The sequence below is a fragment of the Euprymna scolopes genome, chromosome 9 (assembly GCF_053919585.1).
Source record: "Euprymna scolopes isolate OS-2025 chromosome 9, ASM5391958v1, whole genome shotgun sequence".
Taxonomy (NCBI): domain Eukaryota; kingdom Metazoa; phylum Mollusca; class Cephalopoda; order Sepiida; family Sepiolidae; genus Euprymna; species Euprymna scolopes.
In genome coordinates, this window is record NC_136490.1 from 150,095,108 (window position 1) to 150,210,017 (window position 114,910).

Consider the following 114,910-nt stretch of genomic DNA (forward strand, 5'->3'; position numbering starts at 1 on the left):
ATTAAATCAATGCCTCTACAATGGAACTCTTACCTCTGACATGATCAAATCTCATTTTAAAATTTTTTTCAAAAATCAAGATCTTAAACGCAAATACAACTTAAGATAAAATAACATACAAATGTACTTCGCTGTGTGTCTATTTAAACAGCTGGAACATTCTGGATTATTTTAAAATTTTTATTAGCAAGAAATGTCATTTGTGAATGTTCTGAAATGACACCAACTGACCTCCTTCACAAGGAAAAAGCACCAACATTGCTACAAGGATGGTGCAAGAAGAGTAATGTTGTCCAAAAACCACCACACATTGTGTCCAGTTTCACTTGCAAAAGAAACCAAGACAAAGAATAGAAAATAACTTCAACTTGGGTTTTGCATTCATTTTGCATTCATTTACATAATATGCATCCGTGCTATGTTACAGTGGCTTGCAATGGTTAAAGCTAATATGTGCTGAGGAATCTGCAGCAAACAGACCTTGATGAGCTGCCTTTACTTGTAATGTGAATTCACTTGAAGCTGACTCAACCGATCCCAGGTGAATGTCGTCATAAGTACAAGTATTCTTTCTGAATATTTATCAGCAATCGTGAAACATTTTTTCTTTGACACATTAACGCCCATTTTTTTTTTCTTTCTTTAGATAATTTGTATGGTACTTATGTTTATTTTTTTGCTTCAAAATATTACATGAAATTGTTATGAAATGAATTCTACCTATAATCTAATATACGCAGATATTTAGTATTGATTAAAAATATTTCTGAAAAAAACAAAAACAAAAAAACTAACTGTGCAGTCAATATTAAACATTTTATGTATGCTCCTTAAAAAAGGATATGGGCATTAATGGGTTAAAAGAAAATTTGATGAAAACTTATAACTTATTAATGTTTCTCCTGCAAATGAATAAAAAAAAAAAAAGGGGCAGACATGAACCCGTACTGCGAAGTGGGGAAAAAAGCCTGACGTCTTTGCTGTTATGACCACCACCAAACCGGAAGTGACGTAGGTTTAAATTAAGGCTAGACAATCAAAAAGTACCCTGTATATCAAATTTCGAGTCTGTAGACTTAAAATTGACAGTTATTGCGTAGGGAAATGTACACAGACACGTTCACTTTTTATAGATATAATAAAGTAAAAAAAATATGTATACATAAATATATATGGAAACAATTTTGTGTTTACTGTAAACTTTTTATGCAAGTATAAATCATGTAGAATATCTGCATGAATATAATTACACGTAATAGTTAAGTCTAGATGATCATCCCATAAGAAAACCGAAAACACTTATAGGGAATTAAAATGTTTAAAAGAATATGCAAATTAGCTAGATCTTTCCCTAGTGAATGCAATATATAAGGAAATTGTATTTTCTTTTTAAATAAATAGAAAAGCGTGTTTTTTAATATGAATATCAATACACAAAAGAAAAACAAATTTATAGGAGTATATATAGATTATTCGATAAGTATATACATCAATTGGGGTGTAGGAAAAGTGAGAACTCATACCATGGTATTTCGAAGCCTAATGCTTCTCATCAGGAGAGGAGAGGAGATACTAGGTAACATAAGAGGAATGTGATGTCTAGCGATAGTTAAATTAGGAGTGAAATAAAATATTGAGGCTGTTTGGAAGACCTACACGCATATATGTACATACATATATATATATATATATATATATATACACACACACACATATGTGTGCCAGCAGCATTCACTTTGTATAAGTTGAACTGGCTTCCTCCATCGGAAGTTTCATGGCAATATCAAATTCACAAGTCACATATGACATCTTTGTTCCGTGATGGGTGCAGTTTATCTATATTTTCTGTAATCTTTTTTTTTTTTTTTTTTTTTTTTTAAGTCGAATTCTAAATAAGAACCAAAAGATTTTCTCATTTCTCACACGATAAAATTATTTTTATAATATCTCTACTATTATATAAAAGGAAGTTTGTGTGTGTGTAAGTTCATTCCCTATGGACTCGTAAACGGCTAGGTCAGTTTTTCCTTTTTTGAAATTTCGCACAAATGTACAGTGTTTTAGGTTTTGTATGTTTGTATGAGAATGTCATTGATAAGTATCAAGAATTGAAAAATCAAACAAAATAAGGAACAGGCAATTTTGACTAAAATTAACACCTTATACAACTTACCATTATCATACAAGCAGAAAGGCCTGACATATAAATCAACACTAGCCTCTTTGATATGACAGAGGGTGTGTGTGAATTGAACACAATTTAATTTGACTTTTGCTTTTTAAACTTAAATTGAAGCCATTATCACCACACAAGTAGAAAAGGTCCAGCATATAAAATCAATAGTAGGTCCTTTAATATGACAAGTGTGCGTTTAAAATAAATGTTTTTTATTTAGAGCACAATATAACCATTGTTATATAGTCAGGTGGAAGATATAAAACGTGTCATGTTGTATGTGAATATATTCCATAACAACGTACACGTTTAATAGTTGGGTTTTATATTTTATCTGTATATTCATGTACGTGTAAATGCGTGTATGCGTATATGTTGTATTATTTAGTTGATTGTCTAGTGTGTATATTTTAACATTTCTGCAATAGTTCTAACAGGAAACGATTGACATGGACATATCGAAACAGTTGTAGACAAGTTCTTATTTCAACACATACCGGAATTATTTATGAACATTTATTCTCACGATCTGGCCGGCATTTTCAGAGATTACATGTTCTTTGCATCTTGACTGTTCGAAGTGACGCCACTTCCCATGTCATCTGTTCTCTCTGATGCCCAGCTAACGACTCCTAGAATCTCCCCAAATCTACATTACGTTTCTTTACGTCACCTCATTACGTGTCTCAGAACAACACAATCTAGTTTACATCTATTTTCACATTCCTTTTGCAATATTATTATATATCAATCAATTTTTTCCCCAATTTAATTGTTTATTTTTCTAATTATAATAATTGATCCAGTGACCCCGCAGTCGCTCAAATCAACTAGTAATAATAATAATGTTAATAATGTTTTGACCCTTGGCCTTGCTTGCCACAGTTAACAGATACTTTTCTGTCTCTGTCTATCCTTGTGGCCATGTCACTAGTAAGGGTGCTGGAGGTAAACGTTTCGTCTGGGCTGACGTTATCCGCCCGATAGTCAGGGACCCGAACCTTGGATTAACCAGTAAGGAGGCTGTCCTATCAGCAGGTGCAAAGTACCGGGGCTGCTGTATTGCCATTTGGTGAATGGATTCTGGACCATGCAGTAGTCTCTGGTGGGACCTCTCGGTGCCATATTAGTTGGGTAATTGTTATGGCTTTACTTTTTTATGTGCTACAAAAAAAAAAAAAATTCCTGTCTTTTTCTCCCTTACTTTCCCTCTCTGTACTGCTCTAACCAAGTATGCCGACCTGTTCCACAAATCCCAAAACCTCAACATGAAACATCTCCAGAAAAAAAACTCTAATAAACTTAGAACCCCATCTTCCAACGTAGACCCCTACTACCATGTGTCCTTCTCCAACATCAGGGGTCTACGTCCCAACCTTCCAGAGGTTGAAACCCAATCACAGGAGACAAAACCGCACATATTCTTTCTAAGCGAAACTGGAATAGGGCCAACCACTTCTCTAGATGAGTTCATAATTAACGGATACTCTAATTTAACCTCTAAATCTGACACCCAAGATCGCCATGAGCATGGAATATGTGCCTACATTAAAGATGGCTTCCCATGTGGCAGGGATATCTCTAGAGAAGATCCTAATTTACCTTATATGTGCTTTCGGGTTGCACTTGCTTACACCACTGCATTTATATTTGCCCTCTATCGGGCCCCACAACAGCGGAGTTACTATCTTTAAGAGCATATCTGAGAAAATAGACCACATTTTGTCTGCACATCCCTCGGCTAACATCCACATCTGTGGTGACTTCAACGTCCATAACGTGGAGTGGCTGACCCACTCAAATAAGACAGATGATGAGGGGAGGTTCTGTCATGATTTTGCCATTGCTTATGACCTCACTCAGATTGTTCGCGAGCCCACCCGTGTGCCCGATACTACAGGTCAATATGCAAGCCTCATAGACCTTTTTCTCTCAACTTCCCCTGAGCTATGTTCATATTCCGTTCTTTCTCCTCTAGGATCCTCTGACTACTCCGTCGTATCAGTTAAGATAAAAATGAAATGTAATAAGTCTCCAGACGTACCCCTCCACCATACTGTATACCGATATTCCATGGCTGACTGGGATAGCTTCCGTACATTTATATCTGATCTACCTCTGCATTCCATGTTTAAAAAGGATGTGTCCTCTATAGTAACAGACCTGACCGAATGGTTAATTGTAGGCATAGACCGATTCATACCATCTAAAATATTCCAACAAAAACCCAATAGCCAGCCATGGTTCTCCCCAGAATATGCTGATGCCATCGCGCACAGAAATCACTTTTTTCCATAGCTACCAACGTAATAGATGTACTGAGACTAAAGCTGCTTTCAGGATTGCCAGCAACCACTGTAAAAGAGTAATAAAAAATGCAAGAGAGCTATATGTCCAGTCTGTTAAATCCAAAGTAGCTGATCAGTGGCTTGGTTCCCACCAATTTTGGCAAATAACAAATAGGATCCTGAACAGAAGTGTGTGTTCTATCCCAACCATTATCAATGGACCTGAGGTCATCTCGTCAGCTTCAGACAAGGCCAAACTATTTGCAAAGAACTTTGCAGCTAATTCTACCCTATGCGACAAAGACCATCAACTCCCCATATTTCCTCCTATAACACAGAACACGCTAGGTAACAAAGATATCTGTGCATGAGGTCGCCAAGCTAATCAAGAACCTTGATTCCAGTAAAACAACTGACCCTGACGGCATCCCAATTATAGTGCTAAAAAAGCTTCAACCAGAACTTGCTCCCATACTTACGAAACTGTTTAAGCGTTGCTTTAAGGAGAAGTGTTTTCCAACACCCTGGAAAACCTCATCAGTATGCCCTGTATTTAAGAACTCAGGTGATAAGTCATCTCCCTCTCAGTACAGACCAATAAGTCTCGTGTGTGTTATGAGTAAGTTGCTGGAATCCATACTAAATAGAGAAATAGTCAACCACCTCACCAGGAATAACCTTAGTGACACGTAATATGATTTCAGTTCTGCAAAATCTACCGCAGATGTGCTAACAGTTATATTTCATAGGATTAGTGAATCTCTTGACAAAGGCTTCCTTTCTAGGGCAATTGCTCTTGACATATCAAAGGCCTTCGACAAGGTATGGCATAAAGGTCTACTTCACAAGATTTCCAGCTACGGTATAACTGGAAATGTTCTCTCTATCATTAAATCATTTCTCTCTGATAGGCTCATAAGAGTAGTGGTTGATGGACAAAAATCAGAGGTCTGCAGTATTAATGCTGGCGTCCCTCAAGGGTCCATCCTGGCCCCAACTCTCTTCCTGATCTACATCAATGATCTCCCAAAACACATACTTAAATCATTCGTTGACATCTATGCTGATGACACGACCATCTACGGCAACACATCAAAGGCTGTAAATGACAAAGTTCTCTCTGATCTCGAGCGCGTGGTTCAGTGGGGGAGACATAGCTGGTTACCTTTAATGCATCTAAAACCAAACTGCTATCTTTACATCATCAACGCTCTGATCCCCGTCTGGCATCATTTGAAATGGATGGCTCTCGTCTAGGAGAAGCCCCATGTTTTGACAAGCTTCTGGGCTTGACCTTCACTCCTGATCTGAAATGGAACACGTACATCAAGTCTGTTGCTAAGGTCGCTGGAAAGATGGTGGGATCCTTCTACCGCTCCAGAAGATATCTCCTACTGATGCAATTCTCTATCTATATAAAAGCCAAGTATGTCCAAGGATGGAATACTGCTGCCATATCTGGGCAAGGAGCTGCTAAAATAGCCTATCCTGCCTTGACAGAGTACAAAATAGACTTTGTGGCTTAGTGGAGGATGCCCTTTTCTCTTCCCTGCAACCTCTCTCCCACAGAAGAGATGTTGCGAGCCTATCTTTGTTTTATCGTTATTTCCATGGCAGGTGCTTGTCTGAACTCTTATCTCTGGTCCCCCCTCGCCTATCTTTTACGAAAAACACCCGTCTAGTTGACTCCACTGTCAAAAACTTTCCCCACTCTTTATCTATGCCTAAATCAAAACGTAGATTCCATGAACAAAGCTTCTTTCTTAGAACTGCACACCTGTAGAACTCTGTTCCGTCTGCCTGCTTCCCACCTGAATACAACCTGGATGTCTTCAAGTCCAATGTAAACAAATTCCTGATGAACCGCCCCCTTAAGTAGACACTTTATTAAATCTCCACACTAACGTACTGTACTTACAATAACCCTTATCCCTGAGTGGCTTCCAGGCCTTGATAAGTGGTGACCACTTTGTAAAAAAAAAAACTATACTATGATCACAGCCTTTCACCCCAATTTTCAAAAATGTACAGCATACATTTTTCCTATAAGCCCTATTCTGTTTTTTTTTTTTTGTTTTTTTTTTCCATTAGTTTAATCTCCTAGATTTCTACCTCACTGGCTAACGAAAAGGTTAAGCTCTATTCACACAAAAAAAAGTACCTCCCCCCCTTTTTTCTTTCAGTCAATTAACTGACTCTCCTAATTTTATTCAGACCGGAATCTCCTCTGATCTCATGACATATCTCATTTTTAATACTATTCTTACGCCTCACCAGGGTAAGAAAAATCTATTTCTGAAAAAAAAATTCCATCTTAGTCATTTAATCAACTGGTCTTATGACATTTCCTTGGTATAGGTTACTCCTCCTACAACCGAAGGCACCCTGATCTATTCGTGCCATTATCCATGAAGACCTCTTTTGCCTGTCCACGTCGACAATATCTCGTCAACTAAATTACTTTTTCTTCCCTTGGGTGTTAATATTTTTAGCCTTACGTGCTTTCTTAATGTGTATATATTTTTTTTATCTATTTAATTCCCTAATCTTTACTTACTTAGCTATTACGTATTGGTGATATGTTTTACTTTCACATCTACTTATCATGAGTGATTCGTAACAATGGCCATATCTGTCATTACCTCTTCTGCCCTTTATGCCATGTCAGGGGGCATTTCATTTGCTCCCTGACGCTGGACAGAAATATCTTCTGTTCTGCTATATTGGAAAAACTTTTTTCCAGGTTGGTAACCGCGGCTGCCTTTAAGCTTAGCGGAAAATATCGAATTTCCACACATGAAGTACTCCAATTTTTCTCCATCTTGACTCTACTCGAAATCAACGGAAATCCTAATTAAAAAAAATCAAAAAAAAGAAAAAAAATCGAATCACTCCACGATAACAGTAAATAACCATCTACGTAAATTTATTTTGTCTACCCCTTTAAATTTCTAAATATACTAGCTGACCATTTGTTAAAAAAAAAATATTCAACCTTATCTACTGTTCTTTCTTTTCTGATGTAATCTCTGAAACACATGTAACATGTAGAAAATACATAAGACAACAAATTATACAATATATAATACAATACAAAATCATCAATACACATTTTTCTATCCTAACATTCAACACTAATCTCTAAGTAAATTACATAAAACGATCTTTGCCCAGTTCTTTAAAATAAGAATTGTCTAATTAATGCCATTTAAAACTGGAAAAAACAATGTTCACAATTTTCAGAAACTGCCCATTGCTTCTGACCCAAAAAAAGCAATTTCTTCTTTTTTTTTTTTTTTATACAACATACAGTTCAAACGAGCGATGGCCACTTCTTTTATAAACTTTTATGCATCAGATGTAAACACCGTCAACCATGATTGACACAAATCCAAAATAATCCGATGCATTCAACTGTGTGTGTTTTAGTTAACAAGTTCTTTGTCTTTTTCTTTTTCGGCGCATCATTTATTTTAAACATAACGGAATTTTTTTTCTTCTAATTTTTACATTGAGTGATATTTTTCTTCTGTTCATGAGATTTTCTTTTATTTTTAAACATTCTATTTTCTTAAATATTTTCAACATATAAAGTTTTACGTATGTGTGTGTGTGTGCGTATGTATTTTTTGTTTTCTTTCTTCATAAAAGATCATGCGTGTATATGTGTTTTTTTTTGGTGGGTTTTTTTTTCAGACATATTGTGTTTGTATGTGTTTTTATTTATTTATTTATTTTTTTCTTGACACAAAATCTCCATTCCATTTTCAGGACCTGCTCTCCACATTGTATTTTTCTATAACCCAGGTTCGATATCGCATCATCGATGCAAATTGGTCTATGGCCACCAAAAAGGGATATGTTATATGATCAGGTGGGAGATATATATTATAAAACATGTCATGTTGTATATGAATAGATTCCATAACGACGTACATGTTTAATAGTTGGGTTTGATATTTTATCTGTATATTCGTGTATGTGTAAATGCGTGTATGTATATGCGTCGTATAATTTAGTTAATTGTCTATATTTTAACATTTCTGTAACAGGAAATGATTGGCATAGACGTATCAAAACACTTGTAGACAACAGTTCTTTTTTAACAGATGTAAATAACACAACACATACCTGAATTATTTATGAACATTTATTCTTATGGTCTGGTCGGAATTTTCAGAGATTACACCTTTACATCTTGGCTGTTCTTTATATCTTGACTGTCCGAAGTGACGCCCCCCCCCCACATCATCCGGTCTCTCCGATGTCCAGCTAACGACTCCTAGAACCTCCCCAAATCTACATACATCACCTGTTTCTTTACATCACATCATTATATGTCTCAGACCAACCTGATGTAACCCCAACCTAGTTATTTGTTTATGCAAACCCAAAATCATGTTTACATCTATTTTCACATTCCTTTTGCGATATTATATCATTTTTTCCCCAATTTAATTATTTATTCTTGTAATCATAATTAATCCAGCGACTCATCGTCGCTCGAATCAACTAGTAATAATAATAATGTTTTGACCCTTGGCCCTGCTTGCCACAGTTAACAGATCACAGCCAAAAGGGTCATAACATTACACCATGATACTTGATATTTGCATTTTAAACTTTAATTCAAGCCATTAATTTTATAAAAAACTATGTCTCTACAGTGCAATGTAAACTATAACATATTGTGGACTAAGTAACTACGAGGAGGATTGAAAAATGGGTGCTTTTTACCAATTTCAATGGCAATAAAATATAGGAGGGTGAAACATTTGTTAATCCTCATTTATTCCCGGATAACAGCGGGGTCTCCCTGCTAGTTTTATTTAAATAAAAAATTTTTTGTCTCAACTTTTAAAAAAAATTTAATACAATGTGGATTTTGTCTCATTTCAAAATAGAAATCTCATGACTCATCAATTCCTAGGGTCTGATCTCATGTCAACGGCACCAATTATGATGTTGACAGTCACAGTCTTTAATCATTCAAACACTACCGAGTTTGAATATATGGTTAAGTGGCAGTTTTAGTCATTTAGAACTGCTCTAAAGCTTCACCGTTCACTCATTTTTCAACCAAATTTCAAACAATCATTACAGTTTATAGATCACCTTCTCAGCTATCTTGTGAAAAATTTTCAATTTTCATTCAGTAAAATAAAAGTTATGAATTTTCTGGTGTTCAAAATGGTAAAAAAAAAAAAAAGTGGTGAGCGATGCTTTTTATGATTGGTTTCCATAGCAACCACATCACTTCAGCGACTACTGTTGCTACCAATTCACTGCTGTTGCAAGACAAGTAACAAGTGAAATGGAGAATGAAAGCATGAAAGGGAGATAATTGGGGGATTTTATTGAAAGCAGATGAGTGGCATACATTGTTATTACATATGTGTTTATGGGGGCAAAAAAGACAGAAATTAAACAAAGAACAAGTGAATTTATTGGAGGCCTGGAAAAATCATGGATTACAATAGAAAAATGCGAGCATGAAAAGTAAAGGACTAGTTGTTAAAACTGGAAAAGAAAAGGACAAGAAAAAGATATCAATTTATAACTTAAAATTAATTCTTAATGCTGTAATATTTTAAGTTATAAATTGATATCTTTTACTAGAATATCTTGTCCCCTTCCCCCAATTTTAACAACTAGTCCTTTACTTTTCCATGTTTAAGCTTAATCATCTTGCATTTTTCTATTGTAATATATATATATACCGAGCTCTGGTACATGTTACCATTGTAATAACCCTTCACGATCACTACGTCTAATAAAATCCAAAGTTCATTCAACCAAACAACAATTCCAGTCGATCATCTCTTCAGCTAAAATGATCGCTCATCCATGTTGCCTTCACTCTCTAAATGATCACCTGTTCATGTTGCATTGTTGTGCTGCCTCCACTCTCCTAAGGATCGCTTGTCCACATGGTGTTGTTTACTGACCTCTGCTATCAAAATGATCACTGCAATAGAAACTTTGTCAAACGAAAAAGAAAAGTCTGTTTGTTCCAAGATATGTGTATCGTGTAGATAACTAGCGGGACGGGGATTTTGCCCAGTTGTAAAATACGCTTAAATATGATATTTTAATTTGTCCAAATTTTATATATTATTAGCAGTGGTGGGACGATTAATCGGAATCGTTAATCGTAAGAATTGTGTATTTTGGGAGGTATCGGAATCGCATCGTTAAAAAAATACCTTAATTTTCCGATTCCTTCATTACGATCCTTTTAGTCTGATGTTGAAAAAAAGAAAAAAATTTCCTGATATTTCTAACCACAAGAGAGAAACGTAGCATGTTATAAAAAGAAACCAAAGAAATTCATTATTAACAGGGCAATGCTTAGTGCCCCTCCCTTACAAGGTTCATTCATTTAGATCTATTGTAATCAAAACTACAAAAGAGTTAACTTGAAAAGAAGTATGCAGGGCTCTACATTGCAAGTAAAAATTAAAAAAACGCTTATCCTTTTGGCAATTGTTTTTTTTTTACTGACAAATCTTCTAATACTGAATGAAAATGCTTTTTCAACTTATATTTTCTTAAAATAAAACGAGCAAAGTCAAATTATTTAAACAGTAAAAGGTTTAATGGAACAATATACTTTTTTCTTTTTTTTAAAAGAAGGCTTTTGAAAAAAATATCTCTAAAATGAAATTGATCACGTTGTATTATTTCGCAAAGTTTTGACAGTAGTCGGCTTCTTTTAAAGTTTAAAAAAAATCGACCCCATACCTATCTCTTCCAAACCTAAAGTTATTAAATAACCCCTTCGTTAATTTAAGGGTAATTAATTCAATTCAGTCAAGTTTTGTTTTTTTTAATTTCATTGAAATAAAATCCATTATTTTATTTTTTTTTTTTCCCCAGAAAGATAAAACCCTGAATTTGATTATATTAAAAGCAGAATAATATAATCTTTTTTCTAGAATTTTAAATTGGAAATTAAGTGTTTTGCGCATTTTTTTGCCGAACGAAAAAGAAATTAATATGTATATTTTTAAAAGGTTTTGTAATCAATTAATTTTTATGTCTAAATAATATTTACGATTAATTAAATAATTTCATTTTAAAAAGTATTTATAAATAGAATTTTACTTAAGACTTATAGTTTAGCAATATTGAACCGCATCAACCATGTGTGAATTGAACACAGCCAACCAAAAAAAAAAAATTCAAAAGAAAATGCATATTTGCATTTCATTATGTAAACTTTTATACATTGGTTTCAAAAATTAAATTCTATAAGTTTTTTTGGGGTTTGTATTACTATACACAGATTCGAAAAAGTTGTCAAAAAACAAATATATAACAAATAAATGTTATCAAAGGCAAGAGAAGTTACTTTTCTACCAAACTGGATATATTTTTTGTGTTTTTATTTAATGTAACATATTTATTCAGCTCGAAAAACATGCAATGTTTACCGATGTATTGGACAATTCAAAATGGCGGCCGACTCTCTCTTAAACACAGTAAGTTCGGGAAAAGGTGTTAAATAATAAACTAGACAAAATACTATTAAAAAACACCGAATATATGTCAACCTATGTCACGGTAATATATATTGAGCGAATTTCTAACAGTATTTTGTCTAGTTTATTATTTATAATACCTTTTCCCGAACTTACCGTGTTTAAGAGAGTCAGCCGCCATTTTGAATTTTCCAATACATCGGTAAACACTGCATGTTTTTTTGAGCTGAATAAACATGTTAAATTGAATAAAAACACGTGAATTATATCCAGTTTGGTAGAAAAGTAACTTCTCTTGCCTTTGATAACATTAATCTGCTATATATTTGTTTTTTGACAACTTTTTCGAATCTATGTGTACAGTAATACAAACCAGTTTTTTTTTGTTAACTACCGGTTGGTACAATTTACCGCCCCATCCCTTTATATTTTTGTCTTTTTGTCTTTTTTAGCGGATTATTTTCAATTAATTATCCAAATAAGTGACTAGCTTTAAAACAAAATTTAATAGTAAATTATTTGTTTAACGATAAACTGAATTTTCTAATATGGCCCAAAGTCCAAAAAAAGTCTTGCATGGAAACTTTTTGAAGTTGATGAAGATGATGAGTTGAAAGCCATTTGCAAAGTCTGTCAAATTAAAATATCGCGAGGAATAAAACATATCTATCTAACATGACCACAACCAACATGTTAAAACATTTAACTATGAAGCATCCAAATAAATTGGAGGAGCAAAATAAAAAAGAAAAGGAACAAAAAATTACCAACTAGTCACTCAGAGCAGTTTTATTAGTGAGTGTCTTTTTTTTTTCTTTTTTTTTTTTTGCCTACGTCACCATCTAGGTGTCACCAATTTTTTTAACCCTCCTTAACTTCAAAGAGTAAATACAATATATACAACTAAAAAAATAATTTTTAAAAATTCTGATTCTATTCATGAAAAATTCTTTTAACTAGAAATTAAAACTTAGGTAAAGATAGCTGACTGACAGCAACAGGAGCACTAGTTAACTACTGAACCACGTGGAAAGGTGTGGGGGGGAGGAAAAAAAAAAGGAAATTAAATGATAATAAATTATGATAACCGTCTTTGAAAGGCACTAAACTCCTAAAATTTACTTATTTAAAATTTTAGGCGGCACTCCCCGGCGATTTTAAAGCACTCTCTCTCTCTCTCTCTCTCAAAAGATTTAATTTTTAAGTTTGGGAAAGATATTTATTATAACCGAATTCCTGTATGAAGACTGGATCTACTTTATTGGACGTTAATTTGTGAGATAAGTAATTTTTCAATGTTTAATATGTTTTTAAAGTTTCAATTATCAATTAAATTTTTTTAATTGCGTTTATTTTTCAATTTATTTAAAAAAAAACAGGGTTTTAAATGTATTTTTCAAGGTAACAAGCCTCGAAAAAAGTCTAATAAAAAAAATCACTTAATTTTTAATTTCGACAACCCTGAGAATTTAATTATTAAAAAAATATTGAAATGTGACATTTTTTTTATTTAACATTTCTATTAGTTCAATTAATTTTCTTTCAATAATTCATTTCACTCAACAAACTTCACCATTTTTTTTTTTTAATCTTTTTCTGTAATTTTGGTAATTATGTTTGCTCAATTTTATCTAGTATTTCATTTGTTTTTTTATAATGGTATCATTTTTATATGTGTTCCTTTGATATACCCTATTTCAAAATTAGTTTGGCTAAACTTATTCTTCATGTTAGAAACAACGTGTAAAAGCAATGAAAAAGTAAGAAAAATATAATAGGTGTTAGCTACTCCTTGTGAATTATGGCGGTCTGAAGAACTGCCGTCACAAATACAACTATCAATAGCCAAACAAAAAATCGTTTTTGAAATTCCTTTAATTGTAACTTTTCGCTATACCTACCTTTTGGTATAAAACACAAAAACTTTTGATTAATGGTATTTCTCATATATGGTCGTTAACTTTGAAAAGGTTATTTTGTATCTACGGCGCCATGTCACGTGGTATATTGTTTTTTTTTCATTACGCACGTTCATTTATAAATTATTAAATTAAATATTTATCTTTTTTATATTTAATTAGTATATATTTTCTTTCTCTTCCGCTATATTTTTTTTATTTAATTCATTAAATCTGTTAATTATGAGGACCAAAATAATGAATCGTGTGTATTTATTCTCTAATTTTCTTGTTTTTTTTTTCTGTTATATAAATTCTATTTTATTTGTTTTTTCTCTGAAGGATAAATTCTATTTTCTTTGAGTTTTTTTTTCTGTATTCCAATTAAGTAAAATAAATTTTCTCTAAAATAAATTTTGCTAATTTTTCCGTTTAGTTTACTATATAATAATTTTATTTAAACCAAAACACGACAGTGTAGACATAAAATATCTCTTCCAAAGTTAGGGAACTACCGACCATAAGTATAAAACTACCTGGTATATTTCAAAACAATAATTCCCTAGGAATCGTACTTGGTATCGGAATTGTTAATCAATATTTTCCTGGAATCGGAATTGGAATCGTATAAAAATTAGGAATCGTCCCAACACTAATTATTAGAGTCGTGATTTGGGTGCCATCAGCTAGAATTAAAACTGAAAGAAAAACCAACATTCAAACTGTACCAACGTAATACTCATGAACTAAGATGAATGTACAAAAATGTATAACTATTATTTTCCAATTTTAACTAACTAAAAGACCCAGAAAAGAACGGTCCATAAAAAATCCAATCATTTGAGGCGCTTAGCGCTGCTCTGTGACTTAGTTTCAGAAGAAATAGAGTTTGAAAATACAGAGATTGATAGACAGACAGACAGATAGACAAAGTGAGTTTTATAAATTAAATTAATGATTTGAAATAATTTGTACAAATTTTTTTTTCTTTTGTGAACAGAAAAACTATTTGTGTTTCTTTTTTTTTTCCTCTCACTTAACCTGCCGAAGTTTCAGCCAACTTGTTAGGAGTAATTGCTGATATTTTTAACGAGGGAAGTTTTTCTCTCTTTTGCTAATTTTTCCAGCGGATTGACGTTGGAATACTTTGATTTAATTCCCCCTTCCTGTGAATGACAAATAAGGATTTTCTCTTTACATAAGTAGTCGGGTATCTTTTCCTTTTTCAAGAGACTTTTAGTCAGATGTATGGGTCTGGGGCTATTGGCTTTGTTTTTTTAGAAGGGCTGGATATCTGGTCAGTTCCTCACCCAACTGTTGTGCTTCTTGCTCTTTTTTCCTCTTGTTAATAAAATAAAAAAACTCACTCCCTCATGCAGCCCTTTTTATATCAAAGTAGGTTAGGGCTGTAAGACACAACTCCCTTTAATAATTAGGGCTATACTAAGAGCATATTCTTATTTTTACTCTTAAGTATATACCCGACACAGTTAAACGAGAACCACATCACTATCTAAAAACGTAAGATATTAACTGATATATACTCGAGAGTCAAAATAACGAAAAGAATATTTTCTTGTCATAGCCCTATTAATAACCAATCAAAGCTAGCAATGCAATTTTCCCACTAGGAGCAATTTGTCAATGCTAATTACTCATTTCTTGCTTTTAGGTCAAAGTAATCATCTTCAATTCCCATGAGTGAAAATCACATCAGGGTCATCATAGATCCATCTAGTCAATTCAGATAACATTGACAACAATACAATTCTCAATAGACAACTGCCATTCACTTCTGCCCGGGTAGTTAACTGAAGTCAAAACTTGGATTCTAGAACGAAGACGTTTAGTTCTCCAGCCTTAGTTATTTATTGCTCCAATATTGAACTATTAACAGATTGGGTAGAAATGACACAACTTTAAGCTATGAACGCTAAATTTTGCGCACGTGCAAATGTAACAGCATGAGTTATGGCTTTATTCAATTTACTTCCACCAAGGTCAACTGCTTTTTTTTCTTTTTTCCAATTTTGACCCCTTCAGCTTTATGAATGTTAAAAACAAAAACTGAAATTATTCAACAGGCCCAAATCCTCTATATATCAAGTTTCAAGACTGGAAACCAAAACTTCAGGAATTTGGTAGAGATTTCCTCACACGCACAAAGTCACTTTTATATATTTACTAGCTGGACCTGTGTACCAGTGTTATCCATTGGAAAGATGGCACAAAGCCAAAACATTTTATTGATAGAACCCCATCCCATCAAAAACAAAAATTGATTTCATCATAATTAATAATTGGGGTCCCAACTGTTAAAAAATAAATTTTAAAAAGCACACTAATTATCTTAAAATAAATGCACTTCCATCCCCTATAATAGAAAGTAAATAAAAATTGTTTAAAGAAATATTTTAAGCAATTGTGAAATAAAAAGAAATGTTAAAAAGCGTGTTATAAAAAAAATTTGCATATATGCATGACCTTCACCAAATAAAGGAAATTAATGAATAAAGACTGATTAAATTATGCCTTCGTAAACAATCCTGAAACCATAGGTCCTGGTGTTTTTGCATTGAATGAGAAATCCTTATAGATTAAGATAATTTCTTTTTGTTTATCTGAAGTAATTGATAATGACCTGGAATGGAAACTCGCATATCCGGGTTGGTAGATCATGTAAGGAAAAATAAAATATGTACAAAAAAAAAAAAAAAAAAATTGTTAAAAATGCAGTTGATGCAAAGTGTGATGAAAACTGTATAATGACCATAAAAAAATGTGCAAGACCCTATCTATGTAAAAATAGAAAATGTCTGCAAAGAAATATTATAAGCAATCCTAAAACCATTTTTGTTGTCTTACAATGAGGGAGAAATCCTTCTAGACTGAGATTGGTATAGTTTTGTATTTATGAAGTGGTCTCTAAGCTAAAAATTGAAGCCTACCTATTACGAAGAAATGTCGAAAAGCACATTAAGCAATCTGAAAATTATGTCATTCAATGAAGGAAAAAATCCTTTTAGACTGAATTATTTTTGTTTTAATTTAAATAAGTTGTTGAAAAGTTAAGAAACGAAGCTCCGTCAATAAAAATAAATGTTCAAGAATGCATTAATTAGTCCTGGTGTGTTTCAATGAAGGAGAAATCCTTCTAAACAGATTTTATTTTTGTATTGTTTTTATGAAGTTGGACCTCTCTCCTTCATAATACATAGTTTACTGTTACATTTCCATAAACTCTTCTTTTTCTGCTCAGCCCGTTCCTCTCTAGTTGGACATACACACAAACACCTTTACTTTAGATAATAGACTCGCCACAGAATTAGTCAGCATTTTCTTTCCAAATAAATAACACTGAAAAAAAAAAAAAAAAAAAAAACCCGCTTCCCTCTGACGATACTCGGCTCAGTTGACACTCAGATTAAATATTTTAGATATTTTTCTGGGGCAGCGCTAAACAAGAATATACTGACTTTGTTGGTCTTTGTTTTCTAGTTTTTGACTTTTAGTTGAACATACATGCAGGCACATGCTCTTTATATAATAAATTAACTCCTGTCAATAATTACTCATTTTTATTTGATTTTTGAATAAAATAAATTCCAACATCATCGATTTTTTTTTTCTGATGGCTTCAGATTTTGAATATCAGATTTGAAAAAAAAAAAAAAAAAAAAAAAAATGCACTGAATGATATAATCTGAAATAAAGAGGCTGGTATGAAAATAGTCCCAGCAGAATTAAGGTAAACATACCCAGAAACAATGTTTTCTACTTTTAAAAGTAAACATTTTTTTTACAGTGCTCCATCAACATAATTATGTTGAAGGGAAGGAGAATGGGGAGAGTTCTTAGTCCTTTTTTTTAATTTAAGATGACCCCCTCCCCACCATATAGACAAAAAATGGTAACAATGGATCGAAATATTTTGATGATTGAATAAAAATAAAATTATTTTTTTAGGTGGAGAAGAATTCAAGTTAGCTTTATCTTTTGGCGTGCATTTGTGGAATCATGCGATCATATATATTGCACTAAACGGCATGCACACGTATGCCCGGATAGTTAGCGTCCCATGATGAATGATGACACGTGAAGAGGTGAGAGGTGGGGGTGAAATATATAAGATAAAAAGGTTATAAAGAGATGGAGAGGGTGGGAGGAGGACAATCTTCCTTCTTTTTACAACTGTCTTCACTTCACATATTATAAGGAAGAAAACAAAAATAAAATATTGGAAGTAAAAAAGTTTGAAAGAAATCTTCCCATAGACTTTTTTTTATACTGTATTTTCTCTTAAACATACTGAATGATCGAACATTCACATATGTAAAAAAAAAAAAAAAAAAATATATATATATATATACAAAAGTTTCCTTTTTTTTTTTTTTAAAGAATAATCTCCGATCTAAAGAAAAGATAATCCATACAAAAAAAATCTGTAGAAAACGTTGAATCTACAAACACATGCATAGCTATTAGTGTTTATACGCGCAGCCGCGTCATCGATGATCATGTGAGTGGGAGTGCAGTAGGAGTATTGAGGGTGGCTTGTGCAAGAATATTAATTGCAGTAAGATCTGCCTCTGTGAGTTCAGTGCCTCCACTGGAGGTACACTCCACTTCGTACTCCACTTGATTAGGTGCAATGAAAAAGAGTGGAGCCTCAACACTTTGCTCAACACTCTCCGTGGCTCGAGCAGTCTCATTGGGATCTTGTATTTGTTCCTCATCCTGGACCAATTCAGCTGCAACCCACGTTTCCTGGTCTTCTTGGGGAACAGCAGATGAGTCAGAAGTGAACACTGAGTACGTGTTGGAACCAACAGTGATTTTCAATTGTGGACATGGCATGTTCGGTTTCTTTCGCTTGGGGGCAGGCATCACCTGATCTGTATGCTGAGTGGCATGACTTCGTAAATATTCTTTTCGTAGAAACCGGCGGCCACAATGTTGACATTCATAGCGTTTTAAACCCATGTGAGCTTCTATGTGACGTTTGAGACTTCCTACAAAAAATGAAAAAAAAAAATTTAATTCTGAATATAAAAAAGGTGAAAGTCCAACACATGACAGCATGTAAAATAAATTAAATATGATGATGATGATGATGATTATGCAAAGAAAAAGCTCTTAATAACTTTATTTTATACTAGCAGGGTTGTTACTCATTGTTGCCCACAGGGTTGTAGAGTTTAAATTCAAGCTAATTCATTACTTTAGGAGTTTGAGTAAGACAAAATGTCAGGAATTTGTCAAACATTGAGGCTTCAGACTACACAGTCTTGTTTATATACATATATTTTTTGTTCAGTGAATTCTTTAAAAAATAAAAAAAATATAAAATAAAAAGGCTGGTCCATGGAGAGTAAAAAGCGGAAGAGAGGTAACCTCTCAATGAACCAACTTTTTTTAATTTGAAGTTATCAAAAGTGTTTAGTGCTTATCCAGTTTTATCTTAAGATTAAAAACTGTAAAAAGGCAAACAAAATGGGACAAAAATGTTAAGTACTTACATGTTAGGTTTTAAAAAAGACAGTACACCAAAAATTATGTGTATCCATCAAATATTTTCTTTCTTAAACATGAAAACCCACATTAACAACAAAGCGTCTTTCTGCTATTTTCTGCTTACATTAATGTCAATGGCCAAAGGACATAATTCAGTCATCATAATATCAGCTAGACATTATCTGCCAATTAAATTTTATTTTATTTTCTAAAAGTAAAAAATAGTGGATGAATTTTTGTGTATTTTTTTTTTTTTTTTTTACACAACAGCTATGTGCATAATATTTTTGTACAATAATTTTTTAATATTTGGGTGAAACTGGATAAGCACTGAAATTTTTAATTGAAACATTCGTTTTGTATTATCTGCAACAAGAAATTTCAAGAAATGTAAAAATCTGAAATTATTGTTCAAAAAAAAAAAATTTTTTTTAATTGTGGTTTGCTTTTGGAATTAAAATTATTTGAGATACAAGTTCCGTATCCTGCATGAAGATGGCATTATCATCCAAATTCCGGCCAAAGTAGAAAATGCTCAGTCAACATATTAATGTACTTGGTCGAATCAATTCGACCTTGCAAGCAAACTATCGGCCCTGGACCATTGGCACTAATAATGCCCCACACCAAACTAGAACCTCCACTACCTTGAAGTGTTGAAACTGTGCACCTAGGATTAAATTCTTCGTCCTCTCTTCGACAGACATACTGCTTACCATCACTGCCTGCCCTATTGAACTGTCTTTCGTCGCTAAAAATCACTTTCGACTAATATGAAAAGTCTTGATCTTCACTGCATCTGATGAAGTCCAAGTGGCACTTTCTATTATTTATAGAAGTCATTGGCTTGCATCTTGCAACACAGCCTTGCAAATTAAATTCCTCAGAGCTGTTCTTAACTGTAGAAAGAGCACTATTTAACAAGATGTTAGATTTGTGGAGCTGTTTCAAATCTGTTTCTTAGGCTGTGGATCTTGATAGGATTGTCTTCTCTGTAAGAAGTAACTCTAGGATGACCAGATTTAGAAGCATCACGAACACTGTGTTTTGGTTTTCAATGTGCACCTGATTTTCTGATTGAATAAACCAGAAAGATGAAGATAAATGAGTTCCTGACGATCACTAAGAGAAAGTCATTTTAAGCTTATTTATTGCTGCAAAGTTTCTTTTTGCCTTCTCAATTTGAAATTAATCGACATGTACACTAGGATACTTTAATTAAAAGGTAAAATGAACAGGTAAAATTATAGAGGAGTAAAAGGCAAATTAAATGAGGCATAGGTTGTTTAAACATTTAGATTCAATTTAGCTTAAATTTGTGGTTTTTGAAAAATGACAAGTGCAGACTTTCTTTTTGATGCCACTGTTTACACACATACGTCAAAAACAGGCAAAAAAATATAGTATGTTGACTAAGAATGACTGCTTTATGTCAAATTGATGGCTTCATATGGTTCGCTTTTTTCGCCAATATTTTTGAAACTCATCCCCTCTTTTCGATTGCCTAGCCTTCATTTAAACATATGTCACTTCCGGTTTGGCGCAACAACAAAGGCGTCACATTTTCTTTTTCACAGTCTTTTTTCCTCCTTCATGGTACGGGTTCGAGCCTGCCTTTTACCATTTTTTTTTTTTTTTTTTGCTCAACACACCTCCGGGCACCCAGGCTAGTCTATTATATAATGTTTCTATGTCTGGTTAAAACTCAAACACAACAAACAAATACCTGTAAAGTAGGTATTTTTTGATAGGCATTGCCCTGAATGAATACTATATAAAATTTGAAACAATTCATTCTTTGACCATAAGCATCAGGTGGGACCGTTTTCCACACAGATTTTGTATTAACTAAAAAGGAGTAACCCTAATTTTTTTTATTATCAAAGAGTTTATTCCCCTTATGCAGAGTTATTTCTAGAGAAATTGTTTATTTGCACGCATGTGTGTGTTCAGAGAAAGGAATGGATTGAGCATAGAAGAAAGAGAGAAAAGAGACAAAGGTAAAGAGAGAGAAAAAAGTTTTAATAGAAATATTTTACACTTTTGTTCCAGGCAATGCCGAGTAACTCTGCTAGTGAAAAATGTAAATAGGATTATTATTATATTTTTTTTTTTTTTTTAAATATGTAAACAAGATTTTTCTTTAAAAAAAAAAAAAAATAAATAAATAAAAATAAAAAATAAAATAATTAAAAAAGACCAAAATGAGTGGAAGAAATAAATCACTTACGCATTGCAGTAAATACTCGGCTGCATTCTGCACATTTGTAGACTTTAGGAACCGCCGGATGTTTAGACTCCATGTGTGCTTGCAGACGACTTTCAGAAGCAAATGGCCGGTGGCACAAACCACATTTCTGTAGACCATCTTCCGCGCCTTTTTCGTGTGACAAAATATGCGACTGGAGTGATTGTGTTCTTGAGAATCCCTTACCACAAATGCTACATCTGGAAAAAAAAAAAAAAAAAAAAAAAATTATAAAAAGAATAATGAATATAGATTTTATGAAAGAATATCTGATTCACAAGGCAATAGACTCAACAACACTACCGGGATGGCACAAGAAGAGTGGTGATCAACTAAGGATGTGACTCGCAAGATCAAAGTTTATTTGGAAGCTATGACTGTTTCTCACGTTTTTTGGTGAGGAAGCAGTGGACAGATGTGGATGGAATGCTTTTACTTGTGATATGGCAAATTAATTTGAAGCAAACTCGACCCACCCTGATTGGATGCCGTCATAAGTAAATACGTATAAAAGAATACTTATTCACATGCAATATCTTTGCATAAAGTTGATTATGTGTGTAAAGCTTATAGATATTTAAAGCGATTGATATACATAGGTAATGAAACAAGTCGTTTCAGAATTATAAGCTATTGAAACAAATACTCATCAACATTCTTTAATGTAAACATCTAACACATACATGTGCAATGGCGCACAGTTATTTCTTTGGGATAAATAAATACTATCCTTAGGACAGCATCATAGATAAAATAAATCTGGGTCTGGTGTTGCTACATGCACCAACAAATCTTTTTAAAAAATTACACTTAAAAAAACTCTATAAGATCTGAACATCATGATTAGCAGGTGCTCATTGATAGGTGATCTTGTATGAACGTTGGCCCTTCTAATTTGAGGTAATACAAGGGAATACATGCAAAGAAATATGATCAGCACAAATATCCATAGACAAAGAAAAGGAAATTAGTTATGAAGTGTTATTACAAAAGCAAGCTTTACACAAAGAGGTTGTTTTACATATATAGAACATAATCCCATAATTATGTCAGCGATTGTTTAAATACGTTTTTTTTTTTTTTTTCAATTTTCACCCCAAACAAGGCACAGTGCCACTTTGAAGCAGGGGGCTACTATTAGGGACTTAATTAGCGGGGTCATTATGAAGGGAGATGAGTAGAAAGATGTTTGTTAACATTACACTTGAACTTCTGCATATCGTTGCAGTTGGGAAAGCAGAATCCCGGAAGGGAGTTCCAAAGACCCGCAGTTCTGGGGAAGAAACTATTGGAGTAAAAGGCTTTCTTGCACCTAGGGATCTCTACTGTAAAGGAATGAGACTTAGTAGCTTGTCGGGTTTGTCGGGGGTAGTTACGTCGGGAAGGTACAAGTGTTTGCAGTTTGTCAGAGCATTCACCATTAAAGTATTTGTAGAACAGGCAGAGGGATGCAACATCTCGTCGATGGGACAGAGGCTGAAGCCTAGATGACAGTTCAGGACCTATCAGGTTGGCGATTCTCTTTTGAACCCTGTCCAGGAGCGAGAGACAAGCAGCAGATGCACCAGCCCAGATGTGACAACAGTACTCCATACATGGGCGAATGGTTGCCTTATAGAGGTAAAGGATACTGTCAGGCGTAAGTAGTTTTCTAGCACGGTAGAGGGAGCCAACCTTCCTTGCAGCAGCCTTGGCAATGCTCTCAATGTATCTATTCCAGTTCATATTCCCTGTAAACGTTAGGCCGAGGAGTTTAAAAGAAGTACTTTCAGGCAATGTGTTCTTGGCCATTGCTATTGGTGGTAGAGAAGGTTTCTTGTAGTTATTGAAGGAAACAAGCTTAGTCTTAGCAGCATTGAATGTGACCAACCATTTTTGTCCCCATTCCACTACAGATTGGAGGTCATCCTCTAGAGTATCTGCCATTTCCTTGGATATGTGTTCATTTGTTTTCCCCTCATATCTGTTATAGAGAGTGGTGTCATCGGCAAATATACCCATCTCCGAGAATGAATCAAAATGTTTTCACAATTGACCATATTTTATTATATACAGGCTGTCCAAGAAGTCACTCAAGTGTTGAAAATCTTTGTAATTTTACCATTAATGATTCTTTTTTTTTTTCTCTATTTCATATATTTTATAGATAATATTTTGGAAATTAATTATGGATAAGTATAGCATTGAACAACGTAAGCAAGTTGTGAAATTATTTTACCAAAATCAGGGGTCATCGAAAAAAAATCAGCTTGCTGGCCTTCTTCGCCGGCATGTCTTGAAGGCAATCAGCTTTGATCAATGTGAGGAATACCCCTCATATCAGACAATTGGTATTCATTTGGACACTCCCTTTTTGTGAGGGGTTAGTTTTCCCCAACATCGTGGGGGGAAACAAATAAATGAAACGGTGCAAAGCTGAACTGGCCTTCAGCCAACGTTTGTTTCTGCACCTACTAGCAAGCCAACTTTTTGATTGACATCGCTAAATTTGAACATTTTTCACTTCCTATGGCTTCGTAGTATAGCGGTAAAATGTCACGTTTTCTTTCACTTTCTTTTCCTCCTTCGCGTCAAGTGTTTAAGCCTCCCTCCCTACTAACATTTTTTTTCACACCTATCTATATATATATATATATATAAAAACAAAAATGCGTGTGTGTATGTATGTATGTACGTATGTATGTATGTTCGCTTTTTGTATATGTCTGCAAAAGGCTTTTTTTTCAGTGGGTTCTTGAGGCCGTCGCTCATTCTTAAAACTTTTTATATCACGTCTACTTCGGAGCTGGAGTCATTGTTCCGGTCGTGATTGCCGGGAAGGTCCAAAAGCAATCAGCTTTGATCAATGCGGAGTTTCTCCTTATATTAGACAATTGCTAATCAATTTAGACAATCCCCTTTAAATGGGGAGCTGGTCCCCCCTCCATCATCTTGGGGAAGCCAAAACTGCCCCGCATTGAAACAAAGTAAATAAACCCCTAAAAGCTACCCCCGCAGTAAATAAAAAAACTGCCACGTCATCGTAACGCTGATCTCATTAAGCGGCCACCTGTCAATCAAACCTCTTTGACTTGACTCACTTTTTAACCCTTAACTTATCACGCTTATCAATTCCTCTTCCCTCGTGGCCGAGATGGTTAGGTGGCTGGCTTTCTTTCCTTTTCGTTTTCACCTTTGTGTCAAGGCTTTGGAGTTCAATCCTATCTTCCTACTAAAACTTTTTTTTTTCTTTTAACGTTTTTTTTTTTTAACACACACACCTCCAAACACCCGGGCAACTCCGGGTACGTGCTAGTATATATATATATAAAAGCGAAAATGTGTGTTAGTGTGTATGTGCATTTTTTGTGCATGTCCACCAAAGGCTTTTTTTGCTGGGCTTCTTGGTCGGCTCACTCCTTAAAACTTTTTATATGCTGTCTAAATCAATAATATCTACGATTTAAGAACAAGGATTGCGGTTATCTTTAATTTGCCCGACTTTTACGTGCTATTTTCGATCGCCGCGTCTTTATTACGCTTTTCAGTATAAAAAAAGCAAATGATGGGATGGGGGAAACAGAAACTGGCTTGCAGCGCAAAACTAGGTCAAACATCACGCGACTTAACTTTCTCGCACCTGTTAATCTCACTTTATAAATGTTAACTTATGACACTTATCACTTTATAAATGTTAACTTATGACACTTATCACTTTATAAATGTTAACTTATGACACTTATCACTTCCTAGGGTTTTTTCCATTTTCACCTTCGCGTCAAGGCTTCGGGGTTCACGCCTACCTTCCTACTAAAACTTTTTTTTCTTTTTTTTTTACCAAGGTTGTTTTGATCACCCCCCCCTCAACACACACACCTCCAAACACCCAGGCAACGCCAAATAACCCCCACTAGTCTAATATATAAAAGGCAAAAAGGTCATGCGCGTTTCTGTATGTCTGAGTAAGGCTTCTCGACACGGTTATTATTTTGGAGAAGTTTCTTTATACTTCCTAGATTATGATATCTCAGATTCAAAAACGGACGTCAACTCTATCTTTTATTTGATCAAGTTTTAAAAATATCCCTGCTTCCCAGTGCTTGTTTCCCTTTTTCATATAAATGAAGCAAAACTGATCAAAGCAAAAACATCCGCCTGGCCCTCCTAACCGGGACGCCTTGAAGGCAATTAGCTTTAATTAATGTAGAGGAAACCCTTCATATCAGACAATTGCTATTCATTTGGACACTGCCAGAGTTACCCCTTTTTGGGGGGTAGGGGGAGCTGGTTTTTCCCAACATCGCAGGGAAACAAATACAGCAGAAAGTGGAAAGCTTAACTGTTTTCCAACCGTGATTCTTAACTTATTTTTAACCTTCTTTTCCTCCTCGATTGACATCGCTAAATTTGAATGCTTCACATCATGGCGGAACGGTAAACTCTCAGCTTTTCTTTCACTTTCTTTTCCATCTTCACATCACGGGTTTGAGCCGGCCTGTCTACTACCACTTCTCCCCCCCCCCTCCCCAAACACACACCTACAAACACCTGGGCAATGCCGGGTACCCTGCTAGTATTTCATATTCCCAAAAATGTTAACTCAAAAACTATCTGATCAGGCTGAAATTTTAAATGGTGATTATCAAAAAGCATTCAGATCTATATATCTGTTGGAGACGCCCCTCCATGGAATTAATGGACGATCTCATGACGTCTCTTCCGGTATCGAGTACTGGTGCCAAAATGTTGCAAAAATAACACTCAATATGAAAACAATAATACAAATAATAAATAGTCATAAAAAACAAAACAACAAAAAAACGTACAAATAAGGTTTCTCTCCAGTATGTCGTCTCATATGAATTCGAACGTATTTGCGTTCTGTGAATCGTTTGCCACAAACTTCACAACTGAAAGGTTTCACACCTGAATGCGTGCTCATGTGAACTGAGAAAGAAAAAAAAATAAAATCAACATTTTAGCAAGAATTCAGGTGAACAAGTTTTCAATCAACAGAAACATTACATCTTCATTTGTCTCATCATCATATTTGGTTCAACATGGTGGTGTTGACGACCACTGATATTTGCAGAATGTGTCAAAGTTTATTTTTTGTATTATATTTTTTTATACTCGTGAACCTGTGCATGTAACCCTCCTTAGCAGTCGCTAATGTGAGATGACGACATGACCAGAAGTGAAAATCGAGAAGAGCATGGAAACGTTAGTCTGTGCTTGTTGTTGAGTAGGGGACAATGTGGTTATCACTACTTATATATAAAAGTCACTTTTTGTGCATGTGTGCAAGTTCGTTCTCTATGAACTCCAAAATGGCTGGATCAACTTTTTAAAATATTTCAGCCTGGCAGTGTTCTTAGATAGGTTTTGTATTGGAGACATTTTGATAAGTATCGAAAATCGATAGTCAAAAAAATCTGATTAGAAAAAGGAACAGTCTATTTTTACCAAAGTCAACACTCTTATAAAGCCTAACATCACAAGTGCATTTAAGAAGTTTTATCCCACACAAGCAGAAGGGCCCGGAATATAAAAATCAACAGTAAGTTCCTTGATAAAACAGGGACGCGTTTGAAATGGACATTTCTGTTTAGAGCACAACTAAACAATGATACTTGATTTTTGCATTTTAAACATTAAGTCTTATACAAAAATAATTTTATAAAATCAACAATAGATTCTCTACAGAGCAATATATTGTAGACTAAGTCATTGCGCGGGAGACATATGAAGCTTCCTCCTGATGCACAGCAATGGGTCCCCGACTAGACCAGGCAATCAATTCATTTGATTGAAAAATTGTTCATTTCACTGATTTTGATGACATATGGATTGAATGTGTGGAACATTTGTTGATCCGCATTTAATCCTGAGCAAGTATCAAAGAGAGTATGATCAAACAAGAAGTCTACAGTAAGTACCAAGATCTGGATCCATGTCTACAAAGCTTGTATTCTAAACATTCTTCTTTAGGAAAGAGAGTCAGACTCCTTGTTGCACAGTAGGAAGCTGAACATTTTCTACATACGATGCGTTACACATTCAATATTACCAAACTCCAAGCAAAACTGTTCCGGAAGTATCACCATAATAATACCTCCATTACAATAGTTTACCATACTTTCATAGTTATGGCCATATAAATTGTACAAAACATTTAGCTCAAGTGAACCAACTCAAGTAACCTATCTCTGGCCAAGTCATTATTTCCTGTTCTTTCAGGTCCATTTTTATCATTTCCTTCCAGATTTCCCTGTGAACTGAATATGCTGTTTTACATTTAATCCAAGAATTCATTTTTTATTTCAACATTGGAGTTTAGCACATATCTCCCAGATTTAATCTTCCTCTGAAGTCAGAGAACTAAGCCTGTCTTTAAGACTCACTATATAAACACACCATCATATCATTCTCATAATTTCTCTCTCGAGTGTAAAGTCATTCTTGAAATTGAAAAATATCATTCCAAGCAAAAAAGAAAGGCAGCATAAATCCAGTTAGAGGAGCTTTCCTCAAACAAAGAATTAATCCAGTCATGATCATCAGAAACGTAGTGGTTTTCTCATTTTGACACAAGATTCAATAAGATTTAGTCTAAAGTTGTTCTGCTATCCAATTGGTTTGTTCTTCATCACACATGGTTATAAATAAAATCAGTCAAATGTAGGTGATTATACTTTCTTATTATGCAAAAACAATTATTGCAACACTCTCCATGCATTGCAGGTCATCAACTTCCATGATCCAGGTTTCACTTCCATCAATCATCATACTTTGTATACATGTCTGATAGACACGAGGGAGAAAATTAAATTTGTTATTCTGATTTTCAAAAGTGTCAAATAATTTGATTTCACTGTCTGTAAGAAAATCTGCCCATTTAACTGGTAGTGGAACAGTTCCATCCTGAAGAACTTTTGTAGGATGAAAATACTTGACATTGCTTTCATTTGGTACACAATTTAATAAAAGATTTAGGATACTGATAAAGTGATCTTATATCATCTCCCTTTTTTATTACAAAGCGAAAGTGAACACATTACAGAATAAAAAGAATAAATTAAAAAAATAAACAAAAAAAATAAAATATGAAAAAAAAAAAATAAATAAATAAAATAAAAAACCCTACAAATTTGAAGTCAACCAAATAAAAACGTTATACTCACTTTGTAAGGCGACCTGTCCACCAAACATGCTTCCACAAACGTTGCAGGGAATTTGTTTTTTTCTCTTTCCTTGTTTCCCTTTTATTTTCCTTAAACCTTTCGATGTATTCGTTTCATCTAATGAAGAGTTCAAACTGACACATTCTCCTTTGATAATTTCCACTTCTTCCAATTCACCATCTTCCATTTCTTCGTAGCCCCTTTTTATACTTATTGTAGGTGAGAAAACTTCGGTGGGAATAGGAATCTCTGTAGACTCCCCAGCACTTATGGTCTGTCTCCGTTGAATCATAGAAGCCAGCGTGGCAAAATCATCAGGTATATCAATATCATCAACTTCAGACTTGAGATTGTTAACAGCACTCTGCACTTCATCGAGGTTGTTGCCATTAGACACCCTTTTCAGTTGATTGTTCAATCTTTTCGCAGGTAGACGGTGAGGCACACTCCGCACCAGTTTTAAAGGAGTCGAAGAAACACTGTCAGCGTTTGTAGAATTTGAAGAAATACTCTTCGGCGTTACTATTTGCCCCTCTTCCTCGTCAGAATCATCTAAGTCATCGATTGCGTCGCTGTCCTCAGTGTTACAAGCAACCTCACTGTAGGTTTTTACAACCTTGTCTGCTGCATCCACTTCAGAGTTTTCAATACTATCAACAGCTTGACCATCAGTTAAAGCAGCAGCCTCGCTCTCAGATATCACATTGGCTGTGGAGATTTCATTAGAGGTGGAAGTAACAGTGATAGCATCGGATAAACTAGTTAAAACATTAGTAGGATCTGTAGATTCGTCAGTCGCAGTTGTAGTAGTGGAAGCAGTTATAGAAATAGTGGTAGCAATATCTGTGATATCGGCAGTCTCGAGGCAACTAGTAGAAAGAGCCACGTCACCCTCAGTGACAGGAATAGTCACATCACCCTCAGTGGTCACGTGTGTCTCAGTGACTGGAATGGCCACATTACCCTCGATGGCTGGAATAGTCATGTCTGCCTCAGTGACTGGAACAACCACATCACCCTCAATGGTTGGAATGGCCACATGTGTCTCAGTGGCAACAGTAGCCACATCACTCTCAGTAGCTAGAACTGCAATATGTGCTTCAGTTATTGGAATGGCCACATCACCCTCCGTTGTTGGAATGGCCACATCATCCCCAGTGACGGGAATGGTTGCATCACCCTCAGTAGCAGGAACGGCAGCATTAGCCTCGGTAGCGGAAACGGCTGCATCACCTTCAGTAGCAGGAACGGCCACATGTGCCTCAGCTGCTTGAGCAGCTTCCACTAGAGCCACTTCCATAGCATCCTGATTTCCTGGATTGTCGGCTGCTGTTGAGGAATTGTTCTTTTTTTCTGCACTTGGAGTTTTCTCTTTAAGACCAACAGACGTCAATATGTTCTCCGGTTGTCTGTCATTTAAAGGTGTGCTCGTCTCCTGGGTCTGTAAGGATAAAAAGAATAGACAGTTACTAAAATTTTGTTGAATGGATGTAAGTTTGATTATTATGATTACAGGAAAATTATGACAAACACATGCAATAAAACACAGATCCTTTTTAAAAGGTCAACTGCTATAAAAAGCAACGATCATAAAAATCAATTATACATAATGAATGTAAAATAAAAATAAAGTTCTTATTCAGAATTTGACTTAATAAAAAAAAAATACAAATGATGTACTCATGATGAAATGAATATGTCATATTCCAAAAATCATATAAATTGATCAAGTAGTTTTTTTTTTTTTAAAGAATATTTTTGAATATAAACAAAATCTCGGCACGCGAACTGAGTTGTCATCCTTGAATTTTAACACATTCTAAACAGCATGGCAACTCCAGGCTCCATCATCAAAATTTGATTTTCTTATTTAAAAAACAATACTTGATCAATTTGTGATTTTTGGTATACTAGCAGGGCTACCCGGCGTTGCTCGGGACCGTATAAACAATGAAAAAACAAAAGCAGATATTGAACATATGTTTGATTCTTAGGGGAGAGGAATCTTTCATCTCTATGTATTATTTGTTTTATCTACCCTAGGACTGATATTGTTCATGTTTTATCCCTAGCATAGGTAATTTACAGCATGTATATGAAATTGTTTTACCTTAGGGAGAAGAGAACAGGTAATATACAACATAATGTGTCTATATTACATCCCTGGCAACGCCTAGAAACCAGCTAGAACATGTATTTCAGTCAATCTTTATTATATCCTGGGCTATGCCAGGAAACCAGCTAATCTCTTTTTAGTGACTTGACCACCAAAATACCTCCCTAAGTGTGTCCTTTCTTTTGAACTTATTAGATATAGGTATCTAGAAATGTGTGTGAAATTTTGTTGAATGCATTGTTCACTATGATTTTCTTATTGTTCTACACAATATCAACTGTAGCGAAATAACACAGTAAACATAGTGTAGTGTTAGAATAAAGAGCAAAGGAAAAAATTAGAATCATATTTTGTAATTGCAAATCTAAATTTGCTAGCATGTACCAGTATTTGCCAGGTTGTGGAAATTTGGAACTTATAACATATGTAGTGGCCTTTTCCTAGATACCTATTGCTAAAAATTATACTTTCATTTTGTTAGAAAAATCTCTCTTCAGATGCCCTGCATCATTCAAAATAAAAACAAATATTTTTATAATTGTTTCAGTATATTGCTACACAATGTGAAAGTTTTTAACGTTTGTAAAAAAAATCATGAATGTGCTTATATTGCAAAAAAGAAAATATCAGTGCACAGTATTGAAAGTGTTTGAGATTCAAAAGTCTGTAACATTTCTACTAACTTCATAAGATGTCATGTGAGAAACTGAATTGAATATCAAGACATTATCTGAAGCGTTTTTATTTTGGTGTAACATATGTGTTTACAGTGAACCTTAACTTTTAATAAACAGATTGGTATGCAATGACATAGGCTAAGAATCTTTAAAATATATATAAATTGGAAAAATGTGTGAACAAATGAAAAAAAAATGATCCGCTCCACTTGATGACATCAAGCACAGTAATATTTTAGTGAAGAAAATATGAAATTGATGTTCAGTGATTAGTTTGGATGAATGAGAAAATGTAATTGTTTGATGCATAAAAATAACTCAGTTGCTGTATTTGATATTAAGCAGCAAAATATAGTGATTTGAATATTTGGGAAAACATCAAACCAGATTATGTAAAAAGAAAAAAAAAAGATGAAATTAGAAAATATATATTTTATGTTTATGAGTTCTGCCAATCAAAATTTTGTGGCAGAAATTGGGTGATTACCATGCAATTTTATTTTGGTAAAATTCTTAAATTATTAGAATGTTTATTATAATTTCTAATTAGTGACTTGTTATAATCAAAATCCGCCCTAAAGAGTGTCCTTTCTTTTATTAGGTATCAGAGTAGGTATCAAGATTTCTACTTCTATACAAATGTGATATTTCAGATCTGTACATAAAAAATTTGTTGAATATATAGGTTGAGAATTGTTCTGTGTCGCTCTCTCTCACACACACACGCATTCTCACTTTTATAGATATAATAGATAGATTACTCTAGATATATTTCCATATGTCTGAATACCCTATATACAAATTTTCAAATCTGTAGATAAAAAAATTTGTTGAGTATATAGGTTGAAAATTGTTCTCTCTCTCACACACACATTCTCAATTTTAGAGATATAATAGATAGATTATGCTAGATATATTTCCATATGTCTGAATACCCTATATACAAATTTTCTAATCTGTAGATCCAATATTTGTTGAATATATAGGTTGAAAATTGTTCTTACTCTCTCTCTCTCTCTCTCTGGCTACCTCACACACACATTCTAACTTTTATAGATATAATAGATAGATTATGCTAGATATATTTCCATATGTGTGAATACCCTATATACAAATTTTCTAATTTGTAGATAAAAAATTTGTAGAGTGCATAGGTTGAGAATTGTTCTCTCTATCTCTCACACACACACATTCTAACTTTTAATGATATAATAGATTATGCTAGATATATTTCGATATTTCTGAATACCCTATATATAAAAATTTGTTGAATGTATAGGTTGAGAACTGTTCTCTCTCTCTCTCTCTCTCTCGCTCACACACACACACATTCTCACTTTTATAGATATAATAGAAAGATTATCCTAGATATATTTCTATTTGTATGAATACTCTATATACAAATTTTAAAATCTGTAGATAAAGAATTTGTTGAGTATATGGGTTGAGAATTGTTCTCTCTCTCTCTCTCTCTCTCTCTCACACACACACACACATTCTCACTTTTATAGATATAATAGATTATGCTAGATATATTTCCATATGTCTGAATACCCTATATACAAATTTTCAAATCTGTAGATAAAAAATTTGTTGAGTATATAGGTTGAGAATTGTTCTCTCTCTCTCTATCACACACATTCTCACTTTTATAGATATAATAGACAGATTATGCCAGATATATTGAAATATGTCTGAATGCCCAATATACAAATTTTGAAATCTGTAGATAAAAAATTTGTTGTATACATAGGTTGAGAATTGTCCTCTCTCTCACACACACACACATTCTCACTTTTATACATATAATAGATAGATTATGCTAGATATATTTCTATATGTCTGAACACCCTATATACAAATGTTCAAATCTGTGGATAAAAAATTTGTTGAATGTATAGGTTGAGAATTTTTATCTCTCTCTTTTTCTCTCTCTCTCTCTCGCTATCTCACACACACGCATTCTCACTTTTATAGATAAAATAGATAGATTATGCTAGATATATTTCCATATGTCTGAATACCCTATATACAAAGTTTCAAATCTGTAGATAAAAAATTTGTTGAATATATAGGTTTAGAATTGTTCTCTCTCTCTCTCTCACACACACATTCTAACTTTTGTAGTTATAATAGATAGATTATGCTAGATATATTTCCATATGTCTGAATACCCTATATACAAATTTTCTAAACTGTAGGTAAAAAATTTGTTGAGTATGTAGGTTAAGAATTGTTCTCTCTCTCTCTCTCACACACACACACACACACAAGTTCTCACTTTTATAGATATCATAGATAGATTATGCTAGATATATTTCTATATGTCTGCCTACCCTATATACAAATTTCCAAATCTGTGCCCAAAAATGTGTGGAATATATAGGTTGAGAATTGTTCTCTCTCTCTCTCACACATATTCTCACTTTTATAGGTTATATAGGTTGAGAATTTTTTGCTCTTTCCATCACTCACATTCACACTTTTATAGATATAATACATAGATTATGCCAGATATATTTACATATGTCTGAATACCCAATATACACATTTTCAAATCTGTAGATAAAAAATTAGTTGAATATATAGGTTGAGAATTGTTCTCTCTCTCTCTCTTTCTCTCTCTCTCACACACACATTCTCACTTTTATAGATATAATAGATAGATTATGCTAGATATATTTCCATACGTCTGAATACCCTATATCCAAATTTTCTAATATGTAGATAAAAAATTTGTTGAATATATAGGGTGAGAATTTTCCTTCCTCTCTTTCTCTCTCTCTCTTTCTCACACACACACAAGCTGAAAATTGTTCTCTCTCTCTCTCTGACTCTCTCTCTCTCTCTCACACACACACACATGGTCATTTTATAGATATAATAGATAGGTTATGCTAGATATATTTCTATATGTCTGAATACCCTATATACAAATTTTTAAATCTGTAGATAAAAAATTTGTTGAGTATATAGGTTGAGAATTGTTCTTTCTCTCTCTCTCACACACACATTCTCACTTTTATAGATATAATAGATTATGCTAGATATATTTCCAAATGTCTGAATACCCTATATACAAATTATCAAATCTGTAGATACAAAATTTGTTGAGTATATAGGTTGAGAATTGTTCTCTCTCTCTCTCTCTCTCTCACTCACTCACTCACTCACTCACACACACACACACACACACATTCTACCTTTTATAGATATAATAGATTATGCTAGATATATTTCCATATGTCTGAATACCCTGTATACAAATTTTCAGATCTGTACATAAAAATTAGTTGAATATATAGGTTGAGAATTGTTCTCTCTCTCTCTCTTCTCTCTCTCTCTTTCACACACATTCTCACTTTTCTAGATATAATAGATAGATTATGCTAGATATATTTCCATATGTCTGAATACCCTATATACAAATTTTCTAATCGGTAGATAAAAAATTTGTTGAATATATAGGGTGAGAATTGTACTTACTCTCTCTCTCTCTCTCTCTCTCTCTCACGCACACATTCTCACTTTTATGGATATAATAGATAGATTATGCTGGATATATTTCCATATGTCTGAATACCCTATATACAAATGGTCAAATCTGTAGATAACAAATTTATTGAATAGATAGGTTGAGAATTGTTCTCTCTCTCTCTCTCGCAACCTTACACACACAACCACACGCAAACATTCTGACTTTTATAGATATAATAGATCGATTATGCTAGATATATTTCCATATGTCTGAATACCCAATATACAAATTTTCAAATCTGTAGGTAAAAAATTTGTTGAATATATAGGTTGAGAATTGTTCTCTCTCTCTCACACACTCACATTCTCACTTTTATAGATATAATGTATAGATTATGCTAGATATATTTCTATATGTCTGAATACCCTATATACAAAGTTTAAAATCCGTAGATAAAAATACGTTGAGTATATAGGTTGAGAATTGTTCTCTCTCTCTCTTACGCACACACACACACACACACACACATTTTCACTTTTATAGATATAATAGATAGATTATGCTAGATATATTTCCATATGTCTGAATACCCTATATACAAATTTTCAAATCTGTAGATAAAAAATGTATTGAATATATAGGTTGAGAATTGTTGTCTCTCTCTCTCTCTCTCTCTCTCTCTCTCTGGCTACCTCACACACACACACATTTTCACTTTTATAGATATAATAGATAGATTATGCTAGATATATTTCCATATGTCTGAATACCCTATATACAAACTTTCAAATCTGTAGATAAAAAATTTGTTGAGTATATAGGTTGAGAATTGTTCTCTCTCTCTCACACGAAACTGTGCGCTCGGCTTCTTCCCCCCCTTCCCACCCCAAATGCTTGGGAAACTGTGCACTGTTTTTGTTGGTTTTCAAGCTGCCTCTTCCCCCCCCCCACACACACAGTTTAACAGTAGTAGGAGTTCAAGAGAAAGAGGGTGAGAGAGAGAGAAGAGTAAGTTGGTGAGAGAGAGAGAAAAGAGAAAGAGGGTGTTGGTTTTATATTTTTATTATCGTCTAATATTTTGAAAGCTGAATTTCTAATAAAATGTGCATCTATAGGAGATAATGCCTGGGAATGTGTTCCCCCCCCCACAGTTTAACAGTGGTGTGACGTCAAGAGAAAGAGGGTGAGAGAGAGGGAAGAGTAAGTGGGTGAGAGAGAGAAAAAAAAGAAAGACGGTGTTGGTTTTGTGAAAAAAGTTGTTATTTACAATTGTTCGCATTCTTGGCCTTTTGGTCAAGATCAAAGTGTAGTATCTGTTCTTCAGATGCTGCACTTCTATTTCTTGTTCTCTTTCGGTGGAGGAGAAATCCTCCAAGACTGAGACAATTTTTATTTTTGTACCTTTTCTCCACGTTAAAAAACGACCCTGGTGTCTAACTCTGTCCCGTGGGGAGGCATAGTAAATAGGTACAATTGTTCGCCATTAGTGGATGTTGACGTCACGTCACGTGACATGACTAAGCGTTTTTTTTTTTAGTATGAATAACATTTTTTGTTATAATTATAAAGTCTACACTTAATTTTATAGAAAATGATGTATATATAATAGAAAAAAAAAATTACTGGTTTTGTTGGATTCAAGTGGATCCCCCCCCTCCAGTTTAAGAGATAGCAGGTCACGTGGTAATATACAAAATGGCTAGCGTAAATATAAAGATCGGTTTTTTTATCGACGAATATTTTGAAAGCTGAATTTTTTTTTATTCCTGTACATTTTTTCCTGATATTTTTCGTTAAAACTCTTGTATAAATACTATTTTTAACCAGTTAAATACGTTGGAGACATTGTCATGGAGTTTAATAATCTCTAGAACAAAGCAGAAGAGAAATTACAAAAGTATCGGTAAAACAAAGTGTTTGTTTACATTTGTTCGCCATTACTGGATGTTGACGTCACGTCACGTGACATGACTAAGCGTTTTTGGATTATGTAATATTAACATTAAAATGACAGGTTTTTTGGGGGGCCCCCCTAGGAGAGAAATGATCAGTTCACCCCCTTTTAATGGTCCGTTTGGTGTGGAATTTCGATATTTGTCATGCGGGTGATCAAGGTTCAATATGATACATAATTTGTCAACTTTGGTTGTGTCTGTCAAAAGTTTGAGCTGACGTCACGTCACGTGACACGTATTGAATAACGTTAAAATGACAGGTTTTTTGGGGGGCCCCCCTAGGAGAAAAACGATCAGTTGACCCCTTTCTACTGGTCCGTTTGACGTGAAATTTCGATATTTGTCATCCGGGTGATCAAGGTGCAATATGATACCAAATTTGTCAACTCTGGTTCCGTCTTTCAAAAGTTTTAGCGTTACAAACAAACATACATACATACATACATACACACCGATTTTTGCCTTTTATATATATAGATGATATCTTCGTCCTGTGCTTTTACTCCAATAATCCTAGTAGTTGGTCTTGATATAAATATACTCCATGTATATTCTGATTCCAATAAAATCTTTCAACAAAAAGCATCTTGGAAATTTTTGGCATGATAAGAATTAGATTTTGTAGCATGCTGTTGAGCGTGCAAATTTGTCTCGTCAAATTTTGCCAAAAATCGTCCTCCACAAACACGAAAAGAAAATCAACACATGAACTTTCTTCAGTTACAGATTCAGCAATATTCACTGTTCCATCTTCATTGAAGTTCAAATCTATTGTTGGAGGCACAAAGTTTACAGTTCAGTCATCTGGAACATTGTCACCGCCATCTGCTTGAGGGACATGTCCTCTTCCCCTAACAGTTGGTCTAGCTCTGGATCTATCATCATCATCTAAAATCTAGATCAACATCATTTGAACTAGAATAATTATACTGATGAAGAAAATCGGCTTCATCGATGTTTGAATTGACCAAAGATTCCAGTACCTGCTGTGTTGTGAAGTGTGTTGTGACTTACTCTTTTTCCTGTGGAAATGCTTGGTTCATTTGTTGATCTTTTCAGGGTGAATTTTCGCAAAATATCTAATGTAATCAGAAAATCACAGCTTTCTTCAAGAAAAGCAGCATTTGCAATGACTAATCTCTCACCAAATGTGAGATTTTACCATGATTGGCTGCTATTTTTAGTACTTCTACACGTGTTGTGCCTAATACTTAGAATTTGGTTAACTCCGTATATATAGAAATTTGGTAATTCGACCTGGTAGGGTTAAGAGTTAACCATCAAGTATAACAGGATCAGAATTTCAATATTCACGATGCCGAGAAACAAAACATGACCATCTGCTAACGTTGTATTATGTTCATCCCTTTCCCTCTGTTAGAGAAAGTCAACGATTATTCTCAACTTGCATACACACTGGAAAGAACAACAACCATATAAATAGATACATTTATAACTCATTGTATTCTTCGACTAGCCTGCAACACGAAAAATCAATTTTTCTAACAAATAATTTATACAAAAATGTTTCAATCAATTGTATATTTGTACATATGTAAGATTATATTGTGTTCATTAATGTTTTCTTTTTTCAACAAAAACGGTCCTCTTGTTACAATGACCGATTCTACGCATGCATCAGATGACGCCGTGACCTGATTTACTTTAAATAGTTGAAAAACCGAACAAATTTTATGTACGTCGTGTTAGCTCAGTTGGTTAAAGCCTTGGTTCATTATTGAAAAGTTTTGGGTTCGAATCGTGGTGGGGGATGTTTTTTTTTTCGATTTTTTAAATTTAAATATTGAACCAGTGTTATTTAAGCCATTTTTCACGTAACGTTCTTTTTCTGCTTTTTTTTTTTTTTTTTTTTTTTTTACTTTACTTTGCTTATTCTTAGCGACACCCAAAAACACCCGGGTACCCACCGATTTTTTAAATTTTAATATCGAACCAGGCTTATTTAAGCCATTTTTCACGTGTTCGTTTTTCTGTTTTCATCGTTCGTTTGCCTTACGTTAGTTTTTTTGTGTTTTTTTTTTTTTATTGTTTGATTGCCGCGTAGCGGGGAAAACAGAAACTGGCTTCCGCAACTTGACGTTGTCGCACCTGCTAATTTCGGTTTATAAACTTCAACTTAACACACTTATTAATTCATCTGTTCTCGTGGTCGAGATGGTTAGGTCGCAGGGTTTTTTTTTTCCATTTCCTTTCCACCTCCGCGTCAAACATTCGGGGTTCAAACCTACCTTTATACTAAAACTTTTTTTTTTCTTTTACACTTCCAAACAACCGCCAACGTTTTTTTTTTTAACAGGGTTCTTTAATAAGCAAAAATGTGTGTATGTATGTTTGTTTGTTTGTATGTATATGTGTGTTTGTATGTCTCGCAAAAACTTTCGACACGGGTCACGAATTTTCACAAGATTGGTATCAATTTAAAGTTCCAACCTTCGCCCGACAAATATCGAAAGATTGTCCAAAAACATTAATTCCTTTACCCTAAAATCATCAGTTTTGTACAGGGAGGGGTCAGCAAAAACGGTCCTCTCATGACAAGTTCGCTTCTACGCATGCGCAAATGACGTCGGAACATGATTTACTTTAAATATTAAAAAAAAAAACGATCCAATTTTGTCGACGTCGCCTTAGCTCAGTTGCTTAAAGCGCGACCTCATTATCTAAAGGTTTTCGGTTCGAATCGTGGTGTGAGATGTCTTTTTTTTTCTCGATTTTTAAAATTTTAATATTAAAACAGGGTTATTTAAGCCATTTTTCACGTGTTTTTTTTGTTTTTATTTTTTAGATTTTTTTAAGAAGTTTTAACGTTCATTTTTCTGTTTTCTTTTTTGTTTTTTCTTTTTTTGTTTTTCCGATTTTTACATTTAACATCGTTCGTTTGCCTTACGTTAGTTTTTTTGGGTTCTTTTTTGATTTTTTAAAGTTTTAAAATATTTACTACGTTTATTCTTATGTTTTGATTAACACCCTCCACCCCCACCCGAGCACACACACCGAAAAACACCCGGGCAATGCCGGGTACCCCCGCTAGTCTACAATAATATCAAAGAAATATTGCAATATATTCATTTTTAACCAATCCTAGATTTCGATTTCAGTTTTTGGCAAATAAAATGCATTACAACTAAACTTTGAGTTCTCTAACTTCTTTTCTTTTAATGAATACATGGCATTTTTAAGCAATCGCAGCATATTTATGTGCATTTACTGCAGATTATTTGGAAACCATTCATTTCTAAAGATTTTCAGTAGAATATTCAGATTCCTTGCACAAAAATAAACTTACATGGCAAATTTTATTGCTTAGTTTTGTGTTTTAACAAAGATATAGCATTTTTACTGAAAAAGTAGTGCAAAAAATGTGACAAAACGCATATGATCTTAAAGAGGTGAAAATATTCAAATGTGCAAGGCATAAAAATAGTCATAACTTCCTTGATTTTAATTAGATTTAAAAAATGAAATGAAACAACTTAATATGAAGAGAATTTTAAAAAATAATTGGATAAAAATCGTACAAGCAATAATTCAACAATGTTGGTTTTTGCATCAATAAATTGGCCATTTTGATTATTTAATCTATTAAATAAAGTAAAGTTTTAATTTTGTGTGTGTGTGCCGTTTGTCTGGGTGAACTTCAGAAACCAAACAATTACACCAATAGACCATACATCAGATTCAGTATGACTACAATCTTGTACAACAAAAAAATATTGTAATATTTATTCCAATTTAGTGTACAGGTTGTGATGGGGGCTTATTTTTTATATTCTTACTAGTAATTGTTTCAAAAATAACACTGAAAGTAGATTAATCAGCTTTATATTTTGTGTTGTCTATTGTATTGAACCAGTTATAAAATGGGTTGTGAGATTTAGCTGTTTGAACAGGTTTTGATTGCCATACAACAACGTAATGTCAAGTCTATGATCAGAGTCATGTTTACGATAGGCAAGACTTAGAGTTTCTTTGAACCTGCTTGTCATTTATTGTATTTAATGAAGCTTTAGCATCTCTTGAATCAGAGGATTCCTATAAATTAATTTCAGTGATAGTTCTTCAGTAGAAGTTTGTTGTATCCAACATGAAAAAAAGTCAGTAGGATGCATGTCTAGAGATTGAAACTAGTTAGCTTATAGATAATATGGTATTGTATATCGTGCCAGCTCATCTCATTTTTAATGTTTGGCTTTATTGGCCTCATTGGTACATTTGCTGAACAGAGGTTATCCTACAGACAAATCCATTACGCTAATATGATCATGTGGAGAATTTATCATTCTGGGTCAACTCTTGCAGAAGCATAGTGATCTTATATCGCAGGAAGGTTGGCTAGTCAAGGAAAAGTTAAGAGCAAGTAATTAGATAGGACCACACAGAGCAGAATTCTAAGACGCCTAACCTGCAGACCCGTGTGAATTTGCCAGTGACCTTCCATCATATAAAATAAATTTGTCTGACCTCTGAACAAGGCAAAAGTGATGTTAAATGAATTGAAGATCGATATTTTGTATTTCAACGATGAAAATATTCATTAATGGAAAACACCCTACTAAAAGCATTTGTTTTTTTTTCTTTTTTAGAATCTTGACTGATGACGAATATTTTTGGAAATGATAAAAGAAACTTACGTTCAGTTGATTCAAATCCATCTGGAAATACTCTGCAAATTTTGCCAATTTATCTTCTTGAGATTTTGGTGTTTTCTCTTTTTCAGGGAAAACTCGTGCCAAACAGCATTTTTCCAAAAATTCCTTTAAGTCCCTGTTTATACCGACCCAATAATAACTGCCTTGCAGAATTGACTTTGTACGTTCCACTCCACGATGAATACCTACAAGAATTATAAAAAAAAAATACAATAAATTCTTTTTAAATGCATCCACACATTCTCTAGAAGGGGTTTTGTACTTTGGTTTGTCACGCTCCTGTTGGAAATTAAAGCCGATAGATTGAATGGAAAACATATTTCATTTCAGATGCATCCATCATATCTCAAACGGGGTTGGTTCTGTTTGCTGGTTAATTTTTCAATAGTTTGGTCAGTTTGAAATAGCAGTTTCAGATATGTCAATACTTTTAGAAGAGTTTCTGTTGGTTAGTCTGTTGTAAAGTTGAGATAATATTTTCATTGCTAAACGCACAGATTGAATGAACATACGTTCAATGTTTACAAAGTAATCTATCTTATATAACCCCTTATCAATATTAATAAAAGAAATAAATATATATATATATATATATATAAAAAATTACATCTGGAATTCCAATAACTCTTTATAACAAACTAATAAATTAATTCACAAAAAAATGTGTTTGGTTTGTTTATATAGCAAAGATAAAAACAAATTAAAATCTGGAAAGTTTAACATTTTATCCACAAAAAGAAAAAAATGGATATTTTCAGCTTCTGCTAGATGTTATCTCCCTCAAGTTTTGATATTTGACACAAAAAAGTTTTTTTTGTTCCGTAACTAAATATTTAATGAAATAAGAGTAAAAATGAAGAAAACTGGTGAAAAATTGTTTCATAAAAAATTTGAAAAGACATCGAGGATTTATCTACTTTCCTCAACAATAATAATAAGGGGAGATCTTTTTTTTAAGCTACAAACTAAATTTGATTTCCAGTTAACATTAATAGCATTTTGAATGGATATCGGTTCTTTTAACAATTAATGAGATCTTTCATATAATTCTTAACAGTCTCATACTAGAAAAATGTAGTTGATCCAAAAGCAAAAAAAAAAAACAAAGGTGGCATAAATCCAGTCAGAGATGATTTTCCAGGTAAAGAACTAATCTAGTCAGTATCAGCAGAATGGTCGTCTTATGTCAAGACAAAAAGCCATCACTGAAGAATTTAAAGAGACTTAGTAAATTTTATAAAACGATTCTGATATCTGATTGATTTGTTCTTAACACAAATGTAATCGTCCAAAACTTTGTGGACATACCTTCCTAACAATATTGTAATGCTTTTCATAACAATTGATAAATTTTTTCAGCAAACTGAAGTGTTAACAATAAATTTTTTTAAATAAATGATTTGAGAAATTAGTTTAAAAGATTTTGATTTACCTATTTAGATGTAATGTATTTGTATTAAAAACAAATTAATATTTTATAGAAAGTATAAGCATGTTGGCAAACATGACTGTTGCCGACATAAAAAATGTTTAAAGGAAATATAATTGGGAAGTAAGAGCCAGATGAATTATAAACAGATTGGACAGAAAGGGAGATCTTAGCAGTAACTTTGCATATTTATATTTTCTACTTAAGAATTAATGCAAAGATGTCACACATAAGTACATATATCAAAATAAATTGTTTTGGACTAATTTCCCAAGTATATTTAAAATATTTTACATTGCCAACAATTATGTTTGTCGATCTTTCAAAATAATGAATCCAAAAATTGAAATAACAACCGTGGGATCATTTGAAATAGATAACAACCTGTTCTTAAAATGTGAATCTCTGTGAGGATTTTCTGTTTTTCGGCAGACGTCGTGATAACTTTGCGTAAGCCACCAATACCTTCATACATAATGTGGTAAAGTAGACCGTCCGCACTGACTTTATAATTGGCCGACTCTTTCTCAACATATTCAATCTCTTCTGGTGACATATAGTTCTTCTTTTTGTATCCATTAATCAGAAACAACCGTAGACACTCATATAACCGACTTTGCGCAGCTTCTGATAATTGAACTGGTTCTGCTTCAGCCTAACGATAAAACAAAATTAAAAGATTAGAACATGTGAAGATTATATTAGTTTACAAAGTAAATCTAAATAACTTAAGATTTGTCTGTTGGGGCTAGAGTTAAAAAATAGCGGTATCAAAAAAATTTTGGATAAATTTGAATAATTTTAAAAAGCGAAAATATTTTTGCTTTAGCTCTTTACATCAAGTAGTTTCATGCGTTGTTTGGAACGATTTCCATAAAAAATATTACAAGCCACATCTTTCCTAATTATTCCACATTGCAAGAGAGAACCAGCAATAACTTAATCATCATTGCTCCTCAAAGTGCTGCTATTGATAGTTGCTGCCTGTATAAATGTTGACAAATGGTTTTAGAATACGATTTGGAAGATTAAGGAAAATCAGGAAGAGAATGGATTCTTGAAGCAAATTAGTATTGATTGTATGCACTCTGGACTTCTGCCTCTCAACAACTACTTTCATAGTTCTATTAAAGAATTTAATGATTGCAAAGACATTTCCAGATATTCTATAGCTACCAGGCTTACAAAAGACCAATACACTATTCATCCAAAATTAATCTATTATTGGAAACGCCATAAAACATCTATCATTTTGTATATCTGATGATATCGACAGTGACACTTCCTTTGCGTGTCAACTTCAAGAACATGTTGCTAAATTGATAAGTGAGACTCTTCCACGTGTTAAAATGGGAAAATATTTTAGTAATGGATATACTGGGCAATATAAAAATTACAAGAATTTTCTGAACTTTTGCTACAAAACTGACTTCTATCTCAATGGAATCTGATCATTCTTTGCTACCAATCATGGTAAATCTCCATGTGATGGCGTTTGCAGCACCATGAAAAAAAAACATTTTGAAGTCTAGTTTGCAGAGATCCATAGACAATCGACTTTTGACATTTAAGGCTGTTAAATCTTTCTGCAAATTTACCATTTATAATAAACATAATCATCAAGAAAAAATTATTTTGAAGATGATTTAATGAAGGGTGTTAATCTATAACAACTTTTTTTCATAATGAAAGTATAGATGGATATATTTTACCTTCAATTTTGCTTTCAAATTCATTAAATTCCGTTAAAATTACCTCTTTTGTATAAAAAGAATGGCATAAGATTGTTTTTGCATGTAACAAAATTTGAAAATGTTAATAGGTTTAATCCAAGCACTAAAAAACATGTTGACAAGACTAAGTATGGAGAAGGAAAGGAACATAAAAATAAGAAAAGAAAAAGAAAGATAACGTGAAAGAGAGAAGAAAAAAGTAAAATGAAATCCAAGTGACAAATTCAGAAGAAATCAGTTTTATTTAAAAAAAAAAAAAAAGTTTAAAGTAGAATTCTTTTTCTGAATAACAAAAAAAAAAGCAAAAGCTCCTCTCTGACGAGTTCACTAACAACTCGGATACATATATGGATGTCGCTTAAAATATTTTCTGTGAAGAGAGAGAGAGAAAGATATAGAGCCAGATAGGCAGGAAATGCCGGGATGATAAGAAAATAAAGCTTTTGGCTGACCTCTTTAATAAGATTTAAGAAGCTTTCTTGTGCTGGACAACGATTTGTTTCAGATTTCCTTCGTTCATTGGAAAGCTCACACACAGGACAGGTCTTTACAAGAGCTAATGCATCTACCGTCATCCCTTTCCAATAATAATCTTTCAATCTGGCAACAGTTCTGAAACGTTCAAGATGAGTACCTGCAACAAAGGATTTTAAAAAGAAAAAAAAAACACATTAAAGTAGTAAATACTTTATGAATACTAGGAGGATCTGTGTTCCGGTGTTGTCAAGGAAAATAAACAAATCAAGAAACTTCTGCTTCCACCCTTGAATCCCATATTACTATTCAAATTGTTTCTATAAATATAAATTCTCAAGTTATAAACAAAAATAAAGCGTTTCATTTGCTGTTTATGAACGTTTTAAATGGAGACTGGAAAGTATTCATTGATGAAACAAAACAAATTTGCCTCCCCTATTCATGAATCGTTTGAAACATTTGGTGAGAAAGGAGAAAAGATGAAGCAAGCTAATACATAACAGAGATGAAGAGAAAAAAATAAAATGAGAGAAAGGAAGAGAGAAATAAAGCGGAGTTCTTACATGTCTGGAAAATAAAAGAAGTGTTATTTACGTATTTAAAAAAAAAGTTGGAAACGAAGTTTAATTAGAAAGAATAAATGATGTGGGGGGGGGGTGTAATTAAGATTTGCAAAATAATAGGATTTGATGCCATGCCAATTTAAAATAATAGGATTTAGAATGTTCCAGATATAATTATTGTAGAAGGAGCCCATAAAAAATGGACTGCAAGTGACTAAAGAGAGGAAGAAAGTCTTGAAATAAGGACAGCATTGATGAGTATGAACAATTTTCGGTTTTTCATTTCACATGAAAAATCAACTTTTAGAATCTGGACAGAACTAAAACAAGATAAGAGCATGCACAAATGCTCTATATCCTTTAAGGTAGAGCTTTATAATAATTTATAATTAGAACTAGCTCATCTCAACATTTTGCTGGGGTTTAACAGTGGACCCGACACTCAGAACCCTATTATACATTTTTATACACTTGAAGGTTTTCAAGTAGATAAGGGATATATTTCACTTCCCATATTTTGTCCTTTAGTCCTCCACAAAAAAAAATAAATAAATAAAATAATAATAATAATAATAATAATAATAATAATAATAATAATAATAATAAATTGCAGGAAAACCATTAAATTTGCCTGAAAAGCATGTCAGTTCAGATAAAAATATACTTTAATCATTTCAAATCTTTTTTTCCCCAATAGGTATTTGGTTAAAAAAAAAAAAAAAAAAATACTGCTGACTTTCTTTGTATAACAAATTGTTTTTCGGGTTTTTTTTTTTTCAATTTATAAATTGTACAAATCCAAATTTTTTTCTTTATAATTACAGAAGACAAATATTAGAATTCCACAATTCCAAAATTATTAGCTAAATATTTTTTCAATAGATACTATTTTACTGTAATTTCAGTAACGTATACTACTTTTTTTACCCTATCATTAAATTGTGTTGACATGTTTTTACATGGTCCAACCAAAGCTTTTACTTTTTTTAAATATTTGATTAAATCAATAATAATTTGGAGGTATTTTTTTTTCAAGATATTTCCCTTTGTCGAAATCTCCAAAACATGCAACTTCATTTCATTGACAGTTTTGTAAATTATATTATTTTTTAAAATACATAAATTATTTGGCAAGATGTCTTTTATTCTTTCCTTTACTAAAATATTACATTTTTTTTCAAGCATCTAGTATATATGAAAAGATATCATTTTGTTTTCATTGAAAGTTGAAATCATATTGTCTAAAAGAGATGCATAAATAAAAAGGTGTTAAAAAAAAAAAAAAAAAAAAAGACATGAAATGTTAATCACCCATTACCATGACAAATAACATTTGATCTGAGAGTCTATCTTTCAAACTTCTCAGTCTAACACTCATAGGCAACATGAATTGGAACAAATACATTGAGGACATTGTCAAGACTGCTGCAAAGGTGGGCTTTCTCTACTATGCTAGGAAATTACTCACACTAGAGAGCATCTTTACAAAGCCATAATTAGTCCATGCATGGAGTATTGTTGCCACATTTGGGCAGATAAATCAACCACTAGTCTATCACTGTTAGAAAAAAATAAAATAAAATCTAATAGGTTTTGCACCGTCAGTGCCAGCTCCAATCTGTTCCATTCCCGCAATGTTGTATCCCTGTGCCTGTTTTACAAGTACTTTAATGGAATGTGTGCTGATGAAAAAAATACCTCCAAATTATCATTGATTTAATCAAATATTAAAAAAAAAATGCTTTGGTTTGACCATGTAAAAACCTGTCAACACAATTTAATGATAGGGTAAAAACGTAGTATACTTTACTGAAATTAGAGTAATATAGTACTATTTCTAGTCGGAAATAGTTGGTGCAGAATTAAAACTGTCCGCGTTTTAGGTTTTGTCACGCACCATTTCAATGTTTTAGGGGGTAACTGGTAGTATTTTTGAGCGTGCTTAATTGAAAAAGAATAGTTTTCATTTTAAAAGTCATTTAGAGTTTAATCTATGCACATTACTTTGTTGACTGTTATATAATCTATTTTTAAAAATACCCGCAGTGGCTATATAAATATGGAAAATGTAGTTGATGCCAATGTGGAAGGTAAAAACAGAAGTGATAAGAGAGAATCGACAAATTCAAGACAAACAGCAGTTCTGCAAGCGTTGCTACAAAGGTCTAAAAGGCGCATCTGAGAATGAGGTGCAATCAAAAATGTTGCCACAAAATTCGGTATAGGAAGAAATACTGTTGGCAGAATTTGGTCACGAGCACTAGACAGTTCGTCTGATATATCGGTGCCAATGGATTCTTTGAGCCGTAAGTTTCTTTGTGGCCGAAAAAAGGACTATAGTTCACAGTTGGCAAAAATAAACATCATTCCCTTGAGAAAAAGAACCACTTTGAGGTCTACTGCTCAAGCATGTGGAATACCAAAGACAACGTTGATTGCAAGGATGAAAGATGGCGAAATTTGGGCACATTCAAATGCTGTAAAACCGCTTCTCACGATAGAATAAAAATGTTGCGCTGATTTTTGCCATTCGCAGTTGGATTTAAATAGAGGAACTTTTAGAGAAATGTTTGATGTCATACATATTGATGAGAAATGGTTTTACACGGCGCAAAATGCAAGGAAATTTTATTTAGGCAAAGACGAACATGACCGTTTAAGAACCACTAAAAGCAAGCGTTTCATTACAAAGGTAATGTTTCTTGCTGCGGTGGCTCGACCTCATTGGGATCCACATCGCAAATGTTACTTTGACAGGAAGATTGAAATTTGGCCATTTGTCAAACAAGGGGCGGCTAAACGTATCAGCAGAAACAGGCCTGCTGGAACAATGGTAACTAAAGTCATGGATACAATCACGAAAATTCAGATTCGTGAATTCCTTGTTGAAAAGGTCCTTGTTTCTACATGGAACAAATGGCCAAGTGGATTCATTGCACAACAAATCATAATTCAACAAGATGATGCTAAGCCACACGTACATCCAACGGACCCGGTGTTCAAACAAGAATCGGAGAGATTAGGGCTGAACATTGAACTGGTTAACCAGCCTGTAAACAGTCCGGATCTGAATGTGCTTGACCTAGGTTACTTCAATCCAATCCAATCCATTCAACACCAAAAGGCTCCAAAGAATATTGATGAATTAATTGAAGCAGTTGAAACCAGCTTTCAAGAATTAGAAAAATCAAAGTTGAACAACATTTTCCTGACATTGCAGGAGACAATGGAACAAATAATTTTGGCTGATGGTGGCAATAATTACAGGCTTCAGCATATGTCAAAAGCACAGCTAGAAAGAAAAGGAAAACTTCCCACTTCAATTTTGATATCAGAAGAATTGAAAAGTAAATTAACACAATTGAATAAATAGATGTTTTAGCTTTTTGCATTATTTTTTGGTATATTTCTTTAATTATACATTGTAAGAATGTATGTACAATCAATTGTTAATTTAATTAAGTATAATTATTTGGTTAACCTGTATTTCCTTTCAAAAGTACTGCCTTATAAAACTTGAAACTTGTATGCATCAAGTATTTCCAACCAAACTGAAAATTTTTGTGCACCAACTATTTCCGACCGGAGGTAGTATCTATTAAAAAATATTTAACTAATAATTTTGGAATTGTGTCCCCTCAACATACATACTCCTGATCAACCCGACAAACAGCAAAATCACACCTCTTTCACTGTTGAGGTCCCAAGATGTCAGAAAGCCTTCTACTATAATAGTTTTTTTTTCCCTTGGACTGCAGAACTTTGGAATTCCTTCCTTGTTTCTTGCTTCTCAGACTGTACTAATCTGCAGAAGTTTAAATATAATGTGAACATATATATTCAATTCTCCAGGGTAGATACAATCCCAATGTTTTGGATGAAAAAAAAACAAAAAATAAAAAAAAACAATAGACATGAAATATTAACTTACCATCTTCTAAAACATGAGCTTGCTTCAGAAGTTTAAAACGTTCCAATTCATCTGTTACAGTTTTTTTCAATTTTGTGCCCGATTTATAATAAAGTCCATCTTTTTCAATAACATAGTTTTGAGCCGTTTTGCGTATGGTTCTTTTGTAATCATCATTTATGCCTGGTGGATATTGCTTGTGTTGAATATAGAGCTTTAAGGCTGAATAATACTCCTCCAATGGAACCTGGTTAAAAGACAAAGATAGAAAATATACTGAAAGAACATCTTTGAAAGAAAATCATTTTAAATTCACATAAATTTAAAACGAAATAACATTAATTTTATAAGCAGATGCATGAAATTTAAGTTATCTTTATATATTATTAATGGGGCAGATTGCTGAAACAATCTTTCACTTGGTGTTTGTATCACTAAGTGAAAGATTCTTATGGAATATTAAGATAACCTGCCCCACTGTATTAGATGATGTCCAAGTCATAAACACCAAACAACTGGCTTGATGCATAAAGTTTCAATTTTCTGAAGTTCTAATGACATCAATAAAACTGGGGAGATTACACTGCATGTTCTTCTTGAATGCCAACCTCATCACATACATTCATAAAAATGTATCTGCAGACAATGTTTCAACTCAGTAGCTGAGAAAGTTTTGGGTATAAATACAAACACATACAAATGCAGTAGCAGGACTACTTGACATTGCAGGAAAAAGTATTTAAATATCATCATCAGAAGCCTTGCTGTTTTAACAATGCCGGCGACCACGGCTCTCCAAATTGTAGAGTCATGGTAATATCGGCAAGACAAGTAATGGTTGTAGTTTCCCATTGCTTTCCATCTTGATTCGGGAGGGTGGATCTCCCCCAGTGAGATAAACGTGTTCCTAGATACCAACCTGGAAATTTCTACAACTCCGCACGATACATACAGCGCCTAGTCTTCCCAAATGGTCACCCATCTGATAATAGACTCATTGTAGCTTAACTCCAGTGATCTGGCGAAAACCAGTGTGCCATATTTAAACATACAATTTATAATTAAGCAAAATACAAAATTTGCTGGTTTCAAAAAAGAAGCGAGTCTTAAAGACAGACTTAGATCAGATGACCCCAGAGGAAAATAAATCTGGACTGTATAGGGAAATGTGTACAGAACAAGAGGGCACACAAAAAAAAAAAAAAAAAAAAAAAAAAAAAAATGGATGAATGTTCTTGAATTAGTCGATGTAAAACAGTTTAGAAAACAAGTTCAATTCACAAGGGAGATCCAAACAAACCATGGGAGAATGTAATACGGATGGATTTGAAAGAGGAATTAATATAAAGAACTGTCCAGAGACGGATCACTTTGGAAGTAAATTTCTAAAAGCCACCCAACACATACCAATGTGTAAAAAACATGTTAAACTGGTTATAATGTGACAGAATGAATAAGAAACTGATAATTCTTGTATCTATATATTATTTTCAATTGCATTCATAGAAAGAGACACAAGAAATATAGAATAGATTCATAGGAAAATAATGATTTAATTCAAACTCATTTTCTTTTTGTACTATCAAGACTGAAAAGCTACTTGAGGATAAAAGATAATGAGTTTCAGTTGAGGTTGATGGCGAGATATGTTAATAATTAGATACAATGGTTGAAATGGGACAAAATTTGATATTTTAAGAGGATGGCTCGACAAGAATTTGTTAACAATGGATTTAAAAACGACTATGACAATAGTACTCCATCTTAGGACATATCTGGCTCCTATTGCATAAGCAGGGAGATATTTTTCTGTAACAATAGAATGATTCAACCATTATTTCAACAACCTTAAGAACAGATTTGATGCAAGTCTTATTTCAGGTTTGGAGTAAAAGTCAGTCTTAGAAGCTTATCAAAGAAGGTGCTTCTTCAAGGAGGAGGTCATTCATTTCAACTGGAGCAAAGTCAGGATCCGAGCATTAGTGGTGAAATGAGGAAAGACTGGTTTAGATATATTAAAAGTACCCCCCCCATTCTTTTGCATCCTGTGCTCTAGGTTAAAAGAGAAATAGAAAGATCTTTATCGTTAATGCTCTACAAAGTGTTGCCATAGATGATTTTGTCATCTGCATAGCTGTCAGTGAATTATCTTTAATGATGAGAAAAAAATAGGGCGAGAATGGATCCTCGAGATATATTAGTGCTTCACAACTACTTGTATAAACTAATCACTAAGAATTTGATGGCTGAGAATACATTTTCAGATATTTCAGAGCTAGCAAAATTGAAGCAAACCAATATTTCATGTTTGTCAAACCTTTTTAGATGGCTTCAGTTACTAGAGATTTTGAATATCGCCATTGTTAAATTACTTTTGCATACCAATAAAAGAGGCAGTTCGCATTATTTCAAGTTTGGTCTTTTCACTTAAAATTTTCATGATCAAATTTTACTGTAAAGTCAATTTATAAATTTTAATTATGGAAAAAAAATCATTTTATTTCCAAAGGAACATCAATTTCAAATCAACCACCGACATAACTGACCCATTAAATTATCGCCCAATTAGCCTCCTCTCTTTTTGCCAAAATATTTGAGTCCTTAATTAATCAAGCTGCTAAACTTCTGTCAGACCATCAATATGGATTTAGACAAGCCCGTTCTACTGCAGATATTCTAACTAATCTCTGGACGTTTATACCAAGCACTGAATAAGGCAAGGGAGGGGAGGGCAGTAACCCTAGATATATCTAAGGCTTTTGACAGGGTATGACACGATGGTCTTCTCATGAAAATAAAATCCTATGATATTAATGGATGAATGCTTAGCATAATTAGATCCTTCTTATATGAGAGAAGAATCCAGGTTGTCCCTGATGAGCGTACGTCCAAAAAATTTGATATAAATGCGGGTGTACCTCAGGGATCGATCCTTGGACCTTTATTATTTTTGATATTCATAAATGACTTACCTGATAAAATTGTCTCTGAGATGAGTATATTTGCAGATCACACTCTATATAGCAGGCACGTGGGGAATACTATTAAGAACATTTTTTTTTTTAAATTACATTTTCATCCCAAACAAGGCACATTGCCACTTTGGTGTAGGGGGATACTATCAGGGACATAGGCATCAGGGGTACTGTGTAGGGAGTTGGGCAGTAAGATGTTGGTTCATGTTGCATTTGAACTTCTGCATGTCAGTACAGTTGGTGAAGCAGAGACCCGGCAGGGAATTCTAAAGTCTAGCTGTCCTGGGGAAGAAACTACTGGAGTAGAAGGCTCTCTTACATCTAGGGATCTCTACTGTGAAGGGGTGGGATTTAGCTGCTTGTCAGGTTTGTCTGGGGTATTTACGTCGAGGGGGCACAAGTGCTTGCAGTTCGTCAGCGCATTCACCGTTAAAGTACTTGTAGAAAAGGCAGAGAGATGCAACATTTCGTCGATGGGACAGGGGCTGAAGTTTAGATGCCAGTTCAGGACCTATCAGATTGGCGACTCTCTTTTGAACCTTGTCTAGGAGCGAGAGACTAGTGGCAGATGCACCAGCCCAAATATGACAACAAAACTCCATACATGGGCGAATGGTGGCCTTATAGAGGTATAGGATACTTTCAGGTGTTAGTAGCTTTCTAGTACGGTAGAGAGAGCCTACCTTCTTCGCAGCGTCCTGGCGATACTCTCAATGTAATTGTTACAACTCATGTTTCCTGAACGTTAGGCCAAGGAGTTTAAAGGATGTACTTTCAGATATAGAGTCATTGGCCATTGCTATTGATGGAAGAGAAGGTTTCTTGTAATTATTGAAGGAAACAAGTTTAGTCTTGGCAGCATTGAATGTGACCAACCATTTATGTCCCTATTCCACTACAGATCGGAGGTGATCCTCTAGTGTTTTTGCCATTTCTTTAGATATGTGTTCATTTGTTTTCCTGTCGTGTCTGTTATAGAGTGTGGTGTCGTCAGTATATATACCCATCTCACAGGCAATTTTGTCAGGGAGGTCATTTATGAATATTAGGAATAACAGAGGTCCTAGGATAGACCCCTGAGGCACTCCCGCATTTATATCATTGTTTAGATGTACGACTGTCGAGGACAACCTGGATTTTTCTCTTATCTAATAAGGATTTAATTATGTCATGTATTCTTCCAGTGATACCATATGATCTGATTTTTCTGAGAAGACCTTCATGCCATACCCTGTCAAAAGCCTTAGATATATCTAGAGCTACCGCTCTACCCTCCCCTGCTTTGTCAAGTGACTGGCAAATACGTTCTGAGATTACAGTTAAGATGTCTGCTGTTGAACGGGCTTGCCTAAATCCATATTGTTTGTCAGTCAGAAGTTTAGCATCTGTAAGGTGATGGACTAGAGCTCAGTTAATTATGATCTCAAATATTTTGGCGAAAAATGGGAGGAGGCTAATGGGGCGATAATTTACTGGGTCAGTTCTTTCGCCAGAATTCTTGAAAACTCGTACTACAGAAGCAGTTTTCCAGCAGGCAGGAAAGCAAGATTCATTAAGGCATTTGTTGTAAAGTTTGGAGAGAACTGGAGCTACTTCGGCGGAGCACTTTTTTAATAGCACAGTCAGGATGAGATCAGGTCCACATGCTTTTGCAGTGTCAAGATTTCTTATGATAGCATGCACCTGAGAAAGGGTGATTTTCAGATCGTCTAGAGTGGCGTCTGTTCGCAAAGGAAAGTCAGGGAGAGGGTGGTTGGCAGGGTCCAGTGTGGAGTTGGAGGCAAACCGACTGGCAAGCATGTTAGCCTTCTCAGTTGCAGAGCAAACCTCATGATTGTTGGATAGTGGGGGGATTGTTGATTGCCAATTATTTACTACACTGTTGTAGATTTTCCAGAAGTTGTGGGTTCCTAATTTCTGTGCTTCGATGCATCTTTTGGTGGTTTCAGTAAATTCTCTTTTAGCTGTCGCTATTTCTTTCTTAACGTTACTTCTGGCTTCTCTATACTTCTGCCTGTTTGAACTGGACTTATATTGGTTAAATCTGCGGTACGCATGCTGCCTTTTCACAATGGCGGCTGCACAAGTAGAGGGAGAGTGGGGCTTGCTATAGAATTTCCGTGTGGGAACATGTGCTTCAATTGCTGTTTTGAACCATTCAGTGGTCTCATTTGCGCACTGTTCAGCAGAAAGTGAAAAGATATTTCGCCATGGGGCATCCCTGATGAAATCCGATGGCTTCCCAGTCAGCCATTTTATAATATCTCGTTGTTTTGAGCAGTGGCTCTTCAGTTTTGGCTCTAAAGTTTAGGGCTATTTCAACTATTACCACTGCATGATCGACGTTCCCAAGTGGGCTGTGGGCATTATTTACAGTCATCGGGAACTGTGGTCAGAAACAGATCTAGAAGTGATGCGTGTTGTTCTTGCTGGTCTGGGAAACGGGTTGGAAACATAACCATCTGTGATAGGGAATGAGATATAGAGAAGTTATATGTTGTCATATCAGCTGCGTCTGTGCGAGTAGAAAATCCAAACCAGTTGATGTGGTGGACATTGAAGTCACCAAATACATGCACTTGCATCTAAGGTAATGGCTGAAACCCTAGAGGAAGACTTTCAGTCTATAGTGGAATGGGGTCAAAAATGGATGGTGACATTCAACGCTGCCAAGATAAAGCTCATTTCCTTTAATAATTACAGAAAACCTTACCAACCACCAATAGCTATGGCTACAGATACTTTACCTGAGAGCACTTCGTTCAAGCTCCTTGGCGTAACATTCACAGGAAACACGAGTTGGAATAGATAGAGAGATCATTGCTAAGGCTGCTGCAAAGAATCGTGCTAGAAAGTTACTTACACCTGAAATTATCCTGTACCTCTACAAAGCCGCCATTCACCCATGTATGGAGTACTGCTGTCACATTTGGGCTGGTGCATCTGCTATTAGTCTCTCACTCCTGGACAGGGTCCAAAAGAGAGTCGCCAACCTAATAGGTCCTGAACTGTCATCTAAACTTCAGTCCCTGTCCCACCGACGAAATGTTGCATCCTCTGCCTGTTTTACAAGTATTTTAATGGTGGATGATCCGACAAACTACAAGCCTTTATACCCCCTCGACAAAAATACCCCCGACAAGGAGCGAAGTCCCACCCCTACACAGTTGAGATCCCTAGATGTAAGAAAACCTTTTACTCTAATAGCTTCTTCCCCAGAACTGCAAAACTTTGGAATTCTCTTCTGGTTTCCTGCTTCCCCAACTGTACTGACATGCAGAAGTTCAAGTGTAATGTGAACAGACCTCTTGCTGCTAAACTCTCCACATAGTACCCCTGCAACTTAGGTCCCTGATAGTAGCCCCCCACATCAAAGTGGAAATGTGCCTTGTTTGGGGTGAAAATGTAATAAAAAAATTTAAAAAATATCTTCCCTAAAGCTAAGTAATCTTTTTTCAATTCCTAAAGAAAACATTTCATCAATTTCAAAACATTTCTTTTTCCCTTAAACATGTTTATGAACTTACTCTGCTTTTTCCTCCCAAATCCAGAACATTGGCTCCTTCAAACTCACATTTTGATATTTTTGCATCGTTGTAATCTCTAAGAAACTATATTCATCCAAAACCAATTTATGCACCTCCCCTCGACATTATCTTGTTTGCCCCTTATTATTTTTTTCATCATGTTCAGTTTGTTCATAACCACAGCTAATAAACCACCTATTTTTATACAATCATTTGTGTTATTGTTCCTTTAGCATATTTATTGTCATCTTCAAAGAGGTGTTCATAAACAGATAATCTTTTTTTTAATCTTATACTTCCTGGTATTACCACATAAAATCAACAAAAAGCTGAAAAAAAAAAATTACAAATAAATAAAGCCATGGTGTGTAGAAGAACGCTTTCAGGGTCATGATTGACAGGAGCTCCTTTGATAACCAATAAAAGAGAAGAGGCGGTTGCTAAATTCTTAATGTTGGTCCTTGTTTCAAATAACAAAATACAATTGCCAAACTACATATAAATAAATATGATCAGCAGAAACCAAAGATCACGCATAAGACTATAAAAGGAAATTAGACTAGTAATGGAGTGCTATTACAAAAGCAACCCTAAACACACAAATGAGCTCTTTTGTAAATCTACAATAATCTCAAAGTTAAATCATTTATATACCTCATGTATCTAAATAATACAATGGGGAAACAGTTACATCTATATTGTAATTAAGCGTGAAGATACTGCTTAGATATGCATTCCACACACCCGATTTATAAAAATTTAAGATGCAAACTGTCTGTTCTTGGGAAACATTACAATTTGCCATGGATTAGTTCTGTGTAAGTTTGCAAAAAAAAAAAAAAAAAACAAAAAAACTTATGAACATAAAAATTTTAACCTTTAATGATTGATTAAACTCTACTCCTGAACAATAAAACATACCCCCCATCCTATTTAAACTTTAGTAGAGATGTTTCTAATCAGAGAAAAAAAAAAGGAGTATGATGGTGTACAAATAACAAATGAAAGACAAAGCAAACTTTTTTTTAATAATTTTCCATAAAGTTTAATTCATTTTTTTTTGTAGATATAACGCTAATGCAGATTGTGAAGTCACAAGAAAACTAATAGTGCTTGTTAAGATAGCATTAACAGATTGATTTTTTAAAGATGACCTTGTAAACAAAATAATATTAATTATCATGTCAAAAACAGTAACATGTCCAAATATTAGTCAAATTCATTGAGTAGAAAGTTATTTATAGTTGAAAGTAATGTTTACAAAAAATTGGGGAAAATATTGCATTTTTCGTAGATGTTTTAACATAGACAGTATTATTTCAAACACAAGTGACATAACCTTGAGGCTAACATGTTGGCTACCTTTGAATAACGGTTAACATTTTTAACCTATAGCGATAAACTTTCTTTTTTACTAAAAACACAATAGCAGTTTTTCTACTCAATAAAATTTTGTAATATTTGGATATAAACAACAATTTAGTAATATTATCTTTCGTTAAAAAGACATTTAAAAACTCAACCTGTTGACTAATAAGAACCAAATTAATAATCAAAACCGCAAAGGAACTAATAATTAAAATATAATTGTGAGTCAGAAACTTAGAAAATCTGACTGACCAAACTTCTATTAAAAGCAAGGACTTTTATGTTCTAAATGAGTTTTTATAGCCTTTAACAAAAAGAAAACTATTTGATACTTACATCTCTATTTTCTCTCTTTTTACGAACACTACCTTTTTCATCATCCATTTCATCAATTTCCATCTCTGCATTTTCTATTTGTTGGGCTTGTTTGCGGGGTGACGGAGTGCAAGTTGCGCCACGGTCTTGCTGTGATCCGCTAGATCGTTCTACAGAATTAGTAACGGATTTTTTGGATCGCATGGAAGCAGATGAAGTAACTATTATTGGTGTGTTCTTTTTACTTGAAGTAGCCGATGTAACAGGCGTAGAATTTTTATTATCCACTTTGGAATAAGTTAATTTATTACTTGCTGCATTCTTTGTTTTAGCCCTTGTAACAACAGGTGTTTCTGTTTCACCTTCATCTGGGGAATAATAAAGGACTGGTGACGAGTCGTCATTTAACGAAGAACTTTTCACAGGTGAGTTAGGGGTTACATAAACTTCGGGCAGGATCTTACTGATCTTCATCAGTTGAGATTGAATATCACGCATCTGTGCATCACTCAGATTAGGATCTAAATCACTATTTGGTTGGCGATAAGAAATACTAGAAGGAAGACGTGGTTCTCTGGAGAAAAAAAAACAAAAAAAACAAAATTAAATAAAATTTTTCAAAAAGATTTTATTATAGAAAAATAGCTGTACTCACCTGGTGCTGCCTTGGGTGCACTAAGTTATTTTATTTATTTTTTTATTGTACATTTTTTTTTTTTTTTTTTTTACACATACAGAAAAACAAAGAAAATTTTAGGGTGCTTCTATATTATACAAACAAAAAATATATTGAATTCCAAGTAAAACAAATGGTGCCTACGTAATTGTCAGGTCTCAAATTACTGTAACATATCCAAAAATTACGAAAAATGATAAGATAGAAAAAAATTAATGAAAAAAAAAGAAAATTTGTGAAAGGAAACAAATAATTCCTTACACTTACTAAAAAAAGAGATAAGTTAACAGGGTAGATAATTAAATTCTGTTGCTTATGTCATGTGACGAACATAATTCAAAATGTCCGACAAAATTTATTTGCCATATAAATTATATCGAAAATAGTTTTTCATTAATTATTTTTCTACCTATCATTTTTTGATAGGTTACTATTTGTGACATAACAATTACATAGGTACCATTCGTTTTATTTGAAATCCAATATTTTTTTGTTATTATAATATAGAAGCACCAATTTTAGTTATAAGGTAGACATTCTCTTCTTTTATATTCTTTGATGAAAAACATCACTTTAGCCCCTTAATAATTTTTTTTCAGTCATAATAGAAAAATGTTTCCATTTCACTAATCGTTCAGGTGAACTACATCATTTTTTAAATAAACTGTAACAAAGTGTTATTACTTATTAATAACATGGTACAACAATTACGAATGAAAATTTGTTTATATCCATATTTACTTGCCTCCCATGAAAGAAGTCAGACAGAAAGACATCGTTTTTAATGTGGGGGAAATCCAGTACCTCAAAAAAGTGCACTCTGGATTAAGACAAAAGTTGCCGCCATCTAGAAGGGTTTCTCCTTCACTGACTGAGGATAGCAAAGTGAAGTATCAGAATAGATACTACACTTTACGCCTAGTCAAACTAGTCAGAATCAATATCAGTTTAAATACTATTTAATTCTAAATTTTAAAATCCTACAAAATAACTGTGCATGTGAGATTTCAACATTTTTTAACTGTTTCACAATTTTAATTAGGTTCTTTTTCAAAAAACAAAAACAAAAAAATCTTATTAAATTTATGCAGTTAAGCATTATGGAATTTTATTTCAATTGTGACAATAATCTTGAACATGTCTAAAATTGGTGTTTGAGTGATCCAAGAGATTTGAAATTATTTACAAAATGCGAATTTCAAGTGTTGATCTTTTTCGTCCCACCTCCCACCCTTGTATCACATTATATTTTGTGAGACATAATATATATATATTAATCTTTATCCTCAATATTAATATAGGTCTAGGATTAATATACCTATTATATATCTACAGTACTATGAGCAATGTTCCTTTAAAGCATTAATACATTAAATTAAACTTTGCTCTTCTAGACTTCCAGTCTAATTCCCTTTATAAAATGTATACACACACACACACTAGTAGAAGGAAAATATTTAGAAGATGAAAGTTGCTCTGTGATTCTTCTTCCTAAATATGTTTTTGACAATCAGTTTAACAGACCGGCCATTTCAGTGGCCTTTTATTTATTGAACTATGGTATATATCTTGGGTAGTATCAGTTTCGTTGTGGTATTTTTGCCTTTACAAGGGAATGCTGACGAGGCTGCCTGCAGGCCAGAGTGCTTCTCCTCTGGGATATTGACTCTTCAATCACACTTTCTGACCCTGGTGTCACATTTCTTGCTGTAGGAAAGAGATAAATATCTATGTCTTACGTAGTTCTAGGAGGTCCAATCTCCCAGACCTTGCTTTCCCCTTTGAGAAGGAGTTAGTTAATCACTAACTGCCTGAGGATTTAGTACCGATGACTGCCAACAGAGCTGCCTTGGCTATTTCATTTTCCAACCTATCTCCGTTTAACATCAGGGAATCCTTGGTTCTGATACTTTGTAATTTACACAAGACATGGGACGGATGATAGCAATTAGTAGAAACAAGCCCTGAAAGACCGATTGGATGTTCCAAGGAAATAAAATGCATGCTATAGCATCATCCTGCAACATTTAAGTATTGACAAAGAAAATGTGCAGAGACAAGTAAATAGGGATTTAGTAAAATTTACTTTTAGTTACAAGTTATTTTATTTTCTTGTTAATTTTCATTTGTTTTTGTTCATTAAATTTTAAAAAAAAACATTAAAAATTGGTGTTATTAACAGTAAAATCATTAAGAAATGTTAAATTTGAGAAATTGTAGCCCTATTTTTTTATCTAGAACAGAAAAAGAAGAAAGCAACCTTGAATGGCTTTAGTTTTTTTTACTAATGTTTTCGAATTGAAATTCTTCTATTTCAAAGTGATCTTTTTCAATTCCAAACGTAATATTTTTTCTATCACTTTAGTGCAATAATTTCATCATTAATACAAGCCATGGAAAATTCGGTTTTAAACAAAAAGAAACAAAAACAATATAAAAAGAACTGTTTTTAGTATTTGAAAATAGCCACAAATTTTACCAATTCTGATACTCAAAAAAGTTCTGCTTTTTTTAGATTTCCAATTAACCGTCTCAAAACTAATATATATACATATATATACATACACACACACAGTAGAACCTCGAGATATGGCATTAAAACTGAATAAAAAAATACAGTATACTATATAATACACATGTATATAATCAAATTACATTATGAATAACATCATAAGGTGGGGGAAATACACTAACCAGGGGCTGGAAAAACATTGTATTCCACATCGTAACCTGAAAAAAAAAAAAAAAACATATCCTAGGGCCACCGTATCCCGGGGTTCTACTGTATATATATTAAACAAGGTTAGTACACATTTAGAATAGAGTTTGCTTACAGGATCTGGTATTCATAAATAGCTAACATAGTTACGATCCTTTGAAGGTTGTATATATTATTACTAATTATATATTACTAATTATAACTTCTTCAAATTACATGTGATAAAAACAAAGTTTTGTGATAAAAAGAAAAAGTTATTATTCAAATACTTTTCCAGTAGAGAAATTTATTCCAACAAATATTAAGAGGAAATTTCTAAAAAACTAAGCTTACCTGTTATGCACGAGAAATGCTGGTGTGTATTCTGCCAATTCTGCCCGGCTTATTCGATAAGGCATCAGGCATAATTCTATACATTTGCTCCAATCTTTGACATATTTTTTAGTGAATTTAACAATACCACTTTCCAGATCTTTCCAGATCTCATCTAGAAGAAAAAAAAAAAAAAAAAAAAAAAAAATGAAAAGAAAAATGTTAATGTATGAATAAATATACTTTTTTTTTTCAATTTAAAATTATGGCAAGAAAATGAAAAGCTTGATCACTACATTGTATTATTCAATATTAATTTTTTTATACTAAATCTGAAAACAGCAACTTAAAACTGTACTCCAGGTGATTATACTGATTTGTGTATTCAAAGTATTCTCTGACCATATTCAGGTGCATCTTGATTAAGTATTGTTAGTCAAATCTACTCCAAGTTTTAAACTGAACCTTTTATTTAATCCATGAGACTAAATTATTCTCATTCCATTGTTCAATATAATAGAAAAAAAAAACTGACTGATTGCTTAACCTAGTTTCAGTTTTATTTAGGCTCTGTCATGATTTCTCCATTGCTTATGACCTCACTGAGATTATTCACGAACCCACCCGTGTACAAGTCTCCTAGACCTTTTTCTCACAACTTGCTCTGAGCTATGTTCATCTTCAATTCTGTCTCCACTTGGATCTTCCGACCACTTGATTGTATCAGTTAAGATAAAAACGAAATGTAATAAGTCCTCAGATGTACATCTCCATTGTACAGTATATCGATACACTATGGCTGACTGGGATAGCTTCCGCACATTTATATCATATATACCTCTGCATTCCATGCTTAAAAAGGAGGTGTCCTCTATAGTATCAGACCTGATGAAATGATTAATTGAAGGTATAGACCGTTTCATTCCCTCGAAAAAATTCCAGCAAAACCCTAACAGCCAACTGTGGTTCTCTCCAGAATGTACTGCTGCCATTGCGTACAGAAATCACGTTTTCCATTGCTTTCAACGTAATAGATGTACTGAGACTAAAGCCACTTTCAGGACTGCCATCAACCACTGTAAAAGAGTAATAAAAAACGCAAGAGAGTTGTATGCTCAGTCCGTAGAAAGTAGACGAGCAGCAGTTTTGGCAAATAGTGAATAGGATCGTGAACAGAAGCAGGTGCTCTATGCCAACTATCATTAATGGATCTGAGGTAATCTCATCAGCATCAGATAAAGCCAAACTCTTTACTAAGAACTTTGCAGCTAATTCTACACTATGCAACCAAGGCCACCAACCCCCAGTATTTCCTCCTGTATCAGAAAACACTATGCGACATACAAATATCTGTGCGTTATGTTGCCAAGCTAATCAAAAACCTTGATACCCGTAAAGCAACTGGCTCTGACGGCATTCCAATTGTAATGCTGAAAAAGCTTCAACCAGAACTAGCTCCTATACTTACAAAGCTGTTTAAGTGTTGTCTTAAGGAGAATTGCTTCCCAACACCCTCATCAGTATGCCATGTATTTAAGAATTCAGGTGATCGGTCATCTCCTTCTCAGTATAGACCTATAAGTCTGTTATGAGTAAGTTGCTGGAATCTATGTTAAATAGAGAAATAGTCAACCACCTCAGCAAAAATAAACTTCTTAGTAACATACAATATGGTTTCCGTTCTGCTAGATCTACAGCAGAACAGCTATTTCATAGGATTAGCAAATCTCTTGACAGAGGCTTCCTTTCTAGGGCAGTTGCTCTTGATAGGTCATGGGATGATATATTTTCCTCTTACGATATGAAGAAATTATAAAAGATAATATTATCAAAATAATAACATATAATAAAAATAAAAAATAATAAAAATAATTATTAATATTATTATTAATTACTAGCATGGATACCCAGCGTTGCCAAGGTCGACATGAAGTTCGGTTTGGCCACACTTGCTATACTAAAAATATTGAGTAGTTTCATTATTATATGTCAACACCATCGCTACCCCAACAAAAATTTCAAAAATAGAATGGATTGCGAAATCATGGAAATTATTTTATTTGAACCGATTCCAAAAATAATGCTTGAAAGTTTGTGTGAATTATTTTTAGTTTGATTATTTGCTGAAAACGAAAACAAAAACAAAAAGAAAGTTAGCGTCCAAGGGAAACAACTCCAAGCTCAAATAACTGAAATCGGTTTATAAAAAAAACTTAAAAAAAAACGAGGTTTGTAAAAAATAAATTAAATATGTTCTCAATATAAATCAAATTTAAATAATAAACTTAAATAGAGCACTTAAAACAATCCTCTCACTATAAACAATAACTAACACACTGTTATTTAATAAATCGATTTCCCTTATTGTAATATGCAAATGAGGTCATCTCTTAATCGTCTACTTTGCAAGAATAATACTATATATAGGAATTAATGAAGTATTAAAGTAATGGACCTTTTGTATATATTAATCAAATTGTAAACAAACAAAGACAGGAATACGAATTATATATATAAAGTGTTCGACTGAGCTTCAATCTATGGTCCCCCCTCGCAAAACTTTCACAAGAAACACTCGTCTAGCTGTAAACACTATCAATAATTCCCCCCACTCTTTATCTGTGCCTAAACCTAAACGTAGATTCCATGAACAAAGCTTTTTTATTAGAACTGCACGCCTGTGGAATTGTCTTCCGTTTTCCTGCTTTCCGGCTGACTACAATATGGTTGTCTTCAAGTCTAACGTAAATAAGTTCTTGATGAGCCGTTCCATATAAGTTATCAAATTTAACAAATTTTCATTACTAATGATTATTATATTGTCCAATTTCTACTGTACACTCTTTAACCCTTATCCTTGAGTGGTCTCTTGGCCTTGATAATGTGTTGATACCTATGAAAAAAAAAAAAGAAGAAAAAGTCCAATGTGAACAAGTTCTAATTGAATCGTCCCCCTAAGTAATCCAAGTTACAAAATTCCCACTGTTTACTATGCTAAAATCACAATGACTAATGTATACCTATTAACCCTTATCCTCGAGTGGCCTCTGGGCCTTGATAAGTGGTGACACCCATGTAAAAAAAAAAAAAAAAAAAAAAAAGCAAGAAAAATCGTTTCAAGCCCCAAAGTAACACGTATATGTGAATTTAATAAACCAGGGCGAACTTAAAACTCATATAAGACCTGTTAAACAAAACCAGAAATCCATAAAGAAAACATATTAATGTGGTGAACTCGTCAATCCGTAACAACCATAAATATATTATTGTGAAGACTACGTCTGATCCATATAAAAAAACATTGTGAGTGGCTTCGTCCGATCCATATTTAGAAAAAAAAATAAATAAAAGATTCATCATATTATTGAAGGTTTATTTTAGGGACCTCTACATATTATTGTAAGGGCTAGATGTTACTTGGTTAACCTCTATCATAAATAACATTTATTTTAGGGAGAATCAAAATATATTAACACATTTATCGTATGTATATCGGTAAGCAAAAACAGTGGGTTCTAGTCTGTTATTACATAGATCTTTTGACAATTTGCAAATAATAATGTCAAAGAATGTGCAGTCTGTTCGTTTATTAAATTAAAAATAAAAACTAAAATAAAATTAAACAAAAAAAAATTATTAATAATGAATAAAGAGACGCTCTTTCTATACAAAAAATATAGGAATCAAATAACCCGTTACAGCTTGTCGTGGTCCAAAAAAATATAAAATAAAATAAAATAGGATATATATGCTTTGGTCAATAAGTTCAGAGATCTTTTTCCAGATGTTAATTCACCATGCATTCTCATGCCTAATTAAGACAAAACTTACAGATTTGTGACAAACTTTCAAAAAATTAATGAAAAATGCTCCAGCAACATTTCAAAGAATGATGCGTTCCTTACTACAGGATATTCATGGATGTGAAGTTTACATTGATGATGTGATCGTGTACAATAACACCTGGGAAGAACATTTAGATGTTATAAAGAATTTTTTTTTAAACTACAAAATGCCAATCTGTGTGTCAATCTCAACAAAAGTTATTTTTGTCAAGCAAAAGCTAACTATTTGGGTCATACTGTCGATTAGGGTGAAGTAACACCTATCTCAGCAAAAGTTGATGCTATATCCTGTCCCAACAAAAAACAAAGAACAACTAATGAGATTTCTCAGTAGGGTTGGATTTTATAGAAGACTAGCGGGAGGTACCCGGTGATGCCCGGGTGTCTTGAGGTAAATCAAAACTCAAATAATAAAAATAAAAAAAATGTTTTGGTAGGTGAGTGTATGAGGATCGAACCCGTACCCTTGAGTTGGAAATTAATGTAAAAAAAAAAAAAAAAACGTGCTACGTTAACCATTGAGCCACCGCAACATACAACGTTAGGCAGGTTTGAATTTATTTATTTAACTATAAAAACAGGCGTGCGCAATAAAAGTTAACTCTGCTGCTTCCATTTGACCTAATTAAGAAGATCAAATAGAAGTGACGCAGCATTTGGGTTCGTTTACCCAAATTTGACTGTTTTTTCCCCCCAACAGATGTTGGAGAGGGGAAAGCAGCTCCTAATTGTTGTCCAAATTGAATAGCAACTGTCTGATATACAAGATTGATCAAAGCTGATTGCGTCTGGATGTTTTTCCCGGCACAATGCTGAGAATACGTCCGTTTGAGTTTAGTTTCACTTTATTTAGACTAAAAAGCCCAATCAACATGCGAGAAGCCAAAATAGCAATGAAAATCGATGTAAATAAATCTAGACATGACGCGCTGTCCCAAATCCTCGATATTATTATATAGGACCTATATAAACAGTTGTAAGTGATCGTAACGAACCCGGGAGTGTGTGCGAAAGAAGCCTTCGCGAGACATACACGAAATGGTCACACACATTCTGCCTTTTATATATATAGATTCTGTAAAAACTTTTTAACATTAGCAAGTTCTCTCACCAATCTCCTAAAAAAGGATGAAAAATACAAACGGACTGATTCCTGCCATATAGCTTTCAACGACATCAAAACTCTTATTGGAAGTCCACCCTCCCAATCACAGATTTCTGCAAACAGTTTAAATTACAAATTGATGCCAGTGATGTGGGTATGGGTAGAATTCTCATCCAAGAGATGAAGAAGGCTTAGATAAAGTTATCGGTTATTTTCTCAAGAAAATTCACCAAATACCAAAGACATTTCGTTTTCTTTACTATTTTGATTTTGTTTCTCTTTTTCTTTGTTAATAAAAATTTGTTTTTCTTTTCAAATTATCTTTTTTTCACTCTTATTTTTCATTGATGTCTTTGCAGTGTTCCGTTACCCCTAGACTAGGAACAAATCCATAACAATATATCAAAGGCCTTTGATAGAGTATGGCATAAAGGTCTACTTCACAAGATCTCCAGCTATAGTATAGCTGGAAATATCTTCTCGATTATCAAATCATTTCTCTCTGATAGGTGCATAAGAGTAGTGATTGATAGGCAGAAATCAGAAGCTTACAGTATTAACGCTGGAATCCCTCAGGGATATATTCTGGGCCCAACTCTATTCCTAATCCAGATCAATGATCTTCCAAATCATATCCTTAGATTATTCGTAGACATTTATGCTGACGACACTACCACCTACACAGTACATCAAATACGGTAAACGACCAAGTTCTCTCTGACTCTCCTCTGATCTGGAGCATGTGATACAATGGGGAAAGAGGCGGCTGGTTACTTTTAATTCATCTAAAACCAAGCTCCTTTCTTTGCATCAACGCTCTGATCCCCATCTGGCATCAACTGAAATGAATGGGTCTCATCTTGGGGAGACTCCATGTTTTGACAAGCTCCTGGGCTTGACTATTATTCCTGATATGAAATGGAACACGTACATCAAATCTGTTGCCAAGGTCGCTAGGAAAATGGTGGGATCCTATCAACCCAGAAGATATCTCACTGCTGATAGAATTCTATACTTATATAAGAGCCAGGTACGTCCAAGGATGGAGTACTGTTGCCACATCTAGGTAGGAGCTGCTAGAAAGACCTTATTCTGCCTTGACAGAGTTCACAATAAACTTCATAGCCTAGTGGGGGATGCCCTTTTCTCTTTCTCACAGAAGAGATGTTGCGAGCTTGTCTCTGCTTTATCGTTATCTTCATGGCAAGTGCTCATCTGAGCTCGAATCTATGGTCCCCCCCTTGCCAAACTTTCATCTAGCTGAAAACATCAATAATTTCCCCCACTCTTTATCCGTGCCTAAACCTAAATGTAGATTCCATGAACAAAGCTTCTTTCTTAGAACTGCACACCTGTGGAACTCTTCCATTTGCCTGCTTTCCGGCTGACTATAATATGGCTGTCTGCAAGTCCAATGTAAACAAATCCTTGATGAGCCGTTCCCCTCAAGTAATCCAATTTACCAAATTTCCACAATTACTACGTCAATGTCCCATTGACCATGGTACACTTATTAACCCTTATCCTCAAGTGGCCTCTGGGTTTTGATAAGTGATGACTCCTGTGTAAAAAAAAAACTACCAGTAAAAAAATCTTTTTTGTAATTATATTTTATTTGTTTTTAACCTGCATGCACTTAGCCCTGCTGACCATAAAAAAATGAATATTGCAGTTATTTTTTTTAACCATCACTAGGTCAGGGTTACACTGAATTCAATAATATATAATTTGTAAGTGGATCTTCTCCAGTTTTTAACTTTTAGTCAAGATGCAAACATTATTTTATATAATGAATGATTTATCTGCATTTTATTCAGTTAAGAATAGCGGATTTCCTATTTATGTACAACAAATTAAGACAAATTTCTCCTGCTGTGTTTTTTTGTTTTTTGCTAAAAATCTTTTTAAAAAATAAGTTTATTTTAAACTTGGGGGAATAACTTTTTTATTTTAAATATGAGTCAATATAAATAGAAAGAAATCCCTTGAGTTAAAAAATATTTGTTTACTATTTTAAAAATCATGTTTTTTCTAATGTTTTTGTTTCTTTTTAAATAGTAAATATTTACCCTCAAAATTAATATGAAAATTAAATATATCAACAATTACTGAATTCCTCCAAATCTTGGCTCATCAGTCTGAAAAGAATTTAAAAAAAAAACACAGCATGCTAATCCTTCTAAATTGCTTCTTGTTGTTCTTGACAGAAATCGAGATTCCTCAAATTACTCAATTACTGAATTACTTCAATTTCATGCTGAAACATCACATAAATCAGCAGTAGTTACCATGCTTGGACGTGCCTTAGTTTTTCATACATGATTAGTAAAATTCTACAAAATAGTATTTAAAAAAAAAAAAAAAAGGACAAACCTGTATGTTGGCAACGCCCAAATTCTATATTTAATGTGTTCTCTTCATCTGTGAGAAGATCAAATTGATTCTTGATGTCATTGTGCATAAAAGAATCTTTTCGGAACATCAAGCTGTGCATTACACCATACCTAGAAATATAAAGAAAATATTTTAGAAAATTTTAAATCAATTAAAAGATTAAAACTTAATATTTTAGAAAATATATCTAATTTTCTAGAATTAAATGTTAACATAATGCTCCTATAATATTAGTCACAATTGAAGATTGCATTACAAGTAAAAACATTTTGATGTACTTATGTGTCATGCTGAAATAGAAATCCGTGCCAAAAATTAGAACATACGATTGAGTAGAAACTTAATTACAAGTAAAAATCAATTTATTGTAAATTGTTGCTCTATCATATTAAGCAATTCATCTTTACTTTCTTAAATGAAAGAATGACTTATCTCCCCTGCTTTATAAGAACTTCCAGTATTTCTCCTGTTATCAATGATGGATCAAGAAAATATGATCAAACTGATGCTTGCTTTTAATAAAAAGTTCTAGACAATTTTCTACTCATAAATATATCAAAGTGTTTTTACTTGAAATGCAATTTTCAATTATGATTAATCTATATACCTATAAAAGTAAAAGAGTGTGTGTGTGTGTGTGTACATTTTCCTACCAAACTACTCTGTCAATTTTTAGTCTACAGACTTGTGATTTGACATAAGGGCTATTGAGATTTGGGAAAATCTTTTTAATCAGTTTTTGACCAGAAATTTGGCTGTCAAGGAGTCAAAGTTCAACAATTTGACCTTTAAAAACGCTACCAAACTCCTCCGTAAAACACTTGAAATTTTAGATGTAGGTTACTTGGACATGGATCAAACTTCTTAATTTGATTTGAGCCCAAAACAATAAATGTTAAGGGGTTAAAGTTTAAAAAAATTTGACCTCTGCAGTCTCTACCAAATTACTCAGCCAATTTTTGGTCTAAACATTTAAAATTTTACATAAAGTGTATTCAGACATAGGGCAAGCTTTTTAATCCCTCCATAAAATAAAAAACAGAATCATGTTTAAGTCATACTAACCTTGCAATTAAGCTAAGAATGAACAGCAAAATTTCAACCATGGGCAAGCCGTCATCTACATATTCAACTATCTTTGCCTCTGGCCACAGTGAATAGCTATCCAGACAAATGACTACATATACTAAGTTACCTCCATTTGTCTTATATGGACCAAGTAAATCAACTTCGACCTAGAAAGAAAAAAAAAAAGATTAAAAATAGAAAAAAAAACATTAGCAAAGAAAGAATCTTTAGATGCAATTGTTCATTTTCATTATGCACACATGAAATGATCTTTAATATTCTACAGAAAAAATTCCATAAACTGTAAGGACACACACGAGAGTTTGTTTAAATGAATATCTGATAGAGTGTGTAGGTAGGAATAAACTAATAAGCAAAAAGCAATCTGCTTTACTTTCGACCTAATAAATAAAGAATTAAAAAAAAAAAAAAAAAAAAAAAAAAAAAACAAGATTTTGCCTGCTTGTCTTTTTGCTAGTCTTCAGGTCTGAATGGCTAGTCCACTCATAATAAGACAATGAAGGAAGATTTTGTCACGATTTTTCCTTTGCTAATGATCAAACACAGATTGTTGACAAACCTATATACTGATGGATATTTTGCAAGTCTTCATCTTTCCTAAATTGTGATCTTCACCGTTCTGTGTCTGCTAGGATCTTCTGATCATGCAGTGATCTCAATTAAGATAAAAACAAAATGCAACAAAATCTCTCCATCATACTGTGTATTGATAATTGATGTTGACTGAGATAACCTCAGATCTTTCATATCAGAAATTTTTCCGCATTCAATGTTATGTGTTCTGTATCACATCCAAATTAACTGATTAACTATTGGTATTAAAAGCTTCATACTTGCTTCGAAATTTCAACAGAAACCAATCTACCATTCGTAATCCACCCTAGAATGTGCTGCTGCCATTGTTCACAGAAATAAATTCAATTGCTTTTCATGAAATAGATGTTCTGAAACCAAAAATGCCTTTAGGACTGCCTGCAACTACTGTAAAATGGTTATAGAAAATGCAAGAGAATCATATGCACAATCTGTTAAATCTACAGTAGCTGAACAGAGGCTTAGTTTCCGCAAGTTTTGGCCAATAAAAAACAAGGCCTTGAACAGATGTGTGGCCTCTACTCCAACCATCATCAATGGATCAAAGATTACTTCATTAGCACCTAATAAAGTCAAACATTTTGCATATAACTTTGCAGCCAATTCCATCTTTTGCGATTGGAGCCACCTACCACTTAAACTGAGTGACATCCATATATCTGTGCTGGATGTTGTTAAACTTATCAAAAACCTTGATACAAACAAAGCAACTGGTCATGAAAACATTCCAACCATAGTACTTAATAACAAAAAAAAATAAAACTGCAACTGAAACTAGCTCCTATTCTTACAAAGTTGTTTAATCGTTTAAAGAAGAAATGCTTCCCATCACGTTCTACTTCACAAGCTCGCTAGCTACAGAATATCTGGCAATGTCCTTTCAACCATTTAATAAATCTGCTATTTTAATTTTTTTTTAATAGCTGTAAAAAAAAAAAAAAAAAAAAAAAAAAAAAATTATAAAGAAAATTACTTTGTGATTCATCAAAATATATTTAAATGAATTGGGAAGCATTAAAACAGTTTAATACAAAATCATTTTTGGCTTTAAAATTCTTAGCATAATCTTTTTTTAAATTATTTTTTACATTCAACAATTTTAGAGATTAAAACATTAAATTTAATTAAACAATTAGTTTTATAACAATTTTGTTCAATTAATAATTTAATGATCAAATGATATAATAAATTTAAATTTCAAAATGTTTAAATATAAACAAAAAACAGTAAAAGCGTCAAATATCTTAATTTGAAAAATTATTTAAAAAAAAAAAAAAAAAAAAAAAAAAAAAGGATAGGTGCAGCTAGCCACATACGTACACACGCCATCAATAATGATGGCAATAGAAACGAAGAGAATTTGTTGATTTTCAAATCTGGCAAATACAAATAAGTTGAATTTTAAAGTTATTTGCACCAGAAAACATTTATGTATCAGTCGATAACAACCTCAAACATTCTAACAAAATATTAGCCCCTGCCCCCACCCCCATTAAACTGGAATAGTTTAACATCATGTTTTTACAGGTTGCTGGTGAAGAAAACAAGTAATCTTCAATGAAACCAGCAAATCACTGATAATCAATTGAGGAACATCTAGTTCACAATTATAAATGAATAGAGCTTTTTAGTAGTATGAAAATATACTTATGGCATGTAAGTTATGCAGAAACATTTGTGCTTCATTAACAAAAGAAATAATAAAGATAACTGTTTCTGTTTGGCTTGCTTGCCATAAGTATATTTTTATACTACTATTCAACTCCACTTTAATTAAATGCCTCTCTTTCAGACATAATATTGCTAGTCTCAAGTTTTTCTATAAATATTATTATGGAATGTATTTTTCAGAATAGTCTGATCTATTCACTGCTTCCTTTGTTCCAGCTCATTTGACTTGGTCTAGTTGTCTTCATCAATTCATGGTTTTGATACCTCATTGTTAATACAGCTTCCTATTTCAGTAGCTTCTATTGAAAATCTGCAGGCTTCTGAAGTTCTCTTCCTGACGACCGGTTTCCTCCTAGCAATAGCCTTGGTCTTTTCAAGACTATGTCTTTGCAATAATCATCTTTCATTCTTGTTAAATCCTTACATCAAGTAGCTTCATACCTTGTCTAGAGCAATTTCCATTAAAAAAAAAGTGCTGAAAAATATATATGCATAATAATGAAATAGTTAAGAAATCTATATTTTCAATACAAGAAAGAAAACTTACCTTTTGCCAAAATTGTGTAATGACCTCTCCCACATTCTCAGTGAATGGGAGAGCAGCCATAAGCTCTTCAACATGTTCTGCTCTCTCCGATGGAGTCTTGCATGCAGGTGTCAATTGATTGTTGCCAGTTCGATATGCTTGGCAAACAGGACAATCTTTGATATATGACCGCACAGTTTCAATGGTTTGCGACAAATAGTAAAGATCACTGAATTGCTTAACCGTTTTGTCATATGACCGATGGTTTCCTGACAAAAAAAAAAAAAACTCACATTAGTTAAAAAAAATTGTACAACATTAAAAAAAATATGTAACAAGACCACAAGGGAGGGAATGTTGTAAACTATTAAAACCCTGCTATATAATTCTTTTTTACAAGCCAACTAAACTATCTTGATTTAGACATTTTTTTTTTTTTTTTACATTTTCACCCCAAACAAGGCACATTGCCACTTTGACATAGGGTACTATTATCAGGGACATAAGCTACAGGGATACTATGTAGGGAGTTGGACAGCAAGATGTCTGTTCACATTATATTTGAACTTCTACATGTCAGTATAGTTGAGGAAGCAGGGACCCGGAAGGGAGTTCCAAAGTCTAGCAGTTGTGGGGAAGAAACTACTAAAGTAGAAGGTTCTCTTACATTTAGGGATCTCTACTGTGTAGAGGTGGGATTTAGCTGCTTGTCAGCTTTGTCAGGGGTATTTACGTCGAGGGGGGTACAAGTGCTTGCAATTTGTCAGAGCATTCACCATTAAAATATTTATAGAACAGACAGAGAGATGCTACATTTTATTGATGAGACAGAGGCTGAAACTTAGATAACAGTTCAGGACCTATCAGGTTAGCGAGTCTCTTTTTAACCCTGTCTAGGAGCAAGAGACTAGTAGCAGATGCACCAGCTCAAATGTGATAACAATACTCCATACATGGGCGAATGGTGGCCTTATAGAGGTACAGGATACTTTCAGGCATTAATAGTTTTCTAGCACAGTAGAGAGAGTCTACCTTTTTTACAGTAGTCTTGACAATGCTCTCAATGTAATTGTTACAACTCATGTTCCCTGTGAAACTTAGGCCAAGGAGTTTAAAGGAAGTAATTTCAGGTAATGTGTCTTTGGCTATTGCTATTAGTGGTAGAGGAGGTTTCTTGTAATTATTGAAGGAAACAAGTTTAGTCTTGGCAGCACTGAATGTGATCATCCATTTATGATCTCATTCCACTACAGATTGGAGGCCTTCCTCTAGTGTTTCTGCCATTTCCTTAGATATGTGTTCATTTGTTTTCCCGTCGTGCCTGTTATAGAGCGTGGTGTCATCAGCATATATACCCATCTCAGAGGCAATTTTGTCGGGGAGGTCATTTATGAATATTAAGAATAATAAAGGTCCAAGGGTAAACCCCTGAGGTACTCCTACATTTATATCATATTGTTTAGATGTACAACTGTTGAGGAAAACCTGGATTTTTCTCTTAAGGAGTTATGTTAAATATTCATCCAGCGATACCATATGATCTGATTTTCCTGAGAAAACCATTGTGCCATACCCTGTCAAAAGCCTTAGATATATCTAGGGCTACAGCTCTACTCTCCCCTGCTTTGTCAAGTGAATGGTATATATGTTCGAAGATTACAGTTAGAATACCTGCTGTGGAACAGGCTTGTCTAAATTCATATTGTTGGTTGGTCAGAAGTTTAGCATCTGTAAGGTGATGAACTAGAGCTTAGTTAATTATGGACTCAAATATTTTTGCGAAAAGTGGGAGGGGGCTAATAGGGCGATAATTTAATGGGTCAGTTCTTTCGTCAGAATTCTTGAAACCTGGTACCACAAAAGCAATTTTCCAGCAGTCAGGAAAGCAGGATTTGTTAAGGCATTTGTTGTATAGTTTGGAGAGAACTGGAGCTATCTCGGTGGAGCATTTTTTTAATAGTACAGCCGGGATGAGATCAGGTCCACATGCTTTTGAAGTGTCCAGGTTTTTTTTTTATATCATGCACCTGAGAAGGGGTAATTTTTCAGATCATCTAGTGTGACGTCTGTCTGCAAAGGAAAGTTAGGAAGGGGGTGGTTTGCAGGGTCTAATGTGGAGTTTGAGGCAAATCGACTGTCAAGCATGTTAGCCTTCTCGATTGCTGTGCAAACAACCTCATGATTGTTGGATAGTGGGGGAAATTGTGGATTACCTTTTATTTACTATTTCCAAAAATCACAGATTCTTAATTTCTGAGCTTCGATGCGTTTTCTGGTGGTTTCAGTGTATTCTGTCACTATTTCTCTCTTACAATTACTTCTATAAACTTCTGTCTGTTTGATCTCGAGTTATGTCGGTTAAATCTGCGGTACGCATGCTGCCTTTGAGCATGTTTAATGTTTTAGCTGTCAACTTTGAATTATGACACAAAATTGAAATTAAGGTCGTGATGTTGATTCTGGTATTCTTGACTGCAAACCTGGACACTTTTGAGATTGATGAAAAGTGTGATGTTTGACCTTGCAAGAGCCAAAAATTCAATTTCATTTATGCGTATGATGCATGGATGGTCTTGTTCAGATGTTGTTAATACAATCATAAATCAAATAGACTGTGGAGAGATGAGTCTTATATCAAGCTACAAGTGATATATCATCGGATATTGAATGTTGAGAGAACAAGTGCTATTTGATCATTCAAAGTAGCAAACAAGGCAGAAGGCAAAATTAGTGCAAGTCACTAACAAAAGTATTTTAAATAAATATTAAACTATTTTACAATGAATTAAACTGTCCCTTCCGCTATAACCATTGCCTTTATTTTTTTCTTTTTAGTAATAGGTCACAATTTCCAAAGGCTACTCAAGGATAAAAGTTAATGAAATTGAATGACTGTTAGTTGAAAGATGATGGACATCACGATAAGACTGAGGATTCTTAATGGAACAAACTAAGATTAATTAGCTATGAAGATGGTTTATGCCAAGAATTCGATATTAGATTTAAAAGATGGCCATGTTTTTTAACGAAGCTATCAAAATGATCACCATACAATTTTTTATCTCATAATCCTTACAAACAAGGCAAATTGCTAGTGAGACGTAAGGGGCTATTATGAATTAGGAACCATGTTTACAAGGACACTAAGTAAGGAATTGAAATGTCTTCACATTACACTTCTGTAGGTTAGTACAGTCAGGGAAGCACAAAACAGAGGGAATTCTAAAATCTAGCAGTTTGAGAGAATAAACTTTCAGAATAAAAAGCTCTCCAACATCAGGCGACCTTTACAGTGAAGGTATAAAATTTTTAGAGAAAAAAGATATTTTTGAAATAATTAAATTAAACTTGCACATTATATATATTTGTATTGCCATACAATACAATCGAGTTAAAGAGCATGTGTTTTTTGTCTCAAAAAAGATTTGAGGTCAGTAACCAGGCAGTTTTATTTGATTTTTACTTACACTATTGGGGGAAAAGCCACTCAGCAGTACATCAGGTCACTGCTATGTAACATTAGCATATAAATAGTAATACACACGGACGAAAAAAACGCTTTGGATAATTACAGATTTCAAGGTAGTTCTACTAAAATAGCCATATTTTTCAAACCAAAGCACTTCAAGTCTTCAAATTACTATTGTTTTGTTCGAAAATGAATATACTTTCAAATGAATTAATAAATATGGATGTACATTATATATTTTAAGAGTTTTAAGCAAATAAAGTGATAAAAATGTGAACGTCATAAAATGGCGTTTTCGGTAAGGTTTTATAATGACCCTCCCTGTTTTCTAAAGGTCCGTACCATGATTGTATGAAGAATTTCGTTATGAAATTTGGAATACAATCAGAAGAGGTGTTAATCTTAATACTGTCAAGTGTCCGAAATATTTTTGACCATTTCTTTTTTTGTTGTTTTAAAAATAAGACTTTAATATGACGAGTATCGAACATTTTGAAAAAAAATTTAATCGGACACCTACTAGTAAATAAATCATTCTTTTTACTATCTTTATCAATTAGAAGTATTATTTTATGTTGAGTAGGACCGCAGTAATTGATAATAATTTAAAAGGACCTACCCGAAAAAAAATGTTTATTTTTCGAGTTTGATCAAATTAAGTTAGTATTAGTAGCAGCAGCAGCACTGCAGTAGTTGTAGTATTAGTCATAGCACAGTGTAAACAACACGCGTTCTTTAATTTTTATTCACGAACGAATTAAGAAAAGCATGAAAATATGAATATAAATGGTCTGATATGTTTAATTAGAGAATGTTATCAGAATAACATTAGTTTAGAATTATTCGGTTTTCAGAATGTATAATAACTAGTGTTGGGACGATTCCTAATTTTTATATGATTCCGATTCCGATTCCAGGAAAATATTGATTAACGATTCCGATACCAAGTACGATTCCGATTCCGATTCCTAGGGAATTTATTGCTTTGAAATATACCAGGTAGTTTTATACTTATGGCCGGTAGTTCCCAAATATGTTCCCTAACTTTGGAAGAGATATTTTATGTCTACACCGTCGTGTTTTGGATTAAATAAAATTATTACATAGCAAACTAAACGGAAAAATTAGCAAAATTTATTCTAGAGAAAATTTATTTTACTTAATTGGAATACAGAAAAAAAAACTCAAAGAAAATAGAATTTATCCTTCAGAGAAAAAACAAATAAAATAGAATTTATATAACAGAACAAAAACAAGAAAATTAGAGAATAAATACACACGATTCATTATTTTGGTCCTCATAATTAACAGATTTAATGAATTCAATAAAAAAAAATATAGCCGAAGAGAAAGAAAATATATACTAATTAAATATAAAAAAGATAAATATTTAATTTAATAATTTATAAATTACTGTACACATAGATTCGAAAAAGTTGTCAAAAAACAAATATATAACAAACAAATATTATCAAAGGCAAGATAAGTTATTTTTCTACCAAACTGGATACATTTTTTTTGTTTTTATTCAATGTAACATGTTTATTCAGCTCAAAAAACATGCAGTTTTTACCGATGTATTGGAAAATTCAAAATGGCGCCCGACATTCTGTTTAACATGATAAGTTTGGGAAAAGGTGTTATAAATAATAAACTAGACAAAATACTATTAAAAAAAACACCGAATATATATCAAAATATGTCACGGTAACATATATTGAGCGAGTTTCTAGCAGTATTTTGTATAGTTTATTATTTATAACATCTTTTCCCAAACTTACCGTGTTAAAGAGAGTCTCGGACGCCATTTTGAATTTTCCAATACATCGGTAAACACTGTGTGCTTTTCGAGCTGAATAAACATGTTACATTGAATAAAAACCCGAAAAATATATCCAGTTAGGTAGAAAAATAACTTATCTTGCCTTTGATAACATTTATTTGTTATATATTTGTTTTTTGACAACTTTTTCGAATCTATGTGTACAGTAATACAAACCCAACTTTGTTTTTTTTTGTTTTTGTTTTTTTTTTACACAGTGTTCACCACTTATCAAGGCCCGGAAGCCACTCAGGGATAAGGGTTATTGCAAGTACATTACGTTAGTGAGGAGATTTGATGAAGTGTTTAATTAGGGGGGCGGTTCATTAGGAATTTGTTAACATTAGACTTGAAGACATCCAAGTTGTAGTCCGGAGGGAAGCAGGCAGACGGAACAGAGTTCCACAGGTGTGCAGTTCTAAGAAAGAAGCTTTGTTCATGAAATCCGCGTTTTGATTTAGGCACAGATACAAAGTGGAGGAAATTTTTCACAGTGGATTCAGCTAGACGGGTGTTTTTCGTGAAAGATTGGCGAGGGGGGACCAGGGATTGGAGTTCTGACGAACACCTGCCATGAAAATAACGATAAAACAAGGATAGGCTCGCAACGTCTCTTCTGTGGGAGAGGGGTTGCAGGGTAGAGAAAAGGGCATCCCCCACTAAACCACGAAGTCTATTTTGTACTCTGTCAAGGCATGATAGGCTGTTTTTGGCAGCTCCTGCCCAGATATAAGTCCTTAGTAAAATTCTATTTATAAATACTTTTTAAAATGAAATTATTTAATTAATTGTAAATATTATTTAGACATAAAAATTAACTGATTACAAAACCTTTTAAAAATATATATATTAATTTCTTTTTCGTTCGGCAAAGAACTGCGCAAAACACTTTTAATTTTCAATTTAAAATTCTAGAAAAAAGATTATATTATTCTGCTTTTAATATAATCAAATTCAGGGTTTTATCTTTCTGGAGAAAAAAAAATAATGGATTTTATTTCAATGAAATTTAAAAAAAAAAAACTTGACTGAATTGAATTAATTACCCTTAAATTAACGAAGGGGTTATTTAATAACTTTAGGTTTGGAAGAGATAGGTATGGGGTCGATTTTTTTGAAACTTCAAAAGAAACTGACTACTGTCAAAGCTTTGCGAAATAATATGTGATCAATTTCATTTTAGAGATATTTTTTTCAAAAGCCTTCTTTTAAAAAAAGAAAAAAAAAGTATATTGTTCTATTAAACCTTTTACTGTTTAAATAATTTGACTTTGCTAGTTTTATTTTAAGAAAATATAAGTTGAAAAAGCATTTTCATTCAGTATTAGAAGATTTGTCAGTAAAAAAAAAGCAATCGCCAAAAAGATAAGCGTTTTTTTTATTTTTACTCGCAATGTAGAGCCCTGCATACTTCTTTTCAAGTTAACTCTTTTGTAGTTTTGATTACAATAGATCTGAATGAATGAACCTTGTAAGGGAGGGGCACTAAGCATTGCCCTGTTAATAATGAATTTCTTTGGTTTCTTTTTATTTCTCTCTTGCGGTTAGAAATATCAGGAATTTTTTTTATTTTTTTCAACATCAGACTAAAAGAATCGTGATGAAGGAATCGGAAAATTAAGGTATTTTTTAACGATGCGATTCCGATACCTCCCAAAATACACGATTCTTACGATTAACGATTCCGATTAATCGTCCCACCACTAATAATAACAATCCCAACCAATTCGGCATTATGAATCCATTATAATTTCTCACATTTCTGGTCAAATTTAAAAACATGGTTAAAAAAAACAAAGTAAACTTTTGTAGATATATAGCTTGCATGCACTTTTATTCGTTGCATTAGTTTTGAACAGCGAATTAAAACAATGTTTTTACTGCGAACAGCCACAAATGTTTTTTTTTCAAAATCAAAAGATGTATGAAAATCTCGTTTGTATTACTATACACATAGATTTGAAAAAGTTGTCAAAAAACAAATATATAACAAATAAATGTTATCAAAGGCAAGATAAGTTACTTTTCAACCTAACTGGATATGTTTTTAGTGTTTATATTTAATGTAACATGTTTATTCAGCTCAAAAAACATAGTTTACCGATGTATTCGAAAATTTAAAATGGCGGCCGACTCTCTCTTTGAGGCGGTAAGTTTGGGAAAATGGGTTATAAATAAAAAAAACAACAAAATAGACAAAATACTGTTAGAAACTCGCTCAATATATGTTACCGTAACATAGGCGGATATATATTCGGCGGGTTTTTAACAGTATTTTATCTAGTTTTTTTATTTTAACTAATTTTCCCAACCTTACCGTGTGAAAGAGATAGTCGGCTACCATTTTTAACTTTCCAATACATCGGTAAGCACTGTATGTTTTTCGAGCTGAATAAACATGGTCCATTAAATAAAAACATGCTTTGCATAACATTTGTTATAATTTTATTTTTTTATTTTTTTGGACAACTTTTTCGACCTCTGTGGCAAGTAATACAAACGCACAAATAGTGTTGACTGTTGAGCATTTCCAGAGAACAAGACAAATGTCAGTTGACACTTAAATATTTGAAGTCTTGGTAATGACTTAAAAATAAATAGTAAAACAAAATACTGTTAGCAACCCACCTACTAAAGTTATGTGTGGCAAGTCTCCTCCTAAAACACTCTTTAACCCTAACAATAACACTAAGTTCGAGTGGCCCCCCCCAACAAAATACCTCTGTAAGCCACATACAAGCGTCTAAAACAAACAAACAAAAAATAGATCCTTCCTTAAAGAAAAATGCATATAAAAAATAAATTGGTTAATTGCCCTAAAATGCTGGAAATGGTGAATTATTTTACATTACATTTTTGTGAAACTAACCGCCCCCCCCCTCTAATATTGTTTTTGTTTCTGTCAAGTCTTCAGTATGTTCCCACATAATTTTCCTTAGCCTTACAATTAATTCAAAGTCCGAATGGCAACCCTCCCCATATTCTCATTGCATAGAAACCCTCTTAAAACCACACGTCTTAAAAAAAAAATAAAACAAAAAGCATACAGGATTTATCTCCCATAAAAAAAAAAAAAACAGTTAACTGCCCTAAAACGCTAGAATGACCTGTAATGGGGAATTATTTTACATTAAATTCTAAAATAATTTGTTTATCTTTCATTAAAGTTTTTCATGGCATTTCATACATAATTGCCTAAAAAGGTAGAATCACATTTTGGAGGGGTGGTTAGAAGGGGTTGGGTGGGGTTAAACAAAAGGTGTTAATCTACAATAATACCAAAGAAATATTGCAATATATTCATTTTTAAATGGTCCTTATGTTTAGATTTAAGTTTTTGTACGTAAAGCACATTACAATTCAACTTTGAGTTCTCCAACTTCTTTTCTATTTATGGATACATGGCATTTTTAAGGAATTGCTGCATATTTATGCACATTTACTGCAGATTATTTGGAAACCATAAACTTTGGGAGATTTTCAGTTGCATATTCTGATTCCTTGTACAAAAATACACTTATACAGTAAATTTCATTTCTTAGTCTTGTGTTTTAACAAAGATATGACATTTTTACTGAAAAAGTAGTGTAAAAAATGTGACGAAACGCATATGGTCTTAAAGAGGGGAAAATATCCAAACGTGTGAGGCACAAAAATAGCCATAACTTCCTTAATTTTAATCAGATTTTTAAAATTTAAAAAGATTCTTTCTTAGCTCATCAAGCTCTTTCTATGTATACCAATATTGAAATACTTTAAGCTATTTCAATTTTTTCATGTGTATTGCTAATATAAAGGGTTTACCAACCCATGTTTCAAACTTTCAGTCTTTTCTTCTTTTTGCTCAGATGTCTTACTTGGTCACTCAAAGATAGAAATATCCTTTGGAGGTCACAAAGATCTCTTCTCTGTATATGCCGTATTCCTGTCTTGTTTCTTCACCACTATTCGAACATTTATCGCCTGGTTGCAAGCCTATTGCTACAAAATCTAGAAGACACTCATCGATCCATCAGCAGTTTATACAATCCAAAATTCATAACCTTCTAAAAGACGGTGTTATTGAACCCACTCGCTCTCCCTGGAGAGCACAAGAAGCATCTTGTCATTGACTATAAACATCGACCGGTTCATATACTGCACGTGGTGCTTATCCTTTACCAATAATTGATGAACTAGTCAAAAAATCACAATGGTGCATCATGTTTCCAACAATCGATAGACAATCTAATAAAACTATATTGATAATATCACTATATGCGGCCGTAATATGATGAAACATGAAAATCTTAATCGTTTCTTAGTTGTTGGCATCTTGTACGACATGTAGTACAGCATAAGTTACAATGAGAACAAGAACATTATGCAAACTGAGAGAGTCACCTTCTTACGGTATGAAGTGTCATTTGGAGTTGTAAAACCAGATCTTGAACGCTTCCATGCTTTGAGATATCTACCTCCACCACCAGATACTAAATCACAAGAGTGGGTTGTTGGAAAGACAGAGGGATGCAACATTTCATCGATGGGGCAGCGGTTGAAACCTAGCTGATAGTGCAGGCCCTGTTTAGGATCGGAGAGAGATTGGTTTGTTGGGCCCAATATAGATTTGTAGGCAAACTGACGGGCAAGGGCCTTCTCGGTTGCCATGCAAACAACTTCAAGATTGTTGGATAGTGGGGAAATTGTTGTTTTTTTTTTGTTTGTTTTTTTTACATAGGCATCACCACATTATCAAGGCCCAGAGGCCACTCAAGGATAAGGGTTAAAGAGTGTACAGTAGAAATTGGACAATATAGTAATCATTAGTAATGAAAATTTGTTGAATTTGATAATTTATATGGAACGGCTCATCAAGAACTTATTTACTTTAGACTTGAACACAACCATATTGTAGTCAGCCGGAAAGCAGGAAATCGGAAGACAATTCCACAGGCGTGCAGTTCTAAGAAAGAAGCTTTGTTCATGGAATCTACGTTTAGGTTTAGGCACAGATAAAGAGTGGGGGGAATTATTGATAGTGTTTACAGCTAGACGAGTGTTTCTTGTGAAAGTTTGGCGAGGGGGGACCATAGATTGAAGCTCAGTCGAACACTTTCCATGAAAATAACAATACATCAGAGACAAACTCGCAACATCTCTTCTGTGAGATAGAGGTGGCAGCGAAGAGAAAAGGACATCTCCTACGAGGCTACGAAGTCTATTTTGAACTATCAAGGCAGGCCAAGTCCTTTCTAGCAGCTCCTGCCCAGATGTGGCAACAGTATTCCATCCTTGGACGTACCTGGCTCTTATATAGATAGAGAATAGCATCAGCAGTGAGATATCTACCGGATCGATAGAAAGATCCCACCATTTTTCCAGCGGCCTTGGCAACAGATTTGATGTACGTATTCCATTAAAGATCAGGAGTAATGGTCAAGCCCAGAAGCTTGTCAAAACTTGAGGCCTCCTGAAGACGAGAGCCATTCATTTCAATTGATGCCAGATGTGGATTAGAATGTTGATGATGTAAAGAGAGAAGCTTGGTTTTAGATGCATTAAAAGTAACCAGCCACTCCTTTCCCCATTGTACTACGTGATCAAGATCAGAGGAGAGAGAATTGGAGAGAACTTGGTCGTTTACTGTCTTAGATGTGCTACCATAAATGGTAGTGTCGTCAGTATAAATGTCTACAAATGATGTAAGGATGTGATTTGGAAGATCATTAATGTAGATCAGGAAAAGAGTTGGGCCCAGGATGGACCCCTGAGGGACACCGGCATTAATACTGTGAGCTTCTGATTTTTGCCCCTCAACTACTACTCTTATGAACCTATCAGAAAGAAATGATTTAATAATTGAGAAGACTTTTCCAGCTATACCATAGCTAGCGATCTTATGAAGTAAACCTTTATGCCATACCCTATCAAAGGCTTTAGATATGTCAAGAGCAATTGCCCTAGAAAGATTGCCACCGTCGAGAGATTTGCTAATCCTATGCGATATAACTGTAAGCACATCTGCTGTAGATCTAGCAGAACGGAAACCATATTGAGTGTCACTAAGGTTATTTTTGTTGAGATGGTTGATTACTTCTGTATTTAACACAGATTCTAGCAACTTACTCATGACGCACAGGAGACTTATTGGCCTGTACTGAGAGGGGGATGAGCGATCACCTGAATTGTTAAATACAGGGCATACTGATGAAATTTTCCAGGGAGATGGGAAACTATTCTCCTTAAGACAACGTTTAAACAGTTTTGTAAGTATGGGCGCTAGTTCAGGTTGAAGTTTTTTAAGTACTATAATTGGAATACCGTCAGGGCCAGTTGCTTTACTGGAATCAAGGTTTTTGATTAGCTTGGCAACATCACGTACAGATATACGTATATCACATAGCGTGTTTTCTGATACAGGAGGAAATATTGGGGGTTGGCGGCCTTGGTCGCAAAGGGTAGAATTAGCTGCAAAGTTCTTGACAAAGAGTTTGGCTTTGTCTGATGCTGACGAGATAACCTCAGGTCCATTGATAATAGTTGGGATGGAGCACACGCTTCTGTTCAGGATTCTGTTTGCTATTTGCCAAAACTGGTGGGAACCAAGCCGCTGCTCAGCTACTTTTGTTGAGTGCCCATTATTTACTACACAGTTATAGATTTTCTAAAAGTCACAAGTTCCTAATTTCTGTGTTTCAATGCGTTTTCTGGTGGTTTTGGTATATTCTCTCTTGGCTGTAGCTATTTCCTTCTTACAATTACTTCTAGCTTCCATATACTTTTGTCGATTTGTATTGGATTTATGTTAGATAAGTCTGCGGTATGCATGCTGCCTTTGACCAATGGTAGCTACACAAATAGAAGTAAACCATTGGGGAGAGTGGGGTTTGCTATACAACTTACTTGTGCTTTAATTGCAGCTTTGAACCATTCAGTGGTCTTGTTTGCGCACTGTTCAGCAGTGAGAGAATAGATATTTCCCCATGGAGCATCTGACGTGATCACAGATGGCATCCCAGACAGCCTTATTGTAGAACCTTGTCATTTTGAGCAGTGACTTTTCAGCTTCAGGTTGAGAGTTTAGGGTGATGTCTACCATTATCACAGCATGATCAGCATTCCTGAGAGGGCAATGGGCATTTGTTATGCAATTCTCAGGAACTGTGGTCAGAAATAAGTCCAGAAGTGAGGCTTGCTGGTCCTGACGATCTGGGAGACAGGTCGGGAACGTTACTGTTTGTGTCAAGGAATGGGATATAGAAAAGTTATTTGTGATGCTATCAGCTGTGTTAGTATAGTTAGAAAAGCCAAGTCAACTACTGTGGTGAACATTAAAGTCACCAAATACATGTATTTGGGCGCTAGTGTCTAGGGAGAGTGCTATATCAATACTGTCAGAGACACGATTGATTAGTGTACAGTCTTGGGTTAAGAGAGAGCGGTAAAGAAAATATAAGTAGTTAATGCTATATTGTAAAGTTAGTCTAAAGCATATGAAGGCCTGGTCGTCTGATTCTAGTTTATATTCCCTAGTCATGGGGAGGGTGCTACAAATATAGACTCCAAGTCCGTGCATGTGTCTGTCAGAGTCCTTACAACAAAGTGGAAAATAACCAGACATGTTAAAGTAGTTAGAAGGGATGGAAGAGTGCAAGTTAGTTTCACTTGATATAAATAAATGGTGAAATATAAAATGAATAAACATATCTCCCTATATATATATATATATATATAATTGTTTATTTATTACTGTATATATTATCTATTATTCATAATTAACCATTTTACTTGTTACCCACTATGAATCAAATAAAGGATTCCATTCTAAAATTCTGTCCAGATATCAAAGTTCAACAAGATACACCTCAAGAAGGTTGAAGGTTATATCAATCCAAGCATTGTGTAAATGCCACTACAAGAAGAGAAGAGAAGTCTGAAGAATCCAAATATGAATAACCAATCCTCATCGCTAAAATACAGAAACATGATTTTAAAATAAAAAAATGTTGGACCGTGGATGATTTTTTTTGTAAAAACTGAATCTAACATATCTTCTACTGGATCACTTTTTCATAATTTTTTAAAATTTAAAGTAATTTTGATATGTCACATCAGTGCATAATGTTTTCACCTGAAATGCGTTTCAAAATCCACTATTCTGCAAAAACAAAGAATTATCTGTTCCACCCACTTTTTCATGCCTCCATATTTTTCTTGCCAGCTATAATGCAGGATTGCCAAAGAGTGGGCAATAAACCCAAAACAGTAAAATCCATTTTGTTTACCTTCATCGTCGACGTGACATTCAAGGAAAGCTTTTCGGATCGGATCAGGCTGAAGCAATACTTTGCGCCCAACTATTTCGGATGAATCCTCACCATTCTCACTCTCGCCCTCACAGACAAAATACATATCGCCATTTTTTAATCTAAAAAAGAAAACAAAATCAAATGCAAATTGTTTGGGTCTTTTATATGATAGAAGCATGTGTGAAAAATAAAACTGGTACTTATGCAGAGAAGGTACCACATAATAAAATAATGTTTTTATTTAGAAGCCCATTCCTAACATGGAGAGTGGAAGATATTTTGTAACTAGTATATTTTTACTGGTGCTTATTCAGATTGGCACATATGGCAGCATTTAAAATTAAAGAAAATACAAAAATTTGTGTATGATGTACGTACCAGTAGGTGTGTCAGAAATTTCGTGAAAAATATTGAATAATTCCATCCCGTCTTTCCAAGCTTATAACTCCTCGAAAAATGTAATTCAAGCCCTAATTTATTTTTTTCAATTAAAGGAGCAAGGACCAAGGTTTCATTAAAAAAAAAAAAAAAAAAAAAACAAACATGTTTTTTTTTTTTAAAAAGGTTTTAAACTTAGGACTTTATAGGTAAATTTCTAAAAAAACACTACTTTTTTTGTTTTAAATTTGAATATATTATTTATTGACCTTTTATCTTCAATTTGTGATATATAAAACTTTGGTGAGTAAATTAATTATTTACTTTTTAATAGACACTTGAAAATGGGGGGGGGCGTGAATTAAAAAAAAAAAAAAGTTTGTCTAAAATATTATATTCGGTTTATTGGGAAGAGCATAAAATTTTACATTGACCCTGAAAATATCGTAAAAATTGAATCAATAGAAAAATTGATAGATTTTTAAAATTGAAAAATACTGAGTTTGTAAAATTCAATTAATTTCATTACTGTTTTTTAAAAAATTAAAAAAAAATATTTCTATTACTTTTAAAACAACTTTAATAGTTTATTTTGGAAGTATAATCCATAAAGAAAACAAACAACCCACTTTTAAAAGAGAAATTACGAGTTTTTTATATTTTATTCGCAGTTTCGTGTTAAGGATGTCAAAAATTCCTACAAAAATTCTGATACACCTAACGTACCAGTCATGGTGTGAAGATAAAAATTTCCAAAAATCACAATTTGATCAAGTAGTTTGTTTTTTATTCAAGAGAATCAAATTTTACTGTTTTGATGTGGGTGAAAAAAAAAAAAAAAAAAAAAAAAAAAAAGCGCCCAACAAATCAGTGGACAAGGGCAGACAACCCTAAAGCATGTGGAAACTGCCAAAATAACTGATTAACTCCCCTTATTATGTTCTCACGAAAAATATTGCCTTGTCTGTCACTAATTGGTAAAAAAAAACAAAAAACAGCATTTTTTTTTTAGTTGCATTTTCACCCCAAACAAAACATGGTGCCACTTTGATTTAGGGAACTACTATCTGGGACACAATTTCAGGGATACTATGTGGGGAGTTGTGCAGCAAGATGTCTGTTTACATTACACTTGAACTTCTGCATGTCAATACAGTCGGGGAAGCAGGAACCCGGAAGGCAATCCTAAAGTCCAGCAGTTCTGGGGAAGAAACTATTAAAGTAAAAGGCTTTTTGGCATCTAGGGATTGCTAATGTGTAGGGGTGGGATTTTGCTGCTTGTCAGGTTTTTCGGGGGTATTTACGCAGCAGAGAGGGTACTAAAGCTTGGAGTTTGTCAGAGCATATACTATTAAAAAAATTGTACATTTTGTTGGTAAGAGATAAGCTGAAACCTAGTTGACAGTTCGAACCTATTGTTGGTGACTTCTTCTGAATCCTCCCCATGAGTGAGAGACCAGCCCAAATGTGACAATACTCCATGCATGAGCAAATGGTGGTCTTTTAGAAGTACAGAATACTTTCAGGCGTTAGTAATTTCCTAGCATGGTAGAGAGAGAGCTCACCTTCTCTGCAGCAGTCATAGCAATGCTCTTGATATATCTGTTCCAGCTCATGCTCCTGTAAACATTAAGCCAAGGAGGTTGAAAAGAAGTACTTTCAGGTAATGCATAATTAGCCACAGCTATTGGTGGTTGAGAAGGTTTCTTGTAATTATTAAAAGAAAGGAGTTTAGTCTTAAGAGCATTGAATGTTACCATCCATTTGTGTCCCCATTCTACCACACATTCGAGGTCTTCCTCTAGGGTTTCCTCCATTGCCTTAGATATATGTTTATTGGTTTTCCCCTCGTGCCTACCATAGAGCATGGTGTCATCCACAAATATACCCATCTTAGAGATAATTTTGTCAGGGAGGTCATTTATGAATATCAGGAATAATAAAGGTCCAAGTATCGACTCCAGAGGCACACCCGCATTTATATCATTGTTTTGACGTATGTCCATCAAGGACAACCTAGATTCTTTTCTTAATTAAAAAGGATTTATATTAAGTATTTGTCCAGTAATACCATATGATCTGATTTTCCTTAGAAGGCCATCATGTCAAAAGCATTAGATATATCTAGGGCTACTGCCCTTGCCTCCCCTGCTTTATCCAGTGCATGGTATATATGTTCAGAGATTAAAGTTAGGATATCTGCAATAAAACGGGTTTGTCTAAACCCATATTGTTTGTCGGACAAAAGTTTAGCAGCTGTGAGGTGGTAGACTAAAGCTTGATTGATTATGGACTCAAATATTTTGGTGAAAAGAGGAAGGAGGCTAATGGGGCGATAATTTAATGGGTCAGTTCTTTTGACAGAATTCTTGTTAACTAGTACCACAGAAGCAGCTTTTCAGTAGTCAGGAAAGCAAGATCCGTTAGGGTATTTGTTAAAAAATTTGGAGAGAACTGGAGCAACCTCAGCGAAGCATTATTTTAATAGTACAGCCAGGATGAGATCAGGTCTACATGCTTTTGACGTATCTAGGTTTTTTATATCATGCACTTGAGAAGGGGTGATTTTCAGATCATCTAATATGGTTTCTGTCAGCAGAAGAAAATCTGGAAGAGAGTGGTTTGCTGGGTCCAAAGTAGAGTTGTAGGCAAACTGTCGGGCAAGGAGATTAGCCTTCTCAATTGTTGTACAAACAACTTCAAGATTGTTGGATAGTGGGGGAATCTTTTTATTGCTCATTATTTACTACGCAGTTGTAGATTTTTCTAGAAATCTTCAGTTCCTAATTTCTGTGCTTAAGTGCGTTTTTTGGTGGTTTTGGTGTATTTTCTTTTAGCTGTTGCTATTTCCTTCTTGTAATTACTTCTAGCTTTTATAAGCTTTTGTCTGTATGTACTCGATTTATGTCAGATAAACCTGCGGGATGCATGCTGCCTTTGAGCAATAGCAGCTGCACAAGTAGAAGTAAACCATTGGGAAGAGTGGGGTTTGCTACTGAACTTCCGTGTAGGAACATGTGCTTTAAATGCCAGTTTGAATTATTCAGTGGTCACGTTTGCACACTGTTCTGCAGAAAGAGAAAAGATTTTTTCCCATGGGGTATCTCTGATGAGATCCCCAATGGCTTCACAGTCAGCTTTCTTATAGTACCTTGTCATTTTGAGTAATGGCTCTTTAGCTTTGGGTTAAGAGTTTATGGTGATTTCTACCATCATTACAGCATGATCAGCATTCCCGTGTGGGCTATGGGCATTCGTTAAACAATCGTCAGAAACAGATCTAAAAATGAGGCTTGTGGATCTTTTCGTTAAAAAAAAAAAAACTACTTGATCAATTTTTGAAATATAATATATTTATTCCATGATAAGTAGGTACAATATAAAAATTCTATTTTATTTTTGCTATCGCTATAAGTGCCAATCTGAATAAGTACCCTTTCACCTCACAATATAATAAACAAAAAATACCATAAAAGTTGAATTTGAAAATACTATTTAAAAAAAAAAACAAGCACGGTACCGGCTCTACATAAACACTAAAAAAACATTTTGTTTATAAAATTTATGAATCGACTTTTTCTTCTTTTTTTTAGACTTTAAACTTTAATTCAAGGCAGAAATCGACAGCTTAAAGGTTCATACATTACTTCCAACAAGTCTCGATATAATAAACAAGTCAGCCATTTTAATTTTTTACCAATAGACTAAATGCATATATCCAGCGTTGTCCGGGTGAAGACATTGTCGAGTGAGAAAAAATAATTTAATATCTATTCATCTAAGTTACGAATAGGTGAAAAACACACCCAAGATTTTGTCGGATGATTTTAACAGATTTAATGGTGCTTGTGTAGGTTAGTAATGTTTTTAATCAACGCATTTCAGATAAAAAAGGTGGTACATTTTTTTACCTGATTTCCACATTAGCACTTTTCTTTAAAATAACTTTTGAAGATTTTTTGGTATGCTGAAAACGAATATCTCATTCAAAGTTTTCATAAATAGTTTTTTTTAGATATTAAGTAATGTCATTTCACATGTTATTGCTGGTGGTCATCTTGGTACACGCACTTGCACAGTTTTTCTGGGTTGCTCGCGCATACCAAGACAGCCATGAGAAATAACATTACAAAATATTTGGAAAACTATTTAATTTGAGGAAAATTTAAATGAGATATTCGTTTTCAGCATACCTGAAAACCTTTTCAAGTTGTTATTTAAAAGGAAAATGTTAAGGTGGAAACCAGGTCTAACTTGAAGTGAACACTTATTTTTATTATTAACTAGCCTGGGTGCCCGGATGTTTGAAGGTGTGTGTTGGGGGGGAAAAAATGGTAGTAAGCAGGAAGGCTCGAACCTGTACCACGAAGGAGGAAAAGAACATGAGAAAGAATCTTTGCCATTGTGTCCATCGCAAAACCGGAAGTGGCAAAGATTTAAATTAAGGCTAGTCAATTGAAAACAGGGGATGACTTTCCAAAATATCGGCGAAAAAAAGCGACCCCTCTCTGTAGAAAAGTGTCCACTTGAGGGTGAAAGAAATTAATGTTTTTAGCCAATTTTTCGATATTTGTCGTTCGAAGGGTCGAGCTTCAAAACGATACCGATCTCGTTAAAATCCGCCGCCTCTGTCGAAAGTTTTAGGCATACATACATTTAAGCATACAGGTGAGATTTATATTATGGATAATCATTATATATATATATATATATATATATATATATATATAAAAAGAGTTCATAAAATTCAATTTTTAGCCACCACCATCGACGGCCGTCAACCGCCCCAATGTAAACAGAATTTTTGTGAAATGTTAAACAGTATTTTAATCCGTAAATGTTGGCACTTTACTTACGGAAAAACGGTTAATTAAACTGCAGAAGCCCCTGTTAGATTACACAAGTTCTCCCCCTCCCAAAAAAGAACGAAAAAAATAAAAATATTTTTGTAAACTGCTCGTAAAACACCAACCACTCTAATTTGGTTTTGTAGGGGTATTCGAGGTCGTTGATAATCAAACACGTTTAATTTTAATCCTGGGACTACTTTGCCCCATTTCACCGCCTTCTTTACACTACGTGTGATTGGTTTCTTACTGAAATGTGCGGACGCAGGTAGTTCCTTGACATTTCACAAGGCGCATGAATACTTGGTGGACATTTCAAATAACAAATATTTTTTATTTAAAAAAAAAAAAAAAAAAAAAAGGTACAAAACACTTTCCCCTCCCATGTTAAGAATGGCTTTCTAAATATTATTTCAGCACGGATCAATAAGTGCACTAGTAGGTGTATCAGAATTTTGGGGGAATTTTTGACACCCCTAACACAAAACTGCGAATGAAATATAAAAAACTCGTAATTTCTCTTTTTAAAGTGGGTTGTTTATTTTCTTTATGGAATATACTTCCAAAATAAACTATTAAAGTTGTTTAAAAAATAGAAATATTTTTTATTTTTAAAAAACAGTGTTTACAAAGTGCCGGCGCACCTTCATGCAGCCATTTTTTTGTTTACCTAATGAAATCAATTGAATTTAACGATTTAAATAATTTTCAATTTTTAAACTTTAAAAATCTATCGAAATTTTTCTATTTGTTCAATTTTTATATTTTCAGGGTCAATGTGAAATTTTATGCTCTTTCCAATAGACAAAATATAATATTTTAGACAAACGTTTTTTTTTTTAATTCACCCCCCCCCCATTTGGAAATGTCTATTAAAATTTAAATAATTAATTTACATACCAAAGTTTTATATATCACAAATTGAAGATAAAAGATCAATAAATAAAATATTCTAATTAAAAAAAAAAAAAAAAGTGTTTTTTTGGAAATTTACCTGTAAAGTCCAAAGTGTAAAACCTTTTTTTCTTTTTTTTTTTTTTTTTTTTTTTTACAAAGGCATCACCACATTATCAAGGCCCAGAGACCACTCAAGGATAAGGGTTAAAGAGTGTACAGTAAAAATTGGTCAATATAGTAATCATTAGTAATGAAAATTTGGCAAATTTAATAACCTATATGGAACGGCCCATCAAGAACTTATTTACTTTAGACTTGAAGACAACCATATTGTAGTCAGCCGGAAAAAACCACATTGATTTTTAAGTGGAAGCTTATGTTATGCTTAGAATGTCAAGTAAATATCGGATGCTTATGACAATTTTTTCTATTTCATTCAATGTTTTCTTTTTTTAGATATTAAAAAAAAATTCACTCGATAAAAAAGTATTAAAATATATCAATCAAAAACTCATATATTTTATTAAGAGAATAAAAAAAATAAATAAAAATCAGTTGACTGGTTTTTTATTTAAGGGCAAAAACTTATAAGTGAAGGTGTTCATTTTTTTTACTACGGAGGCCCAAAAATACTAATTTTGGTTTACTGCACGCAATAGAAAGAGACATTAATTATGTCCCTTAGAAGTCACCAGAAGATAAACGTTAAGAACATCAGATGTTTGTCTCCCTTTATTTGAACAGTGAAAAAAAAAAAAGTGAGCATTTTTTTTTTTATCCTTGTTTAAAAAAGTATTTTATTTAAAAAGGACATGGAATATAAGTATAAATATGGATAAATTCTTAACAATGAACAATGGAATAGTATTTTTTATAGGTAAGTGATTTTTTAGAATGTATATATTTTTTATAATCGAAGTAAGTAAAATTTTGTTGATTTTCTTTAAATCTTTTTTAAAGAAAACCGATTTTTAAAAACAAATATTGCATAATTTGCTATTAAACCTGTTATTTTTTTTTAAAGTTTTGGTCTTTGCTCCTTTAATTAAAAAAAATTAGGGTTTGAATTACATTTTTCAAGAAGTTATAAGCTTTGAAAGACAGTAAGTCTAAATATTCCAGTGTTTACCACGAATTTTTACCGACGATTTCTGACGCTGCTAGTGCACTAGTACCGTTATTTTTAATTAAAAGTAATTTTAATGGAAAATTGGGTAAAATTGCAGGTGCTTATGCACTTTTGTTACCGCATTATTTTTTTAAATTACATTTTTTTTTTTTTTTAGATGTTATAAAGTAGTCGAAGAATTGACCCACACACAGGGACATAGCCTGGAACGCAAAATTTAGATTACACCGTAATGCTTTCCGACATTCGCAATAGACTGTTTGGGTTTGTATTACTGTACACATGAATTCGAAAAAGTTGTCAAAAAACAAATATAACATAAATGTTATCAAAGGCAATATAAGTTACTTTTCTACCTAACTAGATATTTTTTAGTGTTTTTATTTAATGTAAAAATATTCAGCTCGAAAAACAGTGTTTACCGATGTATTGGCAAATTTAAAATGGCGCCCGACTTTCTTTGATACGGTAAGTTTGGGAAAAGGAGTTAAAAATAAAAAAAAATATGCAAAAAATACTGTTAAAAACCCACCGAATATATATCAGTCTATGTCACGGTAACATATATTGAGCGAGTAGTTTCTAGTTTTTTATTTTTAAGTCCTTTCCCCAAACTTACCGTGTTATAGAGAGAGTCGGGCGCCATTTTAAATTTTCTAATACATCGGTAAACACTGTATGTGTTTCGAGCTGAATAAACAGGTTACATTAAATAAAAACACTAAAAACATATCCAGTTAGGTAGAAAGTAACTTATCTTGCCTTTAATAACATTTGTTATATACTTGTTTTTTGACGATTTTTTCGAATCTATGTGTACAGTAATACAAACCCGACTGTTTGTTTTTTACTAAAAGCATAATAGCAGTTGTTTTCCTCGATTTTTTCGTAATTTTTGGATATATTACTATTTTCGGTATGATAATTAAGTACGTGATATTTTTTTTGCTTAAAACGACATATTAAAAAAAAAAAAACGATCTGTCGATTCTATCTTAACAAGAACCATATACTTTAATAAATAAAAGCAGAAATGCCTACAAGAAATTGAACGATGCATATTGCATCCCTGCTTTTTTTGTTTGTTTGTAAAACAATTAATAATAACAATTTACTTAGGATAAAATGGCCGTTTTGAATTCCGTTTCAGAAAAAAGTTTTAACGAATTCGTTAAAACAGAATGATAAAAATCAAAATAAATTAAACTTATTTGTTATCATTGCTATTTTATTTTCTGTTAACTACTGTCAATAAATCAACTGACATTGCTGTCGTTGCAATAACAATCTTTAAAAGAAAGGCGTTTTTTCTTATTTGTTTTAAATAAACACCATTTCTTACCTAAAGTCCTTGGACCGCTTTCTTATACTGCGCTTGTCTGAATCGGTTATGCCGTCAGGGTATTTTCCAGACTTTAAATAATAGCATATCATCGACAAATCGACATGTTTCTTCTTCATCCCCATGCTGGCCAAGTTTAGAAAACGTGTGTAAATACAGGGGTAAAAAACCTTTCTTCACCGGGTTGGGTGACTATCTCGTTTTTCCCCCGACAAACATGGCCGCTCTCGGTGGAGGAGAAATTGGATGGCGCTCTGAAAAAAAAGCCCCGGATTTAATTTTTCACACTTGATAACTACAAATATAGCAGCCGAAACACGAAAGATGAAACGAAACACGATTTTAGCAACACACTTATTGAAAACTAGCAAACTTTAATTCTAAAATTAAGCAGTTTAAAAAATAAAAAATCATTTAATAAATTAAAAATAAATTAATTTTAAAATAGTCGGTAATGAATAACAGACGAAATATTTTCAACCCTTTGACTGTTTTGTTTGAAGAAGAAACAGGCCGGCCATTTTCTTTTGTACCTAACCACGTAATTTCACGAAAAGTGCATATTTATCAATCTAAAACCTAGATGAAAACAAATTTGATTGTCACTAATTTTAAAATACACCTTTAAAACTTTATTTGTATTAATTTACTTACACAAAAGAAAAATGGTCCGGATTTAATATTCGAAACTTGATAATTACAAATATGGAAATCAAAACCTGACATCTGAAACGAAACACAAATTTGTGTCATTGCTATTAAAAATGTGTATACTTAACAAAAAACTTTAAAAAATGAATAAATAAAGTTTTTAAAAAAATTAAGATCATTTAATATAAATAGAAATTTATCTTAAAATCCTCACAAATCAACGACCGCCTAAATATTAGTTTTACAGAAGAAAAAACTAGGCCGGTCATTTTCTTTAAAACTTAACCACGTAGTTTAACTAATGTATATATATTCGTTAATCTACAATCTCGATTAAAAACATATTTTATTTGATTGTCACTAATTTTAAAATAGATATTTAAATTTTTCAAAATTATTTGTATAAACAAAAAAGTCCTGGATTTCACAAATATAGCAACTGAAAGTAGAAAGATGAAACGAAACAATGTTATCACCCTCATAAAAACGTGTAAACTTGACAAAAATAAACAATTTAAAAATATATATAAAATGCATTTTGTAAAAAAAACAAAAAAACGTTTCTATCAAAATAAACAACAGTTTAAGTATATCTAGATAAAAAAGAATTTTTATTTGATTGTAATTAATTTTTAAATATACGTTTTAGAGTTAAGAAAATATTTTTTTGTCATTATGCACTCTTCGTTTTTATACGCGGTTCAGTGTTCACGTTTTTTAACTGACTAGTGCGAAAACCCCCCCAAAACTGATGTCAAATGTCTTATTTTTCATACATAATTCGTTAATCTAGAATCAAGATGAAAACAAATTATTTTAAAATGCAATATAATTTTTATTTATTTACTTGCATAAAAATATTTCGTTTTAATATTTAATTCACTTTTTGAATTGCCTTAGGCGATCTGAGGCAAAAAATCCAATTCTATCGAAATAATTTTTTCTTATAAAAAAATGACATCATAGTTTTTGGAGGTATATATGTTTTCATGAACTAAAGCATTTTTTTTCTTTCTAGAATATACAGAGACAAGAAACGAAGAAATAACTACTTAAAAATCAAATAGACGTCTCTCATCCAAGTTTTTTTGTTTTTTGTTGTTTTTTATGCATTCGATCTATGATAAATATTTACTATTTGGTTGTTTAATATTTATCTTGACGCTTCTACAGAATTGGGACGAGATTTTGTAGTCGATAAAAATAGTTTTTAGATAAAAAAAAAAACAATGGTTTCAACTGAATTTTTGTCAATTCTAATAAGTTACAATGATAGCATTCAAATAATGCAGTCGAAATTACTTATATATTACTGAATTATTAAACAAAACAACTGTAATCACGTTAGGAGGTGAAAAATTGCCGCCATCTTGTTTTTTTTTTCAAAATGGAAAATTACCTCCCTTATGAACTCTCGGGTTTGTATTACTGTACACATAGATTCGAAAAAGTTGTCAAAAAACAAATATATAACAAATAAATGTTATCAAAGGCAAGATAAGTTACGTTTCTACCAAACTGGATATATCTTTTGTGTTTTTATTCAATGTAACATGTTTTTTTCAGCTCGAAAAACATGCAGTGTTTATCGATGTACTGGAAAATCCAAAATGGCGCCCGACTCTCTCTTTAACACGGTAAGTTTGGGAAAAGGTGTTATAAATAATAAACTAGACAAAATACTATTTAAAAACCACCGAATATATGTCAACTTATGTCACGGTAACATATATTGAGCGAATTTCTAACAGTATTTTGTCTAGTTTATTATTTATAACACCTTTTCCCGAACTTACGGTGTTAAAGAGAGAGTCGGGCGCCATTTTGAATTTTCCAATACATCGGTAAACACTGCATGTTTTTCGAGCTGGAAAAAAAAACATGTTACATTGAATAAAAACACAAAAAATATATCCAGTTTGGTAGAAATGTAACTTATCTTGCCTTTGATAACATTTATTTGTTATATATTTGTTTTTTTGACAACTTTTTCGAATTTTTGTGTACAGTAATACAAACCCGAACTCTCCTGTATCTTACGATCGTTTTCATCAAATTCTATTTTTTATTTTCTTTAATAAATAATTTTCTATCTTATCGTCTTCCGTAATTGGATATAATCATCTTAAAAATACGAGGAATACGTAGATACCATTGTTTTCATGTGAAATTCAGTATTACGATTTACGAAATTTCGTCCCAATAGTGTAGAAGTGCCTTTATTTTATATTATCAAGTGAAATCAAACAAACTAAAATTAATATCAACATTAAGTGAGTATTTTATATTTCTGATTGTCTGCGATCGTTAAAAATGCGAATGAAATTAGCCGTGGTATAACAATATTAAAGTGAGCTACCTACACAGAAACGTTGTAAGAAATTTCTTCCTCACACAGCTCAATTTCCTCCCTGCTGAAGCAAATGAATTCCACAAACAAAAGCCATACCTTCAAACTCAAAATTTATTCACAAATAACAGCAATGAAAGTTCTTTTTTTTTTCTTTTTTTTTACACAGTGATCACCACTTATCAAGGCCCGGAAGCCACTCAGGGATAAGGGTTATTGCAAGTACATTATGTTAGTGTGGCGATTTGATGAAGTGTTTACTTAAGGGGGCGGTTCATTAGGAATTTGTTAACGTTGGACTTGAAGACATCCAAGTTGTAGTCCGGTGGGAAGCAGGCAGACGGAACAGAGTTCCACAAGCATGCAGTTCTAAGAAAGAAGCTTTGTTCATGGAATCCACGTTTTGATTTAGGCACAGATATAGAGTGGGGAAAATTTTTCACAGTGGATTCAGCTAGACGGGTGTTTTTCGTGAAAGATTGGCAAGGGGGGGGACCAGAGATTGGAGTTCAGACGAGCACCTGCTATGGAAATAACGATAAAACAAGGATAGGCTCGCAACGTCTCTTCCGTGGGAGAGAGGTTGCAGGGTAGAGAAAAGAGCATCCCCCACTAAGCCATTGGTTCTAGTGTAGACCTTTTGCAAAGCGGTGGCCCGATTTGCCCCCATACGCATGGAGCCTTTAGTCCGAATTCCTATTGTCGGAATGTTAGTTTGTTGTTCCTTTGGAAGGATCCATGAATGTTCATGGTAAATTCGGCAGGAATGATGGCGCCTATAATTAGGCATAATGTGAGCCCCACGATGAAATGAGATAAGATCCAATATTTGGAAAATAAGTATGCAACACTTCTTGAATGTCATCCTTGATTTGGATAGATTCAACAATATAAGTTGTTTCTGCTTGGAGAAATGTGTCCTTCGTTCACCAACAGTTTGGTGTTCATGAAGGAATTGTCTTGGCTCCCTCAAGAGAGAGGGCCGCTGAGTTGAGTCTATTCCTTGCCGAATTTCTCTTAGACTGAAAAATAATAGCATGATACAAAAAGCGTGCCAAGTCAAATCACCTGACACATTCAAATTTAAACCAATCACAGACCAGCTACTAGAACTGTGTGGCCGATCTAAACAAAAAGATGACGGTTGTATATGGAATTTCTCACAACGTGTGTAATTTTAATCTGGCGAATTCATTTGGGGGGGGGGTGATACACATTTCTATAGCTCCATTCCCGTAAGTATAATTTTAATACTACTCTTATATACTGAGCACTATTAAAAAAGATATACATGATATCTTAAAAGTATGGACTCTTGCATGACGGCCATAAATCCACCCTGTTTTACTCTGCTTTCAATGTTTGTGACGCATGTGTGACACAAGGCCAACCCTCCTATCACAAATCAAACCACATGACTCTCAAGTTATGGGTTGAGCAGGCGAAGTTCCTATTTATGGATTAGTAACAAAGTACATATGAGTGCGTGGGAAAATATCAGCAGCAGTGAAGGATGGCTGGCTTGCGAAGAGATTAGCAGCAGCAGCAGCAATAGCTGAAAAAGGCACATATGCAAATGAAGAAGTGTGCACGAGAAGAAAAAGGAAAAAAAGGAGAAAAAATGCACCATGTCGTCGGCAGAAGCAAATTGCGGGTTGAAGAAAATGGACGTATAAAGTCAAGGATGAGAATGGGTTAGCTGTGGCCAGTATGCGGTCGAAGGAAGGAGAAATGTGTATCAGGCTAGATGAACAAGTGGCACTGAGAGACTTTTTAATTGGTGTTGAAACGGGAAAGTAATGCTAATAAAAACTTTTGTTAAGAAAGAAAAAGATGCCGACCCGGATTTTTATTCTTTATTTCTTTTGTTCGGTTACAGATTAGTTTCATTTAATAATCTTGTGTTTACATATCATACATACACTGCATCTAATGTATTTTGTCCTCCATAACTTTCTGTCTAAAGCAACATTTTCAAACGTTCTTGTCTCCCTATTAACAAGTTTAAGATTATCTTTCAGTTTGCCTTTATACCTGAGGAACGGATGCACACTCTGGCAACTTTCCTTCAATTGACTGTAAGTAAGTTGCTTTGGAAGTCGACTTTCATCCATGCGGACAAGGTAACCTACCCAACGAAATTGGGATTTTATTAGAAACACTTCAATGCTTAATATGTCACACCTCTCAAACAAATCAGAATTGGAAATCCTAACCCTTCCTGTTAAACCACATATACTGCAAAGGCAACGTTTATGAAAAGCATAAAATTGGATAATGAGCCTTCGGTACTGGGGTCCATGTTTCCGATCCATACAACAAAGAAGAATTTTTACAGGGGAATATTTTATGCTACTCTGGTGTAACCTTGGCCGGTGTATAATAAAATATTTTGAATTCTTTTTCATCTATAAGAGAAGAAATACTATTTTTAAGATCGGAAATTACGTTTGCGTTAAATTTGCAAAAGATAGGCTTAGCAGTTTCGGAATCTATGAGGAACTCACCCACACACAAAGTGACTTTTATATAATAGTAGAGCTAGAGATTTTTATATATCAATGTGCCACCATTCTTTTAAACAGGAACATTTCTAATCATTTCTATTTGAATATGTGTGAAATTTCTATTTGTTAGTGTTATGAATTTAGCTGACATTTTTTCTTGATTGTTTGATGATCCCGTTTTAGATTCTTTTTTTTCATTTCTCCTCAGGACGGTTGAAGGTTCAATTCTCACTACAGGCGATACTAAGAATACAATTTCAGACTACTTAAGATTTCTACAGAATGAGAACATACTATCACCATGGGTTAAATAAAGGGTTCCATTCGAAATCCCATACACATTCCTGATCTAAACAGAAAGATTCCCGAATTGGACAAGATGCCCTTGAACAAGGTCGTTGTGCAAAAAACACTCAAAATGTTGAAAAAATCTGAATAAAACAAAGCATGCTGGATGAAGGGCCGGAAGTTCCGGCCCTTCATCCAGCATGCTTTGAATCGACCTGTTACGCACACCATTTGAAAAGGTAAAATTTTTCCGAAATTAATAATGGAATACGTCACATGAAAACAAGTAAGACATTTTACCATACAACTGAATAAATATATATAAAAAAAAAAATAAATAAAATAGTAAAAAATATATATATATATATGTACTTATTGATTTGTAAATCGCCACTTGTTCTCGTCTTCTCTTACCAACAGCGACTATAATTCATTTCTTGCATTGTGACAGCCTTCTAAATCTCTTTTACATACCTATCCCACACAATGCTTCAAGCAAACTACATATACATCCTATCAGTATCATATTGAACTCCATCCTTCGCCCGAAAAATATCGAAAAATTGGCCAAAAACGTTAATTTTTTCACCCTGAAATCGACAATTTTCTACAGGGTGGTGTCAACAAAAACCGTCCTCTCATGACGGCGACCAGTTTTACGCATGCGTCATATGATGTCATGACCTGATTTAGTTTAAATAGTTAAAGAACTGACTAAATTTCATGTACGTCGTGTTAACTCAGTTGGTTAGAGCGGTGGTTCATTATCTAAACGTTTTGGGTTCGAATCGTGGTGTGAGATGTCTTTTTTTTTTCGATTTTTTAAATTTAAATATTGGACCAGTGTTATTTAAGTCATTTTTCACGTAATATTCGTTTTTCTGTTTTTTTTTTTACTTCGCTTATTCTTAGGTTTTCATTAACACCCTCAACCGACCACACACACCCGGGTACCAACCGATTTTTTAAATTTTAATATCAAAACAGGCTTATTTAAACCATTTTTCCCATGTTTTGTTTTTCAGAAGTTTTAGCGTTCGTTTTTCTGTTTTCTTTTTTGTTTTTTCCATTTTTACATTTAACATCGTTCGTTTGCCTTACATTAGTTTTTTTTGTGTTTTTTTTTTCGATATTTTGATTACCCCCACCCCCACCGCCCGGGTATGTTTTTTTTTGTTTTCTTTTTTACTTCGCTTATTCTTAGGTTTTAATTAACACCCCAACCCCCTCCAAACACTCGGGCAACGCTGGGTGCCCCCCCCCCGTTAGTCTATATATATAAAAGTGAAAATGTGTGTATGTTTGTATATATGTATGTGTGTTTGTGTGTCCGCCAAAAAATTTCGACAGACAGAACAAAAATTGACAAACTTGGTATCATATTGAAGCTCCATCCTTCGCCCAAAAAATATCGAAAAATTGGCCAAAAACGTTAATTTTTTCACCCTGAAATCAACAATTTTCTACAGGGGGGTGTCAACAAAAACCGTCCTCTCATGACGAGATCGGTTCTACGCATGCGTCAGATGACGTCATGACCTAATTTAGTTTAAATAGTTTAAGAACTGCCTAAATTTCATGTATGTTGTGTTAGCTCAGTTGGTTAGAGCGTTGGTTCATTATCTAAATGTTTTGGGTTCGAATCGTGGTGTGAGATGTCTTTTTTTTTTCGATTTTTTAAATTTAAATATTGAACCAGTGTTATTTAAGCCATTTTTCACGTAACGTTCGTTTTTCTGGGTTTTTTTACTTCGCTTATTCTTAGGTTTTCATTAACACCCCCACCCCCGACCACACACCCAAAAACACCCGGGTACCCACCGATTTTTTTAATTTTAATATTGAAACAGGTTTATTTAAGCCATTTTTCACATTTTTTTTTGTTTTTAGTTTTAACGTTCGTTTTTCTGTTTTCTTTTTTGTTTTTTCCATTTTTACATTTAACATCGTTCGTTTGCCTTACGTTAGTTTTTTTTGTGTTTTTCTTTCGATGTTTTCATTACCCCCCCCCCCGGTACCCCCGCTTCGTTTTATGTTTTCTTTTTTGTTTTTTCGATTTTTACATTTAACATCGTTCATTTGCCTTACGTTAGTTTTTTGTGTTTTTTTTTCCATGTTTAGATTACCCATCACCCCCCCCCCTTTTTATTTTTCAGATAAGTTTTAACGTTCGTTTTTTGGTTTTCTTTTTTTTACTTCGCTTATTCTTACATTTTCATTAACAACCACACACACCTACAAACACTTGAGCAACGCTGGGTACCCCCCCCCCTTAAATATTGAACCAGTATTATTTAAGCCATTTTTCACGTAGCATTCAAAGCTGGTGACGTTACCACTGTACCAACGTGACATGCATACGAACTGATTTAAAATAAATTAGGAGGAATGTTCCAAATGTATAACGATTTTTTCAATTTTCACCCATTTTTGATCCCTCAGAAAATATTTTAACCAGCTAAAGACCCATAAAAGCACAATCCATAAAAAATCCAATCATTTGAACCTCCTAGCGCCGCTCTGTAACTTTTAGTTTCGGAAGAGATAGAGTTTAAAAATTTGGAGACAGACAGACATATAGCCTTTTATATATCAGATATATAGATGTACAACCTTTTTTGGCAATTTTATAAGTTCGAAATTTCAGCGACTATTGATCAGAATTTAACAAATGAAGGCTCCTTGGAAAGGTAATGACCTGAATTATGTAGTGGTTATGTGACATTTACCTTTAAGGTCACACATTAGGGGATAATTCATCATCCAGAACCTATTTTTGGCACATTTTTACAGCCATAAAATGTTTCAATCATAGTCATTTGTTTTCCTAGTTTTGCATATGAATTACAAAATATCTGATATTTCCCCCCAAACCGCTGGCCTTGATGGAAGGGAGTCTAAAACTTGCTACTATGGCTTCAAATGATCTGAAATAACAGCAAGGGGAGACTTGATTCCAAATATTTCTCATATTTTATATCTCCCCTCTTTGGTTTTTATACATAAAGTAAATTTCACAGTTATAATAAGGATTATTTGAAACTGAAGATATTCATAATTGTACCCACTTTCTAAAAGAGGCAAGACATATGAGAAATATTTGGAATCATATTTCTCCTCCAGATCATTTGAAACCATACATAGCAGCAAGTTTTAGTTTCTCTTCCACCAAGGCCACAGGTTTTGGGTATATATAAATATTTATATGTGTATGTATATGTATGATTGCTTTAAATATATGCAATGATTTGACTTGGCTAAGAGTTCCTTAAACTTACTGAGCAGACTTGACAAGGCGCCATATTTTGCAGCTTTGAAAATTTCTACTGTTTTTTTTTGTACAGTTTCAGAAGGAATTGGAATGCACCCTATTAAAACCTGATTGTCACAGTTGGTGAATTTTAAAATTCTTATTTAAAACAATTTTTCCAACAATGTTTCAATCATGACACCAAAAGAGATAATGGAATACAATTGGCTACAAAAAAATAAAAATAAAAATAAAACGAAACTGATCACAAAATATAAATAAAACAAGAATTTTTGATACTTTATTTGTTAATGTAGACATTGGTTACCTCCCTTGCTTCAGTTACATGGTTACCTCCCTTGCTTGTGGTGATATAAATAGGAGTCGGCCATCTTGGTTTAGTCAGTTCGTTCGTACAGTTTAGACAGACTACAAGTGTCTTAACAAATGGTAGCAGAGATATCCCTCTGTGTGCGACAAAACGAAAAAAAAAAAAAAAAAAAAAAAAATTTTTTTTTTTTGTACAGCTTGTCTGTAGCACTAGACAGATCGGATATCGGATATGGCAACTTCGAACAAACAACCTCCATTGTTGGAGGGGGAGGATGTTTACGAGAACTGGAAACAAGACGTTGAAATGTGGTCGTTGTTCACGGATCTTTCTGAGGAAAAAAAAGGGCCAGCAGTGTTTTTGACGCTACCACCGAATATTAGAGAATGTGTCCGTGAATTGCCAACAAGTGACATCGGCGGACGAGATGGCTTGAAGATCTTAATAAAGAAACTGGATGACATATATTTAAAGGATGAACACACGCGCGCTTACATGACTTTTAAGGAATTTTACACTTATAAAAGATCGTCAGGTACCAGTATAAATGACTTTCTTGTTCGTTATGAGTTTTTGTACCAAAGATTAAAAAAATTCCACATTATTCTACCGGAAGGAGTGCAAGCTTTTCTTGTTTTGAACGCGGTTAACATATCGGAAGAGAACGAAAAATTAGCGCGGACAACGTGTTCTGTTTTGACGTATCAAAACATGAAGGAATCGATAAAGAAAGTATTTGGTGACATTTATCGTGATGAAAATGTACCGGCAGTGAAATCAGAGCCCGAAATCGTCAACTATAATTATTCTAAACCGGGTAACAACAAAAGGCGTTTTCGTCGAGGACAATCTAATCCATGTGACCGAAGTGGAAACGTGTTGTTGTGTTACAAATGTCAGTCTCCAAACCATCTAATTAGAGAGTGTCCTAGAAATACGCCCAGGTTTACGGAAACGACAGAACAAATACACATTACGTTGTTCATTCAAGAAAATATTTATTTGAACAGTACAAATGAAAAAATTTCAAATCTTGTAAAAGAAACATTTGGAATGGCAGTCTTGGATTCTGCTTGTACTCGCACACTGGCTGGCGAAGTGTGGCTTGATGTTTATTTAGATACTTTAAATGAAAGTGACCTGCAACTAGTGAAGTATACGAACTCAGACTCGGAGTTTTTGTTTTGGTGATGGAGTGGCTGTCACAGCAATTAAAGTTGCTAAATTTCCGGTTACACTCGGAGGTATAAGAGTTTATATCGAAGCAGATATGGTGAAAAACGACTTGCCTCTTCTATTAAGTCACAAATCAATGAAGACAGCAGGAATAGTGCTAGATTTCCGGAAAGATATGTGCTGGATTTTTGATAAATGTATTGAACTAAAGACCACAACTTCAGGGCACTATTGTCTCCCCTTAACAAATAAGTTGTTGGATCATAGTGGTACTAACTATTACCTATTTCGGATCTCCTGTTCGTTTTCTGAGTGATAATGGGGGTGAATTCAACAACGAACACTATAGACAGATGAATGAAAAACTCAACATAGAGACCTGTACTACTGCCGCAGAAAGTCCATTCAGCAACGGTACTGTAGAACGTCATAATTTGATAGTTGCTGAGGCAATGAAAAAAACAATTGACGATGAGAAGTGTGAACCTGAAATTGCCTTGGCATGGGCTATTTGTGCAAAAAATGTCCTCCTCAATTACTCTGGACACAGTCCAAATGAACTTGTATTCGGTTTCAATGTAAATACACCCTCAATTCTGACAGACCAGTTACCTGCTATGGAGTCCTCTACTACAAGTGACATGGTGAGAAAAAATTTAAATGCTCTCCATAGTGCAAGGAGAAACTTTTTGGAAGCTGAGTCCAGTGAGAGAATTAGGAGAGCTCTCAGGTCTAATGTCAGAACTTATGCTGATGAAGATTATGCTACCGGAGACCAAATCTATTATCGGAGGCAGGGTTTTAAAGGATGGCGTGGTCCAGCAAAAGTGTTAGGCAGAGAAGGCCAGTTTGTCTTAATCAGACATGGCGGAGCATTTTATAGGATGCATCCGTGCCAATTGATGAAAGTGAATAAAAACAACGAAAAAAGAACAAAAAAAGCTGAAATGCTGGGAAACACTACAGAAGGGAAGAATGAATACCTTACAGTTGAGGAGGAGGAGTTGCAGAATCAAGTGGTAGAAAGTGAAGATATAGACAGAGAAGAAGTTGTTGATAGTTCTACCAGTTTAAGAGATAAGACTGAAAAACCTGGCCGAAATAAGACCATAACTTATAAAATAAATGGAAGTGGGGAGTGGAAGAAAGGAAAGGTTATGTCAGTACAGCCTAAATCAACTGGCAAATATAGTCATTGGATCAATATAGAACCTGAGGATGAAAACGAGGATCAAGTTTGTATCAACTGGAATCATATTGATCATTGGAGAGAAGTGCCCCAATATACTGAACAGGAAAATGTAGTCCTGCTCACCGCTGAACAAGAGCAGTCGAAAGCTGTAATGGATGCCAAGCATAAAGAAATAAAAAACATGAACACCTATGAAGTATTTGAATGTGTGCCATACACAGGTCAAAAAACAATATCCACAAGATGGGTGATTACTGAAAAATTCAAGGATAATCAGAAAACAATGAAAGCTCGCCTTGTAGCCAGAGGCTATGAAGAAAATAGTAATCTGAAAACGAACTCCCCAACATGTAGCCGTGAAGCTATGCGAATGGTCATGCTAACCGCATCAATAAAGAATTGGATGCTGCAGACCATAGATTTTACCTCAGCCTTTTTGCAAGGTGGTATTTTAGAGAGAGATGTGTACCTGAGGCCACCATCTGATGTTTGTCCTAAATCTCAAGTGTGGAAATTAAAAAGATGCATCTATGGATTGAATGATGCTCCACGGGCATGGTACAAGAGAGTTACTCAGGCTTTGATTGAATTAAAAGGAGTAGCAAGTGCTTATGATAATGCATTGTTTTTGTGGCATGATATTAAAGGAAATTTGACTGGAATTCTTGCTATGCACGTGGATGATTTTGTTTTCTGTGGAAACACAGAGTTTGAAAGGGATGTGATTGCAACATTGAAAGAAAAATTTAAGGTGGGATCTCATGAAAGTGGAACATTCAAATATGTTGGACTGAATGTTAATCAACAGGAAAATGGGATCACTGTAGAACAAGATCTATATGTATCTTCCATATCTCCAATAGAAATAAGCAAAGGGAGGATACTGAGGAAAAATGATGAACTGAATGAAGAAGAAAAGCATGAGTTGAAGAGACTTACAGGTCAGATGATGTGGGTTTCAACTCAAACACGCCCTGATATAGCTTTTGATGTGTGTAAAATGAGCAACACTGGAAAGCATCCCAAAGTAAAAGCCTTATTTGAGGCGAATAAAGCCTTATCAAAATTGAAATCCAAGAAGGGTTCTATAACATTTCCAAAATTGGGAAAGCCCTCAGATTTACACATTTTGTGTTATACTGATGCCTCTTATGCCAGTCTGGAAGATGGATCTTCACAGGGTGGTTTTGTTGTCTTTATTGGAGGAAGTACTGACAAAATGGCCCCCATGTGTTGGGCGTCAAAGAAATTGGACAGAGTGACAAAAAGCCCATTGGCCTCAGAGACTCTTGCTCTGAATGAGGGAGCTGATGCTGGTGTTTTGACTGCGGTTATGATACAAGAGGTATTTCAGTTATCTAAATTGCCAGACGTTCTCTGCAAGACAGATAATGCATCACTTGTGGAGACATTGAATTCCAACAATCTGGTAAGCGATCGACGATTGAGAATAGATGTAGCAAGGCTGAAGGAAATGAAGAGTAGAGGAGAGATACAGATAGAATGGATCAAGGGTTGTGATCAGGTCTCTGATTGTTTGACCAAGGCAGGAGCTTCGTCTGAGCTTCTAAGGGACTTGTTAAATCAGAAATAAATTATTCACTTGAGGACAGCAGCAATGTTAATGTAGACATTGGTTACCTCCCTTGCTTCAGTTACATGGTTACCTCCCTTGCTTGTGGTGATATAAATAGGAGTCGGCCATCTTGGTTTAGTCAGTTCGTTCGTACAGTTTAGACAGACTACAAGTGTCTTAACATTATTGACCACACTAGAATGGTGATACAATGGAATGGTCAGGATGACCACTTTTCAAAATGGCGATATGTTTGTTGATAAAAGTAAAGTAATTGAAAAATTTGATGAATCATGCAGTTAGAGCATCTACTTACGATAAGAAATAAATGTTTCAACAGAAGAACTGAAAAAGCTTCTTGTAGAATGTTCACATCCTCAAAGCAATTTGCACACTTCAGTACTATTTCCATTAACAAAATAAAATAAGTTTTCACACAAGTTTTTAGCGATGTCTTCTTTTATATGCCTTTTGCATTTAATTCATTAAATCTTTTTCTATTTCTTTTTTTAATAATCAACAACAAACTTTTAAATATAAAATGTGAATTAACTTTTTCCTTTCTTTTCTCTTCATCACTGACTGACTTTGCCACCATTTCTCTTTGTCACTACTTTTCATTTCTTTTACACGTCTTTCACGTTTCACTAATGAAATCCTTTTTCTTAAATCCTTTCTATTTCTTTTTTTTTTTTTTTTTAAATAGCGACAAACTTCAACATCCGTTATAACTTACGTTTTTTTTCTTTTTCTCTTCATTACTGGCTGGCTTCATTGCCATTTTTTGTTTTTCATGCAGATAGGTGACAAAAAGATGACATTTGCTGGTATTTTTCAAGGTTTTATTAGAGAGAATGGACTTAGGAAAGAGAGAGACTAAGCAACTAAATAATTCTTTCTTTCTTTTTTTTTTTACAAAAGAGTCACCGCTTATCAAGGCTCAGAGGCCACACAAGGATAAGGTTAATGAGTGTACGGTAGTCAATGGGACAATATCATAGTAATCATTAGTAGTGGAAATTTGGTAAATTAGATGACTTAAGGGGATGACTCATCAAGAACTTATTTACGTTGGACTTGAAGACCATATTGTAGTCAGCTGGAAAGCAGGGAAACGGAAAAAAGTTCCACAGGCGTGCACTTCTAAGAAAGAAGCTTTGTTCATAGAATCTATGCTTAGTTTTAGGCACAGATAAATAGTGGGGGAAATTATTGATACTAGTTTCAACTAGATGAGTATCTTTCATGAAAGTTTGGCAAAGAGGACCATAGATTAGAGCTGAAATGAGCACTTGCCATGAAAATAACAACAGAGTAGAGACAGGCTCACAACATCTCTTCTGTGTGAAAAAGGTTGTGAAACGGGCATCCCCTATTAGGCCACAAAGTCTATTTTGAACTCTGTCAAGACAGGATAAGCAGCTCCTGCCCAGATGTGGCAACAGTACTCCATCCTAGGACATACTTCTTATTTTTTTCTTAACCTAGTTTTCTAACTTGAGAAATGAGAGACGCAGACGAACAGACATCAAAGTAATATTCGCTGAGATTATCAATTTTCTACATCATTAACACTAGCTAACTTAATCATTACTTACTGACATAGGGCCTCTAATATGTAACAACTTTTGGTTCTATATGCTTGCTTATATAAAAGTAAAACAAGATTAAGTCCAAGGAAATTTTGAAGTGATTCTGCCAAAAATATTAAATTGTTGCTTACCAAAGTTGATAAGATATTGAAAGAAAACATATAGAAGGCACACATAATGGAAATTTAATGATAATATACATCTATATATCTATCAAATGAGAACGTGTGTGTGTGTGTATGTGTTTGTGAGAGAGGGAGGACATTTCTCAGCCTATATACACAACGAATTTTTGATCTACACACTTGAAGTTAGGGTATTCAGGCATGTGGAAAAAATTTAGTCAGTTTTCATCTGGAAAAAAAGGGCTGCTAAGGGGTCAAAATTGAATAATTGCTACGTGGGGGGAGGGTCATCAAATTTTTATTTGTTTGTCAACTTTTTCATGAATACGCAAAAAATCAAGCGGTTCGACTGGAAGATTAAAAATATAGAAAAACTAGATAAAAAATCTGAAACATCAAATGAAAATAAAATTGAGAAAAGATGTCCTCATCAAAAATCAATCAACCAGAATTTCTAAATGATTATGTGCTAGGTCAAGCAACATCATCAATGGAAATTTAAATCTAATTTTTTTGAGGAATTTTCACTGCAATACAATGCTGAGGTATGTGTGGGCACCTATAGAAGATATGCCAGCTTTGGTTTCTTTACAACATAATGTAATGAATATGGGTACATCCGGGTTCTTCCCCACAAAAATATCATTAGCTGGTTAAGCCATAAATACTGACTGGTAGACTAGCTTGGTAGAGATATTAAAATATATTTCATAAGCCTCACACTTAAGGATATACCAGTACTCTGAGTAAAAACACCCATTCAGTAAAGTGATTCACTGGATTATTGCTTAAATACTGTAGCCAAAATCACTCAGCTACTTCAAATAATCCCTTTCACAGGACATATTAGTGGCAACAAAGATTCAAAACGATCTCACAAGTAAAAATAAAGAACAACAAAAACTAACAAAAAAAATAAACGTTAGAAAAATTTATCATTACTTAATACCTTTTTCCTCCTAATTGTTTTTTACTTATTAACGGGGAAAGATTTGTTTTGTTCAACTCTTACAGAAAATAAGAATTTGCCTTGTTTGTACTTGGAAAAGTTTATTGTCTATACAAATTGGAGAAAATTTTTTTTATTCTTTTGGATACGTTGGCAAAATGAAACATTGCTTTTATTTTAACAGAAAAAAAAGGAAAGTGTAACAATCACAAATTAAACAACGATTTATTTTCTCTCATGAATAAATGCAATTCAGCCACACATTGGCCAATCAGCTGGCAAAGTGCCATAATTCCACCTGTACTCTAAGGAACTTTTTATCCTCTTTGGGAATTACAGTCAGTCAGCAGAAAGTAACCAGCAAGCATCGAAGACAGACCTTTCTTCCTTCTCTCTCCTGTCTGTTCACTGGACACTCCAACTTAGACGATCTTTGCTGAAGACAACTGCTGGCTGACCTGTGATTGCCAAACAACTTTCTGTTCCTCCTTTTTCTCACCCAGACAACTTTTTCTGTTGTCGAAATAAACCTTTTCGTTGTTTTTAAAAGAAGTTTTATTTTAGTATTCCTTACTGCTTTCAGATTATTTCGACTCATTGTATTACTGTTCTCATGAGCAGTGTCAATTTCACAACATTTTGGTCATAACCTCTGACCTTCTTGTCAAACTCGGAAATTTGGATAGAATTTTGAATAGAATCTTTATTTACTTCATGGGGATAGCATGCTCTTGTTCCGTCAGCCATGACTGGACAGAAGTCCTAAGTAATTTGCAATTGTATTTTTCGGTCATCCACATTAAGCATTGAACCTTCAACCTTCAGGAGAATTTTACTTTTAGAATTGATTTTTCCAAGTACTTGAACCACTGTGCCACAGATCTTTGTAGACCGAAACATTATGAAAATGACACTCAAAAGGAGAACAGTAATCCGATGAGTCCAAATAATATGAATAACCAATCCTTATCTCAAAAATTCAGATCCGTATTACACGTTCGACTATTAATTAATAAATAGGAGTTCAAACTCACGCATCCCTAAAAACATTCTCTCTTCATGTTTCTGCTCCCTGGAACAGCTTGCTAGAGGAGGTCATGGCGATGTCTACTATATCCAGATTCAAAGTGACCATAGACAACCATTTAGATGTAAATATCTTTGAAGTGTTTTTTTTTATATATGACTTGTTCCAATTTGCTGTATTTAGAATTTGAAATCCGGACAATTCTGTCATAGTAAATTATTTTATTATCTACTAGCATTTCAGCCCGGCGTTGCCCGGGTGTTTGGAGATGTATGTATAGCAAAAAAAAAGGCAGTCATTTTTTTTTTTTACTTTGACTCCTATTATGACCCTTAACATTTATTGTTAAGGGATCAAATCAAGTTATAAAGTTAGATCCATGTCCAAGAGATCTATATGTCAAATTTCAACTGTTTAGACCCAAAATTGTCGGAGGAGTTTGGTAGAGTTCTCAAAGGTCAAATCGTTGAACACTGACCCCTTAACAGCCAAATTTCTGGCCAAAAACCGATCACATCGATTTTCCCAAATCTCAGTAACCCGTATATCACATTTCGGATCTGTAGACTTAAAATTGACAGAGATTTTGTGTAGGGAAATGTACACACACACACACACACACACACACACACACACACTTTCATTCTTATAGATATACTAGCAGGGGTGCCCGGCGTTGCTCGGGTGTTTGGAGGTGTATGCTGTGCAAAAAAAGCAAAAAAACAAAAAATATGGTTAATCTTTTAAAATTTGACCCCTATTATGACCCCTTAAAATTTATAGTTTCGGGCTCAAATCACTTTATTAAGTTAGATCCAGGTTCAAGGAACCTATATCTAAAATTTCAAGTGTCTAGACCCAAAAGGAGTTTGGTAGAGTTCTTAAAGGTCAAATCGTTGAAATTTGACCCCTTAACAGCCAAATTTCTGGCTGACACCCGTCACATCGATTTTCCCAAATCTCAGTACCCGGTATTTCAAATTTCGAGTCTATAGACTAAAAATTGACAGAGTTATTGCGTAGGGAAATGTACACAGACAGACAGACACACAGGCACACAGACAGACAGACAGACAGACAGACACGTTCACTTTTATAGATATATAGATTGTTATATAATAAAACAAAACAAAACAATGAAGAAGCTATAATATATAATGAACCTCCTAGCACTATCCAGATCAAATATGTCAGCGTGAGAGAGCAGGGTTAAAAGAAACCAAAAGAGCTTTACTCCATGGAATTGATGGTTCAAGGATGTATCCTCAGCTAATATCAATGTATTTGACTATTCAATGATACATATAGTATTTTGAAATACTCTCTATATATAGTACAGATGAATGATATTTGAATAACAAATTTGCTTAACTATTTTTTAAATAGTTCAGAATAAATTAATGTTTAGTGTTATTCATTTATAATTTTATTGCCCTATTTTGTCTATAATAGTTTGGTCAATATTAAGAGTAATTAATTGTTTTTTTTTATATGGAAATTGCTCCAGACAAAGCATGAAGCTACTTGATGTAAAGAACTAACAAGAATGAAAGATGATTATTGCAAAGACAGGAGATGTCTATTGACCTTAGTTTTGAAAAGACCAAGGCTTTCGATAAAGGGAAAACAGTGAGTAGGAAGAGAGTTCCACAACCTTGCAGTCTTTGGAAAGAAATAGGAAGTTGTATTACAATGAGGTATTAAAACAACGAATTAATGGAGAGACCTCTAGACCAACGACAAATGAACTGGAACAAAGGAAGCAAGGAATAGATAGAACAATTTTGAAGAACACCTGCCATAATAGTATTTGTAGAAAAGACTGAGATCAGTGACGTCACGTCTGTGAGAGAGAGGTTGCAGTAAAAAATAAAGTGTGGAACCAATCAAATTACAGATACGTTTCTACAATTTCTCAAAACCCTTCAAGTGGGACATAGATTAATTAGCCCAAATATGACAACAGTACTGCATACGTGGTCTGATAGTAGATTTGTAGAGATAGAGAATAGCCTTAGGCGTGAAAAATTGTTCAGAGCCATGGAGAGAACTGATTTTATGAGAAGCAGAAGTAGCGATGGATTTAATATGCAAACTTTAAGAAAGATTTCATGAGAAAGAAAGGCCAAAAAGTTTTAAAGTCGATTTTTCATTGAGGGCAGAGCCATTCATAAGAATTTCAGGAGGAAAAGGGACCTGCATTAGTTATGATATTGACGGTAATTAATAAAATTAATTTAACAACAACAACAACAACAACAACAAAAACAACAGCAACAACAACAACAAAAAATTGATAACTTATTAAAAACCTTTCTTCAATTAAACTAAGATCGCTCGCTAAAATTCTAACCAACCGACATAAACAAGTAGAAAAAAGGGAGGAAGAGGGTTTCTGGCTACTTGTTTCTATTGTTCTCTCTCTCTCTCTCTCTCTCTCTCTCTCTCTCTCTCTCTCTCTCTCTCTCTGTTTATCTCTTTCTCCCCCACCCTGTTACCGATACCATATTATTTTTTTTATTGTTTTAAAACTCACTAATTGTTTTGATTGCGTAGACAAAACATTTTGCATTTGTTTTCAAATATTCCTTGCCAGACTTTAGGGGGACTGACTTGATTTTCAAAAACTAAATTGCAAGTTAAAAAAACGACTTTGTATCTCGCCGATTATGCATATTGATTTCTTCTTGTTTTTTGTTTTTTTGATTACATGATAGTCTTATTTAAAAGATAGATGCATTTGTATAAAAAATACCAAATTGTTAATATTTATGTAAACAAATGGTAAAATTTTAATCGTGTTTCCAAGAAACTTATGAATGAAAT

General features: G+C 33.7%; 1 protein-coding gene and 1 pseudogene across 1 annotated transcript; one reads left to right on the forward strand and one right to left on the reverse strand.

Annotated features, from left to right (window-relative positions):
- Positions 1-18,187: 18,187 nt before the first annotated feature.
- On the reverse strand, positions 18,188-95,369 carry LOC145284906 (uncharacterized). The gene is made up of 15 exons (XM_080133983.1): positions 95,071-95,369; positions 86,454-86,596; positions 72,917-73,164; positions 70,081-70,250; positions 68,995-69,125; positions 61,693-61,846; positions 57,986-58,538; positions 49,801-50,026; positions 45,282-45,463; positions 43,481-43,751; positions 41,650-41,852; positions 28,772-30,212; positions 26,414-26,534; positions 21,591-21,808; positions 18,188-18,858 (listed from the first exon to the last, which is right to left on the reverse strand). Exons 1-15 carry the CDS (start codon positions 95,193-95,195, stop codon positions 18,362-18,364), a joined length of 4,683 nt encoding a protein of 1,560 aa, XP_079990109.1. The 5' UTR covers positions 95,196-95,369; the 3' UTR covers positions 18,188-18,361.
- LOC145285322 (U2 spliceosomal RNA) lies at positions 36,315-36,448 on the forward strand (annotated as a pseudogene).
- Positions 95,370-114,910: the final 19,541 nt, after the last annotated feature.

What these genes read in the sequence shown, in the direction of transcription:
- LOC145284906 (XM_080133983.1), bottom strand. Translation starts at nt 95,195, where the DNA reads ATGGGGATGAAGAAGAAACATGTCGATTTGTCGATGATATGCTATTAT. An exon ending in ATTCTTAGCTTAATTGCAAG is followed by an intron (nt 69,126 to 70,080) that starts GTTAGTATGACT and finishes TTATATTTCTAG; the next exon opens with GTATGGTGTAATGCACAGCT. An exon ending in TGGATTTGAATCAACTGAAC is followed by an intron (nt 30,213 to 41,649) that starts GTAAGTTTCTTT and finishes TTATCCTTACAG; the next exon opens with ACCCAGGAGACGAGCACACC.